This window comes from Littorina saxatilis, linkage group LG10, assembly GCF_037325665.1.
Source record: "Littorina saxatilis isolate snail1 linkage group LG10, US_GU_Lsax_2.0, whole genome shotgun sequence".
NCBI classification, from domain to species: Eukaryota; Metazoa; Mollusca; class Gastropoda; order Littorinimorpha; family Littorinidae; genus Littorina; species Littorina saxatilis.
The window spans coordinates 5,793,330-5,935,173 of NC_090254.1; the positions used below are offsets into that span (position 1 = coordinate 5,793,330).

Genomic DNA, 141,844 nt, shown 5'->3' on the forward strand with positions numbered 1-141,844 from the left:
GTGTGTGATCATTATCATGCTCTTAAATGTCCGTCGTGACTGTGGAAAGTCAAAACTTGCACAGAATACGCATAAAAAGGTGTAAATAATTGAAGCACAACGTTCACAAGCACATTAAAGCAATGAAACAGATCGATCGTTTGATGCAGCAACATCTTAGGCCAAAGTACAATCGATGTTTCTGTGATGATATGTCATGTGTGAGAAGTTACAGGTGATTTTGTGGAGATACTTACGTCGCGTGTCTTAGTTAAACGGCGGAAGTGCGCAACCAAAAACGGCGGCTGCGTTTTTCTAATGCAACCACAGTATACGGTGTGATAGGGGTCTTGCTTAGCGATTCACGTCTGAAAAAGAACAAATCTAGACATGTTTTCTTTCATTCTCCAATCATATGTCAAGCTTTAATCATGTGATAGTAACCATTCACGTCACTTCCGCCCACCACTGTGTGTTGATAACAACCCGATCTAGTGATTTTGTCATTTCATTCCGGAGTCGCCTACCGTACAGTTGTGTTTTCTGTGAGAGAAGTGTTTTTACTGTCACTATATTTGCTAAATATTTATGTCTCGAGATAGCATTTCTGAAAAATTAGAGAGAGAACTTCTTGAATCACAAGTTGCTCATCAAAATCTATTAGTTTTCTCTCAACAGTCAACAAGTTTAATTCTTCCTCAAGATATGGATCAACAAAGCAGATGGAGTGTAGAACAACTTGGTATCATTGAGGAGCATATATTTCATCATAATAATTATGTTGATGTATTGAATAGAATGAAAAGAGAAGGGCCATCAGAAAGTAGGAAACTACCTAGATTTCTCTCCCAACCAAAAAGAAAACTGACATCTCTGTATGGGGAGCAGGTGAAAAAACGAAAGGTTATGTCACCAGAAGAACTCCATCAATACTTGCAGTCAAAAGAGGTTGATGTGAGTAAGACAGTTAGGAAAGAAGTTTTCTTTTTTTCCTCAGAGAAAATAGGGTCATCAGCTGCTGCTATTGAAAAGCTAAAGGAAGGATACAGGCAGATTCAAAGACAGGAGGCCACCAGTATGTGTTTTAACCTTCAGTATGGTTCTCTTCTGGATGCATCTTTCAAATTCTTTCAGGAAGAAAAGGAACAAGGAATTCACAAAGACAAGTGGGAAGAGTGGTTGCGGGCAAACATTGGCATCTCACCAGCTTATTCACGCAAACTGAGAGAGATTGCTCGTTTGCTGAAACCATACTTTAGCAGGTTTTTTTACAGTTGGTCTGTCTTTCATTGAAATCTACTCTCTGAGAAAAGATTTGAAGACAATGTTTGAAAGTAATGAGGAGATCAGAAAATATTGGACTTCTTCCATGCAAGAACCACTACAACTCCAAACACGATCCTCTCAGGTAGAAAACACTCAGTTGTGAGAAGTCAGTCACGGTTGAGCAGAGCGCTCCAGCCTGGAGCGCCAGGTCTTTGTATTGCCTGCTGTTGATGTTTCTTCCAACCCGTCAAACAACTTCTAAAGGCTGCCTTCGGGCGGCCGCCGAGTGTTAACTTATTCAATTGACTTGTTTATTTTATTCAAGCTTTTGATAAGTGTACTTGGTGGCTGCTTTGAACCGAGCCACCCACAAAGACACACTTCCCCTTATGCATGCACCGACCTGTGTGAATGAAGCACTCATTTTTATACATTAAAAATGTTTATAACAATATCAAATCAAAATGTTAATCTTTATCAACCAATTGATAATAAATGTGGACTTGCTGGAGTTGCTCTTCACAAAATCTTCTTCAAAGTAAAATGGGTTAATATAAGTGAATCAGAAGACAATAATTGGGTTAAGATAGGTGAACAAACTTTTTTTATACCAGATGGATATTACGAATTCTGCACATTAAAAGAAATGTTAGGTGAGCAAGGAATTATTTTAAAACTTAACGATGCTAATAATACAATAGATTTATCATTCAAACACAACAATAATTACACTTTTGCTGCTGGGTTGGCAAAGATGTTGGGGTTTAGTACAACTACATTTAGTGACTCTTCAGAGGGTGATGTGCCTGCTGACTTTACGAGGAATCCAACGATCCTTGTTCATTTAGATGAACTGAACACAAACGAAAACTTATACAACGGTCAGCCATCAACAGTTCTACGGATTATTCCATCAGGAAAAGCGGCATTCTGCGAACATGAAACAAAAACATTCACTAACTTGCAATTCAAAAAATTAGCTATGGGGTATTTTGATTCATTAAATTTAAAAATAACCAATCAAACAGGAGAAAAAGTACAGTGTGAAGATGTGTTTATTGTTTTGGAAATAAATCAAAATTTTAGTATATAAAATGTCGCGCGGTCCAGTTTTGCTTTAAGGTTTTTATTTGTATTTTTTACACTAGTTTGTGCGATTATCTGCTTTTGCCATGGCAGTCAACGTTGTCATCAGAAACGGTGAATTGTATCCCTTGAATAGGGAGAAGTTTATAAGTGTAAAAACTTTCAGAGGCCAGACGAAAATACACGTCAGGCAATACGTTGGTGAAATACCAACGAAAAACGGCGTCACCTTGACGAGAGATGAGTTTGTGAAACTCTCGGGGCATGTGACAGCCGTGATAAATGACTACGACCAAGAACAGCAGCAGCAGCCACGCCCGGCGTCGCCACCGCCATCAACTTGGAGGGGTAACAGCCGGCCAGAGTGACTGGGGAGACCTATCGTAGCCCCACGTTTTCCAGAGCAAAAGTGCAGTTTTCACTACAATTAGCGTGAACGGTAAGGCATCCAAAGTTCTCGACACTGAGGTCCTCTCCAATCACTGTGATGCTTGCAAGAAAAAAGAAAAAAGACTGGCAGGAGGAGTGGAAAAGGCATCACAAAGAACAACACAAATGTGATCAAAATCACACAGGCAGTGCTGCGGCGATGGAACCAGCTGGTGCAGAAGCTGTCTTTCGCCGATCAGAACGTCGTCACAAGCTCCGCTATGTGAACTTTTTGGGAGATGGTGACAGCAAAACGTACTCCACCCTGAAGAAAGCTAACATCTACCCTGTGCCGATTACCAAACTTGAATGCTGTGGGCACGTGCAAAAACGTATGGGGCGTCAGCTGACAAACAAGGTGCAAGAGCTGAAGACCAAAGTATTCACCTTTGCCAACGGGAAAAAGACGAAGGAAATCGGTGGCAAAGGTGGTCTTACCAAAAAGGCCCTTCTCCGCATCCAGGGTCAATTTGGTGCTGCCATCACAAAAAACCAGCAACAACCTGGCTGCGATGAAAAGGTCAATATGGGCCATTTTTTACCATCGCAGTGGTGAGCAAAACAACTGTGGAGACTGGTGCCCTTCCAAGACCGGCCGCGGGGACCCCAACATCAACGTTCTTCCTCCACATGTGCTGGCTGCCATCAGACCGGCCGCGGGGACCCCAACATCAACGTTCTTCCTCCACATGTGCTGGCTGCCATCAGACCGGCCGCGGGGACCCCAACATCAACGTTCTTCCTCCACATGTGCTGGCTGCCATCAGGCCAGTCTTTGAGACTCTGACACAGGACAGTCTTCTGGAGAAATGCCTGCATGGGGGCTCTCAAAACACCAACGAGAGCTTCCATAACCTGATATGGGAAAGGTGCCCCAAAACTTGCTTCGTGGGCAGAAAGCGTCTTTCCGTGGCGGTGGCAGATGCAACAATTGTTTATAATGACGGAGAGTGCGGTAGGCTGGGCATTCTTTCTTTCCTTCTTTATTTGGTGTTTAACGTCGTTTTCAACCACGCAGGGGGGGGGGAATAGAGCCACTTGTTAATTGTATCTTGTTCACAAAAGCACTTATCAAAAAATTGCTCCAGGGGCTTGCAACGTAGTACAATATATTACCTTACTGGGAGAGGTAGGCTGGGCATCTTCCAAAGGCTTGGATTTGAGGCCGGAGGGTGGGCAACACAGTGTTTCAAAGATTTGGACAAGTCAAGGGTCAAGGCAGGTCAGATCCAAGCCACCGAAGCTGCACCACAGTATGCGCGTCGAAATCGGGCACTTCATGCCGCTGAACAGGATGAGGGGGATAGGGAGGAGTTTTACCTTGCTGGGGGTCATGAGTGACTTGGTATGTTCATTGTTTATTCAATTTGCATGCCATAGACTTACTAAAGCAACAAAAAAAGAAAATGTGAACAGCATATTTGACCAAAAAATAGTTTTTTTGCGCTCAAGAATTGAAGAAATATTTACGGAACTTTTTGTGGATATTTCAAGAACTATTGGTCAACATCATCTGGAGGGGAGCCTTTCAAAGAGACCCCGAATGGAGTCGAAGGGACAATTCCCTTCAAAAGAACACGCATCCGTCATCTCAAGGGGCAGACAAGCAGGACCCGGTCAGTTGGAGAATCGGGATGGAACGGGCCCTCGGCGTACGCTGGGCCAGCAACACCATAGAGGTAGGGAGGGGCAGCCCCCTCCTTACGAATATAGGCCAAAGGGCATGTCAAGAGATGAGTGGATGCGCCTTCCAAAACTGGCCAGAAAGCGGTGGCGACACGCTCAGAACGTGGCCAGAAGGCTGGAGGAGGAAGAACATGCGACCATTTCCCCCGCGCAGGATGCTTCCTTGAAGACCGTCCTGATCCCAGCGGAGGAATACCCCAGTCCCTCCAGTTTATTCGAAGACCTGGTCCTCGGGGGAAAGAAGTCCGCAGACCATCATGAAGATGACTTTCCCCGGGAAAACCGGAGAGGGACAGGGGCGCACACCCACGGCCACTGTAACTTCAGAGGAGTCACGGGGAGCCCATATGATGGAGGTGGAGGATGACGTTCCCCCCTGGCACAGTGGGCCCTCTGAGGTACCTGGGCCGCAACTGACCAGGGAGGGACAGGGACACACACCCTCGGCTACGGTAACCTTAGAGGAGTCGCAGGGAGCCCCTATGATGGAAGAGGAGGATGTCGTTCCCCCCTGGCACAGTGGGCCCTCTGAGGTACCTGGGCCGCAACTGACCAGGGAGGGACAGGGACACACACCCTCGGCTACGGTAACCTTAGAGGAGTCGCAGGGAGCCCCTATGATGGAAGAGGAGGATGTCGTTCCCCCCAGGCACAGTGTGTCCTCTGGGGTGCAACTTACCGGTCTGAAAGAGGGCGAGGCGGCGAAGGGGGAAAGTACTGAGGAAGAGAAAGGAGGAGCGGAGCGTTCCCCCGAACGTATGGAGCTGGCACTCGTGGGGGAAGCCTGCTCCTCCCCAGCCACGGAAGAAGAGAAGGAGTTGCTCGGGGACGGACCGGCAGCAGGACCATGGAGGTTCAGTCCCCGACGGCCAAGGCAGGGTCCCCACTGGTTTTTAGAAACAAAATTCCATGACTTTTCCATGACTTTCCATGAGCCTCAATAACATTTTCCATGACTAGATCCACAGGTCGCCATTTCCGAACACGCAAACTTTTTACGTCTTGTCACTGCCAGTTTTGACACTGGCTTGCTTTGCACTGAATTTGAGTCAGTTTCTACGCAGTGTCTCTTCGACAAGCAAGTCAAGCATTTGCTACGCAGTCAGATTATAGGTAATGTTTGCAGGTCCTGTCATTTCAAAGGTTAATTTTTTTTCTTTCTTATTTTTGTTAAATTCCATGACTTTCCATGACTTGAATTGGAATTCCATGACTTTCCAGGCCTGGAAAATTAAAAATCAAATTCCATGACTTTCCAGGTTTTCCATGACCTGTGGGAACCCTGCAAGGCCTGAAATCTGGGAGGCAGTGGATTCCCACTTCCATATGGATCGGCTGGCCGATTCATGGCGGCAGAAGAGGGAGCAGGGGCGGTCGTATACAGTCGCCGTGGTGTTGGAGAAAGCGACCGGGGGGCGACAAATAAACAAGCAAAAGCTACGGCTTCGCCACCTGATCGCGTCCTTCTGCGACTTGAGGACTCATGCCCTGCTCGACGGGGGGTCCCGGATGCTTCGGGACCTGATCGCCGAGACGCGCCAAGATCGGGGAAGAGTGGGACTCTGTTTTGGAATCCACCCCAAACATGCGTCGGCATACAACCTCCGGGTGGCCGAACACACCGTCCGGCTCCTCAAGCTCCTGAGCATGGCAGGAGTCGTGGGGGTGGGTGAGGTCGGCCTGGACTACTCGGTCCCGGGAGCCAATAGGGAGCGTAGTCCGCAAAAACAAGCCCTGGAAAATCTCCTGTCCTTCCAGGACTCCCGGATGACGTCCCTGAAGGCGCGGCCCTGGGTGCTGCACTTCCGGGATTCTTCCCTGACAAGCCCTCCAGTCGAGCACTTTTTCTGGCAGTGTAGAGCAGTGCATCCCATATGGCAGGAATGTCAAGGGTACATATTTAAATGTACAGGCAAAAATATAAAGTTAAGCTGCGAAGAGGCTCTTTTTGGGTATTTCACATGTGATATCCCCAGAGAGAAAACCTTCATAATCAATCACCTTATATTGATATCGAAAATGTGCATAAGCCAAGTACGGAAATCCAAAAACTAACATGAAGGTCTTATTTCAGAACCAAGCTCGACTTCGAAATCTCTAGTAAACTTGAACTGTGTATAAGAATATAGATAAATAGTAGTATAGTGCTGTTAATGTAAAGTTATTTATATATGCGCCGTATGATGCTGTGCTGAAAACTAGTACTGTAATTGGTGATTTGTAAATTCTCGCCTTTGTCCATCGAGCGTTGGATTAATTAACTTGTTATGTATTGTCCCGCTGAAAATGATATTACTTAAAGGCATATGTACGCGCTCCCGTGTTTACAAAGTGTAGTTTGCCCATAATCGATGTCAAACGCACCATAAGACCATATAATGATGATATGTCACCATGCGCGGACCATAATACATGCATTACAGCTTGTTCTAGCCTCTGAAAAAGTGAGGACGTCAACAAAGCCGCGGTGTTAGCTCCCTTGCATCAACGTTACATGTGTTGCCAAATCTATAAATAGGACGATCCAGATCAAAATGAAAATTAACATATCTCAACATTGAAGAGGTCCTAGACCACAATATTTTGCAGGGAACTTAATTTAGCATGTCTCCAGCTGTTGGTAAAGCAATTAGCGTGTATAGTCATCGAGTACATATGCCTTTAACAGAAATATGGGAACAACAACAACACACACACACACACACGCAAACAAACGCACAAACTACTAGACATAGCAAAGGTGAATGAAATAGCTGTAACGTTAGAGTAACTGCAGGGAAGAGTGTCCATCATAAAAAAAGTTCCTAAGTTTCAAGCTCAAAAACTGATTAACGATATGTTAAGAAAACCAGTAAAAAGATCGTACCAGCGTCTAAGGTGTACTGTTCAAGGCTGCGAGTGGACGGGCACTCGTCCGGACAAGCACCTCGTTTCGAAGGCACACAATTTTGAAAAAGAGCATGCCAAGAAGGTTGCAAAACAAATCCGCAGTGAACAAACAGTCCGCACACCTGTGCATGGAAAAAAACATGCATTCTGCTAAATCTTTGTCAGAGGATGTCCTTGATTGATTTGAATCAATTGAAGGTGGGCATTTCATTCCAGAGTTCAACTCATCTTCACCTGTCAGAAATAGTTCCTGAGTTCCAGTCAAAAACGGAGGTTGTTCTGAATTTGAAGATTTTTGAAGATTTTTTTTAACCTAAAATGACACCCCCCCCCCCCCCCCCCAGAAGATTGAGCAACTAAATTATGCTTTCACCAACAAGCAAAACACAGACAGAAAACAAGAAAACTGACAATCTTGTGTTATTTGGCCTAAAAGTGCCATTCCCACTTCCAGGAATACCTGGATTCTTTGTCACTGAATGGCTGACCACGTTCAACAATGTCGCTTCGAGACAGAGATGGGATAGAGCCACTTGTTAATTGTTTCTTGTTCACAAAAGCACTAATCAAAAAATTGCTCCAGGGGCTTGCAACGTAGTACAATATATGACCTTACTGGGAGAATGCAAGTTTCCAGTACAAAGGACTTAACATTTCTTACATACTGCTTGACTAAAATCTTTACAAAAATTGAGTATATTCTATACAAGAAACACATAAGGGTAAAAGGAGAAACAGAATCCGTTAGTCGCCTCTTACGACATGTTGGGGAGCATCGGGTAAATTCTTCCCCCTAACCCGCGGGGGGTCTTTTCTGTTTTCAAAGGCCTGGGATCAAAAACCAGATTCTGCTTTACTTTCTTTATTTGGTGTTTAATGTTGTTTTCAACCATGAAGGTTATATCGCGATGGACAAGATTCTGCTGGAGCAGGAGACATCAACAAATCAAGGTAATAAAAAGTCTTGTGCGACTGTTTATTGGTTGTTTTCAGGGCCCTCCACTATTAGCTGATCATTTAAATTTCAGACAAAACCCCTCTTTTTGACCTCTTGTGTGATTTACCCATTTAATTGTTTGAAAGAAAAGCAGACTTGCTGTTGTGGAAATTGTCCTCACCTCTGCAGAAAGCCAGTTACAGAATAATAGCATAACTGGATGCCCTGGGTATGTTGTAAACTTGGCAAGGCATTTTCAACAAGTTCATACCGATATTCCTCGTTTTGAGGCACACAAGTTGTTACAAATGCGAAAAAAAGCAACCCAAGCGTTCATACACAGTTGTCATGTGTTCAATACAAGGATGCACGTGGAAGGGAACTCGCCCAGACAAACATTTAGTGTCTAATAATAACAGTATCTGAAACTTGGCTATCGCCAACAGACGAAATAGCTCCTTACTTTTACCTAATTTTCACCCACCAGCTAGACTTGATAGACCAAACGATCCCCATGGAGGTGTTGCAATATACGTTAAGAACAACCTCTATTGTAAACACCGCCCAGATCTGACTGTCGACAATTTAGAAGCTGTATGGGTTGAAATTAAAAATCGACCAAGAAAGTCTCCTCATCGGTTCTTTTTATCGCCCACCGAACGCAACCGTACTGTACTGGGACCTTATTAAAGAAAGCATTCAACTTGTGAACGATGCCATGAAAAAGTTTATTGTCCTTCGCGACTTTAACTACGACTTTTTCAATGTGCCGACAGCGCACCTAGTAGATATTTTACATTTATTCCAATTGCATCAGATTGTGAACATGCCAACTAGAATTACGAACAACAGTAGCACCTGTCTGGACCTGATTTGAACTCAAACACTCCATTTAGTAAAGAGCGTCGACGTACTGGCACCCATATGCAGTGACCATAGCGTACCATGTGTTATTATTCATAATACCGCAAAGACCCAGCAGCCATTTAAGAGAACTGTATATAATTATGACAGGTTAAACGTACAAAATTTTACTCCGATATTTAAAAAAGGATCCAAAATGTGTTGTTTGAATTATAGACCTAGCTATATCATTGTTAAGCTGTGTGGGGAAAGTGTTTGAAAAGTGTGTCCACAACCATATTTTTAATTTTGTGAAGCTGAACAACATAATAACGCCTGTGCAATCTGGTTTCATACCAGGTGACTTGACTGTAAACCAGTTACTCTGCACCTACAATGATCTATGTATAGCTGCTGATAAGGGACTCCCAACACAAGCCATTTTTTTGGATATATCAAAAGCCTTCGACCGTGTGTGGCATAAAGGCCTATTGTACAAATTAGAGGCCATTGGCATAAGAGGACGCTTATTATGTTGGATTAGAAGTTATTTAAATGATCGATCACAGAGTGTTGTTGTTAAAGGGCACATGTCGGCCCCACATAATGGACTCGATGGGCTTGTCGCAAGAACTAGTGCTGTGTTGCGACAGCTGCCAGTATTCACGCACAGAGTATTCATCGCCAAGAGAAAACAACCTCAACCATAGACAAAATGTTCCCTTTGAAGTGAACAAAGAGATTGTGCTATACTCTCATGAGTCGTGGCTACTCCAGTGTGGACAAACTGTGCACAGTCTTTGGAATGCCAGCGATGAACAAGAGTTCCTATCATCGCATAGACAAACGAGTCAATGCCAGCATTGTGGAAGCTACAGATGCCACACTTAACGAAACAGTGGAGTTTGTGAGGGAAGCCTACAGGGAAACATTTCCTCAAGGCAGAGTAAGAATGGCGTAGTTACGACACTGTCTGTGAATGGAAAGGACTCAAAGGTCATCGACACACATGTTCTCTCCAACCATTGTGACGGATGCACAAAAATGAGGAAAAAGTTGGCTGTCGACGAGTTTGAACGGTGGTTTGTGGGGCATGAGGGTGTGTGTGGAAAGAACCATGTGGGGTCTGCAGGGGCAATGGAAACGGCTGGAACCGAGGTGATTTTTAGACGTTCTGTTAACTTGCATGATTTGCGGTACACCGGATTTCTTGGCGATGGTAATAGTAAAAGTTTCAATTGTGTCGAGAACGCAGAACCGGCAATATATGAAAACGTCCACATTGCAAAATATGAATGTTGTGGACATGTTCAGAAAAGGATGGGTCGACAGCTGATGAACAAGGTGGCCGAAATGCAGCAGAAGTCCTTTGTAAACACAATTGCTGAATTAGGACAACAGATATTATGCATGTATATATTTTACTTTTCTTTCTTTTCTTTTTTTGTTGTTGCCATATTTCCTTATTTTTTTCATTTCTGTTTCAGAAACCGAGAAGACAAGATCCACAAAGTCCGGCCTCTCTTCGACCATTTGGCAACACGATTCAAGGATGTCTACTATCCTCGGCAGGAGCTGTCTGTGGATGAGTCCATGGTCCCATGGCGTGGTCGTCTGAGCTTCAGAATGTTCATCCCCAGCAAGCCGACGCGTTACGGGATCAAGATGTACTGCTGCTGTGAGGCCGATACTGGGTTTGTTTGTCGCATGCAGGTGCTGGTCCAAATGGCCCTGAGAAGAATCACGGGGAGAATGTGGTGAGACGTCTAGCACAAGATTTCCTGGGAAAAGGCCACACCATCTACATGGACTCCTTTTTCTCCTCTGTGGCTCTGTATGAGTACCTGCACCAGAACAACACGATGGCAGTTGGAACCGTCATTTCTGGTCGTGTGGGCATGCCCAGGTCTCTGCACCCCAAGGAACTGAAACTGAAGAAAGGAGAGTTCCGGTTCCAGCGCAAGGGAAATCTTTTGTGCCTCCGCATCAACGACAGAAAGAACGTCTCCTTTCTTTCAACACGCCACACTGCAGCGACTGGTGAAGCTCTGCCGTCAGCCCACAGGAACCAGGATTTTATCCTGTGACAAAACTTGAATGTATCAATCACTGCCATAAGCGTCTTGGCACAGCTTTACGGAAGAAAGCAAAAGAAGATCGGTTGGGTGGGCGTCACCATGGGGCATTGACTGCTAAAGCATGCACTGTGCTACAATCGTATTACAGAAACGCCATAATGAAGAACTTGGGGGATGCTACTGCAATGCGGACAGCTATCCTAGCCTCGCTGAAGCACTGCAGTTCCACAGACGACCATCCACAGCATAAAGACTGCCCACGGGGGCCGGACTCCTGGTGCTTTTTCAACAGAGCACTAGCAAGCGGACAGCCAGTTCCAAAGCATAAAGACAACATCAGCACACCAATTTCCCGAGAGGTAGCCAAAGCCATTGACCCAGTCTATAAAAGAATGGCTGATCCCAACTTGATGAACATAATGCAGCACGGAGGGACTCAAAATGCAAATGAGTGCATAAATGGCCAAATTTGGACTCGGTGTCCCAAAACGGTGCATGTCGGAGATAGGCGTGTGAATGCGGCGGTGGCATCTGCCATCTCGCATTTCAACCAGGGATGTGCCCACCTTACCCAAGTAGTACAGAAACTAGGAGTGCAGCCTGCTGGCACCCTTCAACAATACCAGGCAATCCAGGATGAGAAAAGGTGTGCCCGTGGTGATGCACAGTCACAGCCAGCATGTAAGCGCCTCCGTCTGCAAAGGAAACTGACTAAAAAGACCAAGACTGTTATTCAGGAGAGAAGAGAAGGACCAACATATGGTCCTGGGATGTTAGGAACTTTGGAAGACAGTGACTAGAGGTGCAGAAGTGAAATTATAGCAGTAAAACAGGGATTAGGATTTGTAAGTAAGTAAGAATGAAATTGTATTTCTTTTAGTGTGTTTTTCTCATTTTGTCATATTTCGCACTTGGTCACGCTCTGCAAATACAAATATCAGATGGATTGTTTGCCTTAGAAGACTGAAAATTGGCACATGTATGTATCAGAGTCTTGTTTTGATGCTGTCAGAAGGATTTGTCAGCTAAAGGCATAGTTTTTGTGCATGTGGGTTTTTTATGTACCCCTACCCCTACTTTTGTGAATGTCCGCACACTTATCATATTGTATCACTGAAATGGAAACAGGAAAAGAGACTATTCCTTCTGTCATCATCATTTCCTTACCCAAAACTACAAGTAACAGCAAACCACATGTTGGTAAGTTGTTTTGTTGTAAAATAATATTTTTTCAAAATTTGTTTACGTTTTTGTAGAAAAACGTGCATCAAAGTAATAAAAACCACCAGAACACATATTTTGGTGTTATTTTTGCTTTATTCTACCATATTTTATCATTAAAACTAGTTTTTAAGTTAAAAAACATACAAAAGAGTTTGGTCCTTAATTCTGTGTAGCCCTCTCACCTTAAGATCTTCATGTAATCAAGTGTTGTCGTTTAGATTGCTAATTAAGTGATTATTTATGTGAACCTGGATACTTATATTTTATTTTAAACGTGTTCTAGTGTTTATTTGGTTTGTTAGTAGTTTGTAATTTGACTATCAAATTTGGATGTCTGTCGGACTTGTTCGGCGCCAATGTGGTCACGTGGCACAGACCGCGGCCTCTGATTGGTTCTTAAGCCTTGTTTACATTTGTGATTGTGAAAGTGGCTGCATAGCAGGATAGCTGCGCAAACCAAAGATTTATGCGCCATAATAGTCAACGATTGTAGGGGACAAAGGAAAGACAAGACTAAGATCATTAATTTTCAGATGATGATAATAATTATCATTATTAGATAAACATGATTATCATCTTGTACAACAAAGAAAGTGGACCCGAAATATTTGTAGGCTTATTATACATGCGTGCGTGGGTATTGTAAAAAATATATATCTAACTGTGTCAATTTAACTTGTTTCAGTTATGTCGGACTCCACCACTATCACTGCCGGAGCTGCCAGAAAATATAATTCCCGAAGAGAGAGAGGTCATAGTTGTTTGTGACAGTTCTGATTCTGATTCTGATGGGGGTCTTCACTTGAGCCAGTCCACTCTGTGTGACAGCCCGAAGTGGTACCACAGCCCAACTGTACCCCCTGCCATGGACGAGCCTGAAAGTCCAGTGTTCAATTTTGTTGTGGGAACTCGCACACCCTGTACCCCACCTATGCCAACACATCTTTCGGTGATGGGCTGGGAGTCGGAGTCAGACAGTTCGAATGAAGATGAAGATAATGTTCTCGTGATTAGTACGGTGTGGGGAAATACCAAAAGACGCTAATACACCTAAAGACCCTACAATTCCAGTTTTGTTTACAAAAACATTAACATCGGCAAAGAACATTAATGTAACTGTATCAAGATGCCTCCGAAGAAGACGCGTGTCACTTCAAGAAAACCTGGTCGAGCTTGGCAGTTCGTAATCGACAACTTCTCCATAAATGAAGACACTATCGTTTGCCTATCTGGACATGTGCTTCAGCTCTACCACGAGTTTGACAAGTCCGTTTTGAAGACTGTGTGTGCTGTCAACAGCAAATTTGACTTTGAACCGGGTTACGGCCAGGTTGACAGTTTGGTGAAGAGAGCATCGCTTCAGTTTGCACAGTTTCAGCGACCAGCAAACAGAGAGTCCTTGGGGAAGATATGTAATGAAGTGTTTGTTGTTAGGTACCCCCCAGCCTTAAAACCTGCACCTCCAGCCAGTTCTTTATCTGGTCAGTCCGAGCCTCCTGTCGTTCCTGCCCTGCCTGATCCTCCAGCCGTTCATGCTTCACCTGCCCTGCATGAGCCTCCAAGCTGTTCTTTCTCAACACCTCGCTCAACAGGACCCGCTGTAGGATGTTACACTGACCCTGGTCTCTCGACATCTTTGAATTCCCAACCACGACTGGCCAGGTTGAGAGGCGACCAACTGACCCCCAAGAAGCAAGCAATGAAACGGAGGTTGTCATTTTTATCTAATGAGTTTGCTTCGCAAAGGAAGAGGCATCGCTCTGACTTGAAAGTGTTGAGAGAGAAGGTCAAGTCCAGACCGTACAAATTCAAACAACAGAATCAGGCGATTGCCCGCAAGCAGAAAACCATCAGGCAGCTACGGACGACACTGAAAGGCCAGCCAGCCAACACTGAGTTAAAGAAGCTCAGATTGGAAAACCATGGATGGAGACTGAAGCTTGCTACTGCCAAGAGAAAGTTGGATAGCAACCATGCTGAGCAACAAACTATCTTACGCAGACAACTTGATGAAAAAGATGCTGAAATCAAAGCTTTGCAGAACGACATAATGATTCTTGAGGAGCAAGTGGAAGAATTACAAGGGCGAGAACAGACGACCAGAGGTGGAAAAGTCTATTCCACTGACATTAGAACACTCATTTTTGACATGCTTGTGTGTCATGTACCTACACGCAGTGTACCACCACTCCTTGGAAGGATAGCAGATTTCACTGGTATCAAGTTCAGCAATATTCCACACAGGACAACGGTGGAACAGATGGCACGCGAGTTGGGAATCATTTCAGATTTGCAGACAGCAGAGACTGCTATATCAACCAAGAACCTGACGCTGGGATTCGACGCCACAACCCAGGAGGGTGTCCACATCAATGCTGTGCACTTCACTACAGAAACCGCGTGTAGAGTTGTGGCCATCGACCAGCTTGCAGGTGGAACATCGGATGACTATGAGAGCCACATCACACAGTCTGTGGACCACCTTGCCAAGGTGTACAGCGACTTCCACCAGCAACAGTTTACTGACGTGAGAAGCACCATCATCAGTAACATCAGCAACACCATGAGCGACAGTGAACCATGCAACCATCACCAAGGTGAACGCTTTGTGGCAGAAGTCGCTCAACGAACTGAACTGCCACCTTCATCCCTTGGACACCATGGCCAGTGCTTGCAGAACAGCGCTCAAGGGATTGGAGTCTTCAAAGGGGAAGCTGTACGGGAAAGATTGCATCGCGGCTAACATCGTCTTGCAGCTCAACAAACTACGCTACAAAGATGGCAAAGGTAATTTATTTTTGATTTTGTTGTCAAGTGCATTATTTGTTCAATTGTTTAAACCAGAGAACATATTCAGAGTTCTTGAATAATGGTAATAATATATTGTCAATTGTCTTCAGGTGACCCGAAAGGCTTTGCAATCTTCTTGGATGATCACAACCTGCCCAGAGGACTATTGCCACGCTACAGGGGAAATCGACTCCACATTCTTTTCCATACATGCGGAATTCTGATTCACCACTACAGTGTGCTGAGGAATTTCCTGTCGTCTGGGATGGTGTCGTGTGGGGGACTCCGAGACAGCCTGTTCCAAGACTTCATATCTGAGACAGGTAAGAATTTATCTTCTGATGTTTTTCCAGGTATTCTTGAGCTGTGTGCCCTTGGTTTGCTTGGCAAGCTTCTGACCGGCCCTTGGATGTCCAAGTTTTATGCTGCAGCAGACGAGGGACTGGACTACTTAGATGGTATCCAGGTGGTCAGAGATGTTTACTCCACCCTTGCTGAGAGCGCCAAGGATCCTCTTTCCCTGATGGACAGGCAAACCAACTTCTTTGGCGGTGACCTCACCCAGGATCCCATCTTCCGTTCCGTTGTTGCCTACAGTCCAAGGTCGGAGGAGATGCGAGACTTGCTGACCTGCTGTCTGGATGCTGTGATGAGCGTCATCGACCGGCAGTATACCAGACAATTCAACATGGAACAGACCGAGGGACTGAAGGCTCAGACGCAGACTGCACGCCTCCACAACATCGACTCGGAAGAGCTTATGGGCATGTTCAGCGCTGCACAGCAGAAAGCACCCAACGATACGCTCTGTTTCTTGTCATCAAAGCTGCGAGCTGGCAAGAACGACTCAACAGGTTATCTTCGACAGAAGCCAGCTGGTGATAAGAAAATCATGTTGTGGGCCATCTCCACTGCTCGTAAAAAGCGAATTGCAAACAGACGCAGATTTCCCCCCTCTCTTGTTGAGGAAATATTCCGTGAACGTTCCAGTGGCAGTGACCGGCCAGTGATTGGACGTATACCCTCAATTGCGAGTGACGATTCATTTGCGGGAAGATTTCCCCCCTCTCTTGTTGAGGAAATATTCCGTGAACATTCCAGTGGCAGTGACCGGCCAGTGATTGGACGTATACCCTCAATTGCGAGTGACGATTCATTTGCGGGAAGATTTCCCCCCTCTCTTTTTGAGGAACATTCCAGTGGCAGTGACCGGCCAGTGAGTGACGATTCATTTGCGGGAAGATTCCCCCCCTCTCTTTTTGAGGAACATTCCAGTGGCAGTGACCGGACAATTGCGAGTGACGATTCTTTCGCGGGAAGAATTCCTCCCTCACTTGTTGATGAACTATTTGGTGATAGTGTCGGTCATCAATCCAGGCAACTGTCACCGATTAGACAACCCCCAAGCTCAGGAGACAGTCTGCTTGTTTGTTTGTTTGCTTAACGCCCAGCCGACCACGAAGGGCCATATTAGGGCGGTGCTGCTTTGACATATAACGTGCGCCACACACAAGACAGAAGTCGCAGCACAGGCTTCATGTCTCACCCAGTCACATTATTCTGACACCGGACCAACCAGTCCTAGCACTAACCCCATAATGCCAGACGCCAGGCGGAGCAGCCACTAGATTGCCAATTTTAAAGTCTTAGGTATGACCCGGCCGGGGTTCGAACCCACGACCTCCCGATCACGGGGCGGACGCCTTACCAGGAGACAGTCTGCCAGCGCCACCTGCTGAGATTTGTGGATGTGGGGAACCGGTAGGCCATCAGTGGGCACCCACGTGGGACTGCGAACGAATTTGGGTAAGAAACGCACTTTAATGTTGCAAAATAGATGCTTTTGGTGTTATAACTGGGTTGTTCTCAGGAACATGGGTCAAAGGGGGGGTGCATACTTTCAGCGTTTAAAAGTCGGATTTTAGTTATGTGTATCAATGTTTTTATTTGCTACTTGTGTTTGTGACATAAAAAAGATATATTCACCAAAACGCCAAATGTTTTGTTCTTTTATTGTGTCTTATACATTTGTTTATGTGTTGAAAAAAGCTATCTTTGGCGTGGCCATTTGGTGACATAACAACAGTGCCTCAGAAATTCACAAACTTTCCTCTGTTATTTTCACCCAAATGGGAGAAATCACTGTGAGTTAGAGAGAAGATATGAGTAGTATAACGGGTAATATGTCGATTTTGTAGTTCTAACTTCCAAATTTTGATAATTTTATTACCGAAATTTGCGTGTCAGTCGAAACGCTTCGTGTCCGACGAATCACCAAACTTGTTTCCAAGTCCTGAACGTGCCAGGTACACATTTTTGCACTACTTTTACACATATGTATTCGTGGGCGGAAATAGCTCCACAATGGAACTAAATTTACAGTTTGACAGAATCATTGAGCTGTAGGATGGCCCAAAATGTTTGTCAAATCGGCTTTGTGTCCAAATGTTTGTGTTTTGACTGACCATGCAGTTGGTTTTTTTTCTTCCCAAACATTGTGGAACATCTGAGAACTATTTTCTGTTCACGTATCGTGCGCGTGTTCTTGGCGGAGGTTCACATCTATGGGAAGCTGTGATTGGTCACTTAGTTTGCAGAGAGAAACACATGCTTCCATTTCGTGTCTTGTGCACAACCAGGTCACAGTTCACCCATGTGTTCTCCACTACGCTTGTCCTGACTGCAGCAAGCAAGTGACAGACTATGTCATTTTCTTCTCAGACGATCTGAAACATGATCCTCATATTGTGAAAAGGATCCAAGCAGAGACAATCCAGCATCTGAAGACATCTGTGACAGGCCTTGAAAAGGTGGTAATCTTCTCAGATGGATGTCCCACCCATTACAAGAGTAAACTTCCATTTCATCACCTTGGGAGCGAAAACTGGGGGGTGGACTTGGAAAGATGCTTCTTTGGATCCCGACACAGGAAGAGTGAATGTGATGCTGCTGGTGGTATCAATCAAGCGAGTCATTGAGGACGACATCCTCACCGGTGCAACAATTCAGAATGCCAGTGACATGTACCAGTACTGCACAGAGCATCATACCTTGCCTGAGGAGCTGAACGAGAGCTGTTGCCACACTAAACGGTCCTTCAGGCTTATCCAGGCCATGATCATAATGTAACAACCAACACCAGAATTAGCTACAGCAGACCGCACATGTCATTGTGTATGATCATAATTGATCTTTTTTTTGGGTGCAAGTACAAGCTTTCGAAAGATGCACATGTTCTGTTCTGCAGACCAGGTATTTAGTTGTGGTGGGTACTTTATGGTTCAAATGTATGTCCATTATCAACACATAACAACCAACACCAAGATTTGCATGTTACTATGTTCATTCTTGGTGAAGTTCTTTATGGTGCTTGTTTTTATGTCAAACGGTTGAAGAGAATTTGAATTCATACAAAATAAAAATCATGCAGGTATGTTTTCTAGTTTATTTTCAAAAGATTACATATGTGAAGGTGTGGGTTGTTACGCTGGACATACACAAAGTTTGAAATATCCACTAAAATCATTACTCATAGTATTTTTTGCAATTTATATCCTGCCAGGACAGCTTTCTCTTCAAATAAAAGGTTTTGTTTAGTTATAACAATTGTATTTTCATTGCACAATAGATGCATGTGTTTGTCCAGCGTAACAACCAACACTAAGCAATCTCATCAACAAATTTTGCTATTTCTCAAAAGTGTGGTCATGAGTTATCTTTTTATAAGCAAGGTTACACTCCTAAAACATACTTTCAGCACCAATATCTGTGAACTCTGAAAAAACATTTCTAGTTTTGATGCCTTTGGTCATTTTTTGCCACGACCTTTTGTCACAGGCTCATGTAGATATTTGTCAACATTAATCATCTTGCATTTTTTATGTTTCAGGATGTGGGGCAAGTTCAAGTTGTGAGTGACTATGACTGGGAGGAGGATGCGGAGTGGGAGAAGGCGTGGCAACAGAAGCTGGCCGACGCCGAAACTGCACTCGAGGGCTACGACACTGAGGAGCTGACACTTTCGGGTCCAGAAGATGTAAGTAGCAAAGACAAAATTTGAGTGAAAGGTGATGAGTGTTATATTCAAGTAAAATAAGTTGTGATTATAAAATTCTTGTTCATCTAGATATTTTGTACATTAATTAGCTTTTGCATTTTTTGTTGCAGAATGTGGGGCGAGTTGTGAGTGACTATGACTGGGAGGAGGATGCGGAGTGGGAGAAGGCGTGGCAACAGAAGCTGGCCGACGCCGAAACTGCACTCGAGGGCTACGACACTGAGGAGCTGACACTTTCGGGTCCAGAAGATGTAAGTAGCAAAGACAAAATTTGAGTGAAAGGTTTTGTTTTGTTTGTGTTTAACATCTCACACACAAGCTCATTTAAGAGTGCTTCTCGCCGACGGTGCTGCTTTGACAGTTAACGTGCGCCACACAAGTCATTGGTATGACTCGGCCAGGGTTCGAAACCACCGACCTTATCCACACTGCCACCGAGGTGAGGTGATATGTGTCATATTGAAGTAAAATAAGTTGGGCTACAATAATTGACTACACATAAGTACTTATTCATCTACATATTTTGTTCATAAAGCAGATTTTGCATTTGTATGTTTCAGGCATGGGAACAGGAAGCGGCTTGTGAGCTGCCGGACGCCGCCACAGCCGAAGATTCGAAATATTTTTTTAGTTGACATGTCCATGATGTCAGTCAATAAACCAATGTAATTGTAAACGATGTAGTTGTTTGACTTTATAGTTTACATTATATTGTTTTTGTGCATTCTTTCCAATCTTGATAAGATTTTGCCCATGCCGTAAAGAATCTCTCACTCTCAGTCAGTCACTCGGTAACATGCACGCACATGCACAAATATATCTACAAAACAAGTAAATGCCAGTTACATATTTAGTTACATCCTTTAGGGCATTAACACATTGCAGGTACAGAACTGATCAGATCTCACTTTACATTTTTAAAATCTGATGATTGTAAGCCAAGTTATGTTCGTTTTAAGTTGCGGCCAATCGCATTGCATTGACATGTAATTAATTATGCAAAAACTTTTTTTTCACCTTTGTTTACCATGTTTACCATCAATGAAGTACTCTAAGACAAATAAAATGCAAATAACAAGCTTTCACTAGAAATGAATCACGAGCATATTATAATGTTTACAAAATTATGCTAATTTATGCAAATTAGCAGGCTCCATGCGCATCACACATAATTTCTTTCGCTGTCATTAGACTCGGCAGATGCTTTTCATTACACATTCCAAGTTTTGTCTATAAATTCCCTAAGATGTGAAAATTATGTTGAAAAAACACGTTTTTTGTTGATCTGCACGGTGCCACTTCATTTCCTATTATCCCTATAGACTGTATAGTTGATACTTTTCCCCCGGAACGCCTAAATTCCCGATCTGTAATCGACCATAACTTCGCTATGAATTAACCAATTTGCAAAATTCAAACTGATCTGTATTCAGCACGAAGAGTTCTTTCAGATAAGTCTCATTTTGTGTGGAACAAGTGAAGTCTACAAAATCATGTGGCATTGCTAACCATCATCAGTAACATCAGCAACACTATGAGCGACAGAGCGACAGTGAACCATGCAACCATCACCAAGGTGAACGCTTTGTGGCAGAAGTCGCTCAACGAACTGAACTGCCACCTTCATCCCTTGGACACCATGGCCAGTGCTTGCAGAACAGCGCTCAAGTTTGTTTGTTTGCTTAACGCCCAGCCGACCACGAAGGGCCATATCAGGGCGGTGCTGTTTTGACATTTAACGTGCGCCACACACAAGACAGAAGTCGCAGCACAGGCTTCATGTCTCACCCAGTCACATTATTCTGACACCGGACCAACCAGTCCTAGCACTAACCCCATAATGCCAGACGCCAGGCGGAGCAGGTATGACCCGGCCGGGGTTCGAACCCACGACCTCCCGATCACGGGGCGGACGCCTTACCACTAGGCCAACCGTGCCGGTTAACAGCGCTCAAGGGATTGGAGACTTCAAAGGGGAAGCTGTAGATTCTCGACTAAGGAAAATGCGCAGATGATAAAAACAATGTTTGATAGGAAAAAGTATTCGTACCTGAATGATTCTGTCGGAAATCGGAGGCAGTCGGGCTTTTGAATGTTCGCTAGGTTGAATATGGTTTCAGATTTGTTGTAAATGTAACGTACTTAGGATTTATTCTGCATTTCTTGCTTAGAACGATAGATTCTTAATGAAAATTTTTTTTTTAGGAAGTAGCATGGTTAACTAAAGAAAATCACGCGTTCCATCCTGATCTGGCGATTCGATTCATTGCACGTTACTTTACTACAAGGCTTTCGTGTCAGCTGTAACATACAGTTTAAAATTCCTCTCTTTTCAGTTTTGGTGGTGAAAAATGTACGGTTTGCAGAATATTTTGTCACTAAGCTTTCAAAATTGACTCCTTTCATCCATAATTAAGCATTTTGGGTTGATATCTCCGAGCTTCGTCACTTTCACCCGCCGTACGTTAGTTTACCATATCGATGTAGTGTAAAGTAGCGTACGTTTCTGTCTTTGTCGAATCGAGTGTTTGTCTTTTACTGGTTGCCTTGGCAAGCTTACCGATTTTCGTGAGAGCCTTGTAGCCAGCTCATGACGTCATACCGGTTTGAAAAATACCTAGCGCGATCACTGGATCAAACGTGCACACATCGATCGATGTGTGCGCGTTTGATCGATCAACCAAACGCGCAGCGCGATCGCGCATATCGATCAAACGCGCCTAACATGTTCATAATTATGCAGCAGTAGGGAGGTTGACATTGTTAGAAATTACCTTCGAGTTTTTTTGTTTACCTAAGAATTTTTGGAAATGCATCAGACTCGGTATAGGTTCCGAGCGCGTGACGTCACACATTCCGCAGCAGCCATGTTGGGAAGCCGATGAACGTAAACACACGCTTCGCGCAGGCGATCAGTCAAAAATGGCTCCAGGCAAGCGTTGCTGTATGTTGCATTGCACGATGTCGTCCCATAATTCTAAGGGAGAAAAGCTTGAACACGGAATACGGTTTTTCAGAATTCCGAAAGTTAAATCACACGAAGGACCAAAAGGTGAAGATGTCACAAAGCGTAGAAGAAGAGCGTGGATTTCAGCGATCAGGCGAACAAACATCACTTTCGAGAGGAGTTCCTCTCAGTTGTCCAGAAAAGTCCTGGAAACAAGACAAGGGGGTGCGCGACTGACCTCATACAGGAGCTCTGCCAAGAAGTGGCCTTCCTGTCCGAACATCTATTCAGGGCCGACTGGCAAAACAGGCAATTTCAGCGAATGAAAAACATGGCGCCATTCCCACCGGGCCTACTGATATTTGTGATGGATTTCGCTGAGAACTACGCCTGTTTTTATCAACAGGAGGCACAATCTGCGCATTGGCATCACGACAGTGTCACTATCCACCCCACCTCAACATACCGCAAATGCCCCCACTGTGACAATGCAATATATGATAATGAATCCTTGATCTTCATAACCGATGATATGAAGCATGACCATCATGCCGTCCATTGCTTTGTACAGAAAACCATGGAACACATGAAGCAGCAAGATAGGATTGACCGGGTCATCCAGTGGTCAGATGGATGTGGGGCTCAGTATAAGAGCAAAGGCCCCTTTGCTGACGTTGCGTGGAGCGAGGTGGAATTCGGCGTTCCTTTCGACCCCTTTTTTTGGGGTGCTTGACAGGGAGCAACGAAACTGTCCTATAAGGAACCCATTGAACACATCTGCGATTGTGACGGCAAAAAAGGACAAACCTGTTCAATTTGAAGCTGAGTTACCTGAACCTGAGAAAGACAAAGTTGTTTCGTTGGCAAGAAAGAGTGCTGCACGTTTGAGGAAAGAACAAGGGACAACCATGGCTCAGCTGACTCGCCTGTACAGTAGAGCCTCCCTATTAAGACCTTCCTTATTACGACTTCCTCTAAGTTAGGACTTTAAATTTCATGACCGATCCTTTTTACTCTGTTTACATCCTCTGTACTACGACTACCTCCTTAACCCGACATACGACTGACAAATCATGGTCAAATGCGACTTTGTTATTCCCAAGAAGAAGTTCAAAACTGTGCAAACCTTGATATTGTTTTGGAAATTGAGCAAACAGTTGACGAGCACATCGCAACTGCGATGTCATCTTCTCAAATAGGCTCCATTCTCCACAAGCGTTATTTCCCCTGTTGACATATTTGCGACTGTACTTTATTTTGAATAGATAAAGGTCATTGGCCAGATGTCTGTTTCATTTAGCAAAGAACTGTGCAGGAACTCCTACCTTTTAAACACGCAAAGTTACAGAAACGTTATGAAAGCAATCCGATCATCGAACCAAAACCGAAAGTTGTGGTGACGTTATGTCATTTTGCGATGTACGTATGCAAAGCGTCTTTCTTTCTTTATTTGGTGTTTAACGTCGTTTTCAACCACGAAGGTTATATCGCGACGAGGGAAAGGGGGGAGATGGGATAGGGGAAAGGGGGGAGATGGGATAGAGCCACTTGTTAAGTGTTTCTTGTTCACAAAAGCACTAATCAAAAAATTGCTCCAGGGGCTTGCAACGTAGTACAATATATGACCTTACTGGGAGAATGCAAGTTTCCAGTACAAAGGACTAAACATTTCTTACATACTGCTTGACTAAAATCTTTACAAACATTGACTATATTCTATACAAGAACCACTCAACAAGGGTAAAAGGAGAAACAGAATCCGTTAGTCGCCTCTTACGACATGCGGGGGGCAGAGAAATAAGGATGTGGAAAAGAAGACTTTTGGTAAGTGAAATAAAGGTGATGGATCCAGTCAGGTAGAAATAAGACAACAAGAAAAGAATTGGAAAACTGCAGGGAATAGTAGGGAGAGTTTTCTTGGAAGGAAATATAGGTGAAAGGACTGGTAAGGCAGAAATAAGACAAAAGAAGAGAAGTAAAGGGGTGGGGTAGCTCTGTGGAAACACTCCCGCCGCGTGAAGGCGACCCCATGGGAGCGTATGCAAAGCGTGTGTAACATTTTCGGTCTAGCTAACAATGGCGGCCGACAAACATGGGTTTTGAAATCTGGAATTGTTCTTGGTTTTCCCCGATCCGTGACCGAATGACGCGATATACAACCACGCGGCGTTCGTTTGAATCAATAAATTCTCAGAATCCCGTCAGTGAAGTTTGAAGGTGAGTAGTGGAGTACGTGTCCTAAATTACTCAACTCTGTGGACAGTGCGTAGTGCAGTTGTCCCCAAGTTGAATGAGTGAGTCAAGTTTTATCGTGAAAACTGACGCTTTTGGCTACAATTTTACATCAGTTTCAACACACTGCCGCGATTCTTATTCGTTTTGTTCCTTGCGTTTGGGACACTTTTCTTTTTCAACCAAATCGTTGCTGGGTATCGTATGACTATGATTAGTAGCTGGTATCGACATCGATGTGCATGTTTTGGGACCGCTGCTTTCGTTCGACCTCAGTTTGTTTATTAAACAAGCAAGAAAACTGTTCAAATGCAATAATGTGTTGAGCTGGCAATCGTGGCATTAAAAAAGAACTGAAACATCATTAAGGAGTTTTATTTACATTTTACACTAGCTGTCTGTCCTTCAGGTCTTGGTTCAGCCTCCCTATTAAGACCCCTCCCTATTAAGACCTGATTTTGTCAGATTTTGGGAGGTCTTAATAGGGAGGTTCTACTGTACCAGAAAGCAGGAGACAAACAAGAAGCGATCCAGAATGTTTTCACCAAAACTGGAAGGGGGGCCCCTCAAAAGATCACCCCTGGACAGCTAACACACAAGCTGGTGCTTCAGCTGGAACTTCTGCGTATGGAAATAGGCAAATCGTGGGATGATCTGAATAAGTTTTTCTTTAAAACGGTGATTGGAGACCCATTGCAAGGACTAGCTCTTAAGTCAGAGATTGAAGCGACAGTCAAAGCAGCAAAGTCTGCAAGATGTCATCAAGGAGATACATTTGGTGAATTTTTAGCCGTAGATTTAGGACTTTCAATCAAGGCGAGGAATACTGGATTTACCTTTTTGAAGCATGGAATCTCAAGAGAGCATCTATTGAATCCACATCTTTTGAAATCTCACACTCCTCCACAAGAAGTCACGAATGAAGTGATGATTGATTTACAACAGTTTAACAACAGAGAAAAAACATGCCAAGTTTGTCCTTGCATCTGACTTGCACATGTCGTCCACTTCCACTGAAAGAATGTGGGTGCTACAGGATGCAGATTTCTATGCAAAGCTGTTCCTGGAGTTCCATAGAACCTTCTTTCAATGATGTTGCACCACTTGTTCTTGTGGGTAAGGGTCTAACCTGGTCCTTGAACCTTTGAGGGGCCTTCTGCGGTCCCCAGGACACCCGCTCATGGTTTTTTTTGGGGGGGAGGAAGGGGGAGGACAAATTGGTAAATGTAGCATCACTCTGACTTGTATGTTGTTGCATTTCAAATAAAAGAGCTTGAAAAATTATGAAGAATGCACTTTATTTCATCAAAATCCCCCGATTGGTGTGGTAACACTGCACAAAACAACAATATGTGTAATTTCAGGTGTGGACGCCCATAAAATTTGCTTGAAAAGCTATTTTGGCTCAACCATAACTTTAAAAAGAGCAAAGATACATCCCCAGAAAAAATATTCCATCCCTTTGTACTATATGATCCTTGAGAAACATAGAATTCAGTTCATATGAATGTCACATTTCATTTTTTTCCAATGTTGTGAAGTTGGCTTTCTGTAAAAGTGGCCAAATTTCAACTTTTCCGCCAGATTATCACAACGCGTTTTGTTAAATATCTCGGCTCGTAGTAGACATAATCACTTCATTTTTTGTTTGCTTTCTTTTGTCTCTCTTGCTGTTTCCAGGAAAATTATTTTTATTTTTCCAACACAATTTTGAATTTTAGCCCGCCGGTACATAGTTGCTGTGATCCCCAGATCGGTATGGAGGTCTCCCTTTTGCGTACTTCGGAGCGGTGTCACGTGATACACAGAAATGGTTTGGAGGGCAAGAAGCGGAACAGCTAGTAGCGTCGGTGCGCCGCTCGATGATTCGGGAGTGTTTTAATTGAATAATGTCAAAATCAGGAACAAAAACGGTCGACCAGCCAAAAGAGAAGTACATTACATCATTGAGTGACGTTGCTAAAGTGCGATACTTGGAGAAATTGACCGATGTAAAGAACATTGACCCCTTCGAACACGAAGTCTGGTCCGACGACCATTGTCTTTTGCCGCCCGTGGAGAAAGACGACATCAGTGAATATCTTGTACACAGAACAAGCTATTATACACGGGAAAAATTCAAGGCAGAGAAGAGTCTTTTGGCCCACAACCAGCTGACATCAGGCTGGTTGAAGAAAATCGTGTCCCACAAGCCACAAGGATGTGACAACACCATCATCACTAGTGAGGTAAGCATTGTTTTCACTGTTTGATTGTCCTCTCTTTCATGCTCCACTCGACAGCTGTAATGAATGAACTTTAGTACTTCTGTGTTTTTTAACACTGGTTTTCATTAACTGATCGGTGAAATTTTAAATTTTGTAAATTATGCCTTTTTTTTCTACTTGGTAAAAATACATACTGTTTGTTGATAAATAACCTGGAAATGGAATGTTCAGATTGTTCTTTACTAAGTCCATTACTCGGCATTAGACTTTTTTTTTTACAGCCACGCATTGCCAACTTTCCGAATATATTGTAGTACTGTTTAGGGGACAGTAAACAGGAGCCTCAACCACTGGTTAAGTTAGGTCAACAAATGATGCCTGTGATTAGATTTTTTTTCAACAGAAATTGAAAAAAAAAAAGTGATGATATGTTGAAGGTCATGGTATGGGAGGGATGGATGTTGCTGCAAAGGTAGCTGAGACTGCAGAAAATTCGGGTCTTCAAAGTGCGACTGCAGGAAGATCCGAAATAGACAGTCCTGAAGGCTGAAATTATGTCAGTGGGGAAAAATGGCCAGCACATGGGACTGTGACAAATAGCTGCAGTAGCAAACATTCTTTGCATGCCTGTGCAGTCACACTATCCCCAGTTAGGCTGGCCTGAGTTTCAGGAAATGAACAACAGGGTTGTCTTTCCTCTGCATCAGGATAAAAACAGTTTGATCCACATGATGTGGACTTCCACACGAACGGACATGCTTGACTCTCACTGGATTCCGAACCATTTTGTACCGCTAATGCCCCTTGTTGACTCAGAAGCACCTGTGTCTGTTGAAGTGGATGGGGACACTGACGCTCCAGTGTCAGAGAGCTGTACTCCTGCAGAGCCAAATGAATTTTACAAAGTTGTTTGGGAAGGGCAGCAGTTCATTGCACAAATCCAGGAAGTCGACAGTGCATCAGACACTGTCAAGCTCGGTTTTATGGAGTGCAAAAGGGGGCTGTATACCTGGCCTGTCCAAGAGGACATTTCCTGGGAAAATGTCAGTGCTTTGATTGAAAAAGTAGAACTAGAAATTGATGAGGCATGCAGCAATCAAAGACAACTGTTTTTCAAACTGAAATAAAACCCAGTCGTTTCTGCGTTCTTCAATCTTTGGAACAGTTATACTTTTTTAAAGCTTGTAGTTGTACTTTATTTTGCTTTTTGAAAGATCAATGTATGGCCTTTTTGAAGTTTTTCCTGTGGTGTTGTTGCTGATCGTTTCCCTGAAGTTGATACAAACACTACAGGTTGCAGTTTATATTAAAATGTTTTGCCTATCATTGTGGTATAAGCTCGCCCCTCAGGGTCAGCCTGGGGAAACTGCGGGGGTTTCTGTCGTTTAGTTCCCAGGGTCACCTCATGTACCCCGATGGGGTGTTTACGGTGTGTGTTTTCTTTATTTTCTTTATCATTTTAGGTATTTTTGCCTTCTTGGTCCAGTAACCTGTATTTCACTTTTAAAACTCTCCTTACTCCCTACACTGTCACAGGTGTATGAGCCATGTATAGACTTATATTGTGTAATTGAGACAATGACAAAAGGTGACGTTTTCATGTCAGTATGTCCCAAATGACATCACCAGTACATTTTTCATTCTATCTAATCTGTTTTCGTTCTATTTTTTCTAATAACATGCGTTAACAATTGATTGCCAACTGGAATGGAAGAGCACAAAAATTGTAACTCGATATGTAGTTTCTCTAGAGGGAAAACATCTTCCACTTTCATGTCAGTGTGTCCCATGCAACATACATTTGCCAAACAGCTATGTGTAAGTAGATTATTTGTTAGTGGTATAGAACATACTGATCAACAATCAAAGTCAGTTTTCACATTCATGTTCTACCTATTTCTTATATGTTTATTCTTTTGGCAATGGTGAAATGTCAGCAATCGTGTGTCATTCGGGACAGTAGACATGACACCTGACCTTTTGAGAGAGAGAGAGAGAGAGAGAGAGAGAGAGAGAGAGAGAGAGAGAGAGAGAGAGAGAGAGAGAGAGAGAGAGAGAGAGAGAGAGAGAGAGAGAGAGAGAGAGAGAGAAACTTCCGAAATAAAATAGGAAAGCAAATAGTAATCACGCAACTGGAAGACTTACTCACTAGTTACTTACTGTTACAGTTTCACTTTCGCCTCACAATAATCTACTGTATGTAGACAAAGATCTAAGCTGGTGTGAGTACGTGATTTCCCGGTATGATGCTATGTCGGCTATAGTTAGACGCCGTCCCTTATTGTCTTTTAGTTTCTCATAAACTGAAAGATTTTACGATGGACCGGGAACCGAAAGAAATGGCGCGAAAAGTATGATGTCTGATGTCTGTGTGTGTAGATCTTTTTCTCGGCGACAAGAAAGATTTCTCCGCTCCCTGACCACCTACATTGCTCAAATAATCTGCTAGCAAATGCTTTAGATCTGGCACAATCGTACTGAAAGACATTTCGGAGCTCGCCTCCTTGTTATTTTTGACGTCATGTTTGACACCTTGACATCAAGTGTCATCAATGGAGACATAATCGCAACATTGTAGCGCTGTCACAACAAGCCATCCAAATCTCTCTCTCTCTCTCTCTCTCCTTTTGTAATAAAGTTCTGAGTCTGAGTCTCTCTCTCTCTCTCTGTCTCTCTCTCTCCCCCTCGTACTGACAAACGATTTTTGTAATTACTACTTTTTTTTACCGGTCAAACCAAATAACAATCGGTACGTCTGACCGACATCCACTTTTTTTTCCGGTATTGGCGAATCTTAACCGGTAAAATACCGAAAATTACCGGTAAACGCGATCCCTGACAAGCTGAAATGTTACAAAGTTTGACAGCTTACTTTCTATATCATTTATTGTGTATAGATCTGTTACTTGAGTATCCACCAGAAGCATGATCTTTGGAGGAAAAAAATGGATGTTGAGATTTAAATAACATTTATCCTTCATGAATCATGTGCTTGTGCATTCATGAAATTTGAAGTGCACTATTCAGGTCATCGCCAACAATCAAGGCACCACCTACTTGCAATATGAAAACGTATGTCCATGAACAAACTGTAACAACTGTCAGAGAGGTAACAACTGTCAGAGAGATACTCTGTTTTGGGTATTAATGATTTATTCAGTGGATGTGTGTGTGTGTAGCAGTGTGGAAAAGTAAAAACAACTGGAGAGAAAACTAAAGAGAATGCACCAAAACACTTTTCTTGTTTCTTGAAGTCTAATACGTGGATCTGGTGTATGTCCACCACTGCGGTGTAACAACCATCGGATGAAAGTTCACTTTTGTAGTTTTGTAACTGTTTCCTAATCTTCCTAATATGCCTTCCTGATAAACACAATAAAAGAAACCTCGTATGAACAAAGGAGAAATTGTTTGAGCATTTTCTTTTCTTTCAGCATACTTGACAGGTAACTTTGTCCGACAGTTGTTACACGGGACATATATCTTCAAGTAAACTAAATACAAGGCTCAACGCATTTTTCTTTTCTTGTATGTAGATCACAAGTTCAAATCATTTTCAAGTCTTCAGAAGGTACTACAACTGAGTTTTACATTGACACTAGTATACAGTATTGAATTTCTATGTCCTGTGTAACAACTGTCAGATGATGGTGACCATGTGGCATCAGTCCGATTTCTAAAAACTGGAAGCATCAGTTATCTTTTCAAACATGAATTACTGAAGAGCAAGCATAACTCTTTCATCCTACAAAACTGTTGCTGTCAACAAACATTTTGAAAATTTAACCTAATACTTTTTTCCTGGCACGACCTTTTGTCACATGCTCATATTTTTACGTTATTTTGCCAAAAAAACAAGATTTTTTTTTTCCCAAATTGCCAAAAAAAAGTCTGGGGTCGCGCGAAAAAACCTTCTTTTTTTTTGGCCTTAGTATAACAAGCATAACTTTTGAACGAATCAAGATATCACTTTGAAATTTTGCTGCGTTTTGTTTCTCATGATCAGACCTTTCATTTGATATATAATAATGTCACTTTTGTTTATAAGCAAAAAATCATCCGACCTGGTTAACAAGAGGAATCTAACTCGCCACGTGTGCAAGAAGGCACCCATACCTAGGCTTGTCTGTAGCACATGCGACCGCACATTTCCGTCGGCACAACATCTTCGGCAACACATGCACACCCATGACGAGACCCCCCAGTTTCAGTGCCTCCTTTGTCGTAGTTACTTCAAGCAAAGGCAGTCATTGCCATCAAACTAAAAAAAGGTGTCCGTATGGGTTCCTGAGGTCTGGGTATCTCGTCACAGATTCACAACAAACTCGCCAAGAAATGTTCAAACAACAGTAGCCTTACCGTCCATCTTGTTCCTATCTCCATTCCAGTGCCATATTTTGCTGCACTGTCTCCTTTCTTGACAACATTCTTTGATTCTCCTCCACTTCCATCCACCCATAAACGCGTCTCCAACTCCACGCGCGCACAGCTCACGTTTTCATTGGTCCAGCTAGTTCCCGTGACCCGCGCAAACTCTGTGTACGCTTGAATCTCCGATATTTGCTACAATGACAAGAAAATTTTTTCCACATCCCGCTTAAAATTCCACCGTCCTCTAACGAAAGGAGACACTGTATTGAAGTATTGATGGCTTTCTCGTTAGAGATAAATAAACAAACAAAAAATCACAAAACTTTGTATTTACGACAATTGCCAGACACTATACTTCCGGTTCAACACTTCCTGTTTTGTCCGCTCACCAACACGTGTGTGAAGTTGCATGTAAGCTACCAAGCACCACACAAGCATGGGGAGAAAAAGACAACTTGACCGAGTCCCGTCAGGACCTGGACGCAAATCTAGGAGACAAAAAGATCCAGGTAAACTCACAGTTGCGTTTACAGCAAGCATTAACTCTTCACTTTCAAGTCAGTGTATCGCGGTATCTAAATGCCAAAATGGGCTGCTGGAGCTAGCAGTAACACGATATCATCTGTATGGATGTCGCAGAAAACGGGTTCATGTTGGCATTTTTGTTGCTAAAACGCTCATTCTGTTTACCTTCGGAAAACAGGGACATTTGCTTCTCAATTTCATAGATAGTGTTAGCATAGGAATCAATCTAGCATGCGAGATTCATCGACGATTCTGAGAAAAGTTCATTATTTGTATCACAAGTGTTTGTCTATTTAAAACGGTACTACCGTAAAGTACCGAGTATAAGCCCATGACATTGTAAACGCCCATCCCCCACCTTGGAGCAAAATCCGTGCAAAAGGTGAAGTAACGAGTAAACGCCCACCCCCCACTTTTGCATGGCTAAAAGTAAAACAGTAAAAGTAAAAAAAAAATTTTTTAAAAAATCGAGAACAGGGAGAGAAAAAAGGAATGCCGAAGAATGTCGTGTCAGAGTTGCTTCCCCTTGCTTTTGGCGCTTCTTTCCAAGAAAATGCCGAAGCGAAAATCTTACTCACTAGAATAGACCTTTTCGGTATCTGAGCAGCTCTCGCGAGACACGCTCTTTGTTATGCTTTGAACATCGCGAGAACTTCGAACCTTCGCTTGTGCAGCTCGCTCGAGATCACTGTACCGCATGCTTTGCTATGCTCTGAAGCTTGCGAGAGATTACGAGAGCTTGGAATACCGATAGGGTCTATTCAAGTTGACTGCTCTGGAGCACCTTAACAGACACGGGAATGTCAGTGCCACGGCCGAAGAGTTTGGTGTGGACAGAAAACAAATTAGGATGTGACGAGCAAACAGAGATGTCCTTCTGCAGCATGAAACTGGCAGAGAAAAGCGAAAGTTGAAACTGCACCCTGGTCGGACTGTGAAGTCGGAGGAGTTGGAGGTGATACATTTTGAGTTTCTATAAGAAGAAAGAAGCGAAGGGCGAGTTGTTAGAAAAAAACGACTTGCAGAGAAAAGCGCGACAGTTAGGGGCGGGTCTGAAACTTCAAGACTTTGATGCGTGAAACATGTGGCTACAAAGGTGGAAAAAACGGCACCATGTATCCATCCGCCTCTGTACGTCCAGTAACCAGAAGGTGCCGGCAGATTTCAGGTTTTTCAAGTTGTTTTTGAATAAAAGCCGTTTTTGTTGAATAGACATGCTTTCAATGTGTTCATTTACGAGTGATGGTGTGTAAGCCTTACGTATGTCTGTCTGCGAGTTTAACAATTTTATAATACACAAAATATCTTCATGTTGCTTCACATTTGCTTTAGTTTGAACAAACATAACACTTTACATACCAGATGGTATCATTATCCCCGAGTACGCTAGTACAAGGGTCCAGCAGACTTTAATTGTGTGTCTGTCTGTATGTCTCGACTTAACAGCTTATTGCTGGGAAACTACTGGGCGCAGTTCGTTCAAAAGTTGATACACTAACTTGATAATAGGTCCGATTGATCGTATTAAAACTTCATAATGTTACCTGGGTCCTAAATGCGAAATAAATCACAAAAACGACTCTTAACGGCGGGCGGAATTCGCGGTGGGATAGAACTGCGGTTCGGCTCATAGAACGGTGCAAGGTCTCGGCCAACCAAGACTATGGCATACTCGTAGCAAAGCCACCGAATGGTACCTTAAACCAAAAATAGTGACATAATTACGTCACGGTCGAAAGTCTTTGACGTCAATGCCTCCCTGTAGTCTTTTTCTCTCGCGCGGTGTGTGTGTTCATTTTGTGCACATGTGTTAGTGTTACTGTTTGTGTGTGTGTGTGCGCGTGCATGAGTCTGTACTCGTGTGTGTGTGTGTGTGTGTGTGTAAGAAAGAGAGGGAGGGAGGGAGTGAGGGAGAGTGTGTGTGTGTGTGTGAATGTCTGAAGAGTACTCGGGTCCAGCGCGAGCGTTTTTTATATGAATCATGTCTCCATTGCAATGAAGAATATGTTCGTGCATAGGGTCAAGTACCGAGTATAAGCCCACCCCCCACTTTTGTCCGAAATTTGTGCAGAGGGGGGGGGGGGGGGGGGGGGGGGGGGGGGGGAAGGGGGCTTATACTCAGTACTTTACAGTACTTTTCTTCGAAAAACCAGGAAAATCTCCGGGGAAAAAAAATCACAGGAAAATAGAAGAATTTGTCCCTTGTCCCTAGAATTAGATTGTATTTTATTGACATATATGTTTGATTACAATCATAACGGAAATCTGCAACTTTCATCGTTCATGACTTTGTTTTCTTGTGAGGCTTTACAATTACAAAGGTGCGAAAGTAATTGAAGGAAGTGAACTATAAGGCACAAACACACTGAAAACAGACGATGTGAGTGTCATTGTTATTTTCATTGATAATTTGACCATGGTTTTCGGCAAAAAAGAGAGAATCTATTGTTTTATCACTTATGAAAGTTATTCATTTTCGTGCGCGAGCGTGTATGTATCTATGTGTATATGTATCTATGTGTGTATGTATCTATGTGTGTATGGCGTCATCAATACTTTTGTGCTACCTCTCTTGCATTGCAATTTGTCAAAAATGTGGCTCTTAACACACAAAAATGTGGCTCTTAACACACAAAAATGTGGCTCTTAACACACAAAAATGTGGCTCTTAACACACAAAAATGTGGCTCTTAACACACAAAAATGTGGCTCTTAACACACAAAAATGTGGCTCTTAACACACAAAAATGTGGCTCTTAACACACAAAAATGTGGCTCTTAACACACAAAAATGTGGCTCTTAACACACAAAAATGTGGCTCTTAACACACAAAAATGTGGCTCTTAACACACAAAAATGTGGCTCTTAACACACAAAAATGTGGCTCTTAACACACAAAAATGTGGCTCTTAACACACAAAAAGGGTGACTTCTCACAGTTACAGGCATGTCGAAAACTTCACTTTGAAGATAAATTTAGTTAGTTTAGATGGGGTTTTCGGAGAAAATAATTAACCGCTTTAAAGACCTGGGTCCACGTTATGTTAATCAAAATAAACGTTCCAATAACATAAATTCCTTGTTTTTTTTATTCTTAGATAGTGTGTGCGCAAACAATAAGGCCAAAAAAAAATTGTCTGTTTACGGTAACCCGACCGACCCTATTTTTTTCGCGCGACCCTAGACTTTTTTTTGCCATTTGGGAAAAAAAGAAGAAAAAAATGCAAAATAACGTAAAAATATGGTTTTTTTGGAAAAGGAAAAAAAATCCCGACCTACCGACCCTATTTTTTTGGCCTATGTTACCGTAAACAGACCTCTTTTTTTTTGGCCTAATGAAAACATTGTCTTGGGTTTCGATGCTGTGAGCTTGACATCGTCATCAAAATGGTGTATTGTCAATTGCGAGGCTGTTTACGTATAGTTTAGTTCTGTATCTGATGCGTCAAGTTTCTTGTTTCAGAGTTTGAATCAGCAAAGGACAAGAAGGCCGAAAAGAAAGCCAAACGGTGAGTGGATCATAACAGACATGTTAATTATGTTAATACCTCTTCTTATTATGTGTGTTCTATTATTCTAAATTTTGTTTTCAATTGTGCACCTTTTCAGTATTGTTATTTTCAAGTTCTAATTTCTTTCTTAATTTTTACAAATCAAATTTTTGGTGTTGGATTGGTTGAAACTGAGATTTTTGTGATTTCAAGGAATCGGGCCCTGCAGTTTGGGTGGCACTTCAACCCTTGTGCCACCTTCCCTCCCACGGCTCTCACTTTTCCCTCCCACGGCTCTCACTTTTCCCTCCCACGGCTCTCACTTTTCCCTCCCAGGGCTCTCACTTTTCCCTCCCACGGCTCTCACTTTTCCCTCCCACGGCTCTCACTTTTCCCTCCCACGGCTCTCACTTTTCCCTCCCACGGCTCTCACTTTTCCCTCCCACGGCTCTCACTTTTCCCTCCCACGGCTCTCACTTTTCCCTCCCACGGCTCTCACTTTTCCCTCCCACGGCTCTCACTTTTCCCTCCCAGGGCTCTCACTTTTCCCTCCCACGGCTCTCACTTTTCCCTCCCACGGCTCTCACTTTTCCCTCCCAGGGCTCTCACTTTTCCCTCCCAGGGCTCTCACTTTTCCCTCCCACGGCTCTCACTTTTCCCTCCCACGGCTCTCACTTTTCCCTCCCACGGCTCTCACTTTTCCCTCCCACGGCTCTCACTTTTCCCTCCCAGGGCTCTCACTTTTCCCTCCCAGGGCTCTCACTTTTCCCTCCCAGGGCTCTCACTTTTCCATGCATTCAGAACTCTCCATGCTAAAATGTAAAACTGCATTAATATGCTCAGATTTGTGCCAGACTGCACCATTTTGAATGTAAATTTCACCATTTTGAATGTAAATTTCAAAATGTTTCTTTGTGTGATGGATTTTCTCCGTCTGACTAAAACTAAGCTAATGTGTCGTTGTTTTGCTGTGTGAGTCGGGTCTAAATCTCAAACACACACACAGCTACACGTCTTCTGCACACTCATTCACTCACAGATACGTTCGGAAAAGGCTGTCTCGCAATCTGACGAATCACACAATACAAAGTACACTTCCAGAATTTCACTATTAACCAAAAGAAAACAATCAAATCAAATCAAAACACAGTACTGACACACGCAATAACACACTCAGTCTCAACTCTCGCTCAGCGCACACACTCAGAGTCAGACACAAACCCCATTCCGCGGTTGGCTTTCAACAGTCTTTGGTTGCCAACGTAGCATACACTCGTAACACGGCTGACGTCCCAGAAATGGTTAAACAACAATATATATAACGCAATCCAAAAGAAAACAGCACTGCAGTCACGTCGACGAATAAGGAGAATATCCAAAGTACGGTCGTAGAAAGGTAATCCAAAGTTGACTAAATCAAATCTGAACACATGCACACTTCACCACAAACACAACCACCGGCACAGTTGGCCTAGTGGTAAGGCGTCCGCCCCGTGATCGGGAGGTCGTGGGTTCAAACCCCGTCCGGGTCATACCTAAGACTTTAAATTGGCAATCTAGTGGCTGCTCCGCCTGGCGTCTGGCATTATGGGGTTAGTGCTAGGACTGGTTGGTCCGGTGTCAGAATAATGTGACTGGGTGAGACATGAAGCCTGTGCTGCGACTTCTGTCTTGTGTGTGGCGCACGTTAAATGTCAAAGCAGCACCGCCCTGATATGGCCCTTCGTGGTCGGCTGGGCGTTAAGCAAACAAACAAACAAACAAACAAACACAAACACAACCTCTCATTCCAAGCATTCTCTCCCAATCTGACCAGCCTTTCGTCCAAACCTAACCCCCTTCCCTCTCCGCATCTAATTAACGACGGGGTTTCCTAACCTAGCAAAATAACAGGGGCAAATGCTGACTCGGTGATTGGCAAAAACTGCTGTCTCACCAAACCGAAAATGAAACAAACAGGGGGGTGTGACTCTAAACTACTATCGCTCATATCCTTGATTATTTCCCTTGACACTTTGCAACCATGAGATCTTAAAGGGATGTTTGCTTTTTGGCTCACGAAGTGTAGCCTATGCGATCGTAACTTTGTCTGTCTGTGCGTGCGTGTGTGCGTGCGTGTGTATGTCTGTGGTAGAAACTTTAACATTTCGTCATTTGAAGACGTCACATTATGGCGTAAGAGGGTTAGACGTCACGCGAAGGAATGTCTCGGTCATTGTTATTTTGAGCGGGCCGAGACTAGTTGGCAGTCGTGTCTGTAAGTAGGCTACATGCAGACAGACAGATCTAGATCTAGTGTCTCGCTTTCTTGCAGTGTCACCTATGCTTACTCTGTGTGTGTGTGTATGTGTGACGGAGTGATTGAGTTTGTGTTACTGTTTGTCGATTTCTTACGTGAGCCTTGAAGGCTTCGCCTCTTGTCTTTCATGGAAGCCCCGACTTCACTCTTCTTTGCAGTGCACAAACCACAGTTTGAAAACCAAACGTTTTCTGTGAGAGTTTCATTGTGTGACTGTTCTGGTTTTCTGTTTTTCTCATCAGGCCTAAGTTGGATGGACTGAAGAAGAAAAAGAAAGGCAAGCCAAAAGCAGCTCCACCTCCTGTTGCACTGGACTCAGAAGGCTCCACAGATGAAAGCGATCTGGTTGGTGTTGCTGTGTACCCCCTTGTAAGAGCCGCACATTTAAAACATCCTCCCTTTCAAATTCAAGGCCTTGTTTTCTGAGACTTCTGTTCATAATCTCTGTAAATGTTCCCCCATTTTTAAGACTTCCTCCTTTTTAAGACTGATTTTTTCTCAGACTTGGGGATTTCTTAAAAAGGGGGTTCCACTGCACTTGCACAGGGCTCAACATTCTCCTTTGAAAGTCAGTTTTCCTCCTCCAAAATTCTTGTTTTCCTCCTTACTAACTGCACAACGCCTGTCCCCCTTGTCTCTTTTTTAACCCAAAGTCATGCTCAGACTGCATCAGATTGATGAGATTTAGTTCTTTTTTATTCTAATTCCCGATTAGGCCACACACAAAAAGTTGTATGTTTCTGGTCACCCGACCCTACCTAGTTTTTTCCCGCCGACCCTAGCCTTTGTTTTTGCATTTGTAAAAAAAAAATAAAAAAGCGTCAAAACGAAAGTAACAGACGGCAGACGACACAAGGGGGATAACCCCGCATCCATTTTGTCTCAGTTGTTTTGTAATGTGTTGTCTTTCTCTTTGTATAGTAAGTCCAGTCTCTTTGCGTCACTGAATAGTTATTTTCTACCCTGACCAACCAAAAAGAAAATTTTTTAAAAATAAAAATCCCTACCTACCTACCCTATTTTTTGTAGCCATGTTACCAGAAACATACAACTTTTTTGTTTAACCCAAAGTCATGCTCAGAATGCATCAGATTGATAAGATTTAGTTCTTTTTTTTTCTAATTTCCGATTAAGGAAGATCCTGTGCAAAGATCAACATACCAAAGCATGCACATAAAATACACTACATTGGGTGTGCACGTTAAAGATCCCACGATTGACAAAAGGGTCTTTCCTGGCAAAATTGCTTAGGCACAGTTAATAATTGTCTACCTATACCCGTGTGACTTGGAATAATAGGCCGTGAAAGGTAAATATGCGCCGAAATGGCTGCAATCTACTGGCCGTATAAAATTTCATCTCACACGGCATCACTGCAGAGCGCGCCTAGAACTGTACCCACGGAATATGCGCGATATAAGACTCATTGATTGATTGATTGAAATTTGTCAATTTTTTAATTTTTTTAATATTAGTTGTATTACAGTTGCATGGAAATTTGAAGAATCTATCAAGATATTTTTAATACATCTTTGTTTTGTTTTTCTTTCAGCCTGATGATTTTGGAGATGATGAAGAAGTAAGTGTGGTATTTTTGTTCTTGGTCAGAGAAGCATAGATCACAAATAGTTTACAGATTACAAACACAGTTTTAATCATGTTATATTGCCTAAATATGTGTCAAGAGAAAAAAATTCAATGTTTATGATTCCCTGACTGACCCTATTTTTTCTTCTTGACCCCCAAAACATTTTTTGACTTAAAAAAAATCATAAATGACAAAACTCAAATTTGTTGACGTTACTAGGAAAGCCATGTGCGCCAGTTACATGTTTCTACTCGCCACTTTCAGGGCTGCAGGTCTGCTTTTAACCATTAATGGGGGTTTTTTTTGGTTTTTTTTTAAACCTCAGTTGCATGCAGGTTTGCTACTACAATTATTTGTTGCCTTTCTTTTTTCTTCTCGTGTGTGGCTTGGAGCAAACCTTCTTCATAGGTCTTTTCTTTTCTCAGTCAAATGTGTACATTTTTAAATCAACAAACTTTGTCAGTAAACTAATATGTTCAAGTAAATAAATAAATAAAAATAATCATAACATAAATTTAACAAAACCATTAATGGTTTGTTTCTACAGGTGTCTGACACAACGCCGCAAGTGGTTGACGGTGCACAAGGTGATGCCAGCGATGAGAAAAACGAGGGCAGTGATGATGAGGAAGACGGTGATGAGGAAAGCGATGATGGTGATGAGGGAGGGGACCAGGGGATGGAGAGCTACGACGAGGGAGACAGTAGCGATGAAGAAGAGGTGAGAGCCTTGTTACATTGCTTTTTTTGTTAATTGGCAAAGGGATGGCCAACAAAAATGATGCTCATTTCATGTTTGTTTGTGTCTAAGGCCAAAAAAAAAAAATAGGTGTGGTTACGGTAACATAGCCAAAAAATATAGGGTAGGAAGGTTGGCAATCACTTTTTTTTTTAAACTTTTTTTTCTAATGTGTACAAATTAAACCTACTTGACAGGGAAATAAGTGTGCGACTCGGGCGCTTTCGCTTTCATTGCGTTTTCTGCACTCGTTTTCTTGTGTTTTTTTTTAATTTTTTGACAAATGTAATAAAAAGTTATAGGGTCGGCCCCTAAAAATAGGGTAGGTCGGGTTACCGTAACCACACCTATTTTTTTTTAGGCCTAATAGACAAATCCTGGAGAGAGAAAACCATCTTGTCAGTTTTGTATGGGTTATAGAAGAGTGACCTTTTCTTGCAAAACCTTGTATAAACATTGTAGGGGCCAATCACTAGGGAGGGGTGTGTCGGAAACGTGGAAACACGCGTTATACTGCTATTCAGTGAACAGCTTGCTGTAGGTGTGAATTATGAGTCCCACCTTTATTTCACTGCCACCGATCAGCATTAAACTATGAGTCATTTACATTGTGTAAAAGGGACACACCCTTTTGTATCATCATAGCTGCCAACCCTCCCGGATTTTCCAGGAATCTCTCGAATTGTACAACTTCTCCCTGCTCATATTCAAAACTAAAATGTCCCCCGGGACTCCTGGCTCCTGGATTTTGACTCAGAAGGTTGGCAGCTATGTATCATTTATTCATGGTTTTCCTGTCACGTTTTCTGATGCCTTTATACCTTTCTTTGCAGTTGCTTCCCATTGAGAAGGCAGCTAAAAAGGGGCGGAAGAAAGAAGAGGAGGATAAGTAAGTAGCGATTAAATTACATATTATTACCCAACTCACATATAGCAATTAACTCTAGTTCAGTGCTGGTAACGCTGTACGCGTTCCCCTTGGTAACAAGGGAGACCACCCTAAAAAAGAGTGATCCATCCCATAATATCAGACCGATGCCCGGTCCAACATCCGTATGCGTGCGCATACGCCGCCATTTGTATCATTCTCTCTCAGCGGTTCAACTGGGTAGGACGCTCCTGATGTACGCTCCTGCTGTCTTCAGCTTTTCGCCAGAGTCTTTTGCTTTGGCTTCTCCCCTTGGTCGCCGCCTTTACTTTACACCTGTACCTATGCTGTGTGGTGAGATCTTTCCGTTTTTGTTGTAACTTTAGCGACGTTTTCGTCGCTCGTGTGTACTTGTGAAATTTTTCTGAAATTGTTTTCTGTGAAATTTTTCGTGAGTTGTTTGCTATGGCGGAGGCTGCGCTTGTTGATAGCGCTAAACGGAAGCCTAGTTCGAGGCAGGTAGCTGACGTTACGCCTCCGAAAAGAAGCTCAAGGAGAGATAAGGGCGCAGGGAAGTCCGCGTCTGTGTCATCTGAGTCAACTTCTGTTAAGTCTCCCGTGTTAGCAGACGTACGAACAATCTTCCGGTCAGACTTGTTTACTTTCTGACAAGAGTAGTCGTTCTGGTGTAGCTTCTTCTGCTTCTGTTTCGCCTGGCTGCCCTGGGTTAGCGCCAGCCGACGTTGCTTCTTTATTGTTGACGCTGAGCTCTCAAGTTTTCGTCATTAGCGTCTGGATTATCTTCCACTCGGGAGGAATTGTGTGCGCTTCCGTCGGGTGTTTCTGATGTTTTTTCCTTAGCCAAGATCCGGCGGTCGCCTGCAGTTCCGGCTTCGACTTCCGCTAAGCCTTCGGCGACTGTGACTCGGGCGGATGTCCATGCTTCGCAGGATGGGGGTACCGACTTGGTGTCTCTCCCGAATGTGACACCAGTACAAGGTATGTCTACACCGCTTGCCGGTGTGCGAGCTCAGGGGGCTCTCTCGTGCGTTGGAGGCCGTGAGAGTTCTTATGAGCAGCGAAAGGACGAACGCCTCCGTACGTCTCTTAATGAGAATATCGGGGACCGTTTTAGTCCTCTTCCGCCCAGGGGGCAGGAAGTGGTCGGTTCTGCCGACGATAAACTGTCTGATGTTCTGCCTCCTGGCTCTGAGCTTGATCTCGAGTCGGAGGGTAGGGCGGATGACGGGGATGCCTCAGTGGTAGAGGATTCCCAGCCTTGAGAGACGGACCGCGGGTGTCCGTCTGTAGGTCAACCTCCTGCGTCTGGTTTCCAGCAGGGCGGTGTGACTGAATAGGCCGCGGTGGCCTACCTGACTCGATGGCGAGCAGGAAGGCTAACGACACCCAGCTTTCTTGCCGTTTTAGTTGTCCAGCGCAGTGACGTGGGCTAACGGAAATGGCATTTAAGTTATTGGTGACTCTGGGGCTGACCATGGGTGTCATTCTGGGGTCACCTACCTGACTACGATGGCGAGCAGGAAGGTTAACGAGGGTGCGTCCATGGGATGGACGACACCCAGCTTAACTTGCCGTTCAAGTTGTCCAGCGCAGTGACGTGGTCGGCGGAAAACGGCATTTAAGTTTTGACCGGAAGGGGTGGTTGAGAGCAGGGTGTAACTGACTCCACCTCTTTCCGGTTCCGACTTCTGGAAGTTCGGAGGAACAGGATGTTCTCTTCAGCTTTCGGGGATCGTTGTCCATTGCCCTGGAGTTGGCATATGGCCACGTGTAGCCGGGTTCTCCGGTGAAAGTGGTGTACGTTCGCGCGAGGAATGTAGCACGCATTTTCGTGGCTGGGCAACGTAAGCTTCCGCCCTGGGGGCAGGAAGTTGTTGGGCTGGGTGATTCTTGGATTGGCCATGCGAGTCTCTCGGGGGGTCACCTTCCTAACTTTGATACCGAGTAGGAAGGTGATGTTTGGAGAGGTGTCCACGGTGGTGGATGTCACCCAGCTTAACTTGCCGTTCAAGGTGTCCAGCGCAGTGATGTGCGCAGTGATAAACGGCATTTAGGACTTGACAGGAAGGAGTGGCTGAGGAATATTTTTGCCTCGTCCACCCCTGCCTTTGTTCGACGACTTCCGGAGTTCGGAGGAACAGTAAGTTCACTTCCGCGGCCGGGAATCGTCGTTCATTGCCCTGAAGATGGCATATGTCTTGTAGTTTTGACTTCCGCTTCCTCCCGGGGGGCAGGAAGCGAGCAGTAAGGCTGGTTCCTTGTTGGATAATTTGAGTCAAACAGGAAGGCAGCTTCCGGATTGCACGGTTGTGCTTGACGGCTGTTCAGATGTAGGTGCTTCCGCATTAACGATTAGCACTGTATTCAGGTTCCATTTCAAGTTAGCAAGGGCAGTGGCGCTCGCAGCTGTAATGGGTTGAGGTTCTATGGAATCTTCCGGTGTGTTTCTATACAACCGGTTGGTTCTCATGTTTACTAATCCACGGCCGGTTTCGCTTCCGCTTTTGCGGCTGCGTCTTCCGGTTACAGGATGGGACAGCCTTCTACTGTTAACACTGCGTTGGTAGTCGGCACTTTTCAGCTTTTGGCTTCCGGTTCCGTTACTGCGGTTCCTTTGCTGTTATACAGGCTGTATCCACTTCCCCTTCCAGTCTTCCAGCTGGCATGGGACAGGTGGATGGAGATCTGGTCATGGAGTTCTGGCGTTTGAAATTTTTTGTTTCTTTCGAAACTTTTCCGATGTTGGCAAGTTTCGCCTTATCGGGATGGGTGACTGGGGCTCATCATTTCGATGATCATTATAATGCTTTTGAACAGGAGGGAGGCTCTTACTTCACTTGTGTCGCTGTTCGCGGCAGTTCGTAGTTGTTTTGAGCTTTCCGAGGAGAATCTTTGAGTGTCAAGCCCTTAGATCCTCCGTCGGGATCCTTTGTGCTTGTGGAAGTTTTCACAAGCGAGTCTTCTTTGTCACCACTTGGCTCTTCCTTGGTGGACAACGCTTGACTTTATACCTGCGGCGAGGGTGCTTTGGCTTGTGTTGCACGCTCAAGTAGCGTGTCACTCACGGAGCGCTTTCTGTAGGCTTCGGTTAACTCCAAGCCTAAGAACTTAGGTTCTCTTTTTGCGTTCTACGGAACCGCCCTCGGGTTTGGCAAACATCCATCGGGTTTTTGATAGCAAGGAGAAACTGTCTGTAAGATCAAGATCTCCTAGCTCGGGTAGATTGTCTCATCTTTTCTTTTTGATGGGCTCTTTTGTACTTGTTTTTATTTTCTCTCGCCTGGGCGGTTACGTTCTGCCGAATGGCTATCTTTGTGGTCCTACAGGACGCAGATACAAAGGATGTTGCTTTGCCGTCTTTTACCTAGGAGTAAGCCTCTGCCTTTAAAGTTTTGTTCTTTTGGCGTGACTTTAATCTCTTTCTCGTTTGAAAGTTATCTCTTTGAATCCGCTGCTATGCACGCGGGGTTTTTCCTTCTAAGAGAAGCTCATGGTAAAAGGGAAAGCGTTAGGCAGGCCTTGGCGGTTTTTTTGTTTCCAAACGAAAAGCTTCAGGCTGGCTGTTGTCTATTTTAGCTTTGGCTTGACACCCTCGCTTTCACAGGGCTCTTTTATAGAGCTGTTCGGCGACCCTTTCGGTCTCACAGACGGGTCTTTGCAGTCTTGGTGTCCAGACCTCTTAAGGCTGGCAAGAAGGCTTTTTTGCTTTCTCACATTCGAATTGCACGGATGTCTACTGTAGGGGTATCCTTGAGATACTCAGGGGCTTCCGCCTCAACTCTGGATTTGGTTCAGAGTCTTTATAGGTTTTTTTTTTTGTGTTTTGTTCACTTGCCACTTGACTGGCGTGGTTCAAAGTGCTTTTTTTCTTACGGAAAGAACTCCTCGTCGTTCCGTGTATTGCAGGTGGCTATCCACCTTCCTTTTTGGGTTTCCCTTTTGTCTTCCATGTCTTATTCTAAGACTTTATGAGATTTTTGTCACATTGGTACAGCTCGGTGCAGCTTTGCTTTAACCCTTTTTAACGGCTAGCCTGACTGTTTAACACGGGAAACGGCCAAGCTTACTCTAGTAGCTGCTGCGAGAAGTGGGAGTAAGCGTGCTTTCTGGCTATTTTGAATAAAGACAGCCTTTTTAAGAAAGATAGATCTATGACTTGTGGGTTTCTTTTAAGTTTTCCGGCAGTTAAGCGGAAAATGGGGAAACAAGCTTCGAATTACGCTTTCAATTCATGAGGTAAGAGTTTGGCTTCTTTAGAGTTACGTTTAGCCAATTAAACTTTTCGGTTTTCGAAGATTTTTCTGACTCGCACGGAGCTTGTTAGTTCTTTGTATCTAAAGGTCGCTTGCCTTATCTTTCTTCTCTGTCGTGATTTAACCTCGGCATTTAAGCGATAAATGGGGTCAACCAGCTTCCATTTGCTTTTCAATTCTTGAAGCAAGAAGTTGGCTTCTTTTGAGTCACGTTTAGCCAGTTTAACTTTTTGAGTTTCAAAGATTTTTCTGACTTTCACGGATCTTGTTAGATCATTGAATCAAAGGGCATTTGCTTTATCTTCTTCTCCGTCGTGATTTAACCTTGAACGGTTGAAAACGACGTTAAACACTGATTTTAGGAGGGAAGTAGGTCTATCTACTCTGGTAGAGGTATGACGTTTGGTAGTCAACCTTACCTAGATGGACTGCTACACTGGTTTCTTGCTCCTGGGGAGCTTGATGTGGTTGTCTGTCCCGTGAGGACGCTCAGAAGGTACCTGTCACGGACTTGGCATTGGTCAGAAAGTCGGAAGGTTTTATGATATCACTTAACACAGCGGGTGTAAGGATATTGCGAAAGGGACTTTAACCAAGTGAGTCTCCATGTTGATCACACGGGGGTTTACCTGTTGACAAACACAGTCTGGAGACGTTAGGGCAGTTTTGCCTTTCACTATAGCTAGAACGTATGAGGCTAGGGCATGGGCCTTCTCTTTGGCAGTCCTCCGGTCGGGCCTTGTTTTGGGCTGAAGTTCTGGAGTCGGCTTACTGGCGGTCTGAGGAGGTTTTTATTAACTTCTACCTCAGAGACGTCTTGATACAGGACGGCAGTTCCGCGTTACCTGTTATGGTAGTCGCAGGACAGGTTCTAATATCATAATTTCGCTATGTACCCACCACCTATAGTAGCAATCTGCTATATGTGAGTTGGGTAATAATATGTAATTTAATCCAAAATTTTAATAATAAATTTTCATTTAATTAATATACTTACCCAACTCACATCGTTTAAACCCTCCCGCCTCCCCGCTGTGGTGGTATTGGGTTCTAAAAAAGTAGTGAGTTGGGCTTCGTTCGAATGATACAAATGGCGGCGTATGCGCACGCATACGGATGTTGGACCGGGCATCGGTCTGATATTATGGGATGGATCACTCTTTTTTAGGGTGGTCTCCCTTGTTACCAAGGGGAACGCGTACAGCGTTACCAGCACTGAACTAGAGTTAATTGCTATATGTGAGTTGGGTAAGTATATTAATTAAATGAAAATTTATTATTAAAATTTTGGATTGTGTTTCCTGGTGTAGTGTCGGTGTGCTTTGTGTCATAGTCACTTGCACAATACCAAGAAGTACGGGGGGGGGTGGGGGGGGGGGGGGGGGGCTTATTTGGTAGAGCTCTGGGATTTTGATCTTCGTGTCACAGATTCGAGTCTGGGATGGACACGGGTCATTTTTGAGTCACTTGAGAAAAAGTGACTCTATGTAATCGGTCAGTGTTAGTCTGTCCGGCCGGCCGGCCGTCCGTAGACACCACCTTAACGTTGGACTTTTCTCGGAAACTATCAAAGCGATCGGGCTCATATTTTGTTTAGTCGTGACCTCCAATGACCTCTACACTTTAACGATGGTTTCGTTGACCTTTGACCTTTTTCAAGGTCACAGGTCAGCGTCAAAGGAAAAATTAGACATTTTATATCTTTGACAAAGATCATCGGATGTGATTGAAACTTTGTAGGATTATTCTTTACATCAAAGTATTTACATCTGTAGCCTTTTACGAACGTTATCAGAAAAACAAGGGAGATAACTAGCCTTTTCTGTTCGGCAACACACAACTTAACGTTGGGCTTTTCTCGGAAACTATAAAAGTGACCGGGCTCAAATTTTATGTGAACGTGACTCATTGTGTTGTGAATAGCAATTTCTTCCTGTCCATCTGATGCCTCATATAATATTCAGAACTGCGAAAGTGACTCGATCGAGCGTTTGCTCTTCTTGTTGACATGGAAGAATAATAACTGAAGGCTTGAAAAGGAGAATACATAACTGTGATTGCAAGAACATGTATCATATTTCTTTCTTGCTGTGTGTAGCAATATTGTTATAAGTTGTGGCATTGTGCACAACATACAGAACTGTGCGGTGTGTATGTATTCTCTGTCCCCAGTCTAGGCAAACAATAGGAGAGACAGATAAGCAGCTCATTATCATAAGAGGATATATTTTTATCAGCAGTAATATATATACGCATATTTTGAAGTACACGCTTAGAATAAACTGTTCTATTTTGTTAACACCAAGGGTGTCTCTGAATTTTTTTGTTATTGCTAGCATCTGTCAATGTCTCAAGCTCTTTGAAACAAACTGATTTACTCCTTGTTCGTGTTTGTTTCCAGCCGCTTAGCTGAAGAGGAGCTACAGACAAACATTGCGGCCACAGAGACCCTTGTACTGCCCAGTGGACAGGAGGTGGAGAAAGATGATATCCTTCACTTATCTCTGCCACTCAGGGGGGGGGGGGGGGGGGGGGTCTCACCTACTGACTTGAAGGCTTCTTGTCTGTTATAATAATAATAATAATAACGGGCATTTATAAAGCGCCTTATCAGAAGTTCAAAGCGCGTGACAACAATACATGTATACAAAAATCATACAATCACTGTCAGATTCAAACAACACATCATGCACATCTCACATCCCCAGACTCTATACTAAGGAACTATCCGTAGTGTTGTTGGAACAAGTGAGTTTTCAAATTGGACTTAAAAGATGAAATAGATGGCGAGTGACGTAATTGAAAGGGAAGTGAGTTCCATAACTGAGGTCCATAATACGAAAACGTGCGGAAGCCATGAGCCTTGCGTTTAAAGCGACCTTGACGGAGAAGTCGAGCATCATCAGAAGAACGAAGGGTGCGAGAGGGAGTGTAGAGGGAGACCAGTTCAGAAAGATAGGCAGGTGCCGATTCAGAGATGATATTGTAGCAGAAGCAGGCAGCTTTATACCTAATACGTTCAGATACAGGAAGCCAGTGAAGTTCTTTCATAAGAGGAGTGCAGGGTTGTCGATGCTGTGCTCTGAAAATGAGACGTGCAGCAGAGTGTTGTACTTTTTGCAAGGGTTGGAGAGTGGAGTAAGGGCAGCCTATGAGAAGGGAGTTGCAGTAATCTAGTCTGGACAGAATGCAGGATGTAACGAGAGTTTTAGTGGCATCAACAGTGAGAAATTTTCTTATGGAACCTATTCTTCTGATCTCAAATTTTTGATTTCTGATGTTTGATTTTTTTGTCTTTTTCTTTTGAACAAAGTGTGGTTGCACTGTGTAAACAAACCACACACACAAAAACACTCTAAAACTGACTTTGGTATGATGTTTGGTTTCTTTAGCTTCTTTCATTTTTTTATTTAGATACTCTTGGCAACAAAAGTTGTTTGTTTTCATATCGGCTTTCAGTTGTCATTGTCCTCTGAGTAGGATAATTGACGAACAATTAGATGGTCGACCGACAAGGGGTCAGCAAAGTGTGTCAAATCCAAAATGTATGTGCACATGAAGGAAGACCAAGGCCTGAGATTAACACTGCCTCCTCAACTCCTTCACCAAAAGAAGAAGTAGCTGTGCTTAGTTATGTGAAACCTTGCTGCTATGCCAGCCTTATTTCTTTTAATGCCGTTGTTTGTCCTTGACCCTTTTCACCTCACATAGCCTCCGACCTGACCTTGGTGCAGCAGAGGATCCGGGACGTGCAGTTTGTGCTTGCCGACTTCAAGGCTCGCAAGCAGGAAGGAAAGTGAGTACAGCTTGGGTTTGGAAAAACAGAAAGAGAGGGCACGGCTGTTTCTTTCAGCCTGTCTGTGAAGGCTTTGTTTGCCAAACCTGGCACTGCCCTTATTTAAAAATGATAATGGGCATTTCGAGTCAAACAATGATGGAGTACAATAATTAGAATGAACGAAATTACTTACAAATAGCCTGCTACCATATATACTAGAAAGAACGAAAGTTGGTGGTATGTTAATTTATACCCTAAAAAGACAAATATACGATTTGTAGTCACCTAGAGCCACACCGCATGATGCGCACGGGTTGGCGCCATTCTCTGTTGACTAATCAGTAATGCGGACAAAGACTGACTTCATGATCACACGCGCATGGTACTATTTTCAATAAAGCATGCGGTTTATGCCAAATATGACCCAATTCTCACAAACAAACTTTTGATTTATTTTATTTTTTGTCCCTTTTATATATTGAGTTGGTGCACTTAATCTCTACATGTTCCACTTGGTTTTCCAACTATGCTTCTTTTTTTTCCAGGTAGAAACAGTTACTTCTTATTCTAGTGCCTCTGTGTGTGTGAAGGGGGGGGGGGGGGGGGGTGCGATGGTTTTGTATAACACATTTTGTGGTTGTAATCGATAGCAATTGATTTATTTGAATGTTCATCTTGTACGTGAAAGTGCTTTTATTAATTTGTAGATGTCCCTTTTTTAATTCATATGCAACGATTTTTCTTGTAGTTGTAGAGAGGAAGTGTTTTTTTCAAATGTTCACGATGTGTATTACTTCGTTTATTTGTAAATTTGTAATGATTATTTTTGTAAGACGCTTACAACTGTTAGGATTTGCGTGATATAAATAATACCCTTATTATGATGCTGCTGTTGGTTTTGCATTTTATTTTCCTGTGTATTCGTTGTCCCGAAGAAAATTTGACCTTGTCTTTGTGCTGTCTTTGTGCTGTCTTTGTGTTGGTGAGTACCGATTTCTTTTGTTTTTCATCTTTGTTTTCACGCAGAGCCATCTTGTTGTTTAGACTTATTATTATTATTGAAAGTGGAGAACATTGTGGTTGTGCAGGGGTCGCAGTGACTACGTGCAGCAGCTGAGGCGAGACCTGTGCACCTACTACTCCTACAACGAATTCCTCATGGAGAAACTCATGGACCTCTTCCCTCAGGACGTGAGTCCACAACATTTTAAATACACCGTGTTCGCAAATACAATGGAACCCCCCCTTTTAAGACCTAAACAAATCTGAGAAAATCGGGTCTTAAAACGTAGGTCGTCTTAAAATGGGGTTAGGGCGGGGATGTAGCTCAGTCGGTAGCGCGTTGGATTTGTATCCAGTTGGCCGCTGTCAGCGTGAGTTCGTCCCCACATTCGGCGAGAGATTTATTTCTCAGAGTCAACTTTGTGTGCAGACTCTCCTCGGTGTCCGAACACCCCCGTGTGTACACGCAAGCACAAGACCAATTGTTTAAGACGGGTAGCCTTTTCAGACCTTAGCATCTCAGACTGCGTCAATGCTTTAAGTGATTCGGGTAAGTATATTAATCAAATGAAAATTTATTCTTAAAATTTTTGATTTAAAACATCACAATTGACACAGGTCTCACCTCATTCAGTCACTAAAACATACAAAGCTTAAACAATAGCTGCACGAAGTTTTGGTACTGAATAGTTGTTGAAAGACTGAGAAATCTCAAAGTCAACACCGGGCTCAATTAAGGTCACCCTTAGCATAGCTTGCTGTCTGAAGCTTTTGCACTGATAATTTGTTAAAAAGACTTTGGGAAATCTCTGCAAAGTAATTAAGGACAGCCGTTACAGGAAAGGAGAACTAATAACAGTTGTCTAGTGTGTGTTGTGAACAGATCACAGACGTGCTGGAGGCCAACGAGGTGCCCAGACCCATGACCATCAGAGCCAACACCCTCAAGACACGACGCCGAGACCTCGCACAGGTCAGTCAAGGAAACCGTTGACTTGTGCAAAACATACCTGTATTTTTGGAGTGTAAGATGTAAATGTGACCACTTACTATCAGCTGTTACACAAGTGTTCTGTAAGTTCAGGAGCTTTTTGTTTTTCCCAGGATATGTAACTTCAGTGTAGCTACCTTTATACCCCCAGAGTGCCCAATACTGCCTGCTCGCGCTCCCATATTATATGCAGATCCCTGAAACACACGCGATACACATTGCTACTTGTGACTCATACTTGTTTCCATTTTTACTCACTTCCTGCCATATTTAAGCTTTTGTAATTTTGCAAACCTCCGAGTAGTCTCTCCGTTACATATTTTTCAGGTTTTAATTTGACGGAGTTACTTTCCATGCCTTGGGGGTAAGTGGATTGGTAACATCATGTGCACACTTACATTGTGCTACTGTTTGGTACTAGGGCAGACTCTATAGAGGTCAAGCAAAAGATGAGACTAATTGGTCGTGGTAAACGCCTCCAGATAAAAGGTTTGGCAAGGATTGGTTGCAAGAATGTGTGTTTGACTGTTTCAGGCGCTGATCAGTCGCGGTGTCAACCTAGATCCCATTGGGAAGTGGTCTAAAGTCGGGCTGGTGGTCTATGACTCACAGGTTCCTGTTGGTGAGTTAGACCATCCTGGTTTACTGCTTTTTTGTGCTTTTTGCTTTTTTTATAACTTCAGTGGCAAATTCGTGTCTGTGATGTTTTATTTGCATATGTGGGTGTGCTTTGTTGGTATGTGATTGGGTCGCAATTGAGTGCATGATTGTTCACATTGTAAGTGTTTCTTGTATAGAATATAGTCAATGTTTGTAAAGATTTTAGTCAAGCAGTATGCAAGAAATGTTAAGTCCTTTGTACTGGAAACTTGCATTCTCCCAGTAAGGTAATGTATTGTACTACGTTGCAAGCCCCTGGAGCAATTTTTTGATTAGTGCTTTTGTGAACAAGAAACAATTAACAAGTGGCTCTATCCCATCTCTCCCCCCCCCCCCCCCCCCCCCCCCCCTTTCCCCGTCGCGATATAACCTTTGTGGTTGAAAACGACGTTAAACACCAAATAAAGAAAGAAATTGTTCAAATTTATCGGTGATGTGGACTGATCCGGATGTGTAAGAGAAAAGTTTAGAAAAGAGAGAGACATACGGACATACAGACATACGGACATACGGACATACAGACATACGGACATACGGACATACAGAGAGAAAATCAGACCGAAATAGATGATTGGAGAGTGAGTGTGTATCTGTTGTATTGCTCAAATTTAATAATGTTACTTTTATTTAGCAATTCATTCTATTCCTGCTTGTACGGGCGTATAGTTCCCACCATAATTGTGCAAGTTGAGTGAGGTGTTACCTGTGATGACAGGTGCCACCCCCGAGTACCTTGCCGGTCACTACATGCTGCAGGGAGGGTCCAGCTTCCTGCCGGTCATGGCGCTGGCTCCGCAGGAAAAGGAACGCGTCCTGGACATGTGTGCTGCCCCCGGCGGAAAGTCCTCATACATCGGTAAGGGGGAGATTGTTTGGGTTATTATTTGCAGCAGGCTGGTAAAAAGTCAGTTTGCACTATTTGTGACATATAGATAATGTTTGGAAAGAACTCTGTCGCTGCACGATATCCCCAGGGACAGCAGCCGGCATTTCCTTGAGGGATGTTCCCCAAGGACAATAAGATACAGTGGAACCCCCTTTTAAGACCCCCCAATTTAAGACTTCCTCCCTTTTAGGACCTTGCTATGTGTCGTATGTCAGACTTTCTGTTCATAACCTCTCTGAATTTACCGCCATTTTAAGACTCCCGCCTTTTTAAGACCTGGTTTTCTCAGATTTGTTTAGGTCTTAAAAGGGGGATTCCACTGTCATAGCTGCCAACCCTCCCTGGAAAACCGGGAAATTCCCGATTTTATGTCCAGTCCCGGATTTTCCCGAATAGTGCAAAAGTTTCCCGATTAAAATTGTTTCGAGTATAGTTATATAATGACTGGAGTGTATTTTCAAGCGCCTGTACTCAGCGTAGTTTCACTTCTGAACTCTCGTTCAGCGCGAGGCTTCGTCACACAAACGCTGTGATCAAAATCGAAACTAAACGAGAATAGGCGAGATTTGTGGCTAGCGCATGCGCTTCGGTCGAATGTGGAAGAGAAGCAGAAGAAGAAGCAGCAGCAAACGACCACAAAATGAAGAAAACAACGGTCCAGCGGCCGAAAGTCGGCCCGAAAGTTCTTGTAAAATTTCAAAAGAGTTACGGCAAACAAGAGTATGACTTCATCTCCGAATCGACAAGACGCGGCATACATTTCGCGTTTTGCACCAAGTGCCGCGAAGATATCAGCATCGGACATGGAGGCCGGGGGGATATTGAAGCACAGGCGGAAGGTATCGTCCACTGGACTACTACTATCACAGTAGTCTGTCTGTGATAGTAGTAGCCCAGAGGACGATACCTTCCGCCTGTGATTGAAGCTCATTCAAGAACAGCAAAACATGAACGGAACCGGGGGACAGCCGTCGAGAAGACGAGAAAGATTACCCAACCGTGACTGTTCGCTTCAGACGTCGATGTTCGAACTATGAACGCTGATCCGTGCCAGTTATGCTGTTGTGAACTGTGATGGCAACAGCAATCTCCTTCATACCCCTGGAAGGTGTAGTGTGTTGTGACTTTTGGATTGTGAAATAAACTCAAGGAAGTAACTAACATCCCGTTGCGATATAAACTTCGTGGTTGAAAACGACGTTAAACACCAAATAAAGAAAGAAAGTAACTAACATGAACTATGATTTTGGTGCTGTTGTAAACTGTGATAGCAAAAGATATCTTCCCCCACACATGGAAGATGTGAGTGTCAAGAAGTATGAAATACTGTAGAAGGAAGCTTGACGTGCATTGGTAAGTCACTACATCTACTCTCTCTCCAGCTCATTCTTCCTTTTTTGTGACAAAATTTGCTGCCAGAAACTGGGAATTATAATCCTCAGAATGCACCAGATTGCACCATTTTGCATCCTTTGTTTCAAACATTTTCCGGGGGGGCATGCCCCCGGACCCCCCTAGCATTCTAGGCGCTTTGCGCCGAGACGCTCATTCCTCCCTATTTTTATCTGGGAAAAGTTGGCAGCTATGCACTGTATACCAAATATCAAAATACCAAACTTTGCATCAGTAATTTGGAGAAAAAACCTTGTCTGTGTGGTTGCAGCGGCCCTGATGAAGAACTCTGGCTCGCTGTTTGCTAATGACGCCAACGCTGACCGCGCCAAGGCCATCGTGTCCAATCTGCACCGGATGGGTGTGCACAACTCTGTCGTGTCGGCCTACGACGCGCGCACCTTTCCCAAGGTAAAGTCATGGCTGTAGGCATCAGTTTTATGTTTTTTATGCAACATTTTATTTTTAGAGTTTGTAAAAGTGAATGTAAAATGTGTTTGTCTCCTATTAAGATTGTGTTGAGTGTTATAAGTTTGTATTGGGAATAGCGAAATGGTAAGAAGTTATTTCAGCTTTAGATGGCCACTGAATTAAGACAAACACTGCTAAAGTTTAACTACAGTTGTTTGTTCAAAATGTAGTCTCCAGTTACATACAACCTGACAATGTGTTTGTGGTTGTCCAGGCCATTTTTCTTTCATGTGTAGTTCACACTAGCCTCCTCCTTCTTCTTCAGCGTTCGACAACTCTAGTCTCCAAAGATGTCTCCATTAGAAGAGCTGTTATGGTTACATTGCTCATTACTGGCACAATAGGAGTTGTTTTCGTACACTTCTTATCCTTTCTTTCTGCTGTAGTTTGCTCTTCAGGATGGTGAATAGTAATCTGTTTTGTAAGTTCCCTTAGGTACTGAGCGCCTGTAGTTTGCTCTTCAGGATGGTGAATAGTAATCTGTTTTGTAAGTTCCCTTAGGTACTGAGCGCCTGTGGTTTGCTGTAGTCTTCTTCTTGTTTTTTTGTTACATTTAGTCAAGTTTTGACTAAATGTTTTAACATAGAGGGGGAATCGAGACGAGGGTCGTGGTGTGTCTGTCTGTCTGTCTGTGTGTGTGTGTGTAGAGCGATTCAGACTAAACTACTGGACCGATCTTTATGAAATTTGACATGAGAGTTCCTGGGTATGATATCCTCAGACGTTTTTTTCATTTTTTTGATAAATGTCTTTGGTGACGTCATATCCGGCTTTTCGTGAAAGTTGAGGCAGCATTGTCACACTCTCATTTTTCAACCAAATTGGTTGAAAGTTTGGTCAAGTAATCTCCGACGAAGCCCGGACTTCGGTATTGCATTTCAGCTTGGTGGCTTAAAAATTAATTAATGACTTTGGTCATTAAAAATCTGAAAATTGTAAAAAAAAAAAAAAATTTATAAAACGATCCAAATTTACGTTCATCTTATTCTCCATCATTTTCTGATTCCAAAAACATATAAATATGTTATATTTGGATTAAAAACAAGCTCTGAAAATGAAAAATATAAAAATTATGATCAAAATTAAATTTTCGAAATCAATTTAAAAACACTTTCATCTTATTCCTTGTCGGTTCCTGATTCCAAAAACATATAAATATGATATGTTTGGATTGAAAACACGCTCAGAAAGTTAAAACGAAGAGAGGTACAGAAAAGCGTGCTATCCTTCTCAGCGCAACTACTACCCCGCTCTTCTTGTCAATTTCACTGCCTTTGCCATGAGCGGTGGACTGACAATGCTACGAGTATACGGTCTTGCTGCGTTGCATTGCGTTCAGTTTCATTGTGTGAGTTCGACAGCTACTTGACTAAATGTTGTATTTTCGCCTTACGCGACTTGTTTCGTTGTTAGTTTTGTTTTTAAAGCAGTGGAATGTTGATGATTTCGGGAAATTATGAAAAAAAAAATTTTTTTACTGACAATTTGTGTGTGTGTTCAGATCATGCACGGGTTTGACCGCGTGTTACTGGACGCTCCGTGCAGTGGGACAGGGGTCATCGCCAAGGATCCAGCAGTCAAGACTTCCAAGGTCAGTGGTCAAGACATCCAAGGTCAGTGTGTGGTTGCGTTTCACAACCATTGTCTTCCACTTCTGTGTTCTGTTGACTGAACCTTGAAATACAGCAAAGCTGTTGCATCCTGGGAAACAGTCGGTTACGTATAAAATGAAATTAGTCCTCACACTACTTATCATAAGATAGTTGATATGATCAGAAGATGCGAACATGCATGACGTTCCTGTTTGTTTAAAACACATTGACAAAAATATTCTTAAGCATGACTTCTGAATTGTCATCCATATCTTGCGCTTGACAGAAAAAATGTATTGTTATTCTTCATTTTTGTTTGTGGTTAGGGTGAGTTTCTTGTAAAAGGTTTTTCTGACTTACAAGTAGAAATTCTGATAGTCCAATGTCTTTTTCTGGTCGCTATGTAGTCCGATGGGTGAGTTGAAAATTCAAACTTTGGGGATGCCTGTTGGACTGATTCAGGAATGTTCTCGCCCACAAGGAACTGATCCAGTCAGATGTGTATAACTGTCATTGCTGTATGACTGTCAAGTAATGTGTGTGTGTGTTTGGCTGGTTGAACAGGATGAGAAGGACATACAGAGATGTTCACATCTACAGAAGGAGCTGATTCTGGCGGCCATAGATTGTTGTAACGCCAACTCTCCCACAGGCGGCTACGTCGTGTATTCCACCTGTTCCATCATGGTGAGTGCATTTCTCTGGTGTGTATGTGTATGTATGTGTGTGTGTGTGTGTGTGTGTGTGTGTGTGTGTGTGTGTGTGTGTGTGTGTGTGTGTGTGTGTGTGTGTGTATGTGTGCGCAGTGGCCTAGTGGATAAGATGCCAGCCTCCAATATGACAGGTCTAGTGTTCAAATCCCTGCTGCGCCTGGTGGATTAAGGGTTGAGATTTTATTGATCTCCCTGGTCAACTGAAGTGCTGACCTGCTAGTGACTTGTCCCACTTTGTGTGTACAAGCACTACATTAAGTATGCACAGAAAAGATTTTGTAATCCATGTCGGAGTTCGGTTGGTTACAGAAGCACAAAAATATCCAGCATGCAGACGCGGTAGAATAAAAATTGACAAAACGATTGTGGCCGCTTAACGAATGTACATGAACATGAACGTGTATGTGTGTGCATGTGGACCAAGTCTCATTTCTGGTTGCTGGCATGTCTGTTTTCTAAAACATTAGGAAAGATAGTATTCACAATGTCACTTCTTTCAAACTTTTGAATGCAAAAGACTTGTGGGAGTGCCACTATTTTCTGTCAGGCACTGCTGTGTGTGAGCATTTGATTATGTATGTTTCAAGAGAGAAAGTTGAGATCTTTCGAGATGCATTTAAAAAAGATATTCCGATGATGGATCACGTTCGGCTGTCAGGTTTGTGATGCTAGATAATGTTTGACTAATGCGTGGTTTTAGGTGGAAGAGAACGAGTGGGTGATAGACTACGCCCTGAAGATGCGCAGCGTACGTCTCGTGCCAACAGGACTGCCCTTCGGTAACGAGGGCTTCGTCAAGTGAGTCTTGCATGCAACATTTTATTGGGAGTCTTTTTTTTTAAGTCGGCAAAAAGCTTTTATTTTTTATTTTTGAATTTTGTTTTGTTTTGCCAACAGGATTGGTAATGAGGGCTTTGTTAACACTTTCTACCCCACCTATGTTGACCAAGGTTTTTTTTAGCCGATACCAGCTGTGCTGCAGCAGGTCACTCAGAATTGTAGTAACTGTGTAGAAACTGTATCAACACGCTGGAATGCAGGCGTTAGATGGACGTTACAGGAAGCGACTGAAGCTAACAGTCTGAGCGGATATATCCGTACGTGGTCAGATAGAGCCATATGAGTGGGTACAGATATATCAGTACCTGGGAGACAATGAGTTAAGCGAGTCGGCCACCTCATCTCAAATGACAGGATTGTCAAGGAAAAGCCAGTTCAGAGTCATCTCAAATGACAGGATTGTCAAGGAAAAGCCAGTTCAGAGTCATCTCAAATGACAGGATTGTCAAGAAAAAGCCAGTTCAGAGTCATCTCAAATGACAGGATTGTCAAGAAAAAGCCAGTTCAGAGTCATCTCAAATGACAGGATTGTCAAGGAAAAGCCAGTTCAGAGTCATCTCAAATGACAGATGAATGTGCTAGTGCTGGAGGAGAGAGGGCGTTATTTTTATTCTGCAAAAGGCAGATCAATTTTAAAGACTTGTTATTCTGTTGTTGTTGTTTTTTAATTCTTTGGTTGTTGGTTTAGTTGTCTTTTTCATAATTTCTCATTCTGTTTTATAATTACATTTGGTATGATTAAAGAGCAAGTCCATTGGTATTGTATTTTGTATTGTAGTTTGTATGTGTGCAACTTAATGCAGTTAACTATTGACTATCAAATACCTTCATTAGCTTCGTTTGTGAGAATACAGCTTAGCCTTAGGCATGTAATTATTGATCAGCATGTATCTTGAGTACCTTTTGTGAGTGTGACTAATGCATATAACTTGACTACCTTCTTTTGTGTGTGTGCGACTTGCACATATAAATATTGATCAGTAAATAACTTCCTTTTGTGTGTGAGACAGTAAATATCTTGAGTACCTTTATGTGTACCGGTACGGTTGGCCTAGTGGTAAGGCGTTCGCCCCGTGATCGGGAGGTCGTGGGTTCGAACCCCGGCCGGGTCATACCTAAGACTTTAAAATTGGCAATCTAGTGGCTGCTCCGCCTGGCGTCTGGCATTATGGGGTTTGTGCTAGGACTGGTTGGTCCGGTGTCAGAATAATGTGACTGGGTGAGACATGAAGCCTGTGCTGCGACTTCTGTCTTGTGTGTGGCGCACGTTATATGTCAAAGCAGCACCGCCCTGATATGGCCCTTCGTGGTCGGCTGGGCGTTAAGCAAACAAACAAACAAACCTTTATGTGTGTGCTACTTACGCATTTGAATATTGATCAGCAAATAACTTGACTACCTTTGTGTGTGTGCACAGCTTCAAGCAGCACCGGTTCCACCCGGCTATGAAGATGACGCGGCGGTTTTACCCTCACACTCACAATCTGGACGGATTCTTCGTCGCCAAGCTGCAGAAGTTCAGCAACAAGATGCCTGGAGGTAGCAATTGATTTTGTTGATTTTCAACCCAAAAACAGATAGACTGCTAACGTTCCAAAATTTAGAATAAAAAAAGTGTGTTGGTGTGTAGGACATTGGAACGTTTAATTATTGACAAAACAAAATTAAACAGTTCATTTACCAATTAGTTAACCCTTTCGCTGCCAATCAAAACTTGCGTATGTGCATTCCTGACTGCCAGGGAATATTGGAGTTTGGGGTGTAATAATTCACAAAAAATTTTAGCTCCAAACTGGCAGCAGGTAGGTAAGTAAAACCTATGTTATTTTTAAAGGAAATTGAACCAAGAATCTGTTTTTAGTGTCTAATCATGGAAATAATAATTAGTTTGGCTTATAATGATGTTTAAATATGAACTTTTGAAAAATCAGTCCGGCGCATCTTCCGGTGCCTGTGGATCAAACACAGGTGGCTGTTTTGCTTGCTCCAAGAAAGGATTATAATCACTGTCATCTACCTGTTTCCAACGAATCGTCCGAAAGAAGATCTCCCCCTTCCCCTGTCAGTATCCATAATCATTTGCACCGCCTGTAGCGTCAGTCCGGCTTTGTTTTTCCCTACTAGGGCCCGGTCGACTGTCACTGTTAGCCATTTTGACGAGTCGAGATTTCTCTCCCCTACTCTGTCGCCAAGGCCGAAAATAGCCTTCAGACGCAAAACCGCGTCACCATTTATGTTTATTCATGAGGACGAGGTGTCCTTCCAAGCCATTGGCTGCTATTTGTGTGTCAGCAGTGACGTAGTATTTCTGGAAAATCCCGGAACGGAGAAGACGGGTAAACCCGTCCTAAGGCGCTGCGGCTGCACAAGCGCATGACGGGTATACACGTCCTAAGGCAGTCAAGGGGTTAAACGTTCCAATAACCTACGGTTCTTTTTTTGTGTGTGATGATTTTTGTTCTTTTTGTCCCACTTTTGTTAATCACACTTGTAATTCGGGCCCAGTACCATGTCAGTGTTTCCTGACAAAATGGATGTGTTATTTACACCCCCGGTATAGGGGTGTGTATAGGATTCGGTCGATGTGTTTGTTTGTGTGTTTGTGTGCGCATATAGATCTCAAGAATGAACGGACCGATCGTCACCAAACTTGGTGAACAGGTTCTATACATTCCTGAGACGGTCCTTACAAAAATTGGGACCAGTCAAACACACGGTTAGGGAGTTATTGGTGGATTAAGATTCTACAAGGACTTATAGAGGGACATATTAATGGTCGAAGGGAAATAACCTTCTCAGTTGGTGGCAGTGAGAATGGTTATTTCCCTTTGACCAACGGGGGTGTTTTTCCTACCTCGGAGGAATTTCTTGTTCATGATCAGGGTTACACAGTGTAGACAACGTATGAGTCTGTCTGTCTGTCTCCACTCTTGGCAAAAGAGAACTACTTATTAATTACTGCCTTTCACGCCTGGTGGCGTGTAGGGCAGCGACAAAAGAGAACACACTCTTGATAAAGATCCCAAACTCACAGTGAAAGTCTCAGGGCTTTGAAAACACAAAGACACACATGCATCATTTCTCGTCCCTCATCATCAAGATCGTATCTGAATACTTAGATGAGACAGCCACAGTGGGCTTGTTCGAGTCGAAATATCACACCATATCCTCAGCGTATTATCAGTACCTGTACAAATATCGGTCAACTAATCTGAGAGGAAGTTAAAATCAAATACTCAGTCACAACCTGTATTGTGTATATAATTTGCCTGGAGTTACATATAACAGACTCGTTTGGGGAGGCTCCGTTTCTGTGCATTTTTCTTCTTCTGCGTTCGATATTCATGGCCGTCATATCCTGAGGTTGGTTGACTAGACTGCAGATTAATGGGGTTTTTGTTTTTTTCAGAGGAACAGAAGCCCAAGCCTGACAAAGAGACAAACGGACAAGCAAAGGGAGACAAGTCGACAGACAAGGCAGCAGACAAAGGCCAGAAACGCAAGAACGCAGACTCCAAGGAACCCAACAACACGAACAAGAAGAGAAAGTTTGACCCCCCACAGACACCCAAACAGCAAGGAGGGAAGAAGAACAAGACAGACACCCCGCAGGGAGAAAAGAGTTCCCCCAAACTGAAGGGAATCCTCAAGAAATCCCCGCAGAATGCAGCGTCAGGGGGAAAACCCTCACCCACCACGAAGAAACGGGGAAAACCTTCACCCACCACGAAGAAACGGGGAAAACCTTCACCCACCACAAAGAAACGGGGAAAACCTTCACCCAACATGAAGAAGAAAGGAAAGCCGGCAAAGAAAGGATAGAAGAAACATAGCAAGTGATTGATTGACTGAGAGGGTGATACATCTGACTGAGAGGGTGATATATTGAGAGGGTGATATATCATTAGGTATGTTACTGACTGAGAGGGTGATATATCATTAGGTATGTTACTGACTGAGAGGGTGATGTATCATTAGGTATGTTACTGACAGAGAGGGTGATGTATCATTAGGTATGTTACTGACTGAGGGTGATGTATCATTAGGTATGTTACTGACAGAGAGGGTGATATATCATTTGGTGTGTTATTGACTAAGAGGGTGATATATCAGTTGGTGTGTTATTGACTGAGAGGGTGATATGTCAATAGGTGTGTAAGACCTGTATGTACGTGAATGCCAGAGAGAGAGGGAGAAAGACGGAGAATGTGCGTGTGTGCAGAATGAAAAGTTGCACGTTATTTGGTCTGTTCATGATGGCTAGCTAATATTAAGACAGCTTTGATTGCTAATATCAAGAGGTGGCTTTCCCGAACATAGATCATGAATGAATTGTTGTTCTGTATGGGATACAGGGAACGCAGCTAAACTGAAATGAATCCTTAAAAAAATGTCTTCGGTTGTTAGTTGAAATTTCTCTGCCTGTGTGTGTGTGTGTGTGTGTGAAAAGCAAAGAATCATGTTTCATTGGAATATTATACTGTAGTTCAAAACGGATACAGGCCTCCATACACACACTTGCAAGCACCACCTACATAATGCACACTCACAGATTCATCATATAATTTATTCATAAAAGCACTCGTATACATGTACAGTTAAAACCTTTCATCCATCAACAAGCATTTAGCCTGGTTTGATCCAGATGTTAACAAAAAAGGCAAGACCCAGAACGATTGAACGTAATCGCTTGTTGAACATACTGTCACAGACCAACTGTGACAATCTGCTACCTCTAGTGAAAGGGATGTGTGCATGCTACCTTTGCTGAATGACGAACAATACTACGAACAATACCCTGTTCACCCACCACCAGCTACATCCACTCGTTCCAGTTCACAAAAGATGTGCACAGTTTTGGATTGTGCATGTTTCAACATCTTATGCCGATTTCAGAGTTCTACAGAACACCCAAAAAAACAATTTCAGAGACTTCTACAGTTTTCGATGTTGCATGTTTCAACATTTTATACCAATTTCAGAGTTCTACGGTACACCCAAAACAATTTCAGAGTTCTACAGAACACACAAAACCATTTCAGAGTTCTACAAAACACACAAAACCATTTCAGAGTTCTACAAAACACACAAAACCATTTCAGAGTGCTATCTACAGGCGTGAGAGTCCTGTGAGAGTAGGTTAGGTTTCAGTGTGAGAAATACCCAAAGACATATTTCACTGCTCATTATTTGCATGGTCAAACATTTCTCATATTATTAACTTCTAGAGCACAATGATTGTTACTACTTCTAGCTCAAAACTACTTTCTTTTGTGGACTGTCATATTATTAACTTCTAGTGCGCAATGATTGTTACTACCTCTAGCTCAAAACTACAAAGTTGTCAGTTAAAAATTCCAAAATATACAAGCACTCGCATTTCATTACAACATGTTTGCCAAATATCCATTGACATATTTCACTGCTCAATACTTGGTCAAATATTTCTTTTTTTGACTGTCGTAATATTAACTACTAGTGCTAGTGCGCAATGATTGTTACTACCTCAAAGCTCAAAACTACAAAGTTGTTGGTTAAAAATTTCAAATATACAAGCACTCGCATTTCATTCCAACATGTTTGCCAAATAACCATTCACACAACCACAAGGATAATAATGTTTCATATACAAAATCATGTTAAGTCCCCAGGTGCAATTGAAGCAATACAAGGCAACATTTATTACCATAAAGATACTCTCCTTCTCCCACGTAAAGCACCATGTAAAGCTCACGGGTCTGTCCAGGCTCTTACATAGAATACTCCATCCTTCCCCTAGGACACATACCTTCTGCGTTCGTGGTCTGAAACTCCCACGTACACTCGTGTTTTTGCACCAGTGGAATTTTACGTGTATGACCGTTTTTACCCTGCCATTTAGGCAGCCATACGCCCCTTTTGGAGGAAGCATGCTGGGTATTTTCGTGTTTCTATAACCCACCGAACTCTAACATTGATTACAGGATATTTTCCGTGCGCACTTGGTCTTGTGCTTGCGTATACACACGAAGTGGATAAGCCACTAGCAGGTCTGCACATAAGTTGACCTGGGAGATCGGAAAAATCTCCACACTTTAATCAACCCACCAGGCGGCCGCGATTCGAACCCTCGACCTTCCGATTCTTTCTTTCTTTCTTTCTTTTTTTATTTGGTGTTTAACATCGTTTTCAACCACGAAGGTTATATCGCGACGGGGAAAGGGGGGAGATGGGATAGAGCCACTTGTTAATTGTTTCTTGTTCACAAAAGCACTAATCAAAAATTTGCTCCAGGGGCTTGCAACGTAGTACAATGTATTACCTTACTGGGAGAATGCAAGTTTCCAGAACAAAGGACTTAACATTTCATACATACTGCTTGACTAAAATCTTTACAAACATTGACTATATTCTATACAAGAAACACTTAACAAGGGTAAAAGGAGAAACAGAATCCGTTAGTCGCCTCTTACTGGGGAGCATCGGGTAAATTCTTCCCCCTAACCCGCGGGGGGTTAGGCTGTATATAGATTTGTGTCCTGTGTCCAAGTAAACAAACATGTTTATCCCATGTAAAAGCCTGCACAGATCTGTGGACTGATTTACATGATGGTTTACATGATGGTTTACATGATGGTTTACAGGGGCTGGAAAGAGTGTAAAGGGAAAACCCACAAGCATGTTCACCAATAAAAAGTTATACATCTTGATGCAACCCACACATAATGACGCACAAAGGTCATCACAAATCTTCACCGATTTTGTTATACAACCATCAACCAAGCAAAGTACAATGAAACGATTTATTTTGCAAAAGCATACACATTGTCAAAGTCAATCCTTGGGGTAAAATTCTTTTTCTTTATTTGGTGTTTAACGTCGTTTTCAACCACGAAGGTTATATCGCGACGGGGAAAGGGGGGAGATGGGATAGAGCCACTTGTCAATTGTTTCTTGTTCACAAAAGCACTAATGAAAAAATTGCTCCAGGGGCTTGCAACGTAGTACAATATATTACCTTACTGGGAGAATGCAAGTTTCCAGTACAAAGGACTTAACATTTCTTACATACTGCTTGACTAAAATTGACTATATTCTATACAAGAAACACTTAACAAGGGTAAAAGGAGAAACAGAATCCGTTAGTCGCCTCTTACGACATGCTGGGGAGCATCGGGTAAATTCTTCCCCCTAACCCGCGGGGGGTGCGCAGTAAAATGGGGAAACATAATGAGAACAATGAAAAAAACGCTCTAGTAATGTCACGTAAAACTATTTGGCATAATGAAAATGAGATTACAAACTAGCCTTTTACAAAAAAGTAAGCATGACCATCATCTATACATTTTCATGCAGACAATGCAGAAGTACACACAGAAAAAGTTAACCTTTCAAGTAAGTGGCAGAAGGAGAGATATTATCACATGAAAGATTCTCACGAACAGAGAGCTACACTAGCTGGTCCCTTAATTCATGCTGATCTTTGCAAGGAAAGATCTTACAATCTCAAGAAAAGAAAAGAGAAAAAATACATTTTGCACTGTAGCGGGCCAATTATTTTGGAAATAAAAGTTGACTCGCAGTTTTCTCTGTGATTCAAGAGAACTGTTGACACACAGAACCAGTTTATGTGGTGTATGCATTTCTCAAATTGTTCACCTGAGACTCTTCTCATATAGCTTTCACTGCCCAAATAGAGATCAAACACGTTTGTGTGTTTAATTTTTTTAATTGCTTGATAGTTTTAATTTTAGTACATATTTCCTGTCTTGATGACAAACTTGCAGACGACTGATCAATGAGCAACTAAGCACTACCATCACAGGAGTAAGGCAAACTAAAGCCCTTAAACTGAAAACGGCCCCTAAACACACTGCTGAAAAGACATAACAAGGAAGCGATGCAAGCTCACGTTTGCATAGACACATTTCTGGTTTGGTTTTGCAAGGCGAAAGAAATCCCCGTTGGGGAAAAGCGGCTAGAAGCAGAACAAAATAACCACCGATACATGACAATGGAGCCACACAATCATGACACAATAGAGCCACACAATCATGACACAATGGAGCCACACAATCATGACACAATGGAGCCACACAATCATGACACAATAGAGCCACACAATCATGACACAATGGAGCCACACAATCATGACACAATGGAGCCACACAATCATGACACAATGGAGCCACACAATCATGACACAATGGAGCCACACAATCATGACACAATAGAGCCACACAATCATGACACAATGGAGCCACACAATGAGCAAGTGGCACTTTCACTCCCAGTTTGCACTAGTACAGTAGTAGAGTGAACAAGCTTTTTCCTCTGGATATGTGCATGCAAACTGCGAAGACTGTGAAACGGTGTTCCTTACAGATATGAACAGATGATAAAATAATAACTAGCACTGAGCAACGATTGAACAGCAAACCAATGAACTGTGATAGTGAATGTAAGACAAGATATTACAACTCTTTGAGATGGATTAAGTGAACTACAACTACTGGCTTACATGAGAGTTTCATGTTAAACAAAGACACACAACAATTCTGGTCACAGAAAAAAAAACTGGAGAAAAGTTTGTCACAGCACTCACACAGTAAGCGGCACAATACTTGTTCCCACTCACACCAGGTAAAACTAAGAGCACGCAATGCAAATTATCAAAGCTATCCCACCCGATGTCCGCTTTCCAGAACCATATACACACATCTTTTGTAAAATGTGATATTACCCGCTATTACGAGCTAGTCATGTGACAGAGTTTTCTTGCACACGAGACTGTAGATGTTTCACGACGGCTTTAGCCGGAGTGAAACAGCAGCAGTCGAGTGTGCAAGAAAACTCTCTGTCACACGACTAGCTCGTAATGGCGATTATGTCTCACAGCTTCAACAGAGGAGAGAACAAACACGTTTTGCGTACTCACGCTTGATAAACCTAAACACAGGAGCAGCCATTGTGGAGAGATCTACTTTTTGACGAAAGTGACCGAACAACTATAAATGACGTCTCGGAATATGTGAATGACGTCACAGTCATCGTCACAGTCTGTATCTTTTGAAGCATCGCAATCTTCATGACGTCTTTCTGTGTCTGCATCCGCGAAATGTTTGTTCTTTCCGGGATCTTTGTCATCTATGTTCACAACTCTGTCCTTATAGTGTCAGACTAACAGGCCTCCTGAGCGAGCCACTTTCCAAGGGCAGCTAAATTCGCGTATGGAAACAGTACTGTCGTCTGGGATGTCGTTTTCAGGATTCTGAGCGTTGAAGAATTTGTAAAGAGAAGACACGATAACAGCAGGAGAAATAAAAGTCGTGTGTGCATTTTGGGGTTTTTGGGGGGACGATTTCGAGTTTGAATCCGTTCTTGCACATGCTCCAAAGCGTGTAACATACAATCTTGCACACGTTTGCTTTAGTAGTGGCAAAGAAGGAAAGCGTGTGATATCTATATATATATACGACTTGTGTCTGTCTGTGTGTTTGTGTATCTGTGTGTTTGTGTATTTGTGTATTCGCCATGCACGCCCAAAGTTCTCGATGGATCTGCTTCAAATTTGGTGGGCTTATTCAGAGAGACCCCGGACACAACCTCATCGATGAGATATTTCAACACGTGCTCTCAGCGCGCAGCGCTGAACCGATTTTGGTTCCACCTCAGCTATTTTGGTTCCACCTCAGCTACCCGGGCCCCCATACCGACACACCATAGCCGCTACACCACATCACAACGCCAAAGTTCTCGGTGGATCTTTTTCAAATTTGGACACCGTATTCAGCTACACCCCGGACACAATATCATCGATGAGATATTTCAACACGTGCTCTCAGCGCGCAGCGCTGAACAGATTTTTGTTTTTGTGTTCATTTCACCATTATAAGTAACTCTTCCTTATCTTCTCCAGTGTTTGGCGTTTATCTCCCTTCCTTCGTGTGGCTTTCCCGTTCAGTTGTAAGTTACTACACTGCGCTGTCCACTGCGCTGAGCGTCTTCGCATATTCCCGGCGTTCTGTTACTGTTACTATTTTTAGAAGGTCAACGCAGTGTACAGAACGTAAATTGGACCCGTAAATTATCCTCACTGTAAAAGTGCAAAGGTCGAATCAATTTATAGCCACGCGAAAAATACACTGTCATCTATCTCTCTATAGATACGGCTTCTCTGTGTTTTTGTGTGTGTGTGTGTGAGTGTGTGTGTCTCTATGTAAGCAACACCTGTGCATTGTTCAGTTCTGTTTGTGATGTGGTCTGGCGGCTTTTATGTAATTTTATGTGAAACACTCAAGTCCTTAATGGCTCAAAACCGTAGGACTTTTAATATTAATTTTAACGTAATTTTATGTACTGGCCTTCCTTTGAGAAGCCATAACTTGCTCAGTCCTGTTTGAGTGGAGTTCGCCTCCAAAGGTGATTAACACGGTTACATTCGTCGACAAGGATGGGACTCGATATGGTCAGGAATGGCATTATGGCCACTGAATCATTTTCGTGCTGTTCCCATTCCACGAATCTAAGCTTGGCGGGTCCATTGTTCGGACCCGGCGAAGCCGGCGTACGGCTCTAAGTACTTCTTTCCGGCGAAGCCGGCTACCCGGCGAAGCGGGTATTCATTCTAGTATAATATATTGTAACTCATTCAAAATGAAAAGAAAGCAACCAAGACATGATCAAATCCAATAAGTGTAAACTTTGTTGTTGTTGAATATATTATGTTTAACAAACAACATCTGGGACAAACTCAAAAGTGATACATTAAACAGGGATTACATAGGAATGATTTTGTCTGACATCCATACTTATGAGAAAGTCAGGAAACTTTGACCCCCCCCCCCCCCCCCCCCACAAACAACTGGCAACTTCAGTTTTTACCAAAATAAACATAAAACTTATCACAACAAACATGACAGCTTTCTTCTCTGAAACACTTTCATGTGAAATTCTGTTTAAAATGTTCACCACTGACACATATTTAACAATTACACCCCTCATTAAAAAAAAAAAAAAACAGATTGTGTGTGTGTGTGGGGGGGGGGGGGGTAGTTTGTTGTTATGTTAACTATAGTGTGAAACTCACTGTAGATATTTATCTTCCAAATCAGTCTGCCCAGCAGACACAACCATACCAGTCATGCATACTAAAATACTGATCCTCTGTACTAGCTGACATTTCAGGAATGCTTCAAATTTCCATTGTGGAAAAAGTTACAGAACAACTTCCCATCTTCATCTTGTGTAGAAACAAATCACAACGGACACTTCAACCGGACACTTCAACCATAGCCTTGGGTAGAATTTGTGAAGCAACACCATGAGATCACAATCATTATGAATTTTGTCACAAGGAAATGTCAACAAAGAAATAAAAATAATGTTTCATTCAAACACTCTTTTTTTCCACAAATCACTCACCCTAGGACAATGAACGAGTAAAAAGCTTCAACACCAAATGGTAGCATTTCTAAGAAAACTATTCAGTCCATCTCCAAAGTGACAACTGCAATAGACATTCTTCAACGTCAAAACTCAGGCATTTCTAAGAAAGCTTCGCATGTTGATCTAATTTAAACTAACCACTCTATATCTAAAGTGACAAATTTCCAATCAACAATCTTCAACGTCACAACTCAGGCAAATCCTACCACCATCCTGAAATCAGCTATGCAAAGACGTTAGCAAATTACACAATAAATCCCAGTAGAGATGAAAAAAGACAAAAGTGGTGAAAGCGATTTTAAGTACATTTCTCTAACTGAACAGTGTGAAACAACTCATATTTCTGCTAGTGCCCGCAGTCTGACAGTCAATTTGTATCATACGTAACAGTCACATACTGACATCAACCCAGAGGAAAAAGAAAATCATGTAAGTAGTACAAAAAAAGAATGCTCGGTTGACACATATGGCTTCCCTGTGACAGGGCATAGGTTTGCAGTGGACAGGCGCTCCCACCCTGTACGTTGGTTTTTACGTTTCACCCTGGTTCAACGGGTTTTGATTCTCTCCCACGCCTCAAGGCACAAACAGTGGCATCGGCCAATCACAGGTTATCACAATTAACACGCACAAAGAAAAGAAAATCTGAACAAAAGTACGCATCTTAGACAAAATCAAACCCAAATTTTTACCAGCGCTCAAAACCCTTTACCCGTTTGTAAGTTTGTTGACACCACAGAAATGTCATTGGCACCCTCCACAAAATGTCATTGGCACCCTCCACAAAAACTACTATGCATGTGCTGGTTTGAAAGTAACACTCTATAAAAAGAAAAAGAAGTTCAAGCAGTGAACCAACGTACACTTCCAGAAGCAAAGAGCTACAATATTCTAATGTTCCTTGTGCGTCAACTAGAGCCTGGTGTTCTTGTAACTAACATCAAGTTCAAAAACACTTAACAGTGCAACCATTAATCACTGGCATGTAACATATACATACTTTGTTCAACAAGCGCCACATTATTATCAATCAGTTTCACAACACAAGACAGAACACACACGCAAAGCCCAAAGCTTCCCCTTTCCAGGTTATCTCGTGGCAAAGCCCAAAGCTTCCCCTTTCCAAGTTATCTCGTGGCAAAGCCCAAAGCTTCCCCTTTCCAAGTTATCTTGTGGCAAAGCCCAAAGCTTCCCCTTTCCAAGTTATCTCGTGGCAAAGCCCAAAGCTTCCCCTTTCCAAGTTATCTCGTGGCAAATCCCAAAGCTTCCCCTTTCCAAGTTATCTCGTGGCAAAGCCCAAAGCTTCCCCTTTCCAAGTTATCTCGTGGCAAAGCTCAAAGCTTCCCCTTTCCAAGTTATCTCATGGCAAAAATCCACACACAATAAGACAAATAAAACATGATAGGTTTGCCTGTCGCCTTCCCTCCAACACAGTGTGAAAACAGTTCAACTGCTTTCTACAGGTTTTTTCTTTTCTTTTTTGTTGTTGTTGTTCTTGTTTTTCTTAAAACTGCGTATAAGCATCAATAGAACACACACCCTCAAAAGAACAATGTCATTTGAAAAACACTCTTACACACACTTAAAAATTCATAAGAAATCAACAGAGGCACGGTTCACAACAATATTGCCGAGATTGGATAACAACCATCACCAAAGTACGTTACAAGAACAATCACAATCTACAAGAGACGCAACACCACGCAACGGATTTGAGAAATAAAGGACGCTGAACAGTTTTTCAGCTATGTGATGAGTCACCCTCCATATATACGTGCTAAAAACACCTGCAAACATCTCTTCCTCATGCATATAAAAGCAGACACACTGGGTGAAAGGCCCACTCTGCCTCATGAAAACAATTACATCTGGTTAGGCTTTTACATGGGAATTCCCTCCACTGGGTTACATACCAAAAATCAACACCATCACTGCTAATGCTATGGTGAGTTGGAATTTGTTTATGAATTAATTTCAGAAAAAGGAACCAGTCCCATTTACAAAATTAATTCGTTAAAAATGACCAGTGTGCACTGAGACCACCCATGCTGTTAATTGTTGTCATGTGACCAAGTGGAGGGATGGTGCTATCCCATGCTGTTAATTGTTGTCAAGTGACCAAGTGGAGGGATGGTGCTATCCCATGCTGTTAATTGTTGTCAAGTGACCAAGTGGAGGGATGGTGCTATCCCATGCTGTTAATTGTTGTCATGTGACCAAGTGGAGGGATGGTGCTATCCCATGCTGTTAATTGTTGTCATGTGACCAAGTGGAGGGATGGTGCTATCCCATGCTGTTAATTGTTGTCAAGTGACCAAGTGGAGGGATGGTGCTATCCCATGCTGTTAATTGTTGTCATGTGACCAAGTGGAGGGATGGTGCTATCCCATGAAAAAGCCTGGGACCAGATCTGAGACGGTAAGGCAGAGTGGGCCTTTTAGTGTACGCGCACATCCCCTCTCCGTGCTCACAGACAAGATTGTAACTGCTTCCATACTCAATTGCTTACACACTCACACACAGACAAACATCGGTATACATACTCCCGCCTCTGTCAGATGTTCATTTATACTGAGACCAGTGCCATTAGCCAAGGGAGATTAAAAGACGGAACGCAACACCCCCCCCCCCCCCCCCCCACTCCATCCAAGAAAGACAATAACCATGCCGATACTTGATTACAGTGTAACCTCCCTTTAAAGACACCCCCCCCTCCCTCATTAACCCATTTTAAGACGTTTAACCATGACTTGAAATGGAAGGTCTAAAATTAAAACCAAACTTAAAATACACGTTTAACCTGAAGAGACACACAATGACCTTGACTTGAAATGCAAGGTCAAAATCTGGAACCAAACTTAAAAATACCAAATTAAAACAACCAGAAAGTGTTGATCACAACCAAAATGTCTGAGATGAAAACTCCAAAGAAGTAAACATTTTACACATCAACATGAGCTTCTCAAAGAATTTTTAAAATAAATTATGAGATGGTGACACATCAAAATGTCATCACTCAAGTTTTGTCTTCCTACAAACACTAAATAAGAAGGAAACACTGCATTCTGAAGGAGACATCGCTGTTGCATGTGTAACCTTCAATGGTGTTTGTTGATCTTGGTGTAGTCATGGTGTTTGTTGATCTTGGTGTAGTCATGGTGTCAGCGATGTAGAAATGGTGTCACGTCATCATGTTCGGCTACAAGTCAAGTTTCAACAAGATGAAAGTGGGCTTGAGGCGAGAGTACTAATTAATCACCCGAGAAAATTCAATTTAATTAGACCAGAGTATCATCCCAGAAAGAATTGACATCACCACGACATCACCATGACTGCAAAGTGAGGCTCTTGTAATTGGCATTCGTCATGGCAACAAGGGGGAGACAAGCAATGATGTGACGAAAGATGAGAGAGATGAGAAGAGCGGCAGCAACGTTGTCCAATCAGAAACCACCCTGTGGCGCCACTGGCTTCACTCCATGGCGACGACCTGCAACATACAACACAAGGTCAAACAAACACTACATAATTATAGAAAAGGAATTATTATGAACAGCTGCTGACTAAAAGAAGCAAACCCTTCCCAAGTTTCACAAACACATTGTCATAAATAGTCAATGCCGAGTTACAGAGAGTCATTAATAACCTAAAAACAAATCACATGAACCAGACCTGGGAACTCCTGTTTTGCACTTTGAGTATTCTCAAAACAAACTTGGTGGATTTTCAGAAAAATGAGCGTACTCCACACAGCATTTGAACATCCATGATCAGTACATTACAAACATGATTCGCACGCGTCCGTCACGCCGTTAGTTCAGTTTACCAATAAATTTAAAACACATGCTTCTTTCAATGTTTACTGACAAAAACTGTAATCATATTGTGTCAAAATACTGGATCGGCTTCAGGATTCGCTTGTGTAGAAAAGTAATCTAGGAATTGTTCTCGTCGTATTCTTTTCCACTGACCGTAGTGATCATATTCTAGACAATCAAGCGTACAAACTACGGCAAAATGGTATGGGTTCCCAGGTCTGCACAACCCTTCTTGTTGCTCCACTGAAGCACTACAATGATACACCCCTCTCCCTTAATGGCCCTGTCACACGACCGTTTTAACGCCTGCGTATGCCGACGTATGGGACATTTGAATAAGTATTTGAATAAGTACGCTGGCGTACGTCGAATACGTTATGGGTACGTTTTGTATACGTTAAGAGGACGCTGAAGCACGCTGGCATACGTCGCAGTACGCTGAGCACGCAGCAAAGTTAAACTTTGCTGCGTGCTCAGCGTACTGCGACGTATGCCAGCGTGCTTCAGCGTCCTCTTAACGTATACAAAACGTACCCATAACGTATTCGACGTACGCCAGCGTACTTATTCAAATACTTATTCAAATGTCCCATACGTCGGCATACGCAGGCGTTAAAACGGACGTGTGACAGGGCCATAAGACAGCTGCAAATGATACACCCCTCTCCCTCAAGACAGCTACAAATGATACACCCCTCTACCTCAAGACAGCTACAAATGATACACCCCTCTCCCTTAAGACAGCTACAAATGATACACCCCTCTCCCTCAAGACAGCTACAAATGATACACCCCTCTCCCTCAAGACAGCTACAAAATCCTATTAAGCAGGGTTTTTTTTTTTTAATAAAGTAAAGTCTTAAATCCATGGTCTTGAAAGAATTCCCATTGTAGTGTACCATAACCAATCAATCACATGCAAAGACTATTTGTATCTCAAGGTATACAGGCCTTGCCAGCCTGAGCTGTTGGGGCTTTCGTGTTTCCTTGGCCTTGTCTCTTTTTCTCAACACTGTTTTGATAGCTTCTGCCAAATAGGTTGTTATACATACCATTATACTCATACACATGAGAAACATGTATCCCTGGATTAAAAGGATCAACAGAAACAAACATAATTTGCTTTGACTCGCAGTAGGTAAACAATATGATGTTCAGATGATTAATGACCTGTTAAAAAAAACAAGAGGAAAATACAAAGTGCAATTCACACTCTCAAAACGACAATCAGTGTCTAACTAATATAACTAACCTGTCAGATAAAAAGAACACAGAAAGCGACAACTGGTGGTATTATTACACAAGGTGAGTGTGGTTAGACATATATATATATATATCCATGTGTACACAAGAGCAAAGCAGCTCAAAGAAACCCCAAAAGTCTGGTTGTTAATGAGAAGGAACTGAAATAGTGGATATACACAGTACATGCAAACTGAATAGAATACAGCAGAGAAACAACACCTTGCAGAAAATACATTGGATATATGGTTTCCCCTGACAACTGGGGCAAATAGACCAATTCCAGAAATAACTCTGTCAGGTATTCATGGGTTGTGAAAGAGTAATGCTTTCTCTTGATTGTCCTTGCTTTTCCATAGAAACACTGAGACAAGCTACACGTGACATTGCAAGCTACACGTGACATTGCAAGCTACACGTGACATTGCAAGCTACACGTGACATTGCAAGCTACACGTGACATTGCAAGCTACACGTGACATTGCAAGCTACACGTGACATTGCAAGCTACACGTGACATTGCAAGCTACACGTGACATTGCAAGCTACACGTGACATTGCAAGCTACACGTGACATTGCAAGCTTGCCTCAGAGTTTCTATGGAAACAAGGGAAAGCAACTCTTCCACAACACATAAAAACTTCAGAGTTATTTCCGAACATTGTCAACTACAAATGTGTGGAAGAAACAACAGTGTCCATTCAACGGACGCACATGTCCAAGTCAGGTGCAAACAACAAGAATAAAGCCCCCCACCCCACGCACCCCCACCCCACGCACCCCCACCCCACGCACCCCCATCCTGTCAACTCTTGATGAGGAGAGAAAACATCCTCCAGGCAAAAATTGAAATGTGCGATTTTCATAAAATACATTTAGTTTTGTGTCAAATGTCTAATGGCTGAAAATCTTACTAATGGTACCACGGCTGAGAAAAATGGTAAATCACTTGAGCACTCTGGCACTGCCTCAGAACTATAATTATGTAAGAACAGAGGAAGACCTTAATACTTTCAGAAAATTCTGAAACTGATCCTGAGAAAGGGGACGGGAATGGTTCAGAGTGTACGCAGACATGTCATGCTGAAAAATAGCTACTGAGCAGAGATAATTCAGTGAAAACTCTTCCAAGAAAGTTTTCTTAAGAATAACATACAGCAAAGCATTAACACCAAAAAAACTGCCATATGAAGTTCCTAGACTATTTCATGAAACTGAAATTTCACAGCACAAAGCATGTTAATATGGTTTAAAATAAAACAAAAAGCACAAACATTTCTGCAAATATAAAAAAAATTTAAAAAAAGCATCATGCTCTCTGCAGATTAAACTCTGACACTCAGATCACAGAATACTACAAGATGTTAACGTTGGCTGCAAATTAAGAATAAGAAACTCTGGGCAAAAAAGGATGTAATACATTGCCGGCAAAAAGAGACACGAACAGAGAAAGAATATGCAGTCAACTAAAAAGTCTCAACAAGCTGAAGAAAAGTGACAACAAGTAAAGAAAAGCCTGTGTGCAAACAATACATTGGAACCCTCCTTTCAAGACATCCAAAAATCTTTACAAAAAAACAAAAAACCTGCAGGTCTTAAAAACAGTAGTGAGTCTTAAAATGGGGGGAAATTACAGAGGTAATGAACAGAAAATGTGAGAAACTTAAGGGTCTTGAAACGGAGAAAGTTTTACATCAGGGAGTCTTAAAAAGAGGGTTCCAATGTGTACAAAACACAGACCATGCTAGCAGTGCTGCTTTCAGCACACACACACACACACACACACAGACCATGCTAGCAGTACTGCTTTCAGCACACACACACACACACAGACCATGCTAGCAGTACTGCTTTCAGCACACACACACAGACCATGCCAGCAGTACTGCTTTCAGCACACACACACAGACCATGCTAGCAGTACTGCTTTCAGCACACACACACAGACCATGCTAGCAGTACTGCTTTCAGCACACACACACAGACTATGCTAGCAGTACTGCTTTCAGCACACACACACACACACATGCACACACACACACACACACAACACACACACACACACACACACACACACACACACACACATGCACACACACACACACACACAGAGTGCTACACAAGATGCACTATGGATAGTTAGAACTGTAGAGAGAATGCTGGGCAGAGGGAGTATATACACAGGCAACACCATGCCTAGCATGTTATTCACCCTGCAACAGTCAGTGCTTTTTGTCACACCGACACTTTAGTGGTAATCATCGTCTCCGTGGCGGCCGGGGTTGATTCTCACGTTGTTGTTGTTGTTGTCTTCGTATTTATCGTCTTGATACTGATCTTCCTCCTGCTCCTCCTCTTCCTCCTCCTCCTCCTCTGCAAAGCCATAGCCTACAACTATGTACATCACGCAACACTGTGGAACAAAACTTCCCTTCTCTGCACAACAGCACACCGGACAATTTCCAGGACAGCCCGTATAAGTGTCCCTCTTGTTCCCCCGTGACAAATAATACCAGTACCTTCCTTCTTAAGTAAGGGATCATGTACACCACACAGATCTGTCCAGGCTTGTGATGAGAGTACATGTATTTACTGCTTCCACTTGGACATGTACCCAACAGCAACAGCCCTGCTGCTTCCTGTGGAGAGGACCTTACTACTGAGTTCATGTTTTAGATACAGTGGGCTCAAACTCCCACGTTCACTCATGTTTTCGCACGAGTGGGTTTTTACGTGCATGACCGTTTTTACCCCGCCATACGCCGCTTTCGGGGGAAGCATGCTGGGTATTTAAGTGTAATTTATAACCCGCCGAACTCTGACATGGATTACAAGATCTTTTCTGTGCGCACTTGGTCTTGTGCTTGCGTGCACACACGAAGGGGGATAAGGCACTGGCAGGTCTGCACATAAGTTGACCTGGGAGATCGGAAAAATCTCCACCCTTAACACACCAGGCGGCAGCGACCGGGATTTGAACTCACGACCTTCCGATTAGGAGGTGATTGTCTTATTGACCAGACCACTGCGCACGTCTTTGGGAGGTCTTAAAAGGGAGCTAAAGTCCACTGTAATGGCAGAGGTCGCATTGACAATATTGTTTGAGCAGAACAATGTGACTGCATTCACAGAAAGCAGAGTGTTGGTGTGTCCTTCTAGAGATGCTCTTATCTCACGTGAAATCCAGGATCAATCTTACAACGTACAGAAATGACTGGAATAGCCTACCAGACAATGTCGTAACAATCGACACGGTCAACGCCTTCAAGTCAAAACTAGACACGTACTGGAACTCTACTAGGAATATATACATCCCAAGCGCAGCCTATGCTAGAGCCCACGCACAGCAGCTTATTTTTCATACCAAGATCGGCGAACAGGTTTTCTATAAACCTACAACGTCGCACAAGTAAGTAAGTACAAGTAGTATGATGGTTTGCACAACGGTCTTTGAAGAGGGTACCTCTAACTTTGGTGCCTGTATGAACAACACATTTCCCTATCAAGGAAAGACAAGAACAGACTAAAGAAAAGAACACAGCAAAACACACAGAATCACACCAAACATAACCACTCTGAACGCACTGTTCTGATAGCTTTTGTCAGCTGTGACAGACCGCCTTTTACAGAGAGGAATTAAGAGAAAATATTCATGACATAATGAACACTGGACACAAGATGGAGGAAAAACACATTTTAAGTTTTGGAGGCGGTGCAGGGAAAGTAGGACAATTAATGTAAGTGAAACCTGGTCAGCTACTGCAAAACATTACTAGCAGGACCATCTTGCTGTGCAATCATTATGATCCACGTTCTTTTTTTTCCCTCAATTTTTTTCTCCCTTTTATATACTCTATTATCCCAATGCTTGGAAGTTCGGGTCGCTTTCTCCAAGTGGAAATCTAGCAGCAACAAGAGTCACGCTACCCAGGTGTCTGCGTGTTTAGGTGTAATCAGCCACCTGCACTTACGGCGGAATGACCGAGCTCTTTCACGTGCCACTGTGATGACACGGGGGTGGGACATGAATACTGTCTCTGAGTCTGCCGGGATTCAAACCTGCGACCTTAGGATCACAAGTCCAGTGCTCTAGCAACTGAGCTACCCGGCCCCTTCCCTCTTTGACCTTCACCAAGTCCACCCCACACTTCTTTGAAGAGGAAAAGAAAAAAAGACCAATTAAGTATGCTCAACTAGCGTGTACACTTCCATACATAACCAAAATATATGGTGGGTACTTCATTGTGTACATCCCATAGACAAGAAATATATGTGGGTACAGGTATGAAGCTATTAATCCTAATTATTTGTCAATAAAGAGGAATATTCTGTCTTTTTCCGCTTGATTTGTCTCCCTCTACTAACATGAGAAAATAAATGGAACAGATAAATAACAAAAAAAGAAATGAAACACTTAATACATCTCTCTCTCTCTCTCTCTCTCTCTCTCTCTCTCTCTCTCTCTCTCTCTCTCTCTCTCTCTCTCTCTCTCTCTCTCTCTCTCTCTCTCTCTCTCTCTCTCTCTCTCTCTCTCTCTCTCTCTCTCTCTCTCTCTCTCTCTCTCTCTCTCTCTCTCTCCCTCTCAAAAAAATAGAAAAGGAACAGAAATCATAACTTTCTTCTTTACAAAACAAGCAAAGGGAACACTGCCAGCCTACTCTAAAAAGGGAGAAAACCAAAGCATAGGTTCAGAACAACCCTCACCCTCTAAACTTCTGCCTACCGCTGAGCACTACAAGAACTGATTGAAAAACACATCCTTCCGTCATTCTATTTACAGCAACAAATGATTTGTATACGTGATACCAATGAAGGTGCCCAAACCGTGTATTTACACATGCTCATTCCATCCAACGTAACAATGGTTGTCAAAATGAAAAGGCAGAGCCCCAAAATACCCTGCGGTTCTCTGGCACAGTCCTTCCCGTCAAAACACTTGTGCTGACCATCTAAGCTGTGGCCAGGCTGTTACACGGGACAATTCTTTCTTTCTTTATTTGGTGTTTAACGTCGTTTTCAACCACGAAGGTTATATCGCGACGGGGAAAAGGGGAGATGGGATAGAGCCACTTGTCAATTGTTTCTTGTTCACAAAAGCACTAATCAAAAATTTGCTCCAGGGGCTTGCAACGTAGTACAATGTATTACCTTGCTGGGAGAACGCAAGTTTCCAGTACAAAGGACTTAACATTTCTTACATACTGCTTGACTAAAATCTTTTCAAAAATTGACTATATTCTATACAAGAAACACTTAACAAGGGTAAAAAGAGAAACAGAATCCGTTAGTCGCCTCTTACGACATGCTGGGGAGCATCGGGTAAATTCTTCCCCCTAACCCGCGGGGGGCACACGGGACAAGAACCTCCCTCCAGTTGGACACTACCAACAATCAACACCGTGACGGCTGCCTGCGCACAGTTAGAATATTTTATGAATGACGTTTGTAGACTGACACTATACTGGCTTTTATGAGATTAATTTATGAACAAAATTCCCACTCTGCACATCAAGCAGTTGATTGTTGGTATGTGTGTGAGTGGAGGCATAGCCTGGCTGTAACAGCCTGGACAGATCTGAGATGGTCAGCCGAATCGTTAGCACTGCAAGGACCGGGCCGTTCATTAAGAGGAAGTCCGCTGCCACCATCCACCTCAAAGCCAATGCATGCAAACGCTCATCATGCCTATACACAATTCCTTTCTAACCTCTAAATCCTTGACAAAATCAAGACTAAAACCTTAAGAAACCAAGCCAACAACTCCAGTTGCATGACTGACTTTGAAAAACAGAATCAAACACCAAACATTCCACAGAGATGTTGATAGGGTTGATTTTTGTCGGTGATTTTGCCAAAATGCTCACATTTTTTGAAAAATTTAGGACATTTTACTTATTGTATTTGGTGGCGAATTTGTCCAATGTGAAAAACTTCAGCAATCCCGCAGAAATGGCGAAATCGTTTCTTCTAATTTTAAAAAGGTTTTGGCGTTATGCTGACTGCAAATACAAATGCAAAATGACATCCCTGAACAACAAATAAAAGGGACAAATTACACGCAAAGAGTTTTACCTTCTCCATGTCAAAAGAGGTTTATTACACTACCGATGTATCATGTTTGAAACAGCTCAGACCAAACACATCCATTTGGCGTAAGGCCTGTCTTACACTGTGCCGAGTATCCTTGCGAATATGAACATGTTGTATTCGGCAAAAAAACAAACGAATGAACAGGGAAATTTGAAGCCTTACCGATCATTGCGAATGCATACAAATCCATAAACGAATGCCTTGCGGACGTATTACGAACGTTGCGAGTGGCCCTGCGAGTGTTGCGAGTGCTTGCAAACATTTTACGAATAAAGCGATTATGCAATTCGCATTGTTCGTAATCCTGCTCTTACACTGTGCCGAATTTCCCTTGTGAATAGAATTCGCCAATAATTCGTAATGATCGGGACATGGTCGCAAGACATTCGTAAATGTTCCTAACCATTCGCCCCCATTCGTCTCTTGTTGCGAATATTAGCAACATGCTTCTAATATTCGCAAGGAAGGCATATTCGTAAGCCATTCGTAATCATCGTAAAGGTATCCGTAGCGCTCGCAAGGCATTCGCAATGATCGGTACACATTCGCAAGCACTCGCAACCATTCGTAAGACATTCGCAAGAAATGTGCATATGAAAAGGTTATATCAGGCCCAAAAAAGAGACGAATGGACAGGAACAATATTGGCCATTCGAAGCCTTACGAATCCTTGCGAATGGTTGCGAGTGCTTGCGAATGTCTACCGATCATTGCGAATGCATACGAATCCATATTCGCAAGGATATTCGGCACAGTGTAAGACAGGCATAACGAATGTTTGCGAATGCCTTGCGAGCGTTACGAATACATTGCGATGTTTACAAATAAGACAGGCATAACGAATGGTTGCGAATGCCTTGTGAGCGTTACGAATACATTGCGATGATTACAAATGTCTTGCGAATACTTACGAGTACGTTGGGAAAAAGTTAAAAATATGACTTCCTTGTGAATATTAGGAGCATGTTGCTATGTTCGAAACAAGAGACGAATGGAAGCGAATGGTTAAGAACATTTACGAATGTCTTGCGACCATGTCCCGATCATTGTGAATTATTGGAAAATTCTATTCGCAAGGGTAATTCGGCACAGTGTAAGAGTAGCATAAGAGAAAAACTGTCTTCTCACTGTATGTGTATGTATGTATAATAGCCCTACACGGCTTGACTTCACAGAAAGGAAACTGTAAACAAAAGGAGTTATCTCAACTTACCGCCTGCATTTCCGACTGGAGCTCTCTGCAACATACAAACAACCCTTCGTCAGCGCCAGGCAATCATAATCATCTTTTAATTGCAGGCAACTATACACTGAAATGTTAAGTAAATGTAAACACACGTCCAAATATCTGATAAACAGCAAACACTGTATACACATGCCCAGTAATAAGACATGTCTATAAGGACCACTTTTGGTTGGTCCATTGGGCACTGTATTACCTCATCTTTCAAACACACAGCCACTGAAGAAGAGCTCTGAATGTCATCTTTCAACCCCCCGCCCCCCCCCCCCCCCTCACATGCACAAAACGTACCTGCACAGGTGGTTGTTGCTGCATAATGTCGTCCTTGGCTTGATGATTGTCAGCAGCGTGACCTAGGTCAGGTGGCGCCATCTGTTTGAGGTCAAGGGGATCTTCGTGACCTTGGTCCCCGTGCTCCACCTCGTTGGCGCCTGCCCCCACCCCTCCCCCCGCTGCGTCCTTGTTGAGATCGTCCTGAAATGCAGCGTGGGCGTTTCCGTTGAGGTCAGGGGGCATGACCTGGTGGTCCTCGTTCTTCACCTCCGCCACCGGCTGACCTTGGTGGCCGTCAGCCTGCAAGGTCAAGGTCATGGGTGTCAAGGTGCACAGTTCCAGTGTTTTCATATATCATGTGAGACTGCCACTGCAAAACTTTGAAACATTATAGCCTAGGTCCACTTGAAGTTAAAGCTTACCCTGGGATGAGATTCAAGAGCTAACGTCCATTACACAATATACACCAGTGTAACATCTGTTTGAAAACACAAAGGGACAGTTTACTTGCTACAGTACTTTCAAAACAGAAACAAATGATACCCTTTCCCAGAAAAGTTAAAAGCAAATGCTCGATTGACTCTTCATAATGGTAGTGTGTGTGTGTGTGTGTGTGGGGGGGGGGGGGTGGGGGGGGGTAAGGACTGGCTGAAATGCAATAGAATTCATCCTCAGCAAGCACAAAGTGAAAATGCGACACCTGATCTGACAAACAAACCATCAAACAGTACAACACACCATAAGAGAAACAGCAAAAATATACAATCACATTTTCATTGACGGGGGCATCAGGGATGACTCCACCAGGCTGCTGAGGGTTGTTGACGGGGGGCATCATCTGATGATGTTCGTTGTTCACATCCTGCTGCTTGTTCTGAAGGTCGTTGAAATCTGACAGAGACAACAGGTAAGGATTATCAGTAACCAGGTAACACTAACGAGTTCTGTATTGCAATACACAATACTGCCATGATATAATTATATCACAGTGTGTTTTTTCCAGTTTTGGCAAGAGGCACATTAGGAAAATACTTCAAAGAACTAAGGAATACAAAACCTCTGGAAATACTCTAGCACAGTCGTGTAATAGAATAAAACTTGAATACTCCAGTATAAGAGTAAAACCTACATAATTTCAGTACTTTTAGATCAACAATTTCACTATCAGGAAAACAGGGTTTACTGTTAACACTTTTAACACACACTCACTTAAGTTACGTGCACATATTCATCCCTCCCCCCTCCTCTCTCTTGCATACTCTCTCAGAACATTTATAAATAAAAATATGTCTCAGTTCAAATGCCCAAACGGGGAACGCAGAAGAAGAAGAAGAAATGCCCAAATTTCACGATTTAGGATGTTTCTACATAATTGACATTGCCAAGGCAACACAACTGACATTGCCAACGCAACACAACTGACATTGCCAAGGCAACACAACTGACATTGCCAAGACAACACAACTGACATTGCCAAGGCAACACAACTGACATTGCCAAGGCAACACAACTGACATTGCCAAGGCAACACAACTGACATTGCCAAGGCAACACAACTGACATTGCCAAGGCAACACAACTGACATTGCCAAGGCAACACAACTGACAAAAAACAACCAGAACAGCAACTACAAACAATGTCAGCCTTTGACAGTCTTCCACACTTCACAGCACCACACACAATGTCAGCCTTTGACAGTCTTCCACACTTCACAGCACCACACACAAACCACGACTCAACATCCAGCAAAGACACACACAATGTCAGCCTTTGACAGTCTTCCACACTTCACAGCACCACACACAAACCACGACTCAACATCCAGCAAAGACACACACAATGAATGGAACAGCTTTGCGCATGAAAGGTCAGAGGGCAAAAGCGAGAAAAATAGTATGGAGTGAGAACATACACAGAGACCTAAAAATAAAACTGAGGCAGACAGAGACACACACATGAAGCATCTTGAGATAGATAGATAGATAGATAGATAGATAGATAGATAGATAGATAGATAGATAGATAGATAGATAGATAGATATTATATATGTTTAGGTTACAACACGAGTGTTTTTTTATATGGCTTGTATTGCTTAGGTTGGATGTCAAATTAAAAAGATCTGAAACAACTTATTTGATTTTGATCATACATCATGAGTTTAAATTTTTAACTTTGCAGAAGTTAGTCTCTAAGTGTTCTGGCTGCAGATCTAAAGTCTAATCAAGCTTCAAGGTAATCCGGTCAGTGCTAAGCTTAATAGGGTTCTTCCCCTTTGCCTTTGGGTAACACCGACAGTGCCCGTGCCATTGAACGCTCAGAAATAGCTTGCACACACACACACACGCACACGCACCTTTTGGGAGGTTGGGGAATCTGTGTTGAATAATGGTAAGCTTACGCTGTCTGCTGTTGATTGTAGCTGTGGAGCTTGCTTGTGTGGGAAAGATATTGATGTTGATGCTGTATAGTTGGATAGTGGGCCTTTTAAAGAAAAAAGGAATGGAAGTGCTTGCTGCAGACTTCTTGAGTTCTGCACTGAGGTTGTTGCTATTGATGGGTGAATCATGATTGAATGTTTGCACCAAGTTGTTTGTTTACATGGTTCAATCATTGTTTAATTGAGTGTCGCTGAATTTACCGAAGGTTGCAATGTAGATTTAGAATCAGTGCTGTTGACATTTGTGTGAGTGCGTTTTAACTGCAGACGCTGCTCGCTACACAAGGAAAGCTTATTTACCTTGTAATTGCTCTGGTTTTGTCTGTCGATCATCGTGCTTCTGTTCAAACTGAACTGTGTGTGTCGCCGGTAAGGTTAGATGAAACTGTGCTTGGAGAACTCGACCCGCTGTGCAGTTAAGAGTTGTATCCACTTCATTTTCAGTCTTGCATAGTGTTTAATTGATTCACTTTGTGTCAGTGCAACGTGCCATTTAATTTTTGTTTTGTTAGATCAGCTGTGCATTTTTAGATCAGTGTGCAGTGTTCGTGGAAGGGAGGTTACTCTAGCTTCACCTCAAATGAACAGCGAGGTTCGTTTGCTGTCACAGTTGATTCTTCGCTTTTGTTATTTTTTTTACTCGACCTGCACCCAAAGTGTAAAGATAAACGCTTTGTTTACTGAATCGCATACCACAGATACGTATCATGGTTTTGTCATCTGTGAATGTTGTGTTGTCTTTTGTTTAGCCATGTGAGCAATGCTCTTCATCAATCCACTGAAACATGTTTGGTGCAGTGTCAAGGGTAGGCAGAAGTATAGTTCCTCGGGCAAACCGGAATCGGTACTATGATATATTTGTGTGAGCCCATTATGTATTTATTGAAGCCGAAAAATACAACATATATACCCATAGTGGTATTACAGAGACAAAGAAGCAGCTCATGGGATATATATAAGAGAGAGAGAGGGAGAGACAGAGACAGAGAGAGAGAGAGAGAGAGAGAGAGAGAGAGAGAGAGAGAGAGAGAGAGAGAGAGAGAGAGAGAGAGAGAGAGAGAGAGAGAGAGAGAGAGAGAGAGAGAGAGAGAGAGAGAGAGAGAGAGAGAGAGAGAGAGGGAGAGAGAGAGAGAGAAAGAAAGAGAGAGAGAGAGAGACAGAGAGAGAGAGAGAGAGAGAGAGAGAGAGAGAGAGAGAGAGAGAGAGAGAGAGAGAGAGAGAGAGAGAGAGAGAGAGAGAGAGAGAGAGAGAGAGAGAGAGAGAGAGAGAGAGAGAGACAGAAAGACAAACAAACAGAGAAGGAAAGTGAGAGAGAGAGAGACTCAGCTGTCTACAAAACATCTGAAGCAGTCCCTTCCCTGCCTAGCCTAGCCTAGAAATCACACACAAAATTTCCCTGTAAATCTTTTTCTTCAAACTGGCCAATATCTCAAGCTCATGCATAGTGCAAAGGCAGCTGTACTGTGCTTTCTTCATATTACACTCAGATTCTAGAAATCAATAGTCTGTCACAAGATACACAGACAAAGCATATCCAGAGAAAATCCACAATCAACAGTTAGCCTCACAATTGTAGCAGACAACATCGGAGTTGGGTTTTGGCCCAAGCAGACACAATTTTTGCTCAAAGAAAAGTCTCACAATGATACCAAACCATAAGACTTTGTTAGCTGAAAAGCAGACACAGTTTCCACTGAAAGTTTCACCAGTTTCCACCTATCCTCCACAAAACAAGAACATCACAAGAAACTAACAGACAACCCGCGTACCAACGAGCAAAGCTGGAACTTTTGATGGCGCAAAAGGGGGGAGGCAGAGAGAGGGTTGAGGGAAGCTGGATGAGATTGGGAATGGGTATCAGGACAGAGAACAAGAGGCTACATGATGCGGAAGGGGGGTGGGGCGGGGGGAGCTGGGAGAGACGGGACAAGGAAGGGAAGGCCGTAACCTGTGACCTTATTAGGCGTGTCAGGTTGGGGTAACAAGTCAGACCTGGGACTGGGAGTCATTACAGTGATCCCTCTGTTTGACGGGGAAAGCTGTCAAACTGAATCAAAACTCATACGACTGACTGGTTGATGATTTTATTTTTGGTATTTAGAAAAAAAAGGGAAAAAAGAAGAAAGAATGTTCGAGTTAACACAAAGACTGAATATAACTTAATGTGGCTATGGGTAACAATTGGGCTGGGATTTGAGTTATTGTGGGTGGAAAGAGTGTGTGTGTGTGTGGGGGGGGGGGGGGGAGAGAAAAAATACAATTGCAAGGGGCAACAAAGAACGGGGTGGGGGGAGCTCAGGGAATCAGCTAGAAGGGGGTAGGGGGGGAGGGTGAGCAAAAATTAACTGTGATGGGGAGGAGGGGGGAGCGAGGGTGTGATGCTACACCAAAGCACCAAGTCACACTCCTACACTCAGCGTGAAATCCTCACCCTTACGCAAACCCTGTGGACCTGCCATCCTCCGACCTTGCAAACCAACAGCAGGCATCTTGTCTTTGCCAGCGATATTGTGGCCACCTCGGTTAGCGAAGGCCAAGTTGCCTCCACGAGCCAGGCCACCTGGGGCGAGAGGGGAGTGAGTCTTGCGAGCAACGTTCCTCAAGCGGGACCATACACTGGGAGTGGGGGTCTCATGACGATGAGCAAGCGGTATCACCGTTTTCTCTGCTCTCCTGTGGGCCCTTATAAGACTTCGGGCCGTAACTCTCTGCCCGTCTTTTCCCAGACCTTTCACAACATCAGCCACAACTTCCTTGGCCCTGCCTTCGTGAGCGTCTTTAGAGTTTGAAGCGACATCATCAACAACTTTACCACCCTCAGCCAAACTTCCCTTGGAGTCAATAAGCTTTTCTCCCAGACTGTTTGCAGAAATGCTAGCGTGAGCGTTTAGAGTCTCAACTTTTGATCGGGAAGCATGAAAGAGCACAGGTTTGTTGTTAGTGATGTTGGATGGATGGTTAGCAATGTTGCGCAGCTCTGCAGGAGCGTTACCTTGCTGCACTCCTGCGTTGATGCCGCCGGCCTGAGCGCCCACGTTGTTGTCGCCTGCGTTCTGTGACACACAGAAACAAAAACGTCTAGATCTAATACAGCCTGGACTACAGTTTGTGACTGATATAGAGTTGTTGGGATAAGCTGCAAAGTACTGCTTGAATAATCTGCTAGGAACATCACGAAACAACACAATTTTTCCCTCTTATCCTTTAGCATTAGCATGACGTTTTTTTACAACCAGTAAATACCAATGCAACACACAAAAACACAAATATGTATTGAATTTGTAACTGAATCTGGCAACAACAACAAAAGAACGCAAGCCAACTAACCACACACAAGAGGTTCACTAAAAGAGTTGTCAAGATGCTTTTTTGCCACGATTTTGTGTTTGTTTGTTTGCTTAACGCCCAGCCGACCACGAAGGGCCATATCAGGGCGGTGCTGCTTTGACATATAACGTGCGCCACACACAAGACAGAAGTCGCAGCACAGGCTTCATGTCTCACCCAGTCACATTATTCTGACACCGGACCAACCTGTCCTAGCACTAACCCCATAATGCCAGACGTCAGGCGGAGCAGCCACTTATAGATTGCCAATTTTAAAGTCTTAGGTATGACCCGGCCGGGGTTCGAACCCACGACCTCCCGATCACAGGGCGGACGCCTTACCACTAGGCCACTGTGCCGGGTTTTTTGCCACGAAGATGTGGTCATTTTCTTGTTATGCTTAGTTTGCTTGGTTGCTAAGAATGACAACACGTAACCAAAGTTAATGCATTATAAAACTGTGGGTGGTTTGTAACATGGCTGTAGGTGGTAACACTGCGGCCACAGCTAGCCACAAGAAAGCAACAGGACTGACCCCAATGTTCATGTTGGCCACTCCACCCTGTTGCTGCCCTACGCCTCCTGGGACAGGCTGTTGCTGAAACTGTTGCTGCTGCTGCTGTCCCAACTGTGGCTGAGCATTGGCGTCAAAGTTCAGGTTCTGCTGCGGCTGCTGAAAGGCATTGACCCCTGCATTCTGTCCCGCTGCAACTTGCTGCTGTTGTTGTTGTTGCTGCTGTTGTAGGAGCTGGTTCTTACCCACCAGTTGTTGCTGTAGGAAGAAAAGGTAACAACAAACTTTGTGTTAAGATTCTGCTAGCTTTCATTTTCCAACTCTTTAACTCACTCCCTACTGTGCGATTTTTCCTATGCTTTCCACTGTATACTGGCCATTTGTATTAGTTGGTAAAAAAATCATTACTGAAGAAGTACTCAACACAGATATTTGAAACTTTCAGGGTTTACTGTTGATATGTTGATGCCCTTCAGTGCAAAGTTTCAAGTGTTTTACTTAGAAAATAGCTGATTTAGGTGGGGGGTATAAATAACCCTTTTTCTGGCATCAAAATTACGCTGAACGCAGGGCCATCACTTCAAATTCGCGTGGTTTACTCACTCACTACGAACCACTGCTATCGCAGTGGTCCCATGCACACCACTTCCCCACGAACCACTGCGATAGCAGTGTTTCAGCACGTGTACTGGTAGACGCCATTGTTGTTTTGCAAATTTGCACAAAGCCAGCGAGTACGAAATCAAACCTCGCGTCATCGTTCTACAGCAGACAGAAGTGAAACTAGCTTGGTAATTTGCAGACGATTGGTTAAACTTGAGAGCCAGCCTCTCTATTTTCGTACAAAAATTGACGTCATTGAGCTAAAAAAATCCAAAGGTCAAACACTGCTATCGCAGTGGTTCGTGGGGAAGTGGTGTGCATGGGACCACTGCGATAGCAGTGGTTCGTAGCGAGTGAGTTAATTTATTTTGACTCGCCCCCTTATCTGTATATATATATATATATATATATATATGCAGCTACATCTTAAAAAATACATAATTTATTCTACAAGACTGAATGTCTAAATTAGTATTCATTGTATGTTAACAGCCTCATCAACAATAGTATTAGAGTGGATATATAATACACAAATTTAAAATGACACAGGCACCACCTTGCCTGCCTTACAGTTTCACGCATTCCATGCATCAATAAACCAGCCTATCAAATTCAACAAACTTATTTTGTTGTGATGAGGCCTAATCATTTCGCCAACTCACTTATTCAGACACTGCTACAATGTATCAACTATATTCCTACCTGCATGAATTCTTGTTTTATTATTTTTACACTGCTTATCTACACAACAACTGACTGCTGCTCAAGAGCTGCATTAACAATACACCAGCACAGCCTGTTATATAATTATACCCATTTCAACTCTCTCAAAGCCCTCAAGCAAGCAGTGAGACAAGCGCAGTATGGGCAGAATCAGGGAAAATTAAGGGTCAACATAATGACCTAAAACTGATCTCCAAATTTTTCCCTTCTAAAATATAAACTGTTCATGCTAATTTCTAAGGCTGCAAAGAACACAAAGAACACAAAGAACACAAAGAACAGGTTGTGGCTCATTGAAGTCAAACATTATGAGTTCACAGTATTGTCTCTGCTGTGTCCAGAAAGGGTACATGTGGAAAAAAAAGGACCCCCCTCCCCCGTCCCCCACTATACTTTATAGTCTCCTCTTCCTCGCCCCACCCGCACCCTGACTCTGCCAATTTCCCTCCCCTTCCCAGCTGTCGTATTATCATATCATCCTGTTCTCCCTTCACCCCACCTCCCTCCATCTCACCCCTCCATCTCACCCCCTCCATCTCACCCCCTACATCTCATCCCCTCCATCTCACCCCCTCCATCTCACCCCCTCCATCTCACCCCCTCCATCTCACCCCCCTCCATCTCACCCCCTCCATCTCACCCCCTCCATCTCACCCCCTCCATCTCATCCCCTCCATCTCATCCCCTCCATCTCACCCCCTCCATCTCACCCCCTCCATATCATCCCCTCCATCTCACCCCCTCCATCTCACCCCGTACATCTCACCCCCTCCATCTCACCCCTCCATCTCATCCCCTCCATCTCACCCCCTCCATCTCACCCCCTCCATCTCACCCCCTCCATCTCATCCCCTCCATCTCATCTCCTACATCTCATCCCCTACATCTCTCACCCTACATCTCTAAACTCGTGTGGTTCACATGTCAATCAAGTCTACACAACAATGCAATGAGAGAAAAATAGATCTATCAGAGTGGCTGACAACACCAACAGTGCATTGGATCAAAACATGACAGCATGGTGAACATCTCACTAGCTAAAAACACACCAAGCACTTAAATGAGCTTTATGTGTGATGAACTGTCCGCATTAAAAGCTCATACAGTGGAACCCCCCTTTAAAGACCCCCCAATTTAAGCCTTAATTGTCTATACCCCTTGTACATCACCAATATGCATTAAAAGAGCTTAACACAAAAGTGAGTGTATTTGAAAACAATGTTCCTGTTTTCAAGAAACATTTTGATGTTTAAAGACTTCAACACACAAAGAGACTGCTTCCATGTTTTCAGGTTGTGTTCAAACGCCAATCACGACCATTTAACGATCCGACCAAGGAAAATCAAACTCTGACGTTCTAGTTCAAAAAGACTACTGTTTCCTTATATATAGGTTCAATTCCCAAAACACTGTGATTACAATTGACTGTGACTAGATAAATACCATCTACTGCAAGTCAGCTACAAGACTAGATATATATGTATGCTTTTTTTTAAAGCATATTTGATAAGGAAACAACAACTACCGACAGCGAAAGCTATTTGATGACAACCTAGCTACAGCCACTTTGAAAACAGTCTTTTTTTCTTTCTTTCTTTCTTTCTTTATTTGGTGTTTAACGTCGTTTTCAACCGTTCAAGGTTATATCGTGACGGGGAAAGGGGGGGGATGGGATAGAGCCACTTGTTAATTGTTTCTTGTTCACAAAAGCACTAATCAAAAAATTGCTCCAGGGGCTTGCAACGTAGTACAATATATGACCTTACTGGGAGAATGCAAGTTTCCAGTACAAAGGACTTAACATTTCTTACATACTGCTTGACTAAAATCTTTACAAACATGGACTATATTCTATACAAGAAACACTTAACAAGGGTAAAAGGAGAAGCAGAATCCGTTAGTCGCCTCTTACGACATGCTGTGGAGCATCGGGTAAATTCTTCCCCTTATCCCGCAGGAGGGGGGGGGGAGGGGGAAACAGTCGGTGGACTCACACCAGATTACAATGAAGGACTAAAAGCTGTGCAAGTGGTTATCCCTAGAGTAATCAGCTACACTGAAAAATCAACAATCAGTCTGGCACTTGAGGCCCACTGTCTCACTCACTGAGGCCCCCGGTCCTACCACTGACAAGTGCAAACTCACAAGAGAGCATTTTAAATGCAATTTGTCTTTTACATTCATGTGTACATGAAACTGATAAAGTCTTCCATTTTTATCGCAAATAGTACACATGAGAACACAGAACTTGATCAAACATGGTAACAACACTGAGGGGTTAGGAAAAGGCAACAACACAGTCTGGGAATGTTCCGCTTGCAACATGAAGGCAGCGCGCCAGCGCCGAACACACATGCAAACACCCATATAACCACAGAACATGCAGATTATAAACAACACCAAAGTATACACATGCAAACACCCATATAACCACAGAACATGCAGATTATAAACAACACCAAAGTATACACATGCAAGCATGCACAGTTATATGAGTTTTTGGATGTCCTGCTCCCACTACACCATGCAAAATGTTGATTAGACTCAGTAAGTTTATTAAAGCCCCAAAAACCAATGTCTTCATCAAGAGTGACCCGAGTCTGGTGAGAGATGCATGGACTCCAAGTTGGTCAGCAGGGCAGAGGTGCAAACACACCAATCCTGAGTGCCACCCAAATGATTTTTGTTTTGATCAATCATTCATTTGCTCGGCTTCCTGGCGAGCGGGCGAAATTTTGATAAAGCTAAGTTTTTTGTGATTAATTGTTTGTCTGTTCACTTAAAAGACCGTTGGGTCGATACTTTTGTGATTGTAACGTATTGTGTCAATAACAACGTTCCAACAACTTACCTTTCTTGTTTTTTTATTCTGAATTTTGGAACATTGGCACTCTCTTTGTTGTTGGATTTGAAATGAGATATGTTGTGATTTCAAGTTCAACCAATCATATCCCAGGGCTAATATTCCCACCCAGTTGGGTGGGACCCAGTTTTGCTTTGTGGACCTCTGAGCCCAGGACTTCCACTCCAGGTAGGTGTCCGAGGGTGAATGCAGCCAAGTGACCAGCAAGGTGACTGACAACTCTTCACTAAACATACAGTGCTTCCCCTTTAAACAATCATGCACGTCGGCCACCAGTCAGGTCTGTCCAGACTTTGACGGAGCAGCTTACATCTTCCCACTTCAATCAACCAAAATGAACAGCCCGCCTACTTTGAGCGTCAGGTGAGAATGGTTTTGCTGAATCAATGGTGTAAGGGACACCTTAGTCAGTGGGCAATATCAATTGAGCAAAACAATGCCACTGTGCAAACAAAGCAGCCAGGCTGTTGATTTTCAGTATGCATCCAAGTGGAAGGCAGACACGCTAATCCCATGCAACATCTCCAACAGATCTGTGTTGGTTACAGAAAGCATTTGGTTACATATCTTTAAACCATTCCCTATGAACATTCCCCCACACGGTCACAGCTGATGCACCATGGACAAGAGAGGTATTAAGAGCTATACCACCGAGTGATATGCTACTTGACATGCAAAGCAGCAAAACACAAGGAATAGAGGAAAAGAGTGTGTGGTAAGAAGTAAAACCTGGAGGGCAGCAATCTCAGTCTCCTTATTTTGCAGAAGACCTTGCTGGTAGTCCACCTGACTCTGTGTACAGGCAGTCACACCAACATACCATCAGAGTCACACCAATATGCCATCAGAGTCAAAATCAGTCTGCCCTATCTTCAGGACTACAGAAGAAACCATGGCCCCCCCCCCCCCCCCCATTTCTATTTTTGGTGTATTTTTTCCTGGCTGACATAATTCATAACAGATGGAATACATTGAAAAAATGACTGGGAACAGAGTGCACGAGGGTAGCAATTGTTTCTTTCACAAGGTACTACCCATGTCCACTGCAATATTTGCAAACACCCCTCCTCCCCCCCCCCCCCCCCCCAATCTGTCTATACTTTTTACACACACTCAAATCACTAACTGTTTCATTTTCATGTTAAGGTTCAACATTTTAGTCATGAAAGAATCAAACATTGTCTGTAAGTCATATTTTAAATTTTCTGTTTATTATTCTTCGGCGAAAAGCCAGCTTTATAACTGCCTATTCTATTGAAGCAATGTATAACCTCTAACCAAAACAAATTTTCATCCAGTTTGAGGAAACATTGATATGTATGTAAAATTAAAACAAACGCTGGATGTCTAAATGCAGAGAAATAAAAACCCTACATTCCAAATTAACAACAGCAAAGTAAGCTTTTTATTTCTGAAAACAATAAATTAAAAAATGAGACAAAAAATACAACCCTCAACCTCATCAGTATTCTACTTACTATAAATAATGCAACATTAAAACTGCAAAATGATATTGTAACAAATATAAACATGCCCAAACAACAACAACAACAAAATGAGACTAATGAATGGTAAGCAGTGGCACCTCATCTTTCCCTCTCACTACCAAACCTGGTGTTGTCAGGGAAACAGGTCAACCCCACAACACATTAACACTCAAGCAACATCATGCCCTCTGGGTTTCCCTCCTCACAAAAGGCCTAACACACCACAGCTACATGTGTCAGGCAGGCAGATATAGGATATAAATATACAATTTGCAAAGTGGAGGATTGGGGGTGGGTGGGGTGGGGGTTACCGCAGTGGAGAGCGAAGTCAGCTGATATGATATATACTGTGTATTTTCTTTTTATACTTGAAAGCTGCACCGTAAGGTGGGGTGGAATCATTTCCAGCATGCAGGGATTTCATTTTGACACACAACGCTACAGTAAATTTCACACTCACTCTTATTTTCTTTACACAAGCACCATCAGACCGGTCGACCGTAAAAACAGTCTACCTTTGACAATACTTCAACACACGCATGCAAGTTTCATGCACACACGGACTTGACATCAACGTACACCGACCCACAACTACCAGTATTCACTGCATTGCTACACATGGATCAAACACTGATCAAGACGATCCCCTGCGTGTTAATCAAGCCAGTGAATGTTGAACTCACCTGTCCGTTCTGTATCTGTGCCTGAAGGTTTGTCACCTGTATCTGCACCTGCTCTTTCTGTCGCACGGCGTCCGCCACTTGATCTGGTGACCAACACACATCTCACCCAGTGACTTTTTTGTTCGCGTTTACTAAACACACTGAATGACAATCTGTTCAAACTATCCATTAAATGCAGATAAATAACCTTCATCTAAAATCAGGGTAACACCCAGGAACATGCCCCTAATGGTGTTACCGTGAGGGCGTCAAAAAACATTTATTATTCAACATTCCACCAAAACTACAGCATTTGTGTCTCGTTTCCTGATTAGTTTTAACACCATGATGCAGTCTAGGCCCCACCCACTTACCCATAACAACATTAACAAGCTGTGCAATCACTCACAACCTGGACAGACAAAGACACACACACATGCAGCTGTACCTTTAAGTGAAGAGATCTCCAGTTCTTTCTGCTGTTTGAGTTCCTGATACTCCTGGTTTCGCTGACTCTCCACCTGCTGGAACTCCTCCCGTAGTCGCTTCGCCTCCTGCTCCAGTCGCATCTGTTCCACCTCGTGTTCGTCATACTGGCTCTGCACACACAATGGACAGATCTAGATGTGGAATTTTTCAGCACGTGTATGGGAACGTGTACGGGTAACGTCATCAAATCTAATGTTTACGTCACGAGTTTGCCAAGATCTGCTGTCTTGGTGGGAGCAAAACAACGTATGCATTTCAGGGGCTCACATCCACGTTGGACATCGGACATACACGGATATTTTTTCCAAATGTCCTATACATTTTTCATGCAAGAGGACGTATGTCCTAATGTTTTTGTCACAAAGTGGTCATTGTCCGATTATGCTTTCATTTGATCTGGAAATTGTCAGTACTTTCCAATTTACAGTAGTTTGATTTGCTACGATGTGTCTCTCCAAGCAGACAAAACCAGGCTGTTAGCGTACGTTTTGTTGCAAGAAAAAAAAGATCCTATTCATTTTTTTTTGTTCGGGACAAATGTCCTATCGCTTTTGCATTGTCCAGGACATTTGTCCTATGCCATCTCTCATGGATGTGAGCCCCTGGCATGTGGAACATTGGAGAAAAAAGCGAGTCATGGGTGACCCAATATTTACACGTACGCGTACAGGTCTTTGCTGCACGTTCAATCATCTAGAACACTGTTATATTGCTTTAAACAAAACTTTACACAAGAAAATCATAATACAGTAATAATGGTCATGAAAAGGAGGGACACAAAGCAAAACCTTGTCCACACAATAATCAATATGCACATGATAATGAATGCATGAGAACTTCTCGCCTATATAATGCTCCATTTGCTATTTGATATATGTCGTGCCGAATTCACGGAACTGCCGGAATCGGTAACATTTTTGCCTATTTCGCGTAATCGGCATAAAGCTGCCCATTACGCGAAATCGGCAGTAAAGGCTTCTAAATTGTGCCCATTTTACAAAATCGGCAACCACGCTTTGGTTTTAAAATTATCAAATGCCTGGGATATCATCACACTTAGACAGCTAGATACTCGAATGGATAAATATCGCAATAATCGTTCAGTTATGGCAAAAAGTGTAGTTTTTGTGCATTTCCGGAGTTATGCTCGACACAGACTAGCACAGACCATAACAAGAGGCGAAGCCATCAAGGCTCACGTAAGAAATCGACAAACAGTAACACAAACTCAATCACTCCGTCACACACACACACACACACACACACACACACACACACACACACACACACACACACACACACACACACACACACACACACACACACACACAGAAAGAGCATAGGTGAAACTGTGCAAGAAAGCGAGACACTAGATCTAGATCTGTCTGTCTGCATGTAGCCTACTTACAGGACACGACTGCCAACTAGTCTCGGCGCGCTCAAAATAATAATGACCGAGACTTTCAGTACTTCCTTCGCGTGACGTCTAACCCTCTTACGTCATAATGTGACGTCAATGTAATGTGACGTCTTCAAATGTTAGAGTTTCTACCACAGACATACACACACACGCACGCACAAACACACACACACACACACGCACAAACGCACAGACAGACAAAGTTATGATCGCATAGGCTACACTTACGTGAGCCAAAAACCACAATAGGAAGGTAAAGTAATGTTAATGCAATGTTCTGGTGACACAGAAAGTAACAGACTGGTTGCCACTTTTGCAAAATGGGCAAATTTTAGAAGCCTTTACGCATTTTTGGCAAAACACAGCCGACTTCGCGTAATGGGCAGCGTATTGCCGAGTACGCGAAATGGGCAAACATTTTGCTGATTCCGCGAATTCGGCATGACATTTATATCTTATTCACTTATTGTCCTTGGGGAATTCCCTCAAGGAAATTTGGCCTGCTATCCCTGGTATAGCATGTCCCTGGTATAGCATGTCCCTGGTATAGCATGCAACGACAAAATCGCGCTAACCCAATTGTTATCCTTCATGCGTGCATGTATTCAGGCTTTCCAAGGCCTGCGACTTCCGCTGTGACCTTGGGATCTTTTATAATCGTGCACATGGCCGTGCACATGGGGTGTTGGGACACAGTAAAGAGTCTACACAAAGTTCAGACTCTATTGTCAACTTTAGTAATACATGTATAACCACGCGGTTTGACCAGTTGCAATTTTTTTTTAATATATTACTTACAGGTTTAACCAAGAAAAATAATGTAAATTTTGAGTTAATTCTATCCCTCTCTATGATCAGAAAATGTTCAGCACTCTTAATCTTATATATCATATAATCATTCAGAAAAAATGACTAATTAACCACACACACAAAAATATGAGCTCTGGACTGGGGTTCTAGGATTTGAGATTGATCGAGTTGCAATGCTGGTGACAGCACTGACAGATTGCAACATTCTCTGTACAAAAGCATACAACATTCTTTAAATTCAAAGAGACCCCCTTAAACCCAATCCACTAAACATTTATACACTGAAATCTTGCTTTTAAGACCGCATCTAGTTTAAGATCGTTTCCCAAGATTTTGTCTGCATAAAGTACAAGGAGTTAGTCTCTAAATTCCCCTTCATGTTAATCAGACTCCTTTATAACACCCAATTTTCTCAGATTTTTGGAGGCCTTTAAACATAGGTTTCACTTTACTCTAAATAGTCTGTGAAATCAGTATCCACTCTATCCCAAACTGTTTTATTCCTTTTTCTAAATCAATCACTAGAAAGTATATTTATACAGCAATGTTTTCAAGTTGTCAGCTTTTGCCATATCAGCTGTCACCTTTTGCCGGCAACATGTGGGCACATTGACAGGGCAACAGCTGTCATCTGTGCTGGTCACAATCCCTTAGGGGCAAGCCAATTGACACCCCACCCCACACCCCCCCCCCCCCCCCCCCCCCCCAGTCAAATTATGAACCTGGCTGTGATTCATACATTTTATGCTGCTCATTCCGCCTATTCAACTACATGTATTTACTTTAAGTTTAAGTGCTCGAGTTAAGGCTTATAATTATAAAATTATGATGAGCTTACCTTATTAAGTGAAGTCTAATTGTAGTTTTATCAACCACAAAATAGAGAGGAAAGGGATTACGTATTCCTCGCAGAATGTTGGAGATAAAACCAGAGTTTGGAGCTTGAAAGAGCATGCTGAACTGTGTAATCTGCACCCACAATGAGCGCTTCTGGGGTGATAACGCGAGACAACTCCTGTGATCTTGCCACGAGGTGGCGCCAGTTACCAGCCAAAAGAAAGAAGGGGCATAACCTCACCAGAACCGACCATTGTCTGTTTACCGTATAAAATGCACGACTTAAACACGAACTGTTATCAAACCTATATGCTATTTGGGACCAATGCAAGTCTTTTTTCCTTTCTCATGTGATCTTGCCACGAGGTGGCGCCAGTTACCAGCCGAAAGAAAGAGGGGGCATAACCTCACCAGAACCGCCCATTAGCCTACACCTAACATTTAATATTTATCACGAAGAAGGGGTCTGGGTTTGGTAAGAGTTTAGTCAAAGATCTCCTTTAAGATCGTCCATTATATGACTCCTTCATTAGGATCCCATGTTCTCACACTTTCTCTGTAAAGTGTCAGTCATTTTGCCTCCTTTCAGGACCCCCTCTCTGTTAAAATACCTACATAATTAGATTTAGACACCATATCTCACCTTTAACATTTTGTGTTGTTGATTCAAGGAATTTAACCGGTTGGTGAATTCATGCTGAAAAAACACAAAACAGACAATCAGAATTTCTATCGATCAACAGAATAATAATTGTGGGACATCTGAGTGTCATTAATTACTAGTGTGTGGTTCTGTCTCTCAGTCTAAATTGTGACATTGAGATATGTCCATAAACCTCTTAAGTTCTAACACGAGCAAAATTCACCATTGAACTTGGGACAGATTTATAATGGCTTAATTACAGGAATTAAACTTTCTTTCTTTCTTTCTTTCTTTCTTTATTTGGTGTTTAACGTCATTTTCAACCGTTCAAGGTTATATCGCGACGGGGAAAGGGGGGAGATGGGATAGAGCCACTTGTTAATTGTTTCTTGTTCACAAAAGCACAAATCAAAAAATTGCTCCAGGGGCTTGCAACGTAGTACAATATATGACCATACTGGGAGAATGCAAGTTTCCAGTACAAAGGACTTAACATTTCTTACATACTGCTTGACTAAAATCTTTACAAACATTGACTATATTCTATACAAGAAACACTTAACAAGGGTAAAAGGAGAAACAGAATCTGTTAGTCGATCGCCTCTTACGACATGCTGGGGAGCATCGGGTAAATTCTTCCCCCTAACCCGCGGGGGGCCAGGAATTAAACAAAAGATTAAACACAGAAGAGTTTTAAATATTGCAAAAGTTCTTCAATCAAAAAACAAAAACAAAAAGTTCTTCAATCCTTACTTCTTGACATAAACCTCAATGAGGGTTCCACACCTTGTAGAGACTGTCAACTTACCTTTTCATTATCACACTTCTCTTGAAGCTCATCTTTACTCCTCATCACCTCTGGAATCAGCAAACACACATCATTTTAAACACACAAATCATTTAAAGTATTAACTGTTATAAAACAGGGTTAAAACATTGAAACTCCCTAATCTAATTCTAAACTGATACCAGTACAAACTTGTAGATTCATGCACAGGTGCAGTACGGTCCTCCCTCACACAGTTCACAGGTGCAATGATTTAGTTTTTAGAAAATATAACCACAGATGAGTGAAAGAGTACAGCTCTGCTAATGTTTCTAAAGGCTGAGGTAACAAAATAATAACACTATGTGTCACTATTAAATTATGTAGCTCTCTTCTCTTCTAAACTATTGCCACTAATAAAAAGAGAAAAGTCCTTGGACAATAGCGTAAAAAAGAAAAACAGACAATTGACAGCTCTGAACAGATGAGGGAAATGAGCTCAGACATAATTAGTATAATGAAAAATTCAATCATATCAGAGAGAGAGAGAGAGAAAGAGAGAGAGAGAGAGAGAGAGTGTGTGTGTGTGTGTGTGTGTGTGTGTGTGTGTGTGTGTGTGTGTGTGTGTGTGTGTGTGTGTGTGTGTGTGTGTGTGTGTGTGTGTGTGTGTGTGTGTGCGTGTCACAGAGTGGGGGAGGGGGGGGGGAGGCTAGCACATGGGCAGGGGTCCCTGTGATAATTGCACATATTCGAAATAAATTGATTCATCATTTCTGTGTTGTTTTGAAGTTTGAGGTAGGAACTGGGATGCAGGGCTCACTCAGAGTGAGAAGTCTAAAGACTACACTGTTTCATTTTCATTTTCTACTTAGCAAAATGCATGCATGCAAGCCTCGTGGTCTCAATCCGCTTTACGCATTACCTTTCACAAAATAAATTAAAACTGCATTAATTCATACAAATATACAATCAATCCATCTCCCATTACAAGCCTGCAGCAATGTGCTGGAGCTCATGTATTCCTAATAAACAGAAAGTAAGAAGGTTAGTGTTGCAAGAAAATGTTCTACTTCTCTCTCACCCTGTCTGTCTCTCCCTCATTTCTCCTAATGTTTCGTTGTTTTGTAGCGAGGACTAGCAGTAACTGTGAAACATGACCTTAATAATTAGGACCTTATGCTACAATCCTTGAGTAATAAAGTGTTCAAGATTGAGTGCTAGTGAATCTCTCAAGTAATCTCTCCCTCGACTCTCTCTAAATATAAATAAAAATCAAACTAAGAACACTTTTACCTATTTTAAAAGAAATGTCAAAACACCATCTCAAACTATTGATTAATTTGCGTTTATAATCAAACCAAACAGAAAGTACACCACAGTGTGAGTGTCAGCAGTACTGTACAGAATAATTCATTTTAGTATCAAACTCTTTTATCAATTTAACACAGATTACAAACAGAAGAAAATGAGAATTAAAACCTAAAACCAAAAGGCATGTTAACACTGTCTAAACCGCCCCCAAAAATAACCACGTTTCTTTGACCATGACACAAGTGACTGACTTAATGACTAGTGTTTATGCGGCCATATCCCAGCGCTATATCACTATCAGTATAGATCTATATGATTATGAATATGATGTAACTATTCTTCATTAAAACTCTTCCACCCTGAGGCACTGTGACAACCCCTGAGCCACGAGAAGACAAGCAATACAGAAAGGATACAGTAGTGCAAGGCCAGTTTGACCTCAAAGTAAGCTAGTTCCCTCCCCCTTATGTCCAGACAGCAGAGCACATCCTGCAGGCTTGCCCATACCACAGTGCTCTGAGGGACACCATCTGGCCAGAGGAGACATGCTACAAAAAAAGCTATACGGCCCCAGAGAGGACTAGGAGAGCTAGGACAGCACGTTTCGCCCTGCAGTCCGGACTGACGATCTAACAGCGAACGACAAGAACTGAAGAAGAAGACCTCAAAGTACATTGGAACCCCCATTTTAAGACCTCCAAAAATCTGAGGAAATAGGGCCCTAAAAAGAAGGGGTCTTAAAAATAAAATGGAGGTAATTTTAGAGAAGCTACTGGCCTGATAAAATCTCAAAAAGCAAGGTCTCAAAGGGGGGAGGGGGGTTCCACTGAACCATGAGTTCAAGCCCTGTCACAGTCCAGGACTGCCATGGCTAACATTAACACTGTGGACTGTGTGTTTCAACAGTGAAACCTGCTACTGGCCGTATAAAATTTTATCTCACACGGCATCACTGCAGAGCGCCTAGAACTGTACCCACGGAATATGCGCGATATAAGACTCATTGATTGATTGATTGATAAACCAGTACAGGTCGAAAGAGGGCAGTCAGAAGAGAGGGCTGGGGGCATTCATGGCTGACCAGTCAAGTGTGTCAGGACTGGCTTTCACAGATCTATACTGGGTGGTTTCAAAGCCTGGGGCTCCCTAACCCTATAACAGTATAAGTTTGTATAACCCTACCTAACTTGTTTGAACTGCTTAGGTATGCAAGCAACAATATAATAATAATATATATATGAGACACCGGCACCACCAGTAATGACATCACCAGTACATTTTTCATTCTATCTAATCTGTTTTCGTTCTATTTTTTCTAATAGCATGCTTTACAATTGATTGTCAACTGGAATGGAAGAGCACAAAAAGTGTAACTTGATATGTAGTTTCTCTAGAGAGAAAAAATCTTCCATTTTCATGTCAGTGTGTCCCATGCAACATACATACAAATTTGCCAAACAGCTATACATGTGTAAGTATAAGATTATTTGTTAGTGGTATAGAAAATACTGATCAACAATTAAAGTCAGTTTTCACATTCATTTTCTACCTATTACTTATTTGTTTATTCTTTTGGCAATGGTGAAATGTCAGCAATTGTGTGTCATTGGACAGCTCATGACACCTGCATGACCTTTTGTCACTGTCTCATATATTATATCAGTTAATAACATTCTCTTCAACCCTGCATAAGTAAAAAAACAAGAAGAGCAAACGCTCGATCGAGTCACTTTCGCAGTTCTGAATATTATATGAGGCATCAGATGGACAGGAAGAAATTGCTATTCACAACACAATGAGTCACGTTCACATAAAATTTGAGCCCGGTCACTTTTATAGTTTCCGAGAAAAGCCCAACGTTAAGTTGTGTGTTGCCGAACAGAAAAGGCTAGTTATCTCCCTTGTTTTTCTGATAACGTTCGTAAAAGGCTACAGATGTAAATACTTTGATGTAAAGAATAATCCTACAAAGTTTCAATCACATCCGATGAACTTTGTCAAAGATATAAAATGTCTAATTTTTCCTTTGATGCTGACCTGTGACCTTGAAAAAGGTCAAAGGTCAACGAAACCATCGTTAAAGTGTAGAGGTCATTGGAGGTCACGACTAAACAAAATATGAGCCCGATCGCTTTGATAGTTTCCGAGAAAAGTCCAACGTTAAGGTGGTGTCTACGGACGGCCGACCGGCCGGCCGGACAGACTAACACTGACCGATTACATAGAGTCACTTTTTCTCAAGTGACTCAAAAACCTGGAGTGCTTATAGCTATAGCTGGTCTAGCTAGTACGTGCTGTTAAAATTTGCTACTGCTGGAATCTTTCAGATCCAAGTATTGAAAGCATTTGCATTAGCTGAAATGTTCTAGTATTTTAGTATTACATGTACTTTTATCAATGAAAATATAAAAGAACCTAAAAATATTAGCTTGTAGGTACCACTGTACTGTACCACTGGGTTGTACTACTGTACAGGTTCTGAACATACTCAGATTGGTAATGTCCCGATCTGTGCAAGTCCCTAACAAACCTAAACACTGGCTTCCTTCTCGAGTCTGAAACCACATCAGGATGGACACAGGACAGCCCTCAGGCTCAGGATAAGATCTAAAACTACACCATGAACTAAAGTCAGCATTTACATGCATTATAGTGTACATTACAGTCTTAGCTGTAACAATTAAAGTTGCAAGTACACTGAAGACAGTATAACATTAAAATAGCCATGCCTGAAGCAAACCACAGGTAATGTCATGCAGACCCACCTGTAAGTGTAAATCACCAAAAGCTCAGTCACAAACCCAGTTTTCACAGTAAAAAAACTTGTTAGTTAAGCTGTAAAAGCAAACTCCATGTGCAAAATACAGTTGAGGTATCACTGTTAAATAAAATAATGTTATTCCTTCCAAAAACCCACAACCAGATATTTTCCGACTGAGAGAAACTTTTTCGCTGGATGAGAACATCCACTATCATATGTCATTATAATTTGCAGGCTGGGATATGTTCCGAATTTACCTGTCTACTAAAGTACACATATTAAGTATTATTAGTAAGTAGAAAACAACAGCCACAGACTAACACACATACACACTGTCAGAATTAATAACTTCATTGTTTTGACCTCAGTTAAATTCTCCTCCTACTCACTTAATAAGTCTGGGAAATTTTCTGCTGAAAACACATTCTGCTGTTCCAAAAAATACAACTTTCGTAACACTTAAACAGAAGTTCTTTTTACTCTATCTTCCCAAACTTTCGCAACCCATGGAAAGTAAGTAGGTAATTTTGCATTTCAGTTTTATTTGCTTATACATGTCCAAATGTTGCAGAATACGACTTCAGCAACATACAGTGCACAATGAGTTACTTAATGTTTTAATATTCTACCTGAAGGTTGAGTGAGAAAGAAACAAGTCGCGTAAGGCAAAATTACTACATTTAGTCAAGCTGTGTAACTCACAGAATGAAACTGAACGCACTGCATTTTTTCACAATGACCGTAGTCCGCCGCTTGTGCAAAACGGAGTGAAACTGGCGAGCCTGTTCAGCGCGGTAGTGGTTTCGCTGTGCTGCATAGCACGCTTTTCTGTACCTCTCTTCGTTTTAACTTTCTGAGCGTGTTTTAAATCCAAACATATCATATCTATATGTTTTTGGAATCAGGAACCGCCAAGGAATAAGATGAAATTGTTTTCAAATCGATTTTGGAAATTTTAATTTTGATCATAATTTTTATTTTTATTTTTCAGAGCTTGTTTTTAATCCAAATATAACATATTTATATGATTTTGGAATCAGGAAATGATGTAGAATAAGATGAATGTAAATTTGGATCGTTTTATATATAAAAAAAAATTATTACAATTTTCAGATTTTTAATGACTAAAGTCATTAATTAATTTTTAAGCCACCAAGCTGAAATGCAATACCAAAGTCCGGCCTTCGTCGAAGATTGCTTTACAAAAATTTCAATCAATTTGATTGAAAAATGAGGGTGTGACAGTGCCACCTCAACTTTTACAAAAAGCCGGATATGACGTCATCAAAAGTATTTATCAAAATTTTTTTAAAAAGTCCGGGGATATCATTCCCAGGATCTCTCATGTCAAATTTCATAAAGATCGGTCCAGTAGTTTGGTCTGAATCACTCTACACACACACACGCACAGACAGACACACACACCACGACCCTCGTCTCGATTCCCCCTCTATGTTGAAACATTTAGTCAAAACTTGACTAAATGTAAAAACAAACACCATGAGCCACCAAACTGTCAGATGTGATTGACATTAATAATATGTCAGCATTAGTGCATTAAAACAACGTAACATGTATCAACCAACACCCAAACTGTGTCATAGTGACAATACGGCGAGTTTGAACACTGCTGTGCATCAAGTTTCCTTGACCCAATGCTTCGCAGAGCGCCCAATTTCGCCGGCTCAAGAACTCATAATATGCAGATACCGGAAAGTCCCGATACACCTCACTGCACCTTGATACCTATGACACATCTGTTTCCATTTCTACCCGCAGTAAGCGAGGTTTGAGCCTTTTTTTCCAGAATGTATGCTGTGGTTATATTTTATTACATCATGTACTTATATGCGTTATATATTGTGTGTAAAAAATGTCTGTTTGTCTGTCTGTCTGTAAAAAATTCCATTTCAAACGGCAGAAATTAATATGTAAGCGCCTAGGGCTATATCTAGATTAGGCGCATAAAAATGATCACAATAATAATAATAATAATGTACTTAGGCTTTGAAAGTTTGACTTTGAAAATGATTGAGTAATTAATTTGAAAGTGATTGGAACTCCGCATCAAAGGCTTAATTCATATATATATATTATACAGACCTGTAGTGTAAATATATATACAGAAAAAAAGTCCACTATCCATGCAACTGCAAGAGTAAATAAAGTACTCAATTCTGCAATAACTTTCCACTTCCAGCTTTTCTCCTATCTGCTCAAGGTTTCCTTTGGATTTAGACAGAGCATCCATGCATGGAAGAAATGAGAATTTATTCAAATCTATTTTGTTGCAAAATGCAATAAGACGTTCATACTATAGAAAAAGATAAAAACCAAAGAGTAATTCAACTACATACATATGTACAAGAATGAATTTTCATACATGTACATTAACCAAAACAGGAGACAAAGTATTACTGTTGGTGGGAAAATGACAATCCTTAAGTTGATGCACCCACGAGTTATAATGTTATCTTTAAGTAATGTCAATTTATTGAGTACAATCTTTACACCAGGCATGTTCTTAGACAATTTTTTTTTAAATTTCCGAAATTGCCGAAATGTTTCTGCAATTTTTAAGACTATGTATTCATTAAGACAGTATCTATTTTCGCACACTTGAAAAAAAGTCCTACAGATCTGCCGAAATGACAGCACCTTTTTAATTGATTTAAAACAAGTTCTGGTGTTCTAAAAGTCCTACAGCAGTCCCTCTCATGAACGGACACCCTTGGGCCCTAGCAAAACTGTCCGTACATTGCAGGTGTCCGGTCACGGGAGGGGTGACCACGCCACCCCCTCCCCCGGGCCATACACTCGACTCAAGCTTGAAAACCAGTTTGAATAAATAGCAGCAGATAGAGCTGCATGTCATAATCATGTAATTTATTTTTTTCTTGTCTGGCTTTATTGACTGCATGCCGATCATGTGGCATGGCAGTGACTTTTCACTCTTCAGTCGGAAATACACTGTACATAACACAGCTCCCACTCTCCCTCACTAATGCCTACCCCAAGCCATGACAACTGATGCTTGGAAATTTTGTGGAAGAGTACACCTCTCTATTTCTCTACAATGCTCTTCCTGCTGACATGCAGTGACACCGGACACCCCACAGAGTTTAGCCAGCTAACCCTCCACCCCCCCTCCACCCCCACTTCCTCTCTCTCACTCCCTCCAGCCATGTACTGTTGAGGGCTGTGGCCAGAGAGGTGTCAGCTAATTGAGGCCAGCTGCACTGTTCACTCAGAGCAAAACCAGTTGACTGTGTCGTAACTTTTGACAAGGCAAGACAACTGAAGGGTTCATAGATTAGGCAACCGACTCACTGGTCAAGGCTGAGGGGAAACAAGAGTATCTTGTCAATGAAAGAGGTTACACACAGACACACGATGCTGAGAACTGTGGCCGGTTTTTCACTCACTTTCGCTCAGGACCTTCATCGACTGTGGTTTCTGTTGTTTACGTCCAACAGACAAGAATAAAGAGCTCAGTGCAGTTTCATGTTGGCATCTTCGCATGTACTCTTCACTCCTGACCAAAACTACCCCACCTCCTGATGGGTACATGTGCACTCAAGTTATCAGTGACTGTCATCACGCCATTGCGGCTGTGATCTTCGTACCAAGAGCCGGACTGCTCTGTTATTGATTTTGTTGTGGTGAAAATTTGACGATGGTCTGTCCGTACATTGGAGGTATGACCTGCTGTTGGGACCGAAAATGAGTGTCCGCGTCCACGTTTTGCAGGTGTCCGTTTAAGGGGGGGCAAATATAGAAGGAAAACACTCCGTGCCGAGCAAATGTGTCCGTACATGTCAGGTGTCCGTTCACGCCGGGGGCCGTACATTGCAGGGACTGCTGTACTAGCATTACAAACGACATCCCTGCTGTGACATGTATTGTTAATGTTATTCTTGTGAACACTCAGAACAGACAGATCAGTACAATCCAAAAATAACACTACAGAAAAGAATATTATATATTTATACATATTTTGAGCCAAAGGAAAAATCAAAACCCTTGGTGATTCCCCCATCTAAGCGACTATAGTATAACTATTAATCCCGCTAGAACTGCTGAAAATGTCTAAGATAAAATGACAAGCAAAATGGTCAACATTCACAGTTGCTTGCTGCATGGCCAGCTGGGGAGAAAAGAAAAAGTGAAGCCACTAGCTGATGGCTTACACTGCTCCGAGCAGATCTAGAGGCAAGGTCAACGCAGGTCACTTACCCTGTAACTCTGTGCTACGCAGTGCCTGTTTCCCTTTCAGAGTAGCAATTTGCTCACCCAGAACTGCAACCATTTCAGTACCTTTTGCTATGTAATTGTATGTTATGCATATATTTTTAATTTTACTTACATCAACTCATCATAAGCTCTGATTTCATGCTATCAGATTTGAGCTTTAGTCTACTCTTAATCTATTTCTAACTACTAAGCTAGACTTCATCACTCAGTCATCAGTACATTGTATGCATGTACATGTACCTTGAAAATGAACCGACTATCAGTACCACAAAAAGTATCACTCTAGCATCATAGACTTTCCTTATTAGCACAGACACAGGTCCCCCAGTATTTCAACTTATACTATAGATAACTTTCTCCTTTTGGATTTGAACATTTACTCTAAAGCCTGTTCATCAGGTGATTTTTCATGTCTTAGGTCGGGTAAAATCTTGCTCCCTTTCTCATGCAAACAGGCACAAAATCCCTGCAAGTACAAGAACTAGCTTTTTATTAGCCAATAGTGTATGTTCTGTATTTCTCAGTTTCTGCGCGATCCTGCCTACAACCCCAAGCATGTGCCAAATTCACCCATGAGTGTGTGTGTCACAGTGTGTCTGTGTGACACTCTGTGTGTGTGTGTGTGTATCACTATGTATACATGTGTGTGTGTGTGTGTGTGTATGTGTGTGTGTGTGTGTGTGGTGTGTGTGTGTGTGTGTGTGTAAAAAGCGGGTGGGGTAGTGGTGATGGCATGGAGTTTTTGCAGAAAGTATATTTAACTTTTAAGATACATTCATTAACACTGGGCGTCCATCAAATTCAAATAGGAGCATTGTGCTAGTAGTAGTACTAGACGTATAAGTTGGCACTACTAATAGTAAATCTAAGTAATACTTACACTGAGTACTAAAGACTACGTGGAACTGGAAGTGCTAGTGCTACTGCTACTACTAGTGCTACTGCTAGGCTTTGCAAAATTCCACACTTTTTGGGAATCAAGCTCAAACTCACTATTCGGAAAGCAACACATTGAATGATTACAAGTATCCCTGCATAAAAAAAAGAGAACGCCCATCATCCTCACCTGTCAACTGAGCCACTTTCGTCTCCTCCTCTCTTCTGTAACGTTCAGCACTCAACTCTGCATCACGCAAACGACCGAGTGTTCCATTGTACAAATACAATAAGTACACGGTTCCCACGACAAAAAGGGCGAGGATAATGATTCTGAATGGAAACCCACCCCTCTGCATCGTGATTTGATCAGAATGTCTCAATGCAAAAAGGCCAGAAAAGTTGTTTTGATTTTTCAACTCCTTGCCAACTCAGCGGAGGTACGCCATTAAACAACAATGGCGACGTGTCATGTAGTCTCGGTTTGCCTTCTGCCTTTTCTTTACATTAGCGTTTGAGACTTCCGTGTTGACAAGTTCAAGGGGCATAACGCGCAACGCCTGTGTGGAGATTTGCTGAGCGATCGCCTCCCTTGACCAATAAAATCGAAATCGTTTGCGGTGGGTTGGAAGGCGTTTATGGAGCTGGATTTTGTATATGTGATTTTTTTTCTCTTTTATTTATTGAACACTGTGGCAGCAGATTTTTTTTTCCCTGCTGGATAATTATGGACATGTTGCTGTTCAGCGTGGGTCTGTTACAGTGTAAGGTTTGCAACGTCATGTTTCACTGTCTTGTAAATCTGTGCTTCATCACATCAGTGCAGTGGGGTTTTACTTCGCAGGATAAATGCTCCTGGATTAGCCAAAACTTTTTTTTTTCTTCAGTGTTGATTTCCCTCAGTCAATACACATCTATGCCTCAGTGAAGTGCATAAGATCCGAAGCAACAAGTCAAATGATCAAGGAAGGGAAGTTACTGCTGACATGAAACAGGAAGCATTGGTACTGGAAGGGGAGACAAGTCTATACTAACACAAAGATGAAACTCCATGGTCGTGTTATTTGGGGTTTCCCTCTGTCTTACAGATGATAACCTTTTCCACACCGCAAGGACAGCTGATTAGGGACTAATGCAAAGTCTTATGTTTAGTGGCATGTTGCTGCCTTATTCAACAGACTTTGTGATCGTTGTATGAATTACTTACACAGCTACTTTCGTTTTTTAACATTGATTAAATTGAAGGAAATGATTGACAGTCAAAAACTGACACATGTATTTGATTTACATGGGAAATGGTAATATGACAGGATGTTGATGCTGAGTAGCATGCGAATGGTTTCATCGTAATCTTCACCCTGTGGAAGGTATGTATGAAGTTATAAATGATAGTGAAAGCACTAGCAGTGGATGCAGGGTAGGGTGGATTTTTGTTTTATTTAATTTAACACTTTGTACCCCACCTAGGTTGACCAAGTTTTTTTTAGCCCAGACCAGCTGTGCTGCAGCAGGTCACTCAGAATTGTAGTAACTGTGTATCCACACGCTGGAATACAGGCGTTAGATCGACGTAACTTACAGGAAGCAACTGAAGCTAACTGTCTGACCGGATATATATCCGTACCTGGTCAGATAGAGTCACATGAGTAGGTACGGATATATCTGTACCTGGGAGACAATGAGTTAATGTAGCCATGCAACTTCTTTGTGTAAAATACTACTCCATCAATGACATGAAATATGATGAATGTGGAAAACACATGATAAACCACCCTGCCTCGGGATGTATAAGGCCCCCCCCAAAAAAATAGGTGTGGTTACGGTAACATAGCAAAAAAATTTAATCTTTCTATGTCATTTCTTTAGTTTTCCTGAAGTTCTAGTGAGTCAGATTGATAGCCTCAAGCAATTAACATGAGTTCTTGATTGTGTATCTTTTGACACAGGATATATCTGGGAAGAACAAACAAGTGAGAGAGCAGCAAGCAGTGGAGGAAATAAGCAATGGCTGCCGGAGGGCGAGACTCTGAATCCACACCGCTCGGTTCTGATGGAACACCGCCAGGTGGAGGTCAGTATTTGTTTTAAACAATTTAATTAGTGAAAAGAATTACAAATAATTAAACTGATAAGCCAGTAACGTTTCAAATTTCAGAATAAAAAAAACGTGTGGTAGGTTATTGGAACGTTGAATTTATGACAAAACAATTAAAACGTTGGATGTACGTAAGTAGACAGACAGGCAAATGCTCGCAAGCATCTTGCAAGCGAGTTTTGTTGACATTTTTTTTAGATAAGTCCATTATCTGTAACATAAGTCAGTGTTTGTTTGTCTGTCTACTAAAAAGACCACTGAGTCGACGTACTGTTCTGTGTACGTGTAATGTTTTGTTTTTGTCAAATTAAACGTTCAAATAATCTACCATACTTGTTTTGTTCAAAGAATTAGAAATAAAAATGCAGCGTACAATCAATTGAATCAGTGCAGCACAAACAAGGTAAGCTTATTAAACTGCACTGCTCTTCAAAAATAGTTGAAGATCGGATTTGGCGGATGAACATAATGGATGTCAATAGGTTAGTGGGAATTGTAAATGGGAAAAACCCCAGACAGTGTATGCCAATGCATGAGCACGAATGAGACAGAGAGAGCAGAATTGCTAAAACTAAAAGAGAGAGGTTGCATAAATATTTACTAAAATAGTAAAAACATTGGTTTGGCCCATGACTTTGAGAGAAAGGATTAAATGCTGTTCACACACCGCTACAAGAACAGCAAACATGACAGCATTTCATTAATTTTGTAAAGCTGCTATATCCAGGCCGGAACAGACACGGATCAACCTTATGTGCAGACCCAGAAACTGTATCCATGTCCCACCTCATGTCACCACAGTTGCACATCAAAGACCTCAGTAGTTCAGCTATAAGTGCAGATGGCCAGTTACACCTAAAACACGTACAAACCTAGGTAACCTAGGTAACCTGGATAGCGCGACTCTTGTTGCTGCACGTTGCGGCTAAGCTTTCCACTGAAAGATAGCGACCCAAATTTGCCAAGCAGTGGGATAATAAAGTATTTAATGAAATGAAATGAAATTTGTGACTGTTGTAGCAGTCGGCTCTGTCTGGCACCGAATTTCCTACCAACAGAATAATTAGGTAAATAAAATGAAATGAAATTTGTGATTGTTGTTGCAGGGTCAGCCCCATCTAGCACGTACCAGTTCACGTACAGCCAGATGAACATGCACACCCACCAGTTGCACACTCCACACCTGACAGCTCAGAACGTGGGAGTACAGGGCCCTGTCATCCTCAACATGAACCCCTACGCTCGCTACCAGCCACGCCACCAGAGACCTGACGTGGAGGATCAAGCTTTGTGGACCATTCCTCCGCAAGTAGATGTGTCTGATCAATTTTCAGAGGATGGTAAGTGTGTGTGCGTGTGTTGTTTGCTGAAATAGCCATGTGTAATCACTGGTGGTAGGTCCATGTGTAATCACTGGTGGTAGGTCCATGTGTAATCACTGGTGGTCGGTCCATGTGTAATCACTGGTGGTAGGTCCATGTGTAATCACTGGTGGTAGGTCCATGTGTAATCACTGGTGGTCGGTCCATGTGTAATCACTGGTGGTAGGTCCATGTGTAATCACTGGTGGTAGGTCCATGTGTAATCACTGGTGGTCGGTCCATGTGTAATCACTGGTGGTCGGTCCATGTTGTACAGTGGAACCCTCCATTCAAGACCTACCAATATAAGACCTTGCTTTTCCAAATTTTCCGTTCATAACGTCTGGAAATGTACACACACACACACCCCCCCCCCCCCACTCCCTTTGCCGCTCCCTCCTATTTAAGACAGAATTTTCTCAGAATTCTAGAGGTCTGAAAGAGGGGTTCTGCTGTGTATCTATTGGGTTTTTTGGTTGAAGGAACTGAGGTGGGCTGGATTCTGACTTGTTTATGACACACGAAAACATTGTTCAGAAAATCAGCTTCAGTCATGAGATTCATGTTTTCATTGTGACTCAAGTTGATATTTTCTGAAGACGGGCGCAGTGGCGTGGTGGTAAGACGTCGGCCTCCTAATCGGGAGGTCGTGAGTTTGAATCACGGTCGATGCCGCCTGGTGGGTTAAGTGTGGAGATTTTTCCGATCTCCCAGGTCAACTTATGTGCAGACCTGCTAGTGACTTAACCCCCTCCGTGTGTACACGCAAGCACAAGACCAAATGCGCATGAAAAAGATCCTGTAATCCATGTCAGAGTTCGGTGGGTTATAGAAACACGAAAATACCCAGCATGCCTCGGCATATGCTGCCTGAATGGCGGGGTAAAAACAGCCATACACGTAAAAATCCACTCGTGCTAAAAACATGAGTGAACGTGGAAGTCTAAGCCCATGAACGAAGAAGAAGAAGAAGAAGATATTTTCTTAACAATATTTTGGTTTGTCATTGTCAAAATACCCTGTTTTGGATGCAAAAAGGGTGGCATGATCATTTGAAATTTGTTCAAAAGTACGAAGGATTTTTTTCTTAAAGTTAAAGTAATGAAACTTGTACATCTTGTGCTTGATGAAGACCCCAGTGGTCAAAACGTCACCTGTATTTGTTTAGTTTTCATCATTCCAACGTGAGTACAGGTATTTTTTTGTCTTTTAAAGTAATGAATTGAGTTTAGAAAGGTCTGCTATATTTTTCTCCAGAGCTGAACCGCACCATTGAGGAGAAGTTTCTCAGCTTTGTGGCCAACTCTTGTGATGACAGTGCAAACTGGAGACGGTTAGGTAAGTGTGTTTTTTTTATCCCAAGTAGGTGATGACAATATTCATTTTGTTTCTCTGTGGAAATAGTCAGTATTTTCGCACAAACAAGCAAGACACTTTTTCAGCAGCATTTTTGACTCACATGCGAAGCAAAAGTGAGTCTATGTACTCACCCGAGTCGTCCGTCCGGACGTCCGTCCGGAAAACTTTAACGTTGGATATTTCTTGGACACTATTCAGTCTATCAGTACCAAATTTGGCAAGATGGTGTATGATGACAAGGCCCCAAAAAACATACATAGCATCTTGACCTTGCTTCAAGGTCAAGGTCGCAGGGGCCATAAATGTTGTCTAAAAAACAGCTATTTTTCACATTTTTCCCATTTTCTCTGAAGTTTTTGAGATTGAATACCTCACCTATATATGATATATAGGGCAAAGTAAGCCCCATCTTTTGATACCAGTTTGGTTTACCTTGCTTCAAGGTCAAGGTCACAGGAGCTCTTCAAAGTTGGATTGTATACATATTTTGAAGTGACCTTGACCCTGAACTATGGAAGATAACTGTTTCAAACTTAAAAATTATGTGGGGCACATGTTATGCTTTCATCATGAGACACATTTGGTCACATATGATCAAGTTCAAGGTCACTTTGACCCTTATGAAATGTGACCAAAATAAGGTAGTGAACCACTAAAAGTGACCATATCTCATGGTAGAAAGAGCCAATAAGCACCATTGTACTTCCTATGTCTTGAATTAACAGCTTTGTGTTGCATGACCTTGGATGACCTTGACCTTGGGTCAAGGTCACATGTATTTTGGTAGGAAAAATGTGTAAAGCAGTTCTTAGTGTATGATGTCATTGCTAGGTTTAGTTATTAGGTCAAGCATGTGAGTCGTATGGGCTTTGCCCTTCTTGTTCATTTTAGTTCTTCAGCAGTTAAACTTTTTTTCTCAGCTTTTATTTACTCTGCGGACAGGGAAAATGCGGCGCTAAAACCGAATATTGTCATCATCCGCTAAGGATAGATTTTGCTCCTATTGGCCGGTTTTCAACCACTTTTTCTCACTCTGAGTATAGTATTAAAAAACATGAAAACAAGTTTGATTCATGATCCTTGAAGCCAGATCATAGTATATGCATGACTGGCTTCAAAGGCACAGTACGCCTCCCGTAAACCATCACAGATACTGTCAGGCTTTTACACACAGTACAAACACCCTTCCATTTGAACGCTCACCGAACGGGAACATCCTAGGTCCCCTACGTAAAGAGCGAGCAATTTTCAAAGAATTAATTTTGCGGATTGTCTGATAACAAAATCGGACCGTGGTGTGTTTTGGCGCTAGACCTAACTTTTAAAATCTAAATGATAAATTGACAGCTTGTTACACAAACATTCTTAAATCATAAAAGAATTATTTTTTCATCAAGACAAGATCAGTACAATTCGAAGTTTTGAAAAAAGAAAAGCCCGGAAGCAGGGTCACGCAAGGTATTGCTTCTCGTAGCGGATGACGGTTTATGCCTATCGCCAGTTCCTCTGAACAGTCAAAAGCCATCGCTAGAGTTCTTGTGAATCATAGCCGTTCGTTTCGTTTAGATTCAGAGGTACATAATAACGTGCTATTGCAGATAATCTTACAGCGAGTCGCATTCATTTTACAAACTGACGACTACATTGTGAAAAAAGGAAAGTGGATCACACGGGTTCACGATGGCTCAGGGGTAAGATAAACCACGCAAAAATAAATTCTTTGAAAATTGCTCGCTCTTTACGGAGGGCACCTAGGATGTTCTCAAGCGGTGAGTGTTTAAATGAAAGGATGTTTGTACTGTGTGTAAAAGCCTGACAGTATCTGTGATGCTTTACGGGAGGCTTACTGTGCCTTTAAGCATAACTGCCATAAAACCAACAGTGTAGTATGCTAAATTAATAAAGGAAACACAAAATAAAGCCTGTAATAGCTGAACAAACTTATGGCGAGGAGTTGGGGAAGGGGGGGGGGGGGGGGGATCACTGTATTTTCTGTATTCTTGTATAACAATACAGTTGAACCCCCCCCCTTTTAGGGCCTCTGCAAAAATCTGAGAAAATCATGTCTTTGAGGAGAGTGTTTTAAAATGGAGATAAATTGATAGAGGTTATGAACAGAAAATCTGAGAAAACAGGGTCTTAAAAAAAAGGGAGGGAAGTCTTAAATCTGAGAGGTCTTAAAAGGGGGTTCCACTGGATCTCAGCTAGGCAAGGGGCTGTTTGGAAATGTCAAGACTGACTTAAATTACTTTTATCTTGTGCAGCGAGGAAGCTGAAGCTTGATGCGCCGTCTTTGACACGACTGGAGCAGAACTACGGTGACAGCATACGCGAGTTCATCTACCAGCTCTTGTTGACGTGGAAACGACGGAATCCCGATGCACGCGTGCGTCAGCTGATCAAGGTGCTGAGCGACAGCAAACTGCAGAAACCAGCCTTGGAACTGAAGAAATACTTCTCCTCTATACACTAGGACCAGGGAGAATAAGATGAATTGGAATATGGACTTTAGGAAAGACTTCCTGACAATCTCCACTATACATTCTTTTACCAGGGAGAATCAGATGGATTGGAATATGGACCGTATGGAAGACTTTTTAACAAATCTCCTCTATACACTGGGACCAGGGAGAATAGATGGATTTGAATATGGACCGTAGGAAAGACTTCTTGACAATCTGAACACTTGTATCAGGGAGAATAAGATGGATTGAAATATGGACTTTAGAAAAGACTTCTTGACAATCTCCTTTATACACTTGTACCAGGGAGAATAAGTTGGACTGGAATATGGACCGTAGGAAAGACTTCTTGACAAACTCCATTCTTAGCCCCGTGTGTTGTTCTCTGCCATACTGAATGAGTCACACAACGTTTACTCTTCTTAAAGTTAAAGACTCCTTAATTGCAAGCGGTAAGTTGACGTTGTGAAGACTAGCTCTCAAAGTATTTTTGATAAAAATTCAGTGCAGAAGCTTCGTGCAGCGAGCTTTGTGAAGTAGACTTTGTGAAGTCAACTTCACCCAATAAATATCAGTCTTTACATCATGTCCATGGGGCTATGTCTAGAAATATCAGTCTTTACATCATGTCCATGGGGCTATTTCTATAAATATCAGTCTTTACATCATGTCCATGGGGCTATTTCTAGAAATAGTGGACCTATCTTTTGTATGTGGAGGGGAAGTTGAATAACCTGGACCGAAAAACAGACATCAAGCAATTCTTCTCTCTACCACTGTGAAAAAGGTGAATCTGAGTTGGAAAATGGACACCAACAGATACTTTTCTGTATACACTGGGAAAAGGGCAAATAAACTGGATTGGAAAACACCCATCAAGAACTCGTCGGCATTATACTTGTCTCGTCTAAATATCGGGCCCTATTGCTACGCTGAAAACACAATAGCTGTTAATCTTTCTATCCATACAAGGAACGAATATAAACACTACTTCATCATAAAAATAATCAGTTTTGTCCTTCTCCTAGAAAGCTGTTTGAAACGAGTTTAACCAAAATTCCACGATAAAGTTGATATGGAACTGTAATGTGGATGTGACGTGAACACATTCATCCTCAGTCCACTGGTGCACCTGGGAGTTAAAGCTGGGTCAGAGATGGACTGTACATGCATGCACCTTGGGGAAGATTTCTCCTTGGTGTGCTTGCAGAAAAGGGAAGGAACTGTTCTGGAAAGTGTGGGTGCTCAATGAACACTGCTTCTGGTGCTAGCTACGTTCATGCAGGGAGAATAGATGAACAATTTTTTTCTCTCCAGAACTGGACTAAAAAGTGTGGGTGCTGAATGAACACTGCTTCTGGTGCTAGCTACGTTCATGCAGGCAGGATAGATGAACGACTAGTGTGGGTGCTGAATGAACACTGCTTCTGGTGCTGGCTACGTTCATGCAGGGAGAATAGATGAACAATTTTTTTCTCTCCAGAACTGGACTAAAAAGTGTGGGTGCTGAATGAACACTGCTTCTGGTGCTAGCTACGTTCATGCAGGAACGACTAGTGTGGGTGCTGAATGAACACTGCATACTCCTGGGATGAGGTGCCTAAGAAAGGTACCAACCGGGTGGGAGCCAGCCGCGGTGTTGGATTGGTTGAAATTGAGATCTGTTGTGATTTCAAGGAATCAGACCCCGCGGTGGGTTCTCTCCCGGTTGGATGGCACCCACTTTCGGTTCTGGCTCTTCAGCCCCGGTGTCAGCTATAGCTAGGTTCAGGAAGAACGGATGAACATTATTTTCTTCATAACTGGAAGACAAAAATGTGTTTGTCAGAATAGCAAAATAAGTCTGTCTTGGCGAGTGCTCATGAAACGTGTATTAGGTGTAAGTATAAGATTGATGGAGTCAATTGAAGGTGTGCTAGATTGTACTGGATTTTTTTTAAGCAACAGGTATTTAAAAATGTTTAGTAGCTCACAGTGTTGCCTTTGCAGTTCATTGTACACTGTGAGTTAGTTAGTTAGTTAGCTGTTGCTTTCCGGGTTCAGCGGACCATAATAGGCCAAATCAGGACCCCGTACACTGTGAGTATAGGCCATGATTTTGTTGTTGTTTGAGCAATGCGTACAGTTGAACCCCGCATTTAAGACACCCCCCACCCCCACCAAGCTTTTTAGATTTTAATTTTGTCAGATTGCTGCTCATAATCTGTTGATTTACCTCTACTTTAAGACTCCCTGCTCATAATCTGTTGATTTACCTCTACTTTCAGACTCCCTGCTCATAATCTGTTGATTTACCTCTACTTTCAGACTCCCTGCTCATAATCTGTTGATTTACCTCTACTTTCAGACTCCCTGCTCATAATCTGTTGATTTACCTCTACTTTAAGTTTAAGACTCCCTCTTTTTTCAAGACTTCATTTCAGACCTGTTTACTCATACGATTTCGCCGTATTTTGTACACCAAGTTTTCAAGCATACGATACATACACTGGTTGATAAGAAAGTATGACGATTTCCAGTGTCATATTCTTACAGTTTTATCATTAGTGCAACGGACAACGTATTGGAATTTCACTGCTAATAGTTTTACGTCGGTCACATGATTAACAAGCACCTACTTAGTTAGTAACTTAGTAAGAAAATACACTAACTATTTTGAAAATACACCAAGTCTCTATAGAAAATACACCTACTGTTCCAATACACCAAGTCTCTATAGAAAATACACCTACTGTTCCAATTAGGTAAACAGGTCTGTCATTTAGTTACATTCTTTCCCAGATCTTAAAAGTAGGGGTTCCACTGTGACACATTAACTAAGGGACCATCTATGTTGCATTTGAACTTTTGTTTTGTTTTTGCCAGTGAAGACATGTATACTAAATGGTCTGAAAGCTGAGATCACTGTCAGTGATGAGTTAATTGTCCCTCGGAGTGTTTCTAGCTGATTGTTTTGGAATCCAAGAGGCCAAAAATATGTGTACAATGTATTGTGACGATATGTGTGAAACAGAGTGCCATCAGCACTTTAACTATGACATGATTTAAACCTTCATTGGACTACACAGTCTGGATGATGTGGGTCGAGTACGACCCATACTTTCTAAAGAAGGATTCAACATAAAAAGTACACGACCCACACCATTCGAATAGGGAGGAACTCTGTACCGCATCTTTGCAGAGTATTGGTCGTACACGACCCACGCCATCCAAGTAGGGATAAACACAATAAAATGCCTTCTTTGATTCCATAATGGGTCTTCCTCGACCCACAACATCTGGACTGTGTAGTTCAAATGACATCATTGTTAATTTGTTTATTTACTATGATAGTCCTGTAAACATTGGTCGATAGGAAGATTGTATGGTGTTTGAGGATGACATGAAGTCTCAATCAAAAACTCCCAATAGTTTTAGAGATACAGACACTTTTGTGAGGCTCTGGGTCGTCCACGACCCAGGAAGCACGGTGAAGGTTAAAACCATTGGCGTCCCAGATAGTGCTTTCATGGTGGGGGTGGGGGGGGGGGGGGATTGGCAGTACAGTTTGTACACAGGAGCTGAGGGTGCGTGTGTGTGATAAGGAGTCGGTGCCATAGTCGTAGCTGTGTGTTGTGTATGCATGAAAGAAAGAAGAAAAAAAAGAAAAAGGGAAGATTGTTTTAACTTTGCATTGAAACATTGACGATAGTACTGTATCGTCAACTTTAGTGTGGCGATTGGTGTGGATTGTGTGCTTCTCCTAATCCATGATACATTTATTCAAAACAGCATTTTGTTTCATTTTGTATATATATATATGTATCTAAAGTTGGTATTTGTGTGTAAGATAAGAATGTGTTCTGGATTGGACAGCCACCAATTAAATTATATTTTAAGACTGCTGGATCCTCCACATTGAAATGTTTATCTGTGGGATGTGTGTGTGTTCAGTACAGAGTGGCTGCTATACATATCCTGCTGCTGTTTTTTGTTGTTTGGTTTTTAATTGTTAACTCAGCATGACTTGCATATTTTTACTTTTGCAATTTTATTTTTGCAACCTATCTGACTCGCACAGTATATTTGTAGTACAGAATTATTATGGTTAAGTCAGAGTTGGGTTCATTTTCAATATTCAACAAATTTTTCATGTTAGATAGAATCATGTGTCATCTGGGTATATTTGCAGTACATAATTATTATGGTACATTTTCAGTATGCAGCAAATTTCCAGGACACCCAAAATTGACAAAGTCCAAATGAAATCATTTCCAGTAATAAGATATATTTCCAGAATAAGTACCAATCTTGATTCAAAACACGAATACATTCCCAGTGTACCGCAAGTCTTATACATGTAGTTATGTATTACTGAATTTTGTTGGCAGTACATTTGAGGCCAACTTTAAGAAATTTAGTACATTTTCAAGACATTTTGGTGTACCAGAGTTGTTCTGATTTCTGTTTGGGAAGCTGTATTCGCATGAAAGATGGTTTTAAATTTTTGTGTAACTTTCTTTGTTATTGCAGCTCAGGGGTGGGACTCTCTTGTGATGAAAAAAGAGGACATCCTTTTATTCTAGGGGGGTTCGGGGGCATGCTCCTCCGATTTTTTTTAAATGGTACATTAAAATCTGTGCAATCTGGTGCATTTTGAGACTAAAATTCAACTCGTTTGGATCAGGTAAAAATGACATTCTCTTCACCCCCCAAAAAAAAATCCCAACCAAACATAAAAAACACTTTCACACAACAATGGTAACATTGTAATGGTGCATATTTAGGTAATGAACCATGTATCCATAATCTAATACTGGCAATAGTATGATCCAAGTGACGCCCCAATGCATTGAAGCTCAACATGACTATTAGTTATCAGGAGTTTTCAGACAGCACAATTTAACTCTCAAGCCTCCAGTGTTCTGTTCCATCTTCACTTCTCTCCATATCATTCAGTCAACAAGTTATAGATGCTGTGATGAAATTGGACGCGGAAAAATAGATTACTCCAGCGGAATTCGTAAGTTGTGTTCGCGGAAATCTACGGATTCGCGGAAAAGTCCCACCCCTGTGCAGCTGCATGTATTTGATAACACAATAACAACACTTTATTGTCCATTTAAATATTACATCCTTATGAATGGAAAATTAGTCATTTGAATTATGATGTGACTGAATTAGTGAACATTGTTCTGTCTTTCTTTTTGTTAATTGCTTTCCATTGGGTTGTTTGTTTGTTTTTTTGGAAGAGGAAGAAAGATTGAAGAATAATATGTGCATAGTTGAATCAGTATTTTTACCGTGTGAAAGCCCTTATTTAAGATGCGTGTATGTGCAGCCTATAATTTTGTTATGAAGAGAGATATGTCTGTTGGTATCAGTGATCGGAGCATTTTAGGTAACTTTTCAAAGTTAATAGACAGTGTGCATATGTGTGTACTCATGCTGAAAAATAAATGGAGTGTCTGCTACTTCTGCCCTTTCACAGTAAGGCAAAAGTCAGTAAATGAAGATTTCCCCCCTCCATTTTTAAGTCACTTGAGAAAAAGTGACTCTATGTAATCGGTCAGTGTTAGTCTGTCCGGCCGGCCGTCCGTAGACACCACCTTAACGTTGGACTTTTCTCGGAAACTATCAAAGCGATCGGGCTCATATTTTGTTTAGTCGTGACCTCCAATGACCTCTACACTTTAACGATGGTTTCGTTGACCTTTGACCTTTTTCAAGGTCACAGGTCAGCGTCAAAGGAAAAATTAGACATTTTATATCTTTTCTCGGAAACTATCAAAGCGATCGGGCTCATATTTTGTTTAGTCGTGACCTCCAATGACCTCTACACTTTAACGATGGTTTCGTTGACCTTTGACCTTTTTCAAGGTCACAGGTCAGCGTCAAAGGAAAAATTAGACATTTTATATCTTTGACAAAGTTCATCGGATGTGATTGAAACTTTGTAGGATTATTCTTTACATCAAAGTATTTACATCTGTAGCCTTTTACGAACGTTATCAGAAAAACAAGGGAGATAACTAGCCTTTTCTGTTCGGCAACACACAACTTAACGTTGGGCTTTTCTCGGAAACTATAAAAGTGACCGGGCTCAAATTTTATGTGAACGTGACTCATTGTGTTGTGAATAGCAATTTCTTCCTGTCCATCTGATGCCTCATATAATATTCAGAACTGCGAAAGTGACTCGATCGAGCGTTTGCTCTTCTTGTTAAGTTCTATAGGGGACCTTGAAATTCTTTGGCTGTGTTATTCACTTATTAAATTTGGATAAAAATGTGTAATAATGATGTAAGTTGTGAAAACACTTCAACAGAACATTAATCTGATGTCTTGTTCAACTCAAGAATACTTCTTGCTGCACATACACGTAAATGCAAATTGAGATTCAATAAAACTTTTAATCTCTGTCAGTGTTGTGTAATGTGGTGGTAGTGAGTGGTAAAGTGTGTGTGAGTGTGTGTGTGTGTTTGCATATGTGTGTGTGTGTGTGTGTGTGTGTGTGTGGTGTGTGAATGGTTTCTTAACTGCTGCGCCTAGTACAGTATGTATAAATGATTTCCCGTTTAAAACTGCATGTCGTGAAATGTATGGAGTGTTTTTCGACTACTCCTTGCACTAAGACTGCGTCTCAATGAAGGGATGTGGCACAGTTGGTAGTGCACCAAATGCCAAATTATATAGGAAGAGAAAGAGATTGTGTATGCATGTTTTGTTTTTGGTTTGCAATGTGGCATTTAATACTCAATGCAAACATTAAATCACTGATTCAGGTATTGGAGTGAATCACGATTAGTTCGTAAAGCTATTTTAAAATTCCATCATCAGTACATACACACACAGACATGTAAATACAAACACTTCATATATATACAAACACATGTTACAGAATCATCCAAGGGAAAAAAACTAAAATGGTAGAGCCTGAAATAAATGTTTACTTTAATCTTTATTTTGTCTGTGGTTTGAAAAGTAATTGAAACAGCTAGTACACCTTATGATTTATTCATATACAATGTACAAGTAGTTATTATTATTTAAGATATTGAGACATCAATGAATGTTCTTGATTTGCTCTATAAATCCCTTAGTGCACGGTGCACTAAGGGATTTATAGAGCAAATCGAGAAAATTCATTATTGCTATCACTTTCAATGTTAAAAAACAAAGGTTTACTGTACTCACCGATACAAGGACGAGACAAGACGTTGTTTAGATCACTTTCAATTCCGTCCTTCTACTTGATTTGCAAAACAACATAATGCTCTATATAGCTATCTTAGCTGTCCGTAACAATTGTCTCATTTACTCTTGCCTTTATTGTTTTGCATAACATTTTCCTTAATTTTCAAATCAAGCTGTTACCCTCTCTGTCTTCCTGAACCACATCCACGTTCATTCAACACATATATACACACACATACACAATCACACACACACACTATCACACACACACATACACAATCACAGACACACACAAACACACACACACATTCACAAACATACACATATATTCACACATTCACTCCCCTAACCCCATATCTCTCTCTTTCATACCCCCCGCCCGCCTTTTTACATTTAGTCAAGTTTTGACTATTAACGTAGAGGGGGGAATCGAGACGAGGGTCGTGGTGTATGTCTGTGTGTGTGTAGAGCGATTCAGAGAAAACCACTGGACTAATCTTCATGAATTAACCTTGACATGTGAGATCCTGAGTATGGTATCTCCAGACGTTTTTTTCATTTTTTTGATAAATGTCTTTGATGACGTCATATCCGGCTTTTCGTGAAAGTTGAGGCGGCACTGTCACGCTCTCATTTTTCAACCAAATCGGTTGAAATTTTGGTCAAGTAATCTTCAACAAAGCCCGGACTTAAAATAGCATTTCAGCTTGGAGGCTTAAAATTTAATTCAAGAGTTTGCTCATTAAAGTTGTCATTAAAATCGATTTTTCGCAAACAGATTTAAAATTGATTGCATCGTATTCTTCATCACATTCTGAATCTAAAAATATATACATATGTCATGTTTACTCTTAAAATGTGATCACAATTAACGAAAACAGATTAATTAGTCTTACGACTAAAATGTAAGAAATCGATCCAAAAATGATGTCATCTTATTTGTGATCATTTCCTGATTCCAAAAACATATAGATATGATAGGTTGTATTCAAAACAAGCTCAGAAAGTTAACACTACAGAAAAGCGCGCTTTCTCGCTTAGCACTATGCGCCACCGCGCTAATCTGGCGTGTCAATATCACTAGGCCTACGTTTTGCACGTGGAAGGTGAGCGATTTCCTTCACGCGGGGATTGACGAAGCTGTACTGTCTTGGTGAAAAAATTAATACAGTGCGTTCAGTTTCATTCCGTGTGTTTGACAGCTTTACTAAACAGTGTAGTAATTTCGCCTTACGCGATTTATTGTTTTTGATGTTGTTCTGATCTTAATTTATAAAAATTGGAGCAATACATGCACAAAAAAGAGGCAGGTTTACTCGACTGACTTGAAAACGTGTGTGTGTGTCACTGTGTGAGTGCCGTGTGCCAGTCAGTGTGTGTGTCGTGTGTGTGTGTGTGCGCGCGCGCGTGTGTCAGTGTGTGTGTTTGTGTGTGTCTGTGTGTCACAGTGTTTGTGTAGTTAGACTGAGTCTGTGTGAGTGTCTCAGTGTATGTGCATCTGTGTATGCGTGCGTAAGCATGTGTGTGTGTGTGTCAGTGTGTGTGTGTGTGTGTGTGAGTGCGGTTTACGTGTGTGTGCGCGGTGTGTGTGTCAGTGTGTGTGTGAGAGAGAGAGAGAGAGTGTGTGTGTAGTGTGTGTTTTGTGTGTGTGTGTGTGTGTGTGTGTGTGTGTGTGTGTGTGCGTGTGTAAACCGTAGCCGCCCTAAAGTTCTGCTTGGGATCATAACTTGTAAGGGTGTGCCAATTCCTTGACTGAATGTCACAGTGCAGATGACGACATAAAATACAAAACACTTATATATATGCGGAGACGGCTTCAATGCTGAACCAGTGCGCACAGCGGCACTTTTAATGTCTCTGTAAAAAAAAAGTCTGTATCTTGTTCTGGGTGCCTGCCAAGGTATAGAGAAAGCAGCCATGTTCTACTCAGACTCAAGTTGTGTAGTCTGTCATTGACGAATCAACGCGTGGCAATTGTCTTTGCTTCAACCGCTGTTAGTGGACGTAGTGGGAAGTACTTACGAAAACATGTCCCATGCCATCTACGGAACTTGTCGACAAGACCAAAATAGCGAGCTACACGTATAGATGCCTCCGCTGTCACTATGCCGCAGGATTTGCTCAACACTGCATAATGTAATGCTGGCTTGCTGACTTCCATTCTGGACGAGCTCTCAGAAACTGAAGTGCCTTCAAGTTTCAAAATATTGCTTCATCTAAACTGTACCTTCGATCTTCGTGTGTGTGTGCGCGCACTGACTCAAAGCATGCCTGGGAAAACTGTCTTCTTACACAGTAAGTTCACTCATTTGCTCCAAGTGGTCTTTTTTTCAGTTGAACCACCAGTTCCTTCCCTTTTGTATTTCCCTCCACCTTCTTTCCCAACCTTGTCCTAGTTCGTTCCGTCAGTGGTGCTTTTGCTTTTTGTTGTCCTTTGTTGTGTGTTTCCTAATCAGGGCCGGATCTGGGGGGGGGGGGGGGTTCCTGGGGTTCCGGAACCCCCCCCCCCCCCCTGGCCATCCAATGTACCTCTCAGAGAAAAAAAATGTGGACTTTGGACCCCTGCCTTCAGTTGGAACCCCGGCCCCCGCCCCCCTCAAACGAACTTGGTCCGGCCCTGCTAATGAAGCATTTATAAGTGAAAATTCGTATTATTGTGCTGTCCTTGTATATCGGTGAGTACAGAATTCTTTTGTTTTTAAACAGTGACAAACCCAAGAAATGCAGAAAACTGACATGCCGACGCTTACTTGCAGAAAAACATGTCAAGTATCGAAAATGCCTGTTGTAAAATTAATGCAAAGAGAAGAAAAGCGCGTTTTTCGCAGTCGAAACGTGATTTTTGAACTTGGTGTTTTTTTGCCAGAGTTGGGCAGATATGTCATGTTTGACTGATGCTACCAGTGGTTTTCAACACGACGGTACGATGACAGTTCCCTCCACTACGTGCCGTTCACCGAAGCCGAAATGCAATACCAAAGTCCGGCCTTCGTCGAAGATTGCTTTGCAAACTGATTTCAATCAATTTGATTGAAAAATGAGGGTGTGACAGTGCCGCCTCAACTTTAACAAATAGCCGGATATGACGTCATCAAAGGTATTTATCGAAAAAAAAAGATATCCGGGGATAGTCATTCCCAGGAACTCTCATGTCAAATTTCCTAAAGATCGGTCTAGTACTGAGTTTAGTCTGAATCGCTCTACACACACACACACACACACACACACACAGACACACACACAAACACACACACACGTACACCACGACCCTCGTCTCGATTCCCCCTCTATATTAAAACATTTAGTCAAAACTTGACTAAATGTAAAAAGACTATTTGAGTCGATTTTCAGTTTTGCTTCGTGTCCGGCTTTCAGACGTACAGAATAAGCAAGGGAAGGAACTCTAGTTTTAAATATTGTGTGTGTTGGGTGCAGGTCGCAGACATCGACACTCAAATCGATAGAACGGCTGCTTAGCTATGTGAGTTAATGTCAGTATAAGTGCAGATAGTAGGGTTTGTATTGTAAGACTATCCTCTGTGGTAGCCGTGTTTTTTATACCAGCTTGTAGCTCAGAGACGTGAAGCGAGACGATACATTCTCATGTGCCTGTGGTTCCTTTTTCGTTGCATGCGTGTTTGTTACTCACTGATAACGTTGTACTTGTAGCAAACAAGGTTAATTAAGGGCTCCTCGCCCTTGTTTGTAAAAAAATCAGTTTCAGTTTTGAGACCAAGGGTAGTGTGGATGGTGGTGAGAGTGGCACAGAGAGGGGGAATGTTTACTGTGCCCCGCAAAGGCTCTGAACAGTTGTGCGCCAGTGTTTGGCTCAGTCAGTAACAGCCTTCAGCGCCCAAGTTTTACACAAAACATTGCACGATAATGCACCGCGCTATTCCAGGGTGGAAACGCTTTAGGCCAAAAAAAAAGGTCTGTTTACGGTATTAACATAGGCCAAAAAAATAGTGTCGGTAGGTCGGGATTTTTTTTTTCTCCAAAAAACCATATTTTTACGTTATTTTGCAAAAAAAACCAATTTTTTTTTCCTTTCCCAAATGCCAAAAAAAAGTCCAGGGTCGCGCGAAAAAAATAGGGTCGGTCGGGTTACCGTAAACAGACTATTTTTTTTGTGGCCTTACTCAGATATAGACGTACTCGGATAGTTGTTACGCCGGATTTTATACCGCCCAGAAACTTGACTTTGTGTGTGGGTATGTTGACTTTAAGTAAACTTGTTTGAGCACTTTCTCAACGTTACTTGCGAACAACACTGCTATTGTATCCCAGCCACTCACTGGTGACAACTTCTTCTTCGGCGTTCCAGAATTTTCTGGTTACGTGTGAGCTTGTTTGCCCATTTGGGTTTCCCACACTGACTATACTCTGAGAGCATAGTCAGCTTCACTCCGCTTTCGTTGAGTAGGCATGCTGGGTATTTTCGTGTTTCCATAACCCACCGAACTCCGACATGAATTGCAGGATCTTTTCCGTGCGCACTAGGTCTTGTGATTCAGATTGCGTGTACACACGAAGGGGGTTAAGTCACTTGCAGGTCTGCACATAAGTTGACCTGGGAGATCGGAAAAATCTTCACACTTAACCCACCAGGCGGCAGTGACCGGGATTCGAACTCACGACCTCCCGATTAGGAGGCCGACGTCTTACCACCCCGCCACTGCGCCCGTCACTGGTGACAACAACAAATACAATATTGTTTTGTAGACGAGGAAAACAAAATTAGTGTGCATTTACTCATGTCTTCAGTGCATTGAACTGTTTATCACAAACTGTAAAAGCAGGTTATTTTGCAGATTATGCACAGTAAGACATACCATTTCAAAGTATTGTGCAAACAACTACCAGAATCAAATTCAGGATTCTAACTTAATTAATAAGGGGGTAAGAATAAGGATATTGGGGCGTTAAAGGCTTTAAGCAATAGCTGAATATGTTTCAGTCCAAAGCATTAAGGGCTACTCTGTTACGTATCCCATTGACAATAATTTAAGTCACCATACCCGCACAGGAAGTCAAGTGTCTGAGTATAAAATCCCAGGTGCCAACTGTGTTGGTACATGTACGTATATTGGTGTAACATGTCTCCACCGTATATTCCTATCATCTGTCCGATTTTGCCCTGACAGCGAAGCATGCAGACTATACTAATACGAAAAGTTACAAGTTACACAAACCCTACTGACTAAGGGACTGGCAATGCTCGTCTGAGGACTGTACGTGTATGTGTTATCAGCTCAATTTTCGCAGTCATCAGTGCCTGCACATTTTTCTTTTTAAGGCCTTCGATTTTCAGGGCAGGTGAACGGGTATTACGTCCATGCTGATAGTGACAAACTGGTCTTTAGCATGGTTTGCCACTAACTTAAAGGCACATTAAGCCCCCCGTAAACCATCACATATACTGTCAGGTTTTACACACAGTACAAACACCCTTTCATTTGAACGCTCACCAAACGGGAACATCCTAGGTGCCCTACGTAAAGAGCGAGCAATTTTCAAAGAATTAATTTTGCGGAGAGAGTGTCAGAGACAATCGGACCGTGGTGCGTTTTGGCGCTAGACCTAACTTTTGAAATCTAAATAATAAATTGACAGCTTGTTACACAAACATTCTTAAATCATAAAAGAATTCTTTTTTCATCAAGACAAGATCAGTGCAATTCCAAGTTTTGAAAGTTTGAAAAAAGAAAAGCCCAGAAGCAGGGTCACGCAAGGTCGTGGTTCTCGTAGCAGATGACGGTTTATACCTATCGCCAGTTCCTCTGAACAGTCAAAAGCCATCGCTAGAGTTCTTGTGAACCACAGCCGTTTGTTTCGTGCAGTCAGAGGTACTTAATAACGTGCTATTGCAAATAAGCTCACTGCGAGTCGCATTCAAATTACTAACTGACGACTACATTGTGAAAAAGGGAAACTGGATCACACGGGTTCACAATGGCTCAGGGTAAACCACGCAAAAATAAATTCTTTGAAAATTGTTCGTGAGGGCACCTAGGATGTTCCTGTTTGGTGAGCGTTCAAATGGAAGGGTGTTTGTACCGTGTGTAAAAGCCTGACAGTATCTGTGATGGTATACGGGAGGCGTACTGTGCCTTTAAGTGCAGTTGATTTGCGTGTGGGTGAATTTGGTAGTCACAAGTCCGCAATCACACGACTGCTTGTACCGAATTTGACCTTGAATAAAAAGTAACTTGATAAAACTATTGAAATATAAACTAAAGCCACACTGTTACTCCTGTTACTGTTACACCTGTTTTTGTCTGCCATATTCTATTTTCATAACAATATTTATTATCCTATATATTACACAGGTTTGAGATACCACTTATGTCATAACAATATCTTTCACCACGGTTCATGTGAAGGAGGCTAACTGTGCCTTTAAATATAAGCGCAAACTCGCATTGTGGGGAGAGTATATGTAAAAGTTTATTACAACCGGCTGATGGACTGAGAGACATATATATGTCTTTGTTCCAGGTCGTGACTGAGAGGTGCAGATGGCTGATACTCACCCCAGCAGGAAACTTGTGAAAAACGCCCTGAAAGTGTTGCTGGCTTCTGCTCGCTGTGACTGCAGAGAAAGCGTTGTCAACATCTTTTGCAAACTCAAAGAGCGCAGAGCTGACGCCTTCAAGGCTGCCGATACTGACGTGTTGGAGACATGGCTGAGAAAATGCCCGAAGGTAGGTGTTGAGGCAAATTAAGGTGTGCATTTAATGTGGGGTGGGGAGTCTGGGAGGAGGTAGGGGGAAGGGTGGAGAGAAAGAGAGGGAGAAGAGATTCAACGGCTTTTTAATTTAAACAGATAAACGCTTCAGTATGGTATCATCTTCCAACCTGTTATATCTTCACATTGTGGAGGAGAAAGAACAAGTATCGTAAGGCAAAAATACAACATTTAGTCAAGCTCAGTCGAACTCACAGAATGAAACTGAACGCATTGCATTTTTTCCGCAAGACCGTACACTCGTAGCATCGTCTGTCTACCGCTCGTGGCAAAGGCAGTGAAATTAACAATCCAGAAAAGCGCGGTAGCGGTTGCGCTGAGGAGGATAGCACGCTTTTGTATATCTCTATTCTTTTTAACTCTCTGAACGTGTTTTTAATCCAAACATATCATATCTATATGTTTTTGGAATCAGTAACCGACAAGGAATAAGATGAAATTGGTTTTAAATCGATTTCGGAAATTTAATTTTAATCATAATTTTTCTATTTTTAATTTTTAGAGCGTGTTTTTAATCCGAATATAACATATTTATATGTTTTTGGAATCAGAAAATGATGAAGAATACGATAAACGTAATTTTGAATCGTTTTATAAAGAAATAATTTTAATTACAATTTTCAGATTTTTAATGACCAAAGTCATTAATTAATTTTTAAGCCTCCAAGCTGAAATGCAATACCAAAGTCCGACCTTCGTCGAAGATTGCTTGGCCAAAATTTCAATCAATTTGATTGAAAAATGAGGGTGTGACAGTGCCGTCTCAACTTTTACAAAATGCCGGATATGACGTCATCAAAGACATTTATCATAAAAATGAGAAAAAAAGTCTGGGAATATCATACCCAGGAACTCTCATGAAAAATTTCATAAAGATTGGTCCAGTAGTTTACTCTGAATCGCTCTACACACACACACACAAACACATACACCACGACCCTCGTCTCGATTCCCCCCTCTACGTTAAAAACATTTAGTCAAAACTTGACTAAATGTAAAAATGAGGATGCGGCATAGAAGTATAATGCATATAATGGAGAAGCAAAATATAATGAGAACAAAACAGAACTGTTTGTTTGTTTGTTTGTTTGCTTAACGCCCAGCCGACCACGAAGGGCCATATCAGGGCGGTACTGCTTTGACATTTAACGGGCGCCACACACAAGACAGAAGTCGAACAGAACTGTAGCAAACAGTGTCCACACACACTCTAGTATACCGTGTCAGTCTTTTTTTGAAGACAGTTATTTCTATCAAGCAGTCTTGTGAAGGGTTTGTTTTGTCTACGATTAAACGTTCCATCAACACATCTTTCTTGTTGTGTACTCATTGCAGCTGTTCATAGTTTATGAAGAAAGCGGGCAAGTGTTTGTCAGACCTACAGCCGCACTGGGTTTCTGCCTTGGTCACACCAGAAAACACAATCCGTGCCAACAGAAACTGTGCAACTACCTCCATGCCTGTCCTCGCTTCTTTCTCACGGGTGCCTGTGGCTTTCGAGACCGGTGTAGCTACGGCCACAACCTCCGAACTCCTCTCAACCGTCGGCTGCTGAAACTGCACGGTGTGGGTGTGTTGGACCTGACGGAACTGAGGACTCTCTTGCGTCTGCCCTGGGTGAGACGTGGTGCCTCCATGCCCAGGATGTGCAGGTGTGTACAGTGTAACCCACCTTTTAACGCTCAATGTCAATAAGAAGCAACCATTTCATTGTTTCGTTGTCTGGGGGCCCTGCAGCTAATACAGCTTGTAAACGGTTAAACTTTTTTTTTTTTATCCAACATACGTGAGAGAGACACTCATGAGAAGATAATCGTTCAAATCAAACGTGTGTTTATCATGTAAATGAGGTCATGTCAAGCAAGTCTGGCAGGGACCTGTTTTTCCACAGTTTACGATGCGAAAGTCACCAAGCCAAACGTCATTATAGAAAAAAAAATTGCGCTCGCTAATTCCCCTCGATGAATTGAATTCTTTAGAACCAACAGGTCACGCCACACTTTCCAGAGTGACGTTTCTTTGCTTTGACGTAGTAGATTGCACGATGCTTTAGAAAAGATCGAGGTTCCAAAACAAGCGTCTTCAATTTGGCTGCCTCGACTACGGGACGTTTTGAGTAAAATACAGTAAAGTACAGTATGTAGGATAAACAGAATACTACATGGCTTGCTGTGTCGTACCAGATTTAAACTCGTTGCTTTTTCAAATAGTGAACTGCGAGCGAAACATCTCGTGTAAATCTGGTACGACACAGTAAGCCATGTAGTATTCTCTCTATAACCTCTGTTATGGTACAGTAATACTTCGAAAACATCATCTACGTTATTGCCCGGGCATACTTTTTAAGAATATACATTTATTTCAAAAATATAAGCAAGCTCATTCTAATCACATCCACTATAATTTTAAATGACATGACCATCAGTGCTGTTGGTGGGTGCAATCATTTCTGTGCACGAGGAAGTCCTTGTGAGTCTCCGCCATGGCTAAAAGTAAGTGTTCGGAGAAATAGGCGCAAAAGCAGTAACTTATCTCGGGAATATCTTTTTATCCCATTTTGATAGACTTTTTAAATTTTTTTTATAAACGAACACTGCTAAAACAACCTTTGAAATGTTTTAGTTCAGATATGTACAGGGCGTTGTTTACTGCTGCAGTGAGTCTGAGTCTATCAGGGAAGTAACTAAGAGAAAAAATATCTTGGGAGTTCAGCATCTTTGTTACTGGCTTTTTCCAGCAAACGAGAAAGAATAAATGCTCCAAATTGTGATATGGTTTTTGCCCACCGGAACTATCACTACGAGAAAAACTACATTAACACGGCCGTCAGGTGGCTCCTGGCTCTGTCGTGAGGTTAATTGCAAGCGCCAGTTATCTCCGTTACCGTCATGTAGCTTGAATACATTCATATACAGTACGAATAGACGGCCTTTTGTTAAATCACGACGGGCATCCATTTTCACGTGTTGTTGAACGATAGAGCAATCACAAATATTGAACTAAAAAGACAAAAAACATGTTAAGGAACTTTTCACAATTTACTGGTCGCATCATATTACCATTGAATGTTAAGGGCTCAACAATTCTCAGAAAAGAAAGAGTCTTAGGGGAAGGGCTCCTAATATGGACCGGCTCTTAATATGGACCACCTCCAGTTCTGACAAACTAACGGCGCTAGAGCGCTCAAAATAATTTCATTGGCTGTATTCACCCTCTCTGGATAACTTGCACATGTCAAAACAGTTGCAGAAACACAAACCTCAAAACCGTTAGGCTTTTTCTCTTTTTTTCACTTTTGGCAGGGTTCACTCTAAATTTGCCGCCTAAAACGGACTCGTTTCTGTCCACCGCCAAAGCTTTTATCACACAAAAATTGCTATATATGACAGCTAAGACCGTATTTGTTACATTTTAACAGTGTTGACCCCGAGTTTCTACTGCAAACAAAAAATAATAGCAAAATCTCAAAGTATGTGTGAGTCCCCTAATATGGACCACCTTCAACAAATCGAAGAAAATAAAAGCTAAATGCTAATTTCATCAATTCATTCAGAAGCTTGCTGGAAATAACCTATAACTAGCCTTCGAAATTTAAACAAAATATCACAATAGTCTTCTTTTCGTGGAAGTTTATAATTTCACTTATTTTCACTCTGTTTTTGATAAGCTTCTTTAGTTTCTTGGTGTGCTTCAAATCATGCTCTCATCAACCCGAAACAGATAAATCTAAAGCATATTTTGATTAGTCTGACTTGCACACTAAGTTGTATCATGTTATTTTGAAATATAGGGGGCTTTTTACAGTGATTTGAGAAGGCCGCTTCAGTGGTTCATATTAGGCGCCCAGGCTCCTAATATGGACCATTTGTGTTTTTTTCTGTATTTAATTTTTGCTGAATATCTATCAAAGCTATTTCACTCTAATTAGGCCTAACGGTTAACCTAAGATAGAAGGACTACCAAACACAAAATGAAACTTCTTCGCAAGAAAACAAGCTAGTTATCAGCATGAAACAAAAAGTGGTCCATATTAGGAGCCCTTCCCCTATATGAAGAGTGGCTATGAAGAGGAAATGTGAAAAACTAAAGTCTTAAAAAAAGGATCGTGGGGTAAATTTGGAGGTCCTAAAAAGGGGAGGGGGGGGGGGTGTGGTGTCCATAGTATTATTAGTACTCTACTCTACAACAAGTTATGGGAATAACATTCTTAATGATTTAAGTTTTAATGATGTGTTTGTTGCTTTTAGACTTTTTAACGAATTTTAATGCATTATTGTATGATGATAATGCAACTGGGAGGAAGAATCCGTGTGTGAGCGCGAGCGTACGTTTGTGTGTGTGGCACAGAGAGAGAGAGAGAGAGAGAGAGAGAGAGAGAGAGAGAGAGAGAGAGAGAGAGAGAGAGAGAGGGAGCGGGAGAGGGAGAGGGAGAGAGAGGGAGAGAGAGGGAGAGAGAGAGAGAGAGGGAGAGAGAGAGAGAGAGAGAGAGAGAGAGGGGAGTGTAGTGTGTGTGTGGATGTGTTTGCAGAGATGGTTATGTTTATTTCTTCTGTAAATTATATCCCCTTGTCTGAAGGGCTTTTAAAGCTGAGGACAATAAACTCTCAAAGCGTCAAAGCGTCTACAAGAAGTTATTTTATTGAGTGCCATGATCGAGGTGTTTCCTACTGTTACCGATACATGCATGCAAACTGATACAGTTGAACCAGTCCTGTCTGTAACGATCACTGTTGGTCACTCCATTGAGTATTATAGACAGAACTCCTCTCTTTGCAGATCTTACAACAGCTGTGGTGGCTGCGTTCGCGAGGGTGGCCGATGTCATGGTCTGCACCTTTGTTCCTTGCATGTCTTCGGTTTTTCTGGTGGTGATTGTGAAAGAAACCATGATATAAGGAGTCAAGATGTAAGTTGTCAGTTAAACCAGTGTATGCTGCCACTGAATAGAAACGTGGAATACTGGTCAAATCGGTGGTTTTTGATTGGGTTAATTTGAAGATTTTGTGTATTCCGTTGAAAGTGTAAGCGTTGAAATCAGAGCTCAGAAGTAAGCCCAAAGAAGGCTATTGTAAGGGTTTTTTTCTGATTGGCTAAGGCATTTGCAACTTTGCATCGATAAAGGAGGAGATTACTTATAATGGCTGCTGTATTTTGGGCTAGATCCACCAAACAGTTTCCGCGAAAATCACATTTGATCATTTTGTTTGGATCATACCACGTAACAACAATCAAAAATAATATGAACGAACTCTCAGGTTGCAGAGACACTGGCGTTGTATGGCATCAGTGTTGCTGGGCGTCGACCGGAGGATGTTGTGAAGGAAGTCCAAGCCTATGTGGCCTCCCGGAATGACATATTTGTCTACCCTGATTGTGACGTTCCTGACCTGAACAGAAAGAAGAGAAGACCAGATATGGAGACTGGTGCCAAACCCCAACAGACTGGTACTATTCTGAATGTATTTCAGCAAAGAGCTTGGGAGTCAGTGTATCGCAAAAACGGTGAGATAATTCTGGCTATCATTTTCTGTTGCTGGATTAGTCATGTTTTTGCTTATTTATTTATTTATGAACTTCTGTATTGATTGTTTGGTGTATTGGTTTATTAGTTAATTTATTCAATTATTTGAAATTATGTTTTGTTTATTAATGTAACCGCTGTTCTTTAACATCTTCCTTTTTGGGAGGAAGCATGCTGGGTATTTTCGTGTTTCTATAACCCACCGAACTCTGACATGGATTACAGGATCTTTTTCGTGCGCACTTGGTGTACACACGGGGGTGTTCGGACACCGAGGAGAGTCTGCACACAAAATTGACTCTGGGAAATAAATCTCTCGCCGAACGTGGGGACGAACTCACGCTGACAGCGGCCAACTGGATACAAATCCAGCGCGCTACCAACTGAACTACATCCCCGCCCCCTCTCTTATTAAACCCTAGTGTTTTCTTTCTGAGCGTTCAATGCCTCTGTTCTGTTCATTGCCTCAGTAAATTAACCCCAATTTAAGACTCCCTCCCTTTTGGGACCTTCTTTTCTCTGACTTAGTTATTGTTTAGGTCTTAAAAGGGGGGTTCCACTGTGTTCGCTTGATCAATGGAATGATTGATTAAGGCACAAAAAAAATTAGTCTGTTTACGGTAACATAGGCCCAAAAAATAGGGTCGGTAGGTCGGGATTTTTTTAAAAAAAAATTTTTTCTAAAAAAACACAATATTTTTAAGTTATTTTGCCAAAAAAACAAGGCCCCTTTTTTTTCTTTTTTTCTCTCTTCCCAAATGCCAAAAATAAGTCGAGGGTCGCGCGAAAAAATAGGGTCGGTCGGGATACCGTAAACAGACAATTTTTAGTGTGTGGCCTAATCAATTGGATTGATTGATTTTTCGATTGATTTTATAATGATGTGCACACAGTCAAACGGCATGCGCCTTTGGGTGTACATAGAGCATTTCTGTCAGCAGGCAGACGCCCAGAGAAGCTGTTCTTTACAAGAACTGGCAGACGTCCAATAAACCAGGTCTCCACCAAGACTGAGTCCCCGGGAAGTATCTGTCGTCATCATCTTATGGTGTGTGTGTGTGTGTGTGTGTGTGTGTATGTGTGCTTGCCGTATACATGTATTTGTGTGAGTGTGTATGTATGTGTGTGTTTGTGTGTGTGTGTGTGTGTGTGTGTGTGTGTGTGTGTGTGTGTGTGTGTGTGTGCGTGCATGGGAGTGTAATTATATGTATGTGTATGTGTGGGAGTCGGAGTGTGAATGTTTGTGTCTGTATGCATGCGTGCGTATGTTGGAGTGTTTGTGCGTATGTGTGTATGTGTGGGTGGGTGGGTGGGTGGGGGGTGGGGGGGGGGTGGCGGTGAACTTGCATGCGAGCATTGGAGTGTGTGTGTGTGTGTGTGTTTATGCCTACGTGCAACCATGCACATGAGTATGTGTGCGTGCATTCGTGTTGTGTATGTGCGTGTGTGCCAACAAGCCTACATGTGTTACTGTTCTCTATCCATCAGGGCAAATGTGGTTATGGAGAATCTTGCCACAGACTTCACAGCAACAGGCCGTTTTTGTGGAGAATGATAGAGTTGCCCGAAGACACGGAGAAGGACGAAGACCTGACATGGACAAGTTTTGATCCTGTCAATAACGTTCTGCTGGAACAGTACTTCTCTCAGCCTGAAATCGTAGAGTGCTGTCTGGACAATGTGTAAGTGGAGATCTTTATCGCTCAGTTCAGTGTGGGTGTGAGTGGGGGGAGGGTGATGAAGGTGTGTGTTTGTGCATGGATTTGTGTGGTTATTCATCGATGAGTGTGTACGTATTTGTGTGTTGGGGGGGGGGGGGGGCTATGATTGTGGTTTATGTTGTGGGGTGTGTGCTTGAGTGTGAGTGTCTGCGTGTGTGTATAGGTGCAGGTGCACGCATCTAAGTGTTTTGTTTGCTTGACTACTTTTCACAAGACTTTCTTGGCTTAACTTTTATTTTCATGATTTCGTAAGGTTCATTTCTATTTTAAGCTACCCTCTTTTTCAGCAACTAGTTCTCTAAAATTGTAGACATTCTTAGAGGCCTCTGAGAGTACAGGTACTCTATCTTTCAACGTCAAATTAAGATTTCTTGCATTTGTGAGCAAGAGCAATATGTATTATATGCTCTCTGCTGTTTTATGCAGAGACGGTGTCAAAATGTTTGTGAACTTTATCGAACACATGGCTGAGTGCATCGCAACAGACAAGATGTACAGCCTACACCGACTCGGTATTCCACCCCGTGCAACTCTCAGCAGTGACCAGGAATATTTAGCCACCGTCTGGCTGTGGTACTGGCAAAACCAAAAAAGGAAATGGATTGAATTTGGATTTAAGGTAACTTGTGGTGGTTATTTTGCACTCCTGTATACAGAGGATACCCCTTTTAAGGTAACTTGTGGTGGTTATTGTGCATGCACTCCTGTATACAGAGGATACCCCTTTTAAGGTAACTTGTGGTGGTTATTTTGCACTCCTGTATACAGAGGATACCCCTTTTAAGGTAACTTGTGGTGGTTATTTTGCACTCCTGTATACAGAGGATACCCCTTTTAAGGTAACTTGTGGTGGTTATTTTGCACTCCTGTATACAGAGGATACCCCTTTTAAGACACCTCCCAATGCAAGACTCCCTCCTTTTAAAGACCTTTATTTTTCCCCAGACATCTGTTCATAACGTTTTTAAATGCACCAGCACCCCCATTTTAAGACTCCCTCTCAGCATATCATCAACCCATGTCCCTGAAAGGAAATTCCCCGTGAGGACGTTATAATGACCCTCTAAATTCAACACTCGCTCCTTTCTAAGACCCACTTTTCTCAGATTGTTTGAGGTCTTACAAAACCAAACACACATTGATCTCATTTTCTCTGTTTTCATTATGTGTGTGCAAGGTAGCAAAAAGAAAGAGAGTTGTGCTGACCAGTGCAGATGTGGAAAAGTACTACTCTACATGTTGCGGAAACACGCCGATGCGCGCTGAACACTATGTCCTTGACCTCCGAGGGAGAACACTGACCGACCTTGACACCAGCCAAACTTACAAGGTCATAAGACGACCTCAGTACACGCAACAAGATGGTGACCCTGAACTGGATATGGGATGAGGGAGCACTGGCTTTTTGCGCCAGACCATGTCTTCTTCATTGCATATGTGCATCGGTCTGTCACAAACAGCATCTCTTTGTTGATTTCTTTATTTAATAATTAATGTAACATTCCTTTTTCTGTTTTTCCCTATGCGGGACATCGTGAAGAGGTGCAGATCACGAATTTATGTTACGTCTTTAGGCGGTGTTCTTGTAAATTTCAACGCATAAACGAGTACTTATCAAATTGAAGTTTGTGTAGAATTCCATGATGGGAGTGGGGTCCTCATTTGGCCTATATGGTCCGCTGGACCCAAAAAGCAACAACTAACTAACTAACTAACCATCATGGGAGTTTACAGGAACACAGAGATATGTGATTTCCTTTAAAAAGACACTAGAAAACATTTATTGAACAATCCAAAACTGTCGGATGGTCCAGATTTTGCAGAGCAACATTTTTCTGGTATGAAGGCTTCGCGTTCATTCGGGTAATAACTATCCGTACGCATGCGTATCTCTCACAGATCACACAGTTTCTGAAAACTGCAAGAAATGGAATGTACATATTAAAAGTATAATCTTGCCCTTGCAAGCTATATCATACACATACAATATTCCTGGCGTGTTATATGGAATAGAACCATCCCACCACATGGACACAATTCAACAGCCTGGATTCTTCTGTGCAGGGTGGGGGTTTAGGGGTATACATTGATGTCGTATTGAATATCAATCTCTTCAATCAATCCAGTGCAAACCTTGCACAAAACACAAATAATTTATGTAGGCACATTTACTTTCATCTGTTCGGTAGGACATTTTGTTTGTATTTTACCACATACACGCACGCTTGCACGCACGCACACACACACAAACACACGCATGCACACATATAAACAGACACGCACGCATGCACAATGAGCTGAAGACGACAGTTCCTCCCCGTGGACCATTGAGCAACAACTGAAGAAGGGTTGACACACAGCGTGGATGATAAGACGTGTTAACACTTTCTACCCCACCTATGTTGACCAAGTTTGTTTTAGCCGAGACCAGCTGTGCTGCAGCAGGTCACTCAGAATTGTAGTAACTGTGTAGTAACTGTGTATCAACACGCTGGAATGCAGGCATTAGATGGACGTTACAGGAAGCGACTGAAGCTAACAGTCTGAGCGGATATATCCGTACCTGGTCAGATAGAGCCATATAGGCTCCGAGCCAGCTAGGCCTACCGTGCACCCCCCTCAGGATCCGGCTTCAGTAGGCTAGAGATATTCATTGGGGTCTACTGAACACGTTTTATCAAGTTCGCCACGAAATAACTCATTCCCACTACTACTTATGCCCCTTTGTTTAAGGGTACCCCCTCGAACGCTAAATTTATCTGCGAAATCACAACAATGCACAGCTGCAATGAATGAACAGAGAACCAACTTTTTTGAAATCAAAACAGTTACGTTCATCATTAATCTTGCAAAAAATACCTATTACAGTGTTCAATGTTTAATAGATTGGCTGTAGTGATGCTTGATATGCTCAAACCGTCATTTTCACAGTGCGCAAAGCTTGTCAACTTTGATAAGTAAAAGGTTTCACTAGGTCCAGTCCCTGAACCCCTGCCTCATTTTGGAAGCCCCTCCCTCTCAAACACTAGGTCCAGACCCTGAACCCCTGCCTCATTTTGGAATCCCCTCCCTCTCAAACACTAGGTCCAGACCCTGAACCCCTGCCTCATTTTGGAAGCCCCTCACTCTCATACACTAGGTCCAGACCGTGTACCCCTGCCTCATTTTGGAAGCCCCTCCCTCTCATACACTAGGTCCAGAACCTGTACCCCTGCCTCATTTTGGAAGCCCCTCACTCTCATACACTAGGTCCAGACCGTGTACCCCTGCCTCATGTTGGAAGCCCCTCACTCTCATACACTAGATCCAGACCCTGAACCCCTGACTCATTTTGGACCCCCCTCCCTCTCAAATACTAGGTCCAGACCCTGAACCCCTGCCTCATTTTGGACCCCCCCTCCCTCTCAAACACTAGGTCCAGCCCCTGAACCCCTGCCTCATTATGGACCCCCCCTCCCTCTCAAACACTAGGTCCAGACCCTGAACCCCTGCCTCATTTTGGTCCCCCTCCCTCTCAAACACTAGGTCCAGACCCTGAACCCCTGCCTCATTTTGGACCCCCCTACCTCTGAAACACTAGGTCCAGCCCCTCAACCCCTGCCTCATTTTGGACACCCCTCACTCTCATACACTAGGTCCAGACCCTGAACCCCTGCCTCATTTTGGAAGCCCCTCACTCTCATACACTAGGTCCAGACCCTGAACCCCTGCCTCATGTTGGAAGCCCCTCACTCTCAAACACTACGGCCAGACCCTGAACCCCTGCCTCATTTTGGACCCCCCCCCTCCCTCTCAAACACTAGGTCCAGACCCTGAACCCCTGCCTCATTTTGGAAGCCCCTCCCTCTCAAACACTAGGTCCAGCCCCTGAACCTCTGCCTCATGTTGGAAGCCCCTCAATCTCAAACACTTGGTCCAGCCCCTGAACCCCTGCCTCATTTTGGACCCCCTCCCTCTCAAACACTAGGTCCAGTCCCTGAACCCCTGCCTCATTTTGGAAGCCCCTCACTCTCATACACTAGGTCCAGACCCTGAACCCCTGCTTCATTTTGGACCCCCCCTCCCTCTCAAACACTAGGTACATACCCTGAACCCCTGCCTCATTTTGGACCCCCCCTCCCTCTCAAACACTAGGTCCAGACCCTGAACCTCTGCCTCATGTTGGAAGCCCCTCACTCTCAAACACTAGGTCCAGCCCCTGAACCCCTGCCTCATTTTGGAAGCCCTTCACTCTCATACACTAGGTCCAGACCCTGAACCCCTGCCTCATTTTGGAAGCCCCTCACTCTCATACACTAGGTCCAGACCCTGTACCCCTGCCTCATTTTGAAAGCCCCTCACTCTCATACACTAGGTCCAGACCGTGTACCCCTGCCTCATGTTGAAAGCCCCTCACTCTCATACACTAGGTCCAGACCGTGTACCCCTGCCTCCTTTTGGAAGCCCCTCACTCTCATACACTAGGTCCAGACCCTGAACCCCTGCCTCATTTTGGACCCCCCCTCCCTCTCAAACACTAGGTCCAGACCCTAAACCCCTGCCTCATTTTGGAAGCCCCTCACTCTCATACACTAGGTCCAGACACCCCCTGCCTCATTTTGGACCCCCCTCCCTCTCAAACACTAGGTCCAGACCCTGAACCCCTGCCTCATTTTGGACCCCCCTCCCTCTCAAACTCTATGTCCAGACCCTGAACCCCTGCCTCATTTTGGAAGCCCCTCACTCTCAAACACTAGGTCCAGCCCCTGTACCCCTGCCTCATTTTGGAAGCCCCTCACTCTCAAACACTAGGTCCAGACCCTGAACCCCTGCCTCATTTTGGAAGCCCCTCAATCTCAAACACTAGGTCCAGACCCTGAACCCCTGCCTCATGTTGGAAGCCCCTCACTCTCAAACACTAGGTCCAGACCCTGAACCCCTGCCTCATGTTGGAAGCCCCTCCCTCTCAAACACTAGGTCCAGACCCTGAACCCCTGCCTCATGTTGGAAGCCCCTCACTCTCAAACACTAGGTCCAGACCCTGAACCCCTGCCTCATGTTGGAAGCCCCTCACTCTCAAACACTAGGTCCAGACCCTGAACCCCTGCCTCATTTTGGAAGCCCCTCACTCTCATACACTAGGTCCAGACCCTGAACCCCTGCCTCATGTTGGAAGCCCCTCACTCAAACACTAGGTCCAGCCCCTGTACCCCTGCCTCATTTTGGAAGCCCCTCACTCTCAAACACTAGGTCCAGACCCTGAACTCCTGCCTCATGTTGGAAGCCCCTCACTCTCAAACACTAGGTCCAGACCCTGAACCCCTGCCTCATGTTGGAAGCCCCTCACTCTCATACACTTGATCAAGCCCTGGTGTACCCAACCAGAAAAGTGTCTCTACAGCTGTTCAGCTA

At 42.5% G+C, this 141,844-nt stretch overlaps 4 protein-coding genes and 1 long non-coding RNA gene across 10 annotated transcripts in view; 4 read left to right on the top strand and 1 right to left on the bottom strand.

Moving 5' to 3' along the window:
• Nucleotides 1-31,370: 31,370 nt before the first annotated feature.
• On the top strand, nucleotides 31,371-61,526 carry LOC138978043 (28S rRNA (cytosine(4447)-C(5))-methyltransferase-like). Its single transcript, XM_070350670.1, has 18 exons — nucleotides 31,371-31,530; nucleotides 35,011-35,056; nucleotides 37,580-37,706; nucleotides 38,890-38,916; nucleotides 39,473-39,646; nucleotides 40,498-40,553; nucleotides 47,208-47,293; nucleotides 48,509-48,602; nucleotides 49,673-49,775; nucleotides 50,470-50,559; nucleotides 51,112-51,199; nucleotides 51,953-52,093; nucleotides 53,787-53,926; nucleotides 55,488-55,577; nucleotides 56,143-56,265; nucleotides 56,992-57,089; nucleotides 58,549-58,670; nucleotides 60,541-61,526. Exons 1-18 carry the CDS (start codon nucleotides 31,458-31,460, stop codon nucleotides 60,951-60,953), a joined length of 2,091 nt encoding a protein of 696 aa, XP_070206771.1. The 5' UTR covers nucleotides 31,371-31,457; the 3' UTR covers nucleotides 60,954-61,526.
• Nucleotides 61,527-61,680: 154 nt separating this feature from the next.
• LOC138978034 (Golgi integral membrane protein 4-like) lies at nucleotides 61,681-108,535 on the bottom strand. Of its 3 annotated transcripts, XM_070350656.1 has the most exons (13): nucleotides 108,201-108,535; nucleotides 98,851-98,900; nucleotides 98,043-98,096; nucleotides 94,292-94,442; nucleotides 93,865-93,947; nucleotides 92,424-92,486; nucleotides 87,527-87,763; nucleotides 86,657-86,717; nucleotides 81,995-82,116; nucleotides 81,244-81,525; nucleotides 80,923-80,947; nucleotides 75,832-75,992; nucleotides 61,681-72,048 (listed from the first exon to the last, which is right to left on the bottom strand). In XM_070350656.1, the coding sequence occupies exons 1-12, from the start codon at nucleotides 108,367-108,369 to the stop codon at nucleotides 75,868-75,870; spliced, it is 1,422 nt and encodes a 473-aa protein (XP_070206757.1). In that variant the 5' UTR covers nucleotides 108,370-108,535; the 3' UTR covers nucleotides 61,681-72,048; nucleotides 75,832-75,867. The 3 variants fall into 3 exon arrangements, with proteins under 3 accessions (XP_070206757.1, XP_070206759.1, XP_070206758.1); XM_070350658.1 differs by lacking the exon at nucleotides 75,832-75,992 and having other exon boundaries at nucleotides 108,201-108,534; XM_070350657.1 differs by lacking the exon at nucleotides 92,424-92,486 and having other exon boundaries at nucleotides 108,201-108,533.
• A 237-nt stretch (nucleotides 108,536-108,772) lies between these two features.
• On the top strand, nucleotides 108,773-121,686 carry LOC138978040 (uncharacterized). Its single transcript, XM_070350665.1, has 5 exons — nucleotides 108,773-109,377; nucleotides 109,957-110,081; nucleotides 111,212-111,445; nucleotides 112,724-112,804; nucleotides 115,090-121,686. Exons 2-5 carry the CDS (start codon nucleotides 110,015-110,017, stop codon nucleotides 115,296-115,298), a joined length of 591 nt encoding a protein of 196 aa, XP_070206766.1. The 5' UTR covers nucleotides 108,773-109,377; nucleotides 109,957-110,014; the 3' UTR covers nucleotides 115,299-121,686.
• Nucleotides 121,687-124,409: 2,723 nt separating this feature from the next.
• Nucleotides 124,410-139,577, top strand: LOC138978033 (protein mono-ADP-ribosyltransferase PARP12-like). 3 transcript variants are annotated; one of them, XM_070350654.1, is made up of 9 exons: nucleotides 124,410-124,758; nucleotides 128,962-129,167; nucleotides 130,547-130,863; nucleotides 133,988-134,117; nucleotides 134,467-134,713; nucleotides 135,674-135,780; nucleotides 136,221-136,414; nucleotides 136,880-137,072; nucleotides 137,631-139,577. In XM_070350654.1, exons 2-9 carry the CDS (start codon nucleotides 128,982-128,984, stop codon nucleotides 137,841-137,843), a joined length of 1,587 nt encoding a protein of 528 aa, XP_070206755.1. In that variant the 5' UTR covers nucleotides 124,410-124,758; nucleotides 128,962-128,981; the 3' UTR covers nucleotides 137,844-139,577. The 3 variants fall into 3 exon arrangements, with proteins under 3 accessions (XP_070206755.1, XP_070206754.1, XP_070206756.1); XM_070350653.1 differs by lacking the exon at nucleotides 124,410-124,758 and adding an exon at nucleotides 125,882-125,944; XM_070350655.1 differs by lacking the exon at nucleotides 124,410-124,758 and adding an exon at nucleotides 125,882-125,944 and having other exon boundaries at nucleotides 137,635-137,805.
• A 1,332-nt stretch (nucleotides 139,578-140,909) lies between these two features.
• Nucleotides 140,910-141,844, top strand: part of LOC138978011 (uncharacterized) — a 2,013-nt gene continuing 1,078 nt past the window's right edge. The window contains exons 1-2 of one of the 2 annotated variants that reach the window (XR_011459559.1): nucleotides 140,910-141,682; nucleotides 141,738-141,844. The exon at nucleotides 141,738-141,844 is cut by the window's right edge and continues 1,078 nt beyond it. This is a non-coding gene — a long non-coding RNA (uncharacterized lncRNA). The remainder of the gene's footprint in view (nucleotides 141,683-141,737) is intronic. The other variant, XR_011459560.1, reaches the window with a different exon arrangement.

Excerpts from the sequence above, each read along its gene's own strand:
- LOC138978033 (XM_070350654.1), top strand. The coding sequence starts at position 128,982 with ATGGCTGATACTCACCCCAGCAGGAAACTTGTGAAAAACGCCCTGAAA. Across the intron at positions 130,864-133,987 it reads TCCATGCCCAGGATGTGCAG|ATCTTACAACAGCTGTGGTG; the intron begins GTGTGTACAGTG and ends CTCTCTTTGCAG. Across the intron at positions 134,118-134,466 it reads ATGATATAAGGAGTCAAGAT|GTTGCAGAGACACTGGCGTT; the intron begins GTAAGTTGTCAG and ends ACGAACTCTCAG.
- LOC138978034 (XM_070350656.1), bottom strand. The coding sequence starts at position 108,369 with ATGCAGAGGGGTGGGTTTCCATTCAGAATCATTATCCTCGCCCTTTTT. Across the intron at positions 93,948-94,291 it reads GGAGATCTCTTCACTTAAAG|ATCAAGTGGCGGACGCCGTG; the intron begins GTACAGCTGCAT and ends GTTGGTCACCAG. Across the intron at positions 86,718-87,526 it reads TGGCCAACATGAACATTGGG|AACGCAGGCGACAACAACGT; the intron begins GTCAGTCCTGTT and ends TGTGTGTCACAG.
- LOC138978043 (XM_070350670.1), top strand. The coding sequence starts at position 31,458 with ATGGGGAGAAAAAGACAACTTGACCGAGTCCCGTCAGGACCTGGACGC. Across the intron at positions 35,057-37,579 it reads GCCGAAAAGAAAGCCAAACG|GCCTAAGTTGGATGGACTGA; the intron begins GTGAGTGGATCA and ends TTTTCTCATCAG. Across the intron at positions 39,647-40,497 it reads ACAGTAGCGATGAAGAAGAG|TTGCTTCCCATTGAGAAGGC; the intron begins GTGAGAGCCTTG and ends CTTTCTTTGCAG.
- LOC138978040 (XM_070350665.1), top strand. The coding sequence starts at position 110,015 with ATGGCTGCCGGAGGGCGAGACTCTGAATCCACACCGCTCGGTTCTGAT. Across the intron at positions 111,446-112,723 it reads TGATCAATTTTCAGAGGATG|AGCTGAACCGCACCATTGAG; the intron begins GTAAGTGTGTGT and ends ATTTTTCTCCAG. Across the intron at positions 112,805-115,089 it reads TGCAAACTGGAGACGGTTAG|CGAGGAAGCTGAAGCTTGAT; the intron begins GTAAGTGTGTTT and ends TATCTTGTGCAG.